Here is a 144179-nt window from a genome sequence, read left to right as displayed (position 1 = left end):
ATAAAATATGAAAACTGAATAAAAACATTTATAAAAAAAAAAGTAAACTTGGACTGTACTCGTTGGAATTTAGAAGGATACGGGGGGGATCTTATCGAAACATATAAAATTATGAAGGGAATAGATAGGATAGATGCGGGCAGGTTGTTTCCACTGGCGGGTGATAGCAGAACTAGGGGGCATAGCCTCAAAATAAGGGGAAGTAAATTTAGGACTGACCTTAGGAGGAACTTTTTCACCCAAAGGGTTGTGTCTATGGAATTCCTTGCCCAGTGAAGCAGTTGAGGCTCCTTCATTAAATGTTTTTAAGATAAAGATAGATAGTTTTTTGAAGAATAAGGGGATTAAGGGTTATGGTGGTCGGGCGGGAAAGGTGGAGCTGAGTCCAAAAGATCAGCCATGATCTCATTGAATGGCGGAGCAGGTTCGAGGGGCCAGATGACCTACTCCTGCTCCTAGTTCTTATGAGAGGAGATTTGCAGGGGCTCTCGCCTTAATTTTAAAATCTTCTGTGACCACAGGTGAGGTGTCGGAGAGCAGGACAGTGAATGTACCATTTTTCAAGAAGGGGAGTAGTTGTAATAATAATCGCTTATTGTCACAAGTAGGCTTCAATGAAGTTACTGTGAAAAGTAGGGACAAAACATAATTACTGGTGATTAGTGAGCCAAACTTCAGTGGTAGGGAAATTATTGGAGAAAATTCTGAGGGACACAATATGGTGGCATAGTGGTTTGCACTGCCCAGGTTCGATTCCAACCTTGGGTGACTGTGGAGTTTGCACGTTCTTCCCGTGTCTGTGTGGATTTCCTTCTGGGTGCTTCGGTTTCTTCCCACAGTCCAAAGATGTGTGGGTTAGGTGGATTGACCATGCTAAAATTACCCCTTCGTGTCCAGGGATGTGCAGGCTGTGTGGATAGGGTGGGGTGGACGGGGGAGTGGACCTGGGTAGAATGTTCTTTCGGATGATCGGCGCAGACTCGATGGGCTGAATGGCCGCCTTCTGATTCTATGAATTAATCTCCACTAGGAGAGGCCAGGATTAATCAAGCATAGTCAGCACGGCTTTGAGACGGAGAGATCATGTTCAACAAATTTGATTGAATTTTTTGAGGAGTTAATGAGGGTAGTGCAGTTGATGTAGCCTACTTGGATTTAAGTAAGGCTTTTGACCAGGTCCTGCATGGGAGACTGATCCCATGGGATCCAGGGCAACTTGGCAAAATTAGATCCAAAATTGGCTTAGTGGCAGGAGCAGAAGTTGTTGGTCGAAGGTTTTACTTTGTGACTGGAAGCCTGTGTCCAGCGCTGTACCACAGGGATCGGTGCTAGGTCCCTTACTGTTTGTAGTATCTCATGTGGTATGATGGCACAGTGGTTCGAACTGCTGCCTCTCAGCACCAGGACCCCAGGTTGGAATCCAGCCTTGGGTCACTGTCTGTGTGGAGTTTGCACGTTCTCCCCTTGTCTGTGGGTTTCCAAAGGTGCTCTGGTTTCTTCCAGCAGTCCATAAATGTGCAGGTTAGGTGGATTGGCCATGCTAAATTGCCCCTTAGTGTCCAAAATGTTAGGTGGGGTTACGGGGATCGGGTGCATGCCTGGGCAGGGTGCTCCTTCAGAGGGTCGGTGCAGACGTGATGAGTCAAATGACGGCCTCCTGCACTGCAGGGATTCTATAATTAGTGTACGTTAATAATCTAATGAAATGAAATGAAAATTGCTTATTGTCACAAGTAGGCTTCAAATGAAGTTACTGGAATGTGGGGGCTATGATCAATAAGTTCACAGATGACACAAAAATTGATGGTGTGGTAAATAGCTAGGAGGAAAGCCTTGGATTAAGGGTGATATTGACGGACTGGTAAGATGGACAGGACAGCGGCAAATGGAATTTAACCCTAAAAAGCTTGAGGTGATGCATTTTGGGAGGAGTAACAAGGCAAAGGAATACACAATGAATGGTAGGACGCTAGGATGTACAGAGGACTATGGGGCGCATTCTTATAGGTCCCTGAAGGCCGCAAGATGGGTAGATAAGTTGGTTAAAAAGGCATGTGGGATAATTTCCTTTACGAGCCGAGTCATTGAATGAATGTAAGAGCAGGGAGGTTATGATGGAGCTGTACAAAACGCTTGCTAGGCCACAGCTAGAGTACTGTGTGCAGTACTGATCGCCACACCACAGGAAGGATGTGATTACACTAGAAAGGGTGCAGAGGAGATTCACCTGGATGTTGCCTGGAGAGGCTGGTTAGGCTGGGATTGTTTTCCTTAAAGCAGAGAAGGTTCAGGGGGACCTGATTGAGGTGTGCAAAATTATGAAGGATATCAATAGGATAGATGGGAAGAAACATTTCCCCTTAATAGAGGGACTAATAACCAGGGGGCATAGCTTTAAGGTAATGGGCAGGGGATTTGAGGAAAACCTTTTTCACCCAGAGGGTGGTGGGAATCTGGTACTGATGGCCTGGAAGGCTGGTGGAAGCGGGAACCCTCACAACATTTAAAAAGCATTAGATGAGCCCTTGAAACACCATAGCATACAAGGCTACAGACCAAGTGCTGGAAAACGGGATGAGAATAGACAGGTGCTTCATGGCCGATGCAGACATGATGGGCCGTAGGGCCTGTTTCTGTTCTGTAAAGCTCTGACTCAATGGTGGTATGTGGTAGGAAGTTTACCAATGTTGTGCGCGAATAAACTGCAGGATCTGAACCGATTAAACCTAGTAATATCCCAGTGCAGAGCTTGACTCCAATCAAATTGTGCCTAAATTTTGTGAGCTTGACTTTTTTTGTAATTCTTAATAGGTTTAGAAGAAAATTCTGGAAAAAAGTATTTAGTAGCTTGGGTAATTAAGTCAATTTATTGGACCATTGATTCTGAGGGTGATGTGTGCCTGTAAAAAAATGTATTTGTTGACAGCCAGAAAATAATGTTACTGTGAAGATTGTTATGGCATTTAAAATGTTTTAACACCAGATAAATAGTATCAGTAACGTCTGAGGAAATATGTATTTTATAATTTAACTATATGAAGCAAAGTGAACCTATTTTCTTGTGTGTTTTGCTCCCTTAGAGAAGAAAGTGGTTTTCATGGGAGATGACACTTGGGAAGGTCTGTTTCCAAATAAGTTTTTCAAATCATTCCCCTTTCCTTCTTTTAATGTGAAAGATCTTCACACGGTGGATGATGGCATCCTTCAACACATTTACACAACAGGTAATTAATAATTACCTTTTGAAATATGTAGCTGGACCTTAAGTATCCTTATAGCTAAGAATCCATATTTTGTTAAATTAGCATTTTAAAGCTGTAGGCTGACTTGGAGCAAGATCTTTAATAGAGCTTGCACATAACTTCTATGTTTCACTTACTATTTGGAGCAGTTGAACTTGCTGAAGAGAAAAGCTGTTGCATGTTTGTACCGTCATTGAATTTATTTGAGTTATAGGAAAGCCTGTTGATTGAGCCTGTCGATTGCCCCTCAGCGCAGAGGACCCGGATTCATTACATATGGTGCCCGAGGGCGGCATGTGGCGCAGTGGTTAGCATTGGGACTGCGGCGCTGAGGACCCGGGTTCCAATCCCGGCCCTGGGTCCGTGTGGAGTTTGTACATTCTCCCCATGTCTGCGTGGGTCTTGCCCCCCCAATCCAAAAGATGTGCAACGTAGGTAGATTGGCCACGCTAAATTGCCCCTTAATTGGAAACATTTTTTAAAAAGAAAAACAAAACAAAATTTTAAAAATCAATCAATTCGGAGCCAGGTTTTGACAGCCATCGTTCCTGAGCACACTCAAAGATGACGTTGGGTCAAGGTGTCAACAAATCTCCATCTCTTGGAGCACTGCATCCCTATAAACAATAGAATTTAGTGGTAAAGGATAATGAAGTCTCTGTAAATTGATGGAAGTAATTGTTGTTTTTCACTGGGGCCCAAACATTTTGAATATCACTTTTGTGCAAGATAGAATAAAGAATTCAAATTTTACCATGCTGTCACCATATATTTTAATCGGATTTATTTATTTTTTTAAATTTAGAGTACCCAATTATTTTTTTCCCAATTAAGGGGCAATTTAGCGTGGCCAATCCACCTAACCGCATCTTTGGGTTGTGGGGGTGAAACCCACGCAGAGATGGGAAGAGTGTGCAAACTCCACACAGACAGTGACCCAGGGCCGGGATCAAACCCGGGTCCTCAGTGTGGTAAGCAGCAGTGCTAACCACTGCATCACCCCAATCGGATTTATGAATTGTTTTTGATTATTGTTTTCATGGCAAATTCTTATACAATCACTGAGTAGCATATTATACAGCAACATCTGTACCAGAAGATGTACCCTATTTAAATTAAAGTAGCATGTTGAATTTAATCTTTATTCATACTCAATGAGAAAATTAAGTTGAGAGTGTTATACAGGCCATTTCTGGACTATATTTTTATACAAGAGCACAAGCTATTGGAATAGATTATATTGCTTGTCGAGCCTACATTGCCATATAATACGATTATGGTTGATCTTAGGCTTCACTTTCTCGCCCACTCCCCACAGTCCTTGATTCCCTGACAGACCAAAACACACACTCCTCACCTTAAATATAATCAACAATGCAACATCCACTGGGATAGAGAATTCCAAAGATGAACAGTCCTTAACTCATTCCTAAATGATTGGCCTTTTATCCTAAGACTGTGCCCCGTGTTGCAGACAACCTCTGTATTTACCGGTCAAGCCCTTTAGAATCTTGTATGTTTCATTCAATGTGCTGACCTCTTATTCTTCTAAACGCCAGAGAATATAATCTTGGTCATCATTTGTAATTCAGACACAAGTTTTTCATCTATTTTAATCGATGGGATGATTTTTTTTTATGCCCTCCGATTGTAGGCAACACTGGCAAGGTTACATTTATTGATCACTCCTAGATCCCAAAAGCCAACCATGTTGTGTGACTCTAGAGTCACATATAGTCCAGACCAGGTTGGTGCACGTCTCTGGCGTTAATGAACCAATTGGGTTTTTATAACAAACCAGCAGTTTTCATGGTTGCTTTATATGGGGTCAGTTCACAAATCATGGGAATTAATTCATTCTGTTTCTCAATTTGTCTATGGTGTGATTTGAAATCGCCACGGGTGGATTGCTTGTCCAATAGTAAGGTTACCACATCTGATCGTGGAGACTATACATTTGAATTCCTTGTGTGTACACTGAGTAAATACCCAAGTTGTCAAACATTAATAAAACCACTCCTGTAGTTTTTAATCTGAAAAATAGAAGATGCTTTTGGATTATTCAATGTCCTCTTATTCAGTTGGAGTTTGTTTTAGTTGTCCTTGAGTGCTGATTTACATTTGTGATCATTTTGACATTGTAATGACTGCATTTTTCAAACATGAGTCAGAAGTGTTCACCTATATCTCGAAAGTATTGTGTATGCATGAAGCTAATAGTTAATTCAGCTTCAGCAGTAACTACAGCAGTTCATTCAGCTTTCCTGGTTCATTCAGCTTTGTCTTTGTTCATTCAAGATATGATTAATTTGTTCTTGCCTCTTTTAATAATTAATGTAATGATTTATACTCAAGTGCAAGTTTGTTCTCTATTTTTAGTGGCAGGGAATGAATGGGATGTACTCATTGCACACTTCCTGGGAGTTGACCACTGTGGACATAGATATGGACCTCATCACCCAGCGATGGCAGAAAAGCTCAATCAGATGAACAAGATGTTGAGGTACATTTGGTGTTACATCTGCAGTTATGAATGTTTGAAGGCTGTTGCAATGTCTTCTCTATTAAATAGACAACCATATGCAATAGTGAGCTATAAAGAAATAATACTACTACTTGATCGGTGTTGACCCATTTCAGCTGGGCATTTATAACGGTGCTATTATTGAGTTCAGTACCTTGGACTAGAGTGGAAAAATATGGAGTATTGTGACGTAATTGTGATATTACTTAGCTAGTAATCCTGACACCTGGAGCAATTAGTTCAGATCCTGGTAATACCAACATTTGTTGCCTGTTCCTAATTGCCCTTTAACTGAGTGGCTTACAAGACCATTTCAAAGGGCAATTCAGAGTCAATTGAGATTGCTTAATTAATCTTAATATAGTTAAGAAAGCACTAAAATGGTGACCACTGAGATTGACCCTTGCAAAACCTGCAGATTTTAATATGAAGTAGCCACCTGCTAATGAGTAATGAGCAAAGTTTAATGGAGGTATCCCACAACATACCAAAGGAAAACACGTGGGTAAAATATATCATTTAAATTAAGATTTCTGTTGATGGAGGAAATCAACTCCTATATAGTACTGAATCAAAGACAATCTTATGAAAAGTTTCACTCATTCCTGACATAGCTGCAAATGGGGCTAACGTGACACAGCATAATTAAAACTTTGGCATACAATTCCTCCTATTGAATTCCTGATTTTCAGAGCCCTTTTGGGAAGTTCCTTTTTCAATAGAGGAATGATCAGTCACCCATGGACTGCTGTTGCACAGTGGATTGAGAGACACAATGCCAGAATCTTTATAGTGCAGGTGAAGGCCATTTAGCTTATCGAGTCTGCACTAGCTCTCTGAAAGATTATTCTACCTAGTCCCACTCCCCTGCAATAACACTCTTTCTTTTCAGAAAGCAATCCAGTTCCCCATTGAATACCTCAAACGAACCTGCCTCCACCTCCCTCTGTGGAAGTTAGTTCCAAACTCTAACCACCCTCTGGATAAAATATTTTTTTTCTCTTTTTGCCAATTATTTTGAATCTGCTGTCATGAGTGGGAACAGTTTCTCACTATTTACCGTGGACTATTTGTCCATGTCCCTCAGCATCTTGGATACCTCTCAAGTCTCCTCGCTGCCTTTTCTCCAAGGAAAACAGACTCAACCTCTCCAATATATCTTCATAGCTACAGTTCTTTATCACTGGAATCATTCCTGTGAATGATTCTACCTAAAGTGGAACAAAATGTAAGTGAGAATGGAAATTACACATTGGTGATAAATGGCCAGACTTTTTAATAACAATTGCTTTTATAGAATCTAATAGAGTTGAGATGCAATCAGCGGGGCGGTCTCCTGTATCAAACTATATATCATTGCACTACCTATAGAGAAATGGTGTTTACCTCTGGCATCGTTCTCCACATTATGTTCTTTTTATCATTTAGACTCTATGACTGAAACACAAAGGGGAGCTGAGTCACTTTCTTACAGTTTGTACATGTTTGCCATTTTTCATCCATCTCATGAAAAAAAAAAAATCAATCTGTTTTTCAGGGATCAAAGCCCGTTGGTTTCCCTACTCCCTTCCTCATTGCTCCCAGGAGCCCCTTCACATACTCACTGAAAAATGGCAGCAGGTGTGAGACTGTCCAGGAAAACATTGGTGGCAGATCTGCTTGTCTGTCATAAGCTACTTGAATTGATGCTCTGCTAATAGTGCCATCATGTACAGCCCAAATCAGTGGTCTCCAAAGAGGCACCGCTGCAATGGAACAATCTAGCCTCACCCTGCTGCACCAGGGCTTGAAACTAAAAACACAACCTGACCAAATGCAGAAGACTGGACTGTGCCAGGGTACGACTGTGTCATAGCAACAGTTAAGGGCAAATAACCAAACAGTGGGTTTTTTGTGAGGGCCACGAAGAATCCAGTACATGTTGAAGGATAGAAAGAAATAACATTTATTTACAACAACATAGATATACACACAACAGCAGCAGCAACTTCCTTGCTGCTCACTCTCCTCTAGGCGGTTCCAAACTGGGCAGCTTTATTTATGCCGGGAATCTGCTAATGATTTCTCCGCCCCCCTCATTGGGGGAGCTCATACACCCAAAGGATTGTGGGATTGCCATTAGTCCCCAGCCAGTGGTAAGCAGGCAGGTTATAACATCACTCTCTTCCCTCCCCTCCGAAGATCTTGGCAAAGGAGGGCGCGGACTCGTTTTGCCGCAGGCCGGACACCATTTGCACGAGGTGCTGGATCGGGGGGCGTGTAACGAGACAGAGAACGGCGCTTCCGTGATGAACGGCATAATGGTTGTACAGCCGTGGGCCCGAGGATTCCCCCTCTGAGGCGTCCTGTGTCTCCATCTCGGAGTCTGAGTCCGCTGCCTCCGCCATCTCGGCGTCTCTATCTCTGCGCGGTTCTGCAATGACCTGCGCAGGCTTTGAGTGCAGCACCAGAGGAAGATTATCAGGAATACTTTCCACTGTGTCTTGTCTCTGTGGCTGTAGAAATGAGCTCCGGGGGCGGGGAATCTTTGGAAGGGATGGTCTTGTCGACCGAACATGGTCTGCATGCTTGCACTGGAGACGACCCTCGGCTTGCACCTGGTAAGAGATAGGGCCCATTTGGCAAACGGTTACGCCAGGGACCCACTGGGCACCACCAGCAAAATTCCGAACGAACACTGGGTCACCGGGCGCAAACTGCCGAGTTGGCCGATGCTGAGAAAAACCATGTCCCTGCCGTTCTTGTGTGTGCCGTATTTTTGCGCCAATGTCCGGGAGAAACATGCTAAGGTGGGTGCAAAGTCTCCGGCCCATTAGGAGTTCCGCGGGAGCTACCCCAGTCACTGCATGTGGGGTGGTCCGATATGAAAACAAAAAACGAGCCAGTCTTGTGTCCATCGACCCGGAAGACTGCTTCTTTTGGACTTGTTTGAATGTCTGCACTGCGCGCTCTGCCAACCCATTTGAAGCCGGATGGTATGGGGCGGTGCGGATATGGCGTATGCAGTTGATCTTCATGAACCCCGCAAACACCTCACTTGTGAATGGAGTGCCGTTGTCCATGACCAGCGCCTCGGGGAGGCCATGCGTACTGAAAGACAAACGCATCCTTGATTGTTGCGCAGGATGTTGTGCCTAACATCTTGTGCACCTCTAACCATTTAGACTGGGCATCGATTAATAGAAGGAACATGGATCCTTGAAAAGGGCCGGCGAAATCCGCATGCAAGCGAGCCCAAGGTCGCCCTGGCCATTCCCAGTGATGTAGGGGCGTGGCCGGCAGAAGCTTCTGATGCTCCTGGCAAATGGAGCAGTTTTGGGCCACCTTCTCAATGTCAGTGTCGAGGCCTGGCCACCAGACATAACTCCGGGCCAACAGTTTCATTTTGGTCGCACCCTAATGCCCATTGTGCAAGTCTCTTAGTATCAGCTCCTGTCCTTTTTCCGGAACAATCACACACGTCCCCCACAAGAGAACACCGTCTTCCACGCAAAATTCTGACAGCTTGGAGGAAAATGTCCGTAACTCGCCTGGGAGCTGTCTATGCTGCCCACCATACAGGACTATATGCCGAACCTTTGACAGGACTGGCTCCGTCTGGGTCCACTTACGGATCTGTGATGCCATGACAGGTAAGGTGTCCATAAAATTTAGGGTTGCAACCACCTCACCAGTCGTGGGGGTCGACATGGGGCCGGTCGATAAAGGCAATTGGCCCAGTGCGTCGGCATTCGCTATCTGGATTCCTGGTTTATGCTCCAGAGAATACTCGAAGGCAGCGAGCAACAAAGCCCAGCGCTTGATCCGTGCGGAAGTAATGGGCGGTATTGGCTTATCCTCTCGGGAAAAGTCCCAGCAGAGGCTGATCAGTCACGATAGTGAAGTGGCATCCATACCTGTACTGGTGGAAGTGTATCACCGCAAAGGCCACCGCCAGGCCCTCCTTCTCGATCTGCAGGAGGCGAAAGCTATCGGCCGCTTGGTCCCGTTCTCAATCTTGTGGGACAGGACGGCCCCAATACCATGCGGGGATGCATCACATGTGATGAGCAAAGGCTTTCCAGGATCACAGTGGGTTAGTAACCCAGACGACGACAATTGTTGATTTACCCGCCAGAAAGCGGTTTCTTGCGGCTGACCCCAAACCCAGGTGTGATTTTTCTTTAGCAGATGATGCAACGGGGCCAGCGTAGTTGCCAGATTGGGGAGGAACTTCCCGTAATAGTTTACGAGGCCGAGAAAAGAACGAAGATGTGAAGTGTCAGTTGGGGCGGGGGCCTGTTGAATTGCGCGCACCTTCTCTGCGACGGGGTACAAACCTTCGCGGTCCACCCGATAACCCAGGTAGACTACTTCCCTCGCCTGAAAGACGCATTTTGTGCGACGTAAACGGACTCCAGCCTCCGAAAAGCACCTAAGGACAGCCTCCAAATTTTCCCAATGTTCCTGCTCCGACATCCCTGTAATCAAAACGTCGTCTAAGTAGACAGCGACACCCGGTAAACCTCTCAAAATGCCGTCCATGAAGCATTGAAAAATAGTGCAGGCAGAGGATACCCCAAAGGGCAACCATGTATATTCATACAGGCCCCGGTGTGTATTAATCGTTACATATGGCCGGGAGGCAGGGTCAAGCTCCAACTGTAGGTAGGCGTGACTCATATCTAATTTCATAAACGAGAGTCCGCCTGCAAGCTTCGCGTAGAGATCCTCTATGCAAGGCATTGGATATCAGTCGAGCCGGGAAGCTGTATTCACTATGTTTAGTCGCCGCACAAGCGTATTGTGGCATCTGGCTTCATTACAGGTGCAATTGGTGCTGCCCAGTCAGCGAAACAGACGGGCCTGATAATACCCAAAGTCTCCAAACGAGTGAGCTCCCCTTCTACCTTATCGAGCAAGGTATAAGGCACCGGGTGCGCCCGGAAATAGCGCAGTGTGGCTCTTGGCTCGATTTGAATACGGGCCCCTTTTATTTTCCCCAAACCGAGCTGGAATACATCTGGGTACTGTCCTAGCACCTCAGTCAACCCTCCAGAAACTGTCACTGCAGCTACAAATGACGCAACTAGTCCCGATCCAACAGGCTGGGCCCATGGCCGCGCACCTCGATAAGTGGGAAACGACCCTCCTGGCATCCATAAACAACGGGTCATCGTAGTTCCTGCAATGTCCAGTGGTTCCCCCGGCTTGGTGGACAACCTGGCTTGTGTGTCAGTTAATGTAAGGGTCTGTATACCCTGCTTGATGTGGTCGTATGTCCTCTGGGCAATCACGGAGACCGCTGTGCCAGAATCCAACTCCATCTCAAGCGGGTGACCATTGACCCGTACTGTCACGTTAATGGGGGCCACATGGGGAGCTGCCACACAATGCAGCTGCAGGCAGTCGTCCTCCGTCTTCACGTCCTCGGGAGTAGTCGCCGCAGGTTCATCCAAATGGAAGGTTTGGATGGAATGGAACCCTTGGGCTGGCCCCAGTTTCTGTCGGAACGACGGCGCCTCTGGCACCCCCAGGACCGGCGTCCACGAAGTGGTCGGCGCCCAAAAGTCCGACACGGACATGGCTCCTCATCCATTGGTGCTGGAGAAGGCTTCCTTTGGGGAGGAATGTCCAACGGCCATTGGCGTCGATCCGGACGTCGCCTTGCCCAAGGTACCGCAGGGGTGAGGGGGGGACGCTTTCGGACGAAAGGGGTTGCACCCCAAGGCATGCACCTCCATTCCCTATAGCTCCCGCACTCCCCGTTCTGTGCTCTCTCGGGACAATACGATTTGAATGGCCTGTTGAAAAGTCAATGTTGGTTCAGCTAACAACTTTCCGCATTGTTAATACCGCAAACCAAACGGTCGCGTAACATTTCTGACAGGGTCTCACCATAGTCACAGTACTCCGCAATCCTGCATAGCCTGGATAGAAAATCGGCAAGGGATTCTCCTGGGGTCCTTTCAGCGGTATTAAACAGGTAACGCTGAACTATCGTGAACGGGGGTTGGGTTAAAATGTTGCCCCACTAAGTTCACAAGTTCATTAAACGTTTTGGTGTCCGACGCAGCTGGGTACGTAAGGCTCCCAATCACCCAAACGTATGTGGGCCGCAGGCGGTGAGCAATATGACCACCTGCCGCTCGTTTTTTCGGTGATGTTGTTTGCCCGGAAATAGTAATGCATCCGTTGTGCGTACTGGTTCCAGCTTGCCAGCGCAGCGTCAAAAACATCCAAATGTCCATACAGAGGCATGGTGTAATAGAAAACAACTTCCCACCTGTATCCAACAGTAATCCAGGGAGGTGGCTTTAGCAGTGTGGACAGCTATTCACTTTAACCCTCGTCGCCGGTTTTGTGAAGGCCACAAAGAATCCAGCATGAGTTGAAGGATAGAAAGAAATAACATTTATTTACAATAACATGTATATACAACAGCAGCAATTTCCTTGCTGCTCACTCTCCTCTAGCCTGTTCCAAATGGCCAGCTTTATTTATGCAGGCAATCTGCTAATGATTTCTCTGGCCCCCTCATTAAGGAAGCTGATATTCCCAAAGGATTGTGGAATTGCCATTAGTCCCCAGCCAGTAGTAGGCAGGTTATAACAGGGTTTATCTAGATTTACCAACCAATCCACGCACCAGATACTGCACAATTGTGCAGAACTGCACAAACCCAAATCAAGCACACCTCTTCAACCCCATGGAAAATACTATAGTTGTAAACGTCGACCCATACATTTTGTCTAAAAATTGACTTTTACATTGGTATATACGGTAAGTATTTTCGATGTTTCTGTGTTTGCAAGTGTACAGAATTATAGTTCTCTATCCAGGTGTAGAATTGTCACTTTTGCTTATTAATCTTTTTTGGATTTGATAGGTCAGTGATTGGGCAACTTCAGAATGATACCTTGCTGGTGGTCCTGGGAGATCATGGAATGACAAATACAGGAGATCATGGCGGTGACAGTGAAGGGGAAGTCAACGCCGCGTTATTTATTTATAGCACACTTCCACTATTTGAGATAAAACCTGCTGAAGTAAGTATTGTGAAGAATGTTCTATTCATCATGTTATTATATTGCCAGAGATGTGGTTCGAATGCATGCTGAATAACAAGAATGCAGGTAAATCACATTATAATTTCTTAGATATTACACTGATGTGATTGCAGATAAACTCTGCTTCATACATAAAGAGTATTATTGTCCCAACAAAGGATTATCCCACACACTCTTGTTGCTGTTTAATTCCTGATCCAATGGTAATCTAATACTGCATTACATATAAAGGGTGGAATCGAGTGCCCTATTCCATCGTGAGTTTAGTGGTGGGGGTCATTTCAGTCAGGTGGCAGGTGTGGACCCTATCACTTTTCGGCCTCCATCTTGGTTAAGCACATGCCAAGACCACTGCCAAGTGAGGCAACTATTACTGCCCCGTCAAGGATCTCATCCTGCAGCTGCTGGTATTTCTGCCAGTGGTGATTGGGAGGCTCACAATGTGGAAAGCAGGACAAGAAAACCGGTGCGGGCTTCTCATTCAAAGACACTCAGTTCTTGATTGAGGAACCTGGCATGGGGCCAGTGAGAGACCCCCCCGGCCTTTGCTGCTGACATCACCACCACCCAAGCCGACCCCACCCTGGATGAGTGTCATACTAGCAGCAGCCATGGTCTCCTCCGTGGTGCTGCCATTCAATAGGGCCTGCCTCTAATTGGCCAGACACTCTCAATGGGTGGGTCTTCCACACCCGATTCCTAAATGCTGGGGAACACCCCCCACTGACCTGTCAAGTGCTTCAGTGGAACACTATGCAATAGCCCTTCGCAGAAAGAGGTGATGCAGGGCTTTCAGCAGTTCTCGATTTGGTGGATGAGATCCACAGCATTCTGCCGACAATATGTCAAAACCTTTCCTGTATTTTCAAATAGAAAGCAAAGCTTTTGGTTGTAACTTTAATTGTAATTCTTTTTAATGTTAGGTGCTTGATAACTGCTCTTTTTATTTACTAAATTAAACGTTTTGCATATGGTTGCACGTCATATCAAAGTTCACAAGAACAAAAGAACTAGGAGCAGGAGTAGGCCATCTGGCCCCTCGAGCCTGCTCCGCCATTCAATGAGATCATGGCTGATCTTTTGTGGACTCAGCTCCACTTTCCCGCCCGAACACCATAACCCTTAATCCCTTTATTCTTCAAAAAGCTATCTATCGTTATCTTAAAAACATTTAATGAAGGAGCCTCAACTGCTTCACTGGGCAAGGAATTCCATAGATTCACAACCCTTTGGGTAAAGAAGTTCCTCCTAAGGTCAGTCCTAAATTTACTTCCCCTTATTTTGAGGCTATGCCCCCTAGTTCTGTTTTCACCTGCCAGTGGAAACAACCTGCCAGCATCTATCCCATCTGTTCCCTTCATAATTTTATATGTTTCTATAAGATCCCCCCACATACTTCTAAATTCCAATGAGTACAGACCAGGTCTACTCAACCTCTCCTCGTAATCCAACCCCTTCAGCTCTGGGATAAACCTAGTGAATCTCCTCTGCACACCCTCCAGCGCCAGTACGTCCTTTCTCGGGTAAGGAGACCAAAACTGAACATAATACTCCAGATGTGGCCTCACTAACACCTTATACAATAACCTCCCTAGTCTTAAACTTCATCTCTCTAGCAAAGAAGGACAAAACTCCATTTGCCTTCTTAATCACCTGTAAACCAACTTTTTGTGACTCATGCACTAGTGCACCCAGGTGTCTCTGCACAGCATCATATTTTAATATTTTATAATTTAAATAATAATCCCATTTGCTGTTATTCCTACCAAAATGGATAACCTCACATTTGTCAACAATGTATTCCATCTGCCAGACCCTAGCCCATTCACTTAACCTAGCCAAACCCATCTGCAGACTTCCGGTATCCTCTGCACATTTTGCTTTACCACTCATCTTAGTGTCGTCTGCAAACTTGGACACATTGTACTTGGTCCCCAACTCCAAATCATCTATGTAAATTGTGAACAATTGTGGGCCCAACACTGATCCCTGAGGGACACCACTAGCTACTGATTGCCAACCAGACAAACACCCATTCATCCCAACTCTTTGCTTTCTATTAATTAACCAATCCTCTATCCATGCTACTACTTTACCCTTAATGCCATGCATCTTTATCTTATGCAGCAACCTTTTGTGTGGCACCTTGTCAAAGGCTTTCTGGAAATACAGATATACCACATCCATTGGCTCCCCGTCATCTACCGCACTGGTAATGTCGTCACAAAATTCCACTAAATTAGTTAGGCACGACCTGCCCTTTCTGAACCCATGCTGCGTCTTCCTAATGGGACAATTTCCATCCAGATACCTCGCTATTTCTTCCTTAATGATAGATCCGAGCATCTTTCCTACTACCGAAGTTAAGCTAACTGGCCTATAATTACCCGCTTTCTGCCGTCCTCCTTTTTTAAAGAGTGGTGTCACGTTTGCTAATTTCCAATCCGCCGGGACCACCCCAGAGTCTGGTGAATTTTGGTAAATTATCACTAGTGCATTTGCAATTTCCCTAGCCAACTCTTTTAGCACTCTGCGATGCAATCCATCAGCGCCAGGAGACATGTCTACCGTTAGCCCCATTAGCTTGCCCATCACTACCTCCTTACTGATAACAATCATCTCAAGGTCCTCATATGTCAGAGCCTCATTTCCATCAGTCACTGGCATGTTATTTGTGTCTTCCACTGTGAAGACCGACCCAAAAAAGCTGTTCAGTTCCTCAGCCATTTCCTCATCTCCCATTATTAAATCTCCTTTCTCATCCTCTAAAGGACCAATATTTACCTTAGCCTCTCTTTTTTGTTTTATATATTTGTAGAAACATATACTATTCTGAGCAAGTTTACTCTCATAATCTATCATACTCTTCTTTATAGCTTTTTTAGTAGCTTTCTGTTGCCCCCTAAAGATTTCCCAGTCCTCTAGTCTCCCACTAATCTTTGCCACGTTGTATGCTTTTTCCTTCAATTTGATACTCTCCCTTATTTCCTTAGATATCCACAGTCGATTTTCCCTCTTTCTACCGTCTTTCCCTTTTGTTGGTATAAACCTTTGCTGAGCACTGTGAAAAATCGCTTAGAAGGTTCTCCACTGTTCCTCAACTGTTTCACCATAAAGTCTTCGCTCCCAGTCTACCTTAGCTAGCTCTACTCTCATCCCATTGTCATCTCCTTTGTTTAAGCACAAAACATTAGTGTTTGATTTTACCTTCTCACCCTCCATCTGTATTTTAAATTCCACCATATTGTGATCGCTCCTTCCAAGAGGATCCCTAACTAGGAGATCATTAATCAATCCTGTCTCATTACACAGGACCAGATCTAGGACCGCTTGTTCCCTCGTAGGTTCCATTACATACTGTTCTAGGAAACTAACGCGGATACATTCTATAAACTCCTCCTCAAGGCTGCCTTGGTCAAACCAATCGACATGTAGATTAAAATCCCCCATGATAACAGTTGTACCATTTCTACATGCATCAGTTATTTCTTTGTTTTTTGCCTGCCCCACCATAATGTTACTATTTGGTGGCCTATAGACTTTTCCTATTAGTGACTTTTTCACCTTGCTATTCCTGATTTCCACCCAAATGGATTCAACCTTATCCTCCATATCACCGATGTCATCCCTTACTATTGCCCAGATGTCATCCTTAAATAACAGAGCTACACCACCTCCCTTACCATCCACTCTGTCCTTCCGTATAGTTTGATACCCTTTGATATTTAACTCCCAGTCGTGACCATCCTTTAACCATGTTTCAGTAATGGCCACTAAATCATAGTCATTCACGATGATTTGCGCCATCAACCCATTTACCTTATTCCGAATACTACGAGCATTCAGGTAAAGTACATTATGTTGGCTTTTATACATCTGTTTTGAATCTTAACACCTTGATCAGTAACCTCTCCTAAGTTATTTTTCCTCTTTTTAAAAATAAATTTAGAGTACCCAATTCATTTTTTCCAATTAAGGGGCAATTCAATGTGGCCAATCCAGCTAACCTGCACATCTTTTTGGGTTGTGGGGGCGAAACCCACGCAAACATGGGAAGAATGCAAACTCCACATGGACAGTGACCCAGAGCCGGATTTGAACCTGGGACCGTGGGGCCGTGAGGCTGCAGTGCTACCACTGAGCCACCGTGCTGCCCTGTTATTTTTTCTCTTAACTTTTCTCCTTATTTTCCTTGTCGTTGAACCCACATCTTCATGTAACAACCTGCCGCGTCGCTTTCCACTTATGTTTTTACTTCCCGTTTTATTCCTTTTAGTATTATTGGGCCTATTCATTGAGCTCCCCTCAGTCACTGTACCTTGTATTGTCGCCCTTTTTGATTTTTGACTATGGATTCTCTGCCTTCCTGCGTTTTTGTTTCTGTCCCTGTTTTACGACCTTCCGACTTCTTGCATCGGTTCCCATCCCCCTGCCACATTAGTTTAAACATTCCTCAACCGCTCTAGCAAATAGCCCCCCAAGGTTTTCCAGTCCTGCCCAGGTGTAACCCATCCAGTTTGTACAGGTCCCACCTTCCTCAGAACCGGTCCCAATGCCCCAGGAATCTGAAACTCTCCCCCTGACACCATCCCTTCAGCCACGCATTAACATAAGAACTAGGAGCAGCAGTAGGCCATCTGGCCCCTGGAGTCTGCGCCGCCATTCAATGAGATCATGGCTGATCTTTTGTGGACTGGCCTGAACACCATAACCCTTAATCCCTTTTTTCTTCAAAAAACTATCTATCGTTATCTTAAAAACATTTAATGAAGGAGCCTCAACTGCTTCACTGGGCAAGGAATTCCATAGATTCACAATCCTTTGGGTAAAGAAGTTCCTCCTAAGGTCAGTCCTAAATTTACTTCCCCTTATTTTGAGGCTATGCCCCCTAGTTCTGCTTTCAACCGCCAGTGGAAACAACCTGCCCGCATCTATCCTATCTATTCCCTTCATAATTTTATATGTTTCTATAAGATCCCCCCCTCATCCTTCTAAATTCCAGCGAGTACAGTCCCAGTCTACTTAACCTCTCCTCGTAATCCAACCCCTTCAGCTCTGGGATTAACCTAATGAATCTCCTCTGCACACCCTCCAGTGCCAGTACGTTCTTTCTCAAGTAAGGAGACCAAAACTGAACACAATACTCCAGATGTGGCCTCACTAACACCGTATACAATTGCAGCATAACCTCCCTAGTCTTAAACTCCATCCCTCCAGCAATGAAGGACAAAATTTCATATGCCGCCTTAATCACGTGTTGCACCTGTAAACCAACTTTTTGCGACTCATGCACGAGCACCCAGGTCTCTCTGCACAGCAGCATGTTTTAATATGTTATCATTTAAATAATAATCCCGTTTGCTGTTATTCCTACCAAAATGGATAACCTCATATTTGTCAACATTGCATTCCATCTGCCAGACCCGAGCCCATTCACTTAACCTATCCAAATCCCTCTGCAGACTTCCAGTATCCTCTGCACTTTTCGCTTTACCACTCATCTTAGTGTCATCTGCAAACTTGGACACATTGCCCTTGGTCCCCAACTCCAAATCATCAATGTAAATTGTGAACAATTGTGGGCCCAACACTGATCCCTGAGGGACACCACTAGCTACTGATTGCCAACCAGAGAAACACCCATTAATCCCTACTCTTTGCTTTCGTATTTGCTCTTTGTATTTATCCTATATTTCCTGTCATTTCTATCTCACTAGCACGGGGCACCGGTAGTAATCCTGAGATCACTACCTTCGAGGTCCGATTTCTTAACTTCCTTCCTAGCTCCCTGTATTCTGCTTTTAGGACCTCATCCCTTTTTTTTTTACCTATGTTGTTTGTACCGATGTGTACCATGACTACTGGCTGTTCACCCTCCCCCTCCAGAATGTCCTGTACCCGCTCCGAGACATCCTTGACCCGAGCACCAGGGAGGCAACATACCATCCTGGAGTCTCGTTTGTGGCCACTGAAACGCCTGTCTATTCCCCTTACAATTGTATCCCCTATAACTATTGCACTGTCACACTTATCACCACTCCCCTCTGCAGCAGTGCCATTTTTTAAAGTATTCGTCAATAGACAGTGTAAAAGGCCACATAAGAATTTCGGAGAAGAATTTGGATATAAATATCTATACCATTAGTTTGAGCTTAAACAGTTGCTTATTCCAGTGGTGCTGTGGTCAAAGCACTCTGTAGTTTTGATTTTTGTGCCACTGAAGCTTGGCAGTTTGATTCTAGTTTTAGAGTTCATCTTTTGCATTTTTTAATATTAGGACTTTGGGCTGTTTCCAGTTCTCATGGTCCAGTTTTGGTTTCTTGTTTGTTGTGACATTGTGGTCAGTAGAAGGCATTTATTTAAAGGCACCAAAAAGTCTTTAAACCCCCTCCCCACCAATTCTTACTCCTCATCCCAGAACCACTTAAAATCTATCATCCACATCTAGGAATTATTAGATGTTTAAAATGTACCATAGATGATTGTCTCACATTAATTGGTCAAAATTATAGTAATAGTTTTGCAAATCAATCATCTTTCCAGGCTTTTCGGATGAATGAATTGACTTTTTCTTGCCAAATGAAAGAAGTCGGCTAATGAAATCCTGAACTGACATGTCTTTATTAATATTTATGATCATGCAGATTAGCACTTTAATATTGAGCAATGCAGGTATGCAAGATACTTGCGCGAATGTCATTAAATAAGGAATAGAGGTGAGGGAAAAGAAGCAGCAATACAAATTCATCAGACTGTTAAGAAATAAACCACCTCCTACTCTGCATGTACAGTGCCACAATCTTCCTCCATGGTCCCTACATTTAATGGTAATGATATTTCATTCACAGCCCAAAAGGCTGAATTGGGGTGGAACTAGCATCAAAGGATTATTGTATAAAAGACAACAAGTAACAGGGAAGTGGTACACAGGATATTGAGAAAAGAATAAAATTGAATTAGAATTACGTTAAAATCACAAACCTGTTTTGCTTATAAATTTCAGAATTTAAGTACTGCATTGAGGACGCAAACCAATTGGGATAGGACTGCATTGGTACCCCTCCAACCTACATCTTACAGGATTGGATTTAGTCAAACTTCTGAGATGCCTTGATTGCTCTGGGTGCGGTGGTGGTGACCAGTTCTGAAATTGGGTAGATTTCATAAAAGATTTTCCGAACTTAGTTCAAATATCAACTCTCCTTGTTTGTAGACTTTTGAGCTTTGTGATATGAAGGACATTGTATGATAAATACAATAAATAAAATAAAATATTTTGTCTATTTTGAGCTTGTTGCTGACTGAGCACTGCTCACTTCCAGCCGTTCTGCAATTTTCTCTGGCCCTTGTGGAAACTTTAAAAAAAGAGACAGTTAAAGCTCAAGTGCCTTCTACCCCTGGACTGCTGCCTGATTTTTACCTGGCCTGCTTGCTTCATAATTTGATATTGAAGTTGAAAGAGTTGAATGTTGAGGCAATTCAACTATGCGTCAAAACAGACAATGATTTGTTTTTCGAGTCTGTGTGTTCCTTTTTTGGCATCCGTCCCAATGTTTGCAATTTTTAAGTGCAGTTTTCATTTAATCCCCACCTGTGTGTGTGTGTTTCAATTGACTTTGTATTCCTGCTACTGTAGTTTGCTTCATTTTTTTAAGTCTGAAGCAGCTCGAAGCTTCGTTCCTCAGTTCAAATATATATATTTAAATTTAACTCCTTGCCGATGTCATTCTCCAATATAATTACACTATCATTCATTTCCTGCTCAACAGTTTATCTGAAACTCAGAACTTCTCAAACTTTTCAACACGTCCTGTCACGGAGTCTTTCATTGCTCTCTCATCTCCACAATCTCTTTTCTGCTCATTAATGGTAAACCTACGCAGGTGCACTCGTAAGTTTCAAACTTCACAAGCACAATAGAATCACAGGTGGAACCTAACCAACCCCCACACACACAAACACCTTTGTTCAGCATGAATCTAACTATAGGTTTTACCAATAGGCACAGAAACATTAAATTAAACACGCTTAAAACTATACCTTACTTCCAATGTTTCCCAATACTAATACTGTATAAATCCCATAAAACTACTTTGTTTTCCTAACTAACGGTCTGATGTAATGAAAGAAAAGAGAAAATTAGTATTTATCACTTATTAACAGCAAAGCAAACATTTTACTTTGAGAACTTAGACTGACAGAGGTGCTGGTCAGGGTGTGATACAGTTCCAATGTAGGTAGAGTTTAATGTAGTCTGGAAAGTTTCTAATCAGCACCTTCCTTTTAAATAATCCTAAAATCAAGATGGAGTATTATATTCCTATATATGCACACGTTGGTGGAAGTGTTTATCTTGTTATTTGTTAATTTTTTTAATTTTCTGTTCATCTGCAAAATCTCTAGAACCCAGACGTTGTGTCTCAGATAGATCTTGTACCAACCCTGGCTCTTCTACTTGGGGTTCCTATTCCATACAGTAATATTGGCATGGTGATGGTGGACATGTTTATTTCGGAACCTAAGCTGGACGATAATCAGTACCTGGAACAAGCAAAAGCACTTCACATCAATGCCATACAGGTACAGTAGTGCCAGATTTGTGGCATTGTACTCTATCATAGTTATTATATTTTCTCATGTTTTTACCTGCTCCAAATTCTACCCAGTTTAATTCTAGACCATGTTGTATAAATCTTAAATCAACTGCACAGGCAAATGTGATTTTTAGGTGCTTCACTAAAAATGTGTACGAAAATAATTCTGACAAATGCCAGACCCCTCCTTTCCACAGGGAATAGGCAAATTTTAGGTAACATTTTCCTGTTAGTTTTACTAAATGGGAAAAACATTTCAAATTTCAGAAAATGTTCAACCATGGTTCATGGCATGTTGTACATTTGCTGTCCATGGTGAATCCTTATTGCTTGAACACAGAAAAGAGTAGCCTTTCGTGCAGAGATGAGGGAAGTTTGGAGAGGTACTTATTCTAACGCTTTTGTGCACTTTTGTGTGACTGCGTAGATGGCACTAATTGGGTTATGTTTCCTAGCTTGTCATGTTTGCTAGTGAAGTACAAAGCCAGGGAGACTTAGAAATAGATAAATATATTATAAATAGGCTGGTTTGGTAATATGAACCTCAAGAAAATTATGAAAACAGAGAGAGGCTATAAAAAAAATAAAGTAAATCAAGAAAATTGCAATGTCCAACTGCCAAACCCATTGCTAACTGATTGGATGGCCCATTACTTGACCATTCAACAACGAGTGTGTTAATGTCAAAATTGTTTTGTCGGAATAAAATTTCTGTTTTTATTAATAGTGAGCTATAATTTTGCACCTTTCTAGAGTAGATTTTGGCAGTTTATGGAAGCTGCACTTGACATATATTTGTTGGTAAAGTAATGGTAAAATGCAGGAGAGATTTTTTGAGTAAACCAAAAAATGCTACATAATCACATTTGACCATGATATATGTATGCATTTCTAATATATATTTCCATCTTTTGGATAAGATGTTAAACCAAGGCCCCATCTCAGTGCTTGGGCGGATGTAAAAGATCCCATGGCCCTATTTCAAAGAAGAGCAGATGGGTTATCCCTGGTGTCCTGGACAATATTTATCCCTCAATCAACATTACAAAAACAGATTTTGTCATTATCACATTGCTGTTTGTGGGAGCTTGCTGTGCACAAATTGGTTGCCATGTTTCCTACTTTACAACAATGACTACACTTCAAAAGCACTTCAAGGCTATAAAGTACTTGAGTCGTTTGGTGATCGTGAAAAGAGCTTTGTGAATAGAAGTCTTTTTTTCACCATCTTGTGTTGTATAGGTGAATCGATTTTTGGAATCCTACTCTTATGCTGCCAACGATCTCCCTGTGACAAAGCTGAAATATCTGAAGGAATTGTTTTCCACTGCAATGGCTGAATATAATGACCTGATCACAAAAATGCAAATTTCTGGAAAAATTGTTCCTGACCAAGATTTTCACACAAGGTTTCAGAAGCTATTAATCACGCAGCAACGTTACTTGACAGAGACCAAGGAAATTTGTCGAGAATCATGGGCACGATTCAACCCTGCACATATGCTGTGTGGTATTCTACTTCTAGCAGCAACCTGTATACATTGTTTTCTGGTGTCTGAAACTGCAGCAACATTTGAATCTTTGTACAAACAACTTCTTTTGTATCCAGTTATCTGGGGTCTGACTGCAGGATTAACAGTTTATATCTGGATGCTGACATCTGACATTATGGTGGAACCTCTGATAATATGTTTCTGGGTAGCTACTGGATCACATGTGAGCTTTCATTGGAACTTCTGGAGATCGAAACTCAATAATGATCACATTGCAAACAAACTGATGCAAAGTTCAAACGCTGGTATTCAGCAGAAGTGGAAAAATTGGTTCAAGTTCCTTGTACCTTTGGGAATTCTCCTATTACGGTGCCTAGCTATGTTTTCCAATAGCTTTGTAGTAACTGAAGGGCAAGTAGTATCATTCCTTCTGAAATCTATTGTAACTTTTACTATCTTGAATCTAAAATGGAATGGAAAATTTACCCGTTATTATTTAAATGCACCATTTGTACCAGAGATGCAAAAGAGCTCCGGTTCTATTTCACACAAACGAGAATCGTTTTACTTAATTGGGTTGCTCATGGCCTTCCTGCTCTGCGTTCTTTTCTCCAGCAACTTTTATAACTGTCGTGAAGAACTTGCAGACTGTGAGCCCTCTTCTTTTCTGAAACCTTTGTCGAGGTTAAATAATAGTCAGCAAAGGAACTTCCATTATATCCTGTCAGTATCATCACTTGCAGCCTTGGTCTACCTCGTACGAAAATGGTTCCTTCATTATGGAAACCTCAACAGCTCACACTTGGTTGTGTTTTTTGTACGTTTGTGTTTCCCATTTATTGTATTTTGTTTATGTTGCTATTGGGCTGTGAATGCTGCTCCAGAAGAAACCTCTGTTAAACTTCAGGAACTGACAAAGAAGATAGCAGTTGTAGTCCCAGGCATTGTCTTTGTGCTGGTAATGACAGGCTTCCTTATTGTCCTATGGAATCCGATCACTGTGTTTGTAAAAGACAGCAAACAGTCTGATGAAACTTTAGTCCCTCCCTACAAAGGTTCTCCTGAATTGGAAGATGACTCTCTCTATGTAGTCCCATTGATATACCGTAAGATGCAGCAATCGATGAACATACATTTTAATGATAACCAAATGAAGACTCGGACAGTGGCTGCTTATGGCTTGGGAACTGTGTATTCTGCTGCACTCCTTATTGTTCTTGCTCTTTTGACATTACTACTTATTATGCTGCATAATGAGAGAATGTCACTGGCTTTCCTGTTGCTATTCTTGGAGGGATTTTCTTTCCTTGAGATACATGGCACAGCAAGGAACCTTTCATTACAGTCTGATAACGCTGGTATGTAGTTGGTTCAAATGATGTGTCATCAAAGACACTTGAGTAAATGATGGCAATTTCAGGGTTTAGAAATAACATTTTATTTTATTGATCCAATTTAACCTCACTGAAATATTTTTAGATTTTATATTCGAACAGAATTCTCAACTGTGCAGTGATCTGTTTTGTATGTCTGTCTTGTGTATGTGGTCAAACATGGAAAATTTGGAATCAGCCCAGAGGCTCCACAGCCTCAAGTGCAAGGTGATCAAGATGCCTTACTTCAGGAAAGATGTTCCATGAATGAAAGGGAGAAAAAGGAGACTAATTGAGACAAAGCCAGGGTTAAGAGACGAAGCCAAAGGGAGAGACTAGACAAACTTGGGAACATAGTTTCAACAGTCAGTAAATTAGCAGCTAGAAAACATAAATTTATAACCACCAAGATGAAGAGAAGGTAGGAGACTTATTTTATGCAAATGCTTATTAGCACCTGTTATGCACAAGCAGAAGACAGTATTTGAAGCAGAATCATATTGTTTTTAAAAAGCAAGATGATTAATATTTCTTTTTTTTAAAGAAATTTAGAGTACCCAATTAATATTTTTTTCCAATTAAGGGGCAATTTAGCATGGCCAATCCACCTAACCTGCTCACCTTGGGGTTGTGGGGGCGAAACCCACGCAGACACGGGGAGAATGTGCAAACTCCACACGGATAGTGACCCAGGGCCGGGATTCAAACCCAGGTCCTCAGCGCCGCAGTCCCAATGCTATCCACTGCGCCACCGTGCTGGCCTTGATTAATATTTCTGATAGATAAATGTAAATGATATGGAACTAAGTAGCTAGCTCTTTCAAAGTGTTGCTACAAAAATCAGTTGCTGTTGCACTTTCAGCTCTGAAGAAAAGTCCTACAACTCAAAGTGTTAACTCTGTTTCTCTCTCCACAGGTGCCAGACCTGGGTTTTTCCAGCATTTTCTATTTCAGATTTCCAGCATCCACGGTATTTTATCATAATCATGGCATGAATGGCCACAAAAACAAAATACTACAGATACTGGAATTCTGAAGTAAAAATGCAATGCTGAAAGTAGACCAGGCAGTATTCCTGGAGAGAGAAACACTTAGGGTGGGATTCTTTCAGCCCCGCTCCGGGCCGAAGAATCAGCACAACAATGCCCCGACGCCAGTGCGCGATTCTCCCAAGGTGCGGACAATCGGTGCCATTTGCACCGGTGCGTTTGGCGCGGCGCCAGTCGAGGGCCGCCGTAAGCTGCCGACCCGTCGATTCTCCAGCCCGAATGGGCCGAGCGGCCGCGCAGAAAAAGCAGACTCCCGCTGGCACTGTCCACTCCTGGTCGCTGCCGGCGGTTACCCTGCACGAGGGTTCGGGGGGGGGGGGGGGGGGGGGGGGGGGGGGCAGGGTTCTCCGTCCCGATGTGGGGGGGGCCCACCGATGTGGTCTGGCCCAAGATCGGGGCTCACCGATCGGCGGGCTCCCCCCCCGGCCTACTTTGTTGCGCTTCCGGCCCCTGCGCCATGTTGCGTCCGGGCTGGAGCGTTCCATGAGTCTACCGCGCATTCCGTCGGTTGGTGCTTCGCCACTACGCATGCGTGGGTTGGCGCTGCCCCCAGTCCGCGCCAGGATGCAAGGCTGGAGCGGCGTGAACCGCTCCAGCGCCCTGCTGGCCTCCTGTGGGGGCCAGAATCTCTACTGCCTGCGCCCGTTTCACGCCGTCGTGAAACGCGATGGCGTCAGGATGGCGCGGACACTTAGTCCCGCGATCAGAGAATCGCGCCCTTAACCTTTCATTGGAACTGAAAAAGTTGGGGATGTGACAGGTTTTAAAAAATACAGAAGCAGGAAAAGATGATGGAAGAACAAAATAGTGGGTGATGGACTGGAAGGCAGAAGAGATTGTGACAAAAGGGGTGGTATTGCAAAGACGATGGAGGTGGTAATGGGGCGAGTAAAGAAAAAAAAGGATGCATCTCGAGATGTAAACAGGAAGTTCAGAATCCTTTCCAACAGCTAGCATCTGGAAAAATAGTGAAGGTAGAGATTATGATCTGAAATTGTTGGATTTATTGTCGAGTTCAGAAAATTTTAAATGTCTAATTGAAAGATGAGGTGCTGTTTCTTGAGCTTATATTGAGGATGTGTAGGAGACTAAGGTCAGAGAAGTCGGAGTGGGACGGAGAATTAAAGTGACAAATTAAAGCAACTGAAAGTTTAAAGTCAAACTTCTGGACTGAACAGAAGTGTTCTGCAAAGCAATTATCTAACCTATGCTTGGTCTTCCCAATGTAGAGGATACCACATTGTGAGCAGCAAATACACTTAATTAGAAGTGCAAATAAATTGCTGCTTCACCTGGAACTGAGTGTTTGGAACACTGGACAGCAGGAAGGGAGGAATTAAAAAGGCTAGGTGTGGCATCTCTTGCTCTTGCTCTAGAAGATACTGTGGGAAAGGAAGGGGACATTGGGTGTGGTTGGGGAGTGGATTAGGGCATCATGGAGAGAACGGTCCCTTCTGAATATAGAAAGGGGAAGGGAAAAGGTGTTTAATGTTGGCATCATGCTGGAAGTGGTGCAAATGGCAGAGGGTGATCTGCGGAATGGGGAGGCAGTGGAAGACCAGTATAAGGGGAACCCTATTTTGATTCTGGAAGGGATGAGAACAGAAGTTCTGGAAATTGAATGGACATGACCTTGGGCAACGTTAGCGGTGGACAGAAAAGGAAAATCTATTGGAAGCATTGGACAGTGGCATTGTCAGAACAACGGATAAACTGGGAGAATGGAATAACATTCTAAAAGGAAGTAGGGTGAAGAAAATGTAGTCTAGGTAACTGTGAGTCGGTGGAGTTATAGTAGATATTGGTCGGTAGCCTTTACGCAGAAATGAAAACAGGAGTTGAGGAAGGGAAGAGATGGACCATAAGAAGGTGAGGGAATGGTGAAATTAGAAGCAGCTCAAATTAAATTTTCAGTTTCTGAGAACTGGAAACGGCACCAATTGCAGATGTCAGTGTACCTGAAAAAGAGGTAAAGATTTGAACCTATGCGCATGGAAACAAAATATGTTACACATTTCCCATGAAAGGACGTGCATAGCTATAACCCATATAGGTTCCTGTAGCAAGGCCATTTTTTTTGGAGAAAGTGAGTGAAGTTAACGGTTAAGTTGTCCATGTGAGCTGAAGTCCTAGGCAGAGGAGGTTTATCGAAGATGGGACTTGGTGGGCCACTAATCAGGAAAGAAACAGATACTTCTGGGGCTATCCTGGTGGGGAATGAAGGTGTAGAGGCATTGGATATCCATGGTGAAATGGAGATGAACAGGGCCAGAGAATGGGCAAATATAAGCGGTGGATGGCATCGGAAGAGTTGGGATGAATTTGGGAAGAGACTGGGCAAGGGTGGTAAAATAGGAAGAAATCGGTTTCATGGAACAAGGCTGAAATGATGGGTCTGTTAGGGTATTCCTGTTGATGGATCTTGGGAAGGAAAGAGCACCCTACCTAGGCTCATTCCCCCACCCTATCCCTGTAACCACATCTAACCTTTTGGACACAAAGGGACAATTCAGAGTGGGCAATCCACCTAACTTGCACATCTTTGGGCTTGGGAGGAAACCGGCGCACCTGGAGGAAACCCACGGAGACACGGGGAGAATGTGCAAACTTGACACAGGCGGTCACCCAAGATTGGAATTGAAACCAGGTCCCTGGCGCTGTGATGCAGCAGTGCTAACCACTGTGCTACCCAAATGAAACGATGTCACCCCAACAGTTCTCAGTGGAAAATTTAAAGAGGGCTGAATCCAGGTGACACACAAATTCTGAAGATTGGGGAAAAAAGACTCAGTTTGGTTGTGGGTGTGGTGTTGGTAGAAACACAAGTGGCGAAGAATCCTGCCCATGAAGTGGATGCAGAGGCAAAGATGCCATATCAAGTGTCATGCCAAGTTCAATTCATTGAGGTGGGGTTGTAAGGGCATGATTCTGAGGCTTTCATATGGACTTGATAGTTCAGGATTAGAGAAAATGCTAGAGAAGATCATGAAAATGTGGGATGAATGACTTTGCGCTGCATCCTGATTTTTTGAGAATTTTGTTTTTCAATCTGTCCAATTTTCTCTCCTCCTTTCCTGGAGATACTGACTGGAATTCTTTCCTTAAACCCCAGCAGCACGGTAGCATTGTGGATAGCACAATCGCTTCATAGCTCCAGGGTCCCAGGTTCGATTCCGGCTTGGGTCACTGTCTGTGCGGAGTCTACACATCCTCCCAGGGTGTGCGTGGGTTTCCTCCGGGTGCTCCGGTTTCCTCCCACAGTCCAAAGATGTGCGGGTTAGGTGGATTGGCCATGATAAATTACCCTTAGTGTCCAAAATTGCCCTTAGTGTTCGGTGGGGTTACTGAGTTATGGGGATAGGGTGGAGGTGTTGACCTTGGGTAGGGGTAGGGTGCTCTTTCCAAGAGCCGGTGCAGACTCGATGGGCCGAATGACCTCCTTCTGCACTGTAAATTCTATGTAAAAATCTATGATCTCTCTCTCGCAAAATCATCCTTAAAACCTATCTCTCCAGCACTGCTGCCTCACGGCGCCAAGGTCCCAAGTTTGATCCCCTGGGTCACTGTCCATGTGGAGTTTGCACATTCTCCCTGTGTTTGCATGGGTTTTGCCCCCACAACCCAAAGATGTGCAGGGTAGGTGGATTGGCCACGCTAAATTGCCTCTTAATTGGAAAAAATGAATTTATTTTTTTTAAACCTATCTCTTTGAACAAACTTTGGTCACTCTCCAAATACCTTTCATTTTTGAGGTATTAATTTTATCCTTTACACCTCACAATTGGAATCCACACACTTGTCACTAATACATGATTGGGGTATCTGGGCAGTAACACAGCACCGTTTGCACATGAGGTATGTAACAAGGATCCAAATTTGAACCCCTATCTTATCAGTCACTTAATGTAGAAGAAGTTTGTCAATCTCAATGTCGTCCAGAGGAAGAAAGATTACATGTTGGAGCTTTTCAGGTGAATTAATGTCAAGCACACTTGTACTACTTTGATCAGGGTTACAGTCATTTGTATTTGTTTGGAACCGGTATCGTGCTGTTATTTGTATATTGTATTTATAACATTACGATCAATTTCCATTCTTAAACTGTTCAAAAACGTCTACTTATTCTAAATGTAGTCTTCTGGTTATGGTATGAAACTGGTAACCTGGAGGTCGCAAGTCCTGATTCCTTCTGTTAAAGCTATGCAATTGAACCTAATCATTCTGGTTATTTGTGGGGAGCACCAGGAAGAAAAATGACCATAAAAAGTAAACATGCAACCGGTTCAATATTGCTTTTCAGGAAGGAATCTGTCACCCTTAGTCACTCTCAAATGGAAATGACCCAATTCAGGCAACTGGTGATAATAAATATTGTACTGTCAGTGTAATGTTGTGAAGCACTTCTTGACATCCTGAAATCTTGAAGGACACTATAAAAATGCATGTCTTTTACAACAAAGTGAGAACAAGTTATATATTAACTAAAGTTTCTTCCTTTAATTGTATTTACTTTGAATTGTTTCTGTGGTAGAGTCACCCAAAAGAGTTGGGTGACATGATGTTTCTTAAACAGGTGTAATGATACGTAAGTGGGTACATTGCATGCACCGCTTGTTCCTGAATATGGTGAAAATTCACTTGTGATGGTTTATGTCGTTGAAACTGACCTACATAACTTTTTTAAAATGCTGACATTTCAGTTGAGGCTGAGAAATTGTTTTTCAAATGAGTAATTAGTTAAAATTTGATTTTCACAGGCAACCCTATCCATGTTTGCTACTGACGTGCTATTTTTTTTTTAAAAAAGGTTATTTCTCTGTTCCTTGGTATGCAGTGACAGCCTGGGCCTTTTCAGCCGCACAGTTTTTTTATGCCACTGGCCATCAACCTACATTCCCAGCTATCCAATGGAATGCAGCTTTTGTTGGGTTCACTGAAGGACATAGCACCAATATACTACCAGCACTATTGGTGGGATTGAACACCTTTGCTTCTCATATTTTGTTTGCAGGTAATTATTTAATTGCTTCAAAAGTGATTTCAATGAATCTGTGCAAAGAATACTGCAGCACGAAATGAGACCTGCATTGTAGTCACAGACGACTTGACCTGTTTGTGTTTACAAATCAATTTTGTAATTTCCCAAAATAATTCGAACAGATCTGCTATATTAATTTCATAGTGGTCTCCGTGCCCTTAAAATAATAACTAAATGCAATAAGAAAATCTGCTGATTTTTCAAGATGTGATCCAACATGTTAAATTGACGGTAATCGTGGCAGTTTATTGTAAACTTTGGTGTTTTAAAAAGTCCCTCCTGCCATATCCTAGGATGTTGATTCCTTGCTGATGTATTACTTCATCAGCTTTGCTGATGGTTCATATCATTCAAACTGGCCTACATCAGTTTTCAAAAATGTGGCATTTAAACATTTCAGTGGATGTCTGTCAAATGCTTAGCTAAGGAATAGTTGAGGCAGAGGCCGTCAAAGGAAAAGCAGATTAAATGGGCGGGATTCTCCGACCCCCCGCCGGGTCGGAGAATCGCCGGGGGGGCGGCGTGAATTCTGCCCCCGCTGGCCACAAAATTCTCCGACACCGGAGATTCGGCGGGGTCGGGAATCGCGCCGCGGCAGCCGCTCGCAGTGCCCCCCCGGCGATTCTCCGACCAGCGATGGGCCGAAGTCCCGCTAGTTCTATGCCAGTCCCGCCGGCGTAGATTACACTAGGTCCCTTACCGGCAGGACCTGGCGGCGCGGGCGGGCTCCGGGGTCCTGGGGGGGGGGGGGGCGATCTGGCCCCGGGGGGTGCCCCCACGGTGGCCTGGCCCGCGATCAGGGCCCACCGATCAGCGGGCGGGCCTGTGCCGTGGGGGCACTCTTTTCCTACGCGTCGGCCGTGTCAGCCTCCGCGATGGCCAACGTGTAGGTGAACCACCCCGCACATGCGCAGGGATGGCGTCAGCAGCCGCTGACGCTCCCGCGCATGCACGGACTCGCGCCGGCCGGCGGAGTCCCTTCAGCCCCGGCTGGCGTGGCACCAAAGGCCATCCACGCCAGCCGGCGGGGCGCAAACCACTCCGGCGCCGGCCTAGCCTCTGAAGGTGCCGAATCCTCCGCACCTTTTGGGCGGGCCGACGCCGGAGTGATTCACGCCACTTCGTCCCGCCGGGACCCCCTGCCCCGCTCGGTACGGGAGAATCCCGCTCATTATTTGAAGCAGAGGATGACACAACGCTATGGGAAGAGAGCAGGATGATGAGATTACTTCTGGATTGTTCATGCAAAGATGAAGTACATTGAGTCGCCAGCCTGTTAGGGTGGCACGGGAGCACAGTGGTTGGCACTGTTGCTTCACAGCACCAGGATCCTAGGTTCGATTCCCGGCTTGAACCACTGTCTGTGCGGAGTCTGCACGTTCTCCCCATGTCTGCGTGGGTTTCCTCTGGGGGCTCACGGTAGCATGGTGGTTAGCATCAATGCTTCACAGCTCCAGGGTCCCAGGTTCGATTCCCGGCTGGGTCACTGTCTGTGTGGAGTCTGCACGTCCTCCCCGTGTGTGCGTGGGTTTCCTCCGGGTGCTCCGCTTTCCTCCCACAGTCCAAAGATGTGCGGGTTAGGTAGATTGGCCATGCTAAATTGCCCGTAGTGTAAGGTTAATTGGGGGATTGTTGGGTTACGTGGGTTTAAGTGGGGTGATCATTGCTCGGCACAACATCGAGGGCCGAAGGGCCTGTTCTGTGCTGTACTGTTCTATGTTCTACCCGAAAAGGCGCAGGAGTGTGGCGACGAGGGGATTTTCCCAGTAACTTCTTTGCAGTGTTAATGTAAGCCTATTTGTGACTATGATAAAGATTATTATTATTAGGTTGGTGAACTATGTACTACTGGGTGCACTGCAGTTAAACCTGACCCTGACCTTCCCAGCAACAATTGGAGCAGTGATTTCTGGATACCAATCAGGAGTTTGGAGCACTGGCAGCATTTCCATTCCCTGTTGGTGGATGCTGAAGGCAGTGTCTGTGCCTCCACTTTCCTCATTGACCTAGCTGAGATCAGCTAACATAACACGTATCAGAATCAAGTGCAATTCTGGTCGCCAAATTGTAGGAAGGATGTGATTGTACTGAAGGGGATGCAGAGGCGATTTACCAGGATGTTGCCTGGGATGGAACATTTAAGTTATGAAAAGAGATTGGATAAACTGGGGATGTTTTCGTTGGAGCAGAGAAGACTGAGGGACGACCTGATCAAGATGTACAATATTGAGGGGCATAGAAAGAGTGGATAGGGAGCAGCTGCTCCCCTTAGTTGAAGGGTCAGTCACGAGGGACGCAGGTACAAGGCGAGGGGCAGGAGGTTTGGCGGGTGGGGGGAATGTGAGGAAAAGGTTTTTTACCCAGAGGATGATGGTGGTTTGGAATGCACTATCTGGGAAGGTGGTAGAGGCGAGTTGCTTCACATCCTTTAAAAAGTACTTGGATGAGCACTTGGCACACCATATCATTCAAGGCTATGGGCCAAGTGCTGGCAATTGGGATTAGGTAGGCAGGTCAATTGTCTTTCATGCGTCGATGCAGACTTGATGGGTCGAAAGGCCTCTTCTGCACTGTGTGATTCTGTGAATACAAATTTGAGACCTTTGTTAACTTTATAGCTCATCTAATGACTAAATTAACCAGCTAAAGCAGTCAGAGCTAATAATTTTCCATTTTTCTCTGAATAATGGGGTCTCAGAACTGGAGAGAGAAGGAAAGATTAGTGTGCCACCACTTCACATACATGCCAGCAATGTAAAGGAACAGTTGAAAGCTTAATTCCTACTAAGTTCATGCCCTATAAGCAATTGTACTGCAGCTGTTTTATACTGAGGGCTGTCTATTGCCCACCACCTCTTCAACTATTTACTTTTATCTGCCCTTTGATTGAGGTATTTTTGTCTTTCTGTATTCATTTCAATAAGAGTGGATCCTGTGTTGGTGATGATAGAAAGCTTTAAGTAAACAGCCTTAGTGTAAAATTGAGAGGCATAGTTCTTCTCCTCTCCAAGGTGTACCTATTTACTACAGAGAAGTCAACCACCATAAATGATTGACTAAGAAGTAATTATAAATGTAGAAAATAGAATCAGGAGTAGCTATTTGGCCCTTCGAACTGCTTTGCCATTCAACATGGTCATGGCTCATCCTCCATCTCAACGCCATACTCCAGCATTCTCCCCATACCCCTTGACATCTTTAGAGTGTAGAAATCCATCTATTTCCCGCTGAAAGATATTCAGTGATTTGGACTCCACAGCCTTCTGTGGTAAACAATTCCATAGTTTCATCACCCGGTGAGCGAAGAAATGTCTCCTCACCTCAGTCCTAAATGGCCGACCCCACATTTTGAGAGAACATAGAACAGTACAGTACAAGCCTTTCGGCCCATGAAGTTGTGCTGACCATTTATTGTAATCTAAGATGAACCTAACCTACACCCCTTCAATTTACTGCTGTCCATGTGCCTGTCCAAGAGCCGCTTAGATGTCCCTAATGACTCTGACTCCACCACCTCTGCTGGCAGTGCATTCCGCACACCCACCACTGTGTAAAGAACCTACCTCTGACATCTCCCCGATACCATCCTCCAGTCATCTTAATATTATGTCCCCTCGTGACAGCCATTTCCGTCCTGGGGAAAAGTCTCTGGCTATCCACTCTATCTATGCCTCTCATCACCTTGTACACCTCTATCAAGTCACCTCTCTTCCTTCTTCGCTCCAGTGAGAAAAGCCCTCAACCTCAACCTTTCTTCATAAGACATGTCCTCCAGTCCAGGCAACATCCTGGTAAATCCCCTATGTATCCTCTCCAAAGCATCCACATCCTTCCTATAATGAGGCGACCTGAACTGGATACAATATTCCAAGTGTGGTCGAACTAGGGTTTTATAAAGCTGCAGCAAAACCTTGTGGCTCTTAAACTCAATCCCCCTGTTGATGAAAGCCAACACACCATATGCCTTCTGAACAACCCTATCAACCTGGGTGGCAACTTTGAGGGATCTATGTACGTGGACCCCAAGATCCCTCTGTTCCTCCACACTTCCAAGAACCCTGCCTTTAGCCCTGTATTCAGCATTCAAATTCGACCTTCCAAAATGAATCACTTCACATTTATCTAGGTCGAACTCCATCTGCCACTTCTCAACCCGGATCTGCATCCTGTCCATATCCTGCTGTAACCTGCAACAACCCACAACACTATCTACAACTCCCTCAACCTTCGTGTCATCGGCAAACTTACTAACCCACCCTTCCACTTCCTCATCCAAGTCATTTATAAAAATCACAAAGAGCAGAGGTCCCAGAACAGATCCCTGCGGGATACCATTGGTCACCGATCTCCAGGTGGAATACTTTCCATCCACTACCACTCACTGTCTTCTTTCGGCCAGAAAATTCTGTATCCAGACAGTACGACCCCTTGTCCTGGACTCTCAGCCAGCAAAAATAACATCCCTGCAACCAGTCTGTCCAGTCCTGTCAGAATTTTATGTTTCAATTGGATCCCCTCTCATTCATCTAAATTCCAGTAAATAAAGTTCTAGTTGATCAAATCGCTCCTCGTACAACAATCCTGCCATCCCAGGTATCAGTCTGGTTAACCTTCACTCCACCCCCTTCTATTATAAGTATATCCTTTCTTGGATAAGGAGACCAAAACTGCATAAAATACTCCAGGTATGTTCTCACCCAAAACACTGTCCAACTGAAGTAAGACATCCTTGCTCCGATACGCAAATCCTCATGCAACGAAGGCCAATATACCATTTGTGTTCCTAACTGCTTGCTGTATGTATGATCACAAATATAATAATAGGAATGAAACTAAGTGTGGTAGTCGGTATTAGAGGTATTACGGTACCTAGGTTGATGCTGTAAGATCATTGGTGTGGGAGGTACCTGAGACAGTAAGATCATTGGTGAAGCCTGCCTGCTGGTTCCACCCAGTAAGGCGGAGTATAAGAGTCTGTGCCTCCCTAGCTGCTGCATTCTGTACCTGCGCTGCTGGGGGAAACATCTAGTCCAATAAAGCCTTCAATTGTCATCCAATCTCGCTTCTGGAGTCATAGATCGAGCCTCACTAAGTTGTATCAATTTGTAACTCTTCATCTCTAGACATAAACTGCAGCATCCCGACATAAACTGTTGCAACTCAAATCATGTTTGGCCAGGCTACCAAATAGTATTAGTGGTTTTACCAATACATAATTCTCCTGGTATGTTGTGTTTGGGAACATGAATGATGGGGGGAGAAAAGGCCAGTGTTTTTTTGTTGTAATAGGACATGCATGGTTAGAGATGTCCTGACACGTTTAGATTTTTAAAATTCTTACTTGGCATATTTATAATTATGCAAGCTGTTAAAGTCTCAGTGAGAAAAGTGGATCCTGACCCTGAGTGAACAGGGAAAGCAACTGTCTTTCCCCTTAAAGAATCAGATTGAGGGATTGTGAAGGAAACAGTGCACAGACTGTTTGCCAATCATCATGTTAAAAGATTCTTGCACTTGAAAGGACAAGGCATTATTATGTAATGTGTCTAGTGAGTATCTATCATCAAATATGGAAACTTTATAACATTCAATTCTTGTCAATAGTGAGGCAGATCACGAAATGCCGTTTTCATGAAACAAATGGCTGAGTAGCACAATTCAGACAGCAAATTGTGGATTTTGCCACTGTACCATTTGTTGGTGAATACCACGCGCTTCGCCTTTTCTTCGACATAAAAACCTGACCCAGTAAAGTTGAGCATGATGGAATTAGTAAATTTCCTACCGACTGTGCAGCTTAGGCACACTGCCCAGGTTTGATTCTTATTCTGTCATGAGTTAGCTGGTTTTAATTAGGGAATAGCCCATTCAGCTCATTGAGTTTGTCCAGCTTTTTTCATAGAATTTACAGTGCAGAAGGAGGCCATTCGGCCCATCGAGTCTGCACTGGCTCTTGGAAAGTGCACCCTACCCAAGGTCAACAACTCCACCCTATCCCCATAACCCAGTAACCCCACCCAACACTAAGGGCAATTTATCATGGCCAATCCACCTAACCTGCACATCTTTGGACTGTGGGAGGAAACCGGAGCACCCGGAGGAAACTCACGCACACATGGGGAGGATGTGCAGACTCCGCACAGACAGTGACCCAAGCCAGAATCGAACCTGGGACCCTGGAGCTGTGAAGCGATTGTGCTATCCACAATGCTACCGTGCTGCCCACGTGATCCCACTCATCTGCTTATTCCCCATATTTCTACAATTTTTTATCCTTCCAAGTATTTATCTATTTCCTCTTTGAAGGCTACAATTGAAACTATTAATTACCTAAGAGGACAGTGCATTCCGAATCCTTCACAAACGTTTTCTTTGTGTAGTCCCTGGTTCTTTTGCCAACTAGATTAAATCTGTGTTGGGCAGCATGGTGGCACAGTGGTTAGCATTGCTGCCTCACGTCACCGAGGTCCCAGGTTCGATCCCGGCTCTGAATTACTATCCCTGTGGAGTTTGCACATTCTCCCCGTGTTTGCGTGGGTTTCGCCCCCACAATCCAAAGATATGCAGGGTAGATGGATTGGCCACGCTAAATTGGCCCTTAATGGGGAAAAAAATTAATTGGGTACTCTAAATTTTTTTTTAAAATCTGTGTCCTTGGTTACCAACCCTTTAGTCCTTCGAAGCCTCTTTACTTAATCTATCTCAAGCCGTCAAGATTTAAAGCTCCATCGCATCTCCTCTTAGCTTTCTTGCTTGAAGGAGAATAAACCCAGTTTCTCCAATCTAATCATGTGCTTATAATCCCGCATTCCTGAAACCACTCCAGTAAATCTCTTCTGTACCCTCTCCAAAGCTTTCATGTCCTTCCTAAAATGTGGTACCCACAACTGAACACAATCCTTCAGCTGGGTCAAACGATACGTTTAGCATCTCCTCCTGGGTTTCTGTACTCTGTGCCTGAAAATAAATGAATGATACTCCAGGCTGTTTTTGTTGTCTGTGGAACCATACCACACTCTCAGTCGTCACCTCTGGAAGTGGTGAAAAGGAGATTAAATTATTATAGAAAGCCACCTGGTATGTTTCTTAAATGAATGCTAGAAGTCGTTCAGCAGTTGAAGGATGGTTTATTGTGCTCCACAATAAATGACTTTGTTAGCTTTTACTTACAGAATGGCACTTACACTTGCAGCCCTGAGCTCAACTTCCGTCCCTGTCCTGCTCCCCTGTCTCTCCAGCCAAAGTCAGCCAGGGCGGGTCTTCGGCGTCACTCTTGTACAGGGGTGGGCAAACTTTTCCGTGCAAGGGCCGCATTCAGAAATTCACAATTCACAAAGGGCCGCATAGTATATTAAGTAAAATAATTACTTCACCCGGTTATGATTCTGGGCGCCTCATATAGAACATAGAACAGTACAGCACAGAACAGGCCCTTCGGCCCTCGACGTTGTGCCAAGCAATGATCACCCTACTCAAGTCAACGTATCCATCCTATACCAGTAAGTAACCCAACAGCCCCCCCACCCATTAACCTTTAAAAAAAAAATTAAAAAAAAAAAAAAAAAAAAATTTTATAAAAAAAAAAAAATTTTTTTTTTTTTTTTAATGACTTGGTGGGCCGCAGAAATACCTTTGGCGGGCCGCATGCGGCCCGCGGGCCGTAGTTTGCCCACCCCTGCTCTTGTATGTCCCCGTGCTGCCCCCTGGTGGTACTTCCATTTCCCACCAGCCCCTTCTGTACACACTCAGGTGAGGATCACGACACCACCCACGGTATGCTGCATATCATGTTATCATATTTGTGTATTACTAGCTTCCTAGGTAATTGAATTACTCAGCGTGCATTTATGAGAGAAAAAAACTGGCTGAAACCGCATTGAGTATCAGACTTGTAATAAATGCCCTGAAACCTTTTACTGACTTTTCAGTTATATTTTTGAGATAGTTGGATCTCCCTTGTTGCTGCTTTGGCCATTTGTTCTTGAAATGAAAAACTCTAAAAGCAAGAACATCAAAAAGGAATCTGGAGATGAGGATCCAATGATGGAAATGAGGTTGCAAGAAAATCCTCAGATGTTTTCTGCAGCCATGCTGCAACTGGGAATGCGATATTTATTTGTCTACGGTGTCCAGGTACTTTATGTTGTTAGTTCAGTACAAAAATAATTGAATAACATGTAATTTTGCCGTAGTGCTATCAGTAAATAATCTTATGCGAGCGATTTTAATGATCAACATAATGTACACCAGATTGCAGATATTTAATATAGAGTAATATAACGATGGAGTATAGTCAGAACAATTTGGATCCTCTGGCTACCAAATTATACCCATCAATAGACTAGCTAAAGATTTCCCTTGAGCATTCTCTACCACTGGAGTATTCAGTCCTCCTTAGATGTGACATCTGACCACAGCAATATTGTTAACTCTTATTTTTTCTTTTTTTTTTAATATGTTATAAATTTAGAGTACCCAATTATTTTTTCCAATTAAGGGGCAATTTAGCGTGGCCAATCCACCTACTCTGCACATCTTTGGGCTGTGGGTGTGAAACCCACGCAGAGACACGGGGAGAATGTGCAAACTCCACACGGACAGTGACCTAGAGCCGGGATCGAACCTGGGACCTCGGCGCCGTGTGGCAGCAGGACTAACCCACTGCGCGCCTTGCTGCCCTATCTTAACTTTTTTAATGTTCACTCATAAGATGTCCTGGATCTTGGGATGTTCCATTATAGTACTCAGTTCAAGAACATCAAAACTTGCATTCGGTCATGAGGGCTCCTGCTTCTGCTATGTTGTCGTGATGGTTCAGCATTCTCCACTGTACTCTGTCACCCAGTTAAACTCTGGCCCCCTACTTGTGTGGTAATGTCTTTCCAGGATCCAACTGTTAGATCCCTGTATATCCCGTCTGAGGCTCTATCCATTGTACAAAACGTTTCCTCACCCAGGATTAATCACCCAACCCATGCCTGTAACTTAGAATATGCCTCTTCATTTTCCATTCTCTAACATTGTGCTCCCAGTCCATGGTCTTCACTGCTTGTCCATCATCCTGGACAGGATATTGAGCCAATTATTTTATTTTCCAGTAGATTTTCCTGTCCGTCCCATTATTGTTGTATCCTTCCAGTTATCTGAACCTTTTGGATGATACCTGGGAACCCACTTTGGGCAGCTGACCTGTGAAAAATACCCTTTCCTGTTTATCACAATCAGATTTTCTATCGATATCTGACACCTGATCCATATAGAATCACTACAGTTCATAAGGAGGCAAATCGGCCCATCGAGTCTGCGCTGACCCTCCGAAAGAGCATTCCACCCAGGCCCACCCCCCAGCCCTATCTCCACAATACCACAAAATGAGTATGTGATGCACATGACGTTTTGCCATTTTCTATCAGTATTCACAAATTCATAATTCATTCCAATGATCATGAGGAATGGGCCGTTATTGCCCATGTTGAATAATCAGTTTTCCATTCACATCCTAGAACATTCCCTGAGCCTTTGCTTCTCTCTTATAATAAACCACATTACCCAAATCCTACCTCAGATATTATGTGGTATTGCAATGCTCTTCTAATTCTAATACCTAAACCTTTATGAAAGCTTCCCTCCCCGCGAATAAGGCATTTAAGGGAGCAGAAAAAATAGGGCTAATGGGTATGAGCTTGACAAACAGTCATCGGACTCGAAATGTTAGCTCTTTTCACTCCCTGCAGATCCTGCCAGACCTGCTGAGATTTTCCAGCATTTTGTCTTTCGTCAGGGCTAATGGTAGTTCTTTCAAGAGTATGGGGAGCATCTGATAGCATTGATGGCAACTTCCGATTCCTACCATACACTAACTGATAGAGACTATACCCCCCTCCCCCGCCCCCCACAACCACTTGAAAATAGCATTTTTAAAAGTTTACAATACCCAATTCATTTTTTTCAATTAAGGGGCAATTTAGCGTGGCCAATCCACCTAGCTTGCACATTTTTGGGCTGTGGGGAAGAAACCCACGCAAACACGGGCAGAATGTGCAAACTCCACACAAACAGTGACCCAGAGCCAGGATCGAAACTGGAGAAACTGGGACCTCGGCGCCATGAGGCCACAGTGCTAACCCACTGCGCCACCGTGCTTCCCTGAAAATAGCTTTTTGCATGGACTGCCCATGCCACCGCCATGTGCAACCTACCACCTGGTTGGTCAGTCAATATCTTATGCAACATTTTGTCAATTACTGAATGGTTTCTATCACATAAACCATTACTGAACAGGTTCTTGCTGCAGTATTCGTGACAGTGGTACTCAGATTTTCACATATGTCCCAAAATTCTTTTTATGTTCTTGTATGTAAGTCCTAAACGTCCCCAGCTGGGGGCAATTGTTCTTGATTTGACAACGTAAAGCATTGCGGCACAATTCCAACATTAATGAGGGTAAATTCTATAACTTGAATCTAGAAGTGAATAGTAGGGGTGAATGGTAAGATGCCCTTCTAAAATCTACCAAGGGGAAGAAATGTAAATATTTTTATGCCCAATATTGCAGGGCAGATAAAAGGCTTTTAAGAACTGATTGGAAATCTTAAATACCAACTGTTATGCAAAACAGCTTTAATTAGAGATATTTAAACTAACTGACCAACTAATAGCGCAGATATTACTTGATACAAGTACAGTAAATGCCCTTGAAATTCAGGTAGATCAGAAAGTGCTTGTTTAAAAAAGGCTGTCTTTGCATTTGAAGAAATGCGTACTTATGATTAGCGTTGTTACATGTCCTCCTTTTGGCATTTAATGAAAAATTGAATAAGCTGTTTTCTTTATCTATACAGCTCCTTGCTTCTGTATGTGCTGCTGCGGTATTGAGGAGACACTTGATGGTGTGGAAGATCTTCGCACCAAAGTATGTTGTCATCAAGAGTCGGTAGTTAAATAATAGCATCAGGAAGCATAGGATTTGAGTTGCATGACTTAATAAGAATTGATTTGTTTTTAAGTAGCAATAGAACTTACTGAAAAGTCCTGGGTGATACAACGTTGTTTTATCAATGAACAATATCAAGAATTGAGATAATGTAATTTTTCACCAGGTAGACAATGAAATAGATTCAAGTTACAATGTAAATTTGGCTGTTTGTTGTGTGCGAGTGCATAATGTGAAATTATTTTTATAAAGAAATGGAAATTTCTGCATAAATCCAGCACCAATTTTTCAAACATTTTAAGGGCAGGCTAAAATAGATAAATACATTTTACACTTAATAAAAAAGTTCTATTTAGTTACTTCTGTCAGTGGAGATATATGATTGTTCTTTTTGAATCCACACGTCACATGAAGGACAGTCAAACTTAAGGAAAAACTGTGGGCAGGATTCTCCGACCCACAATTCTGTCACCAATATTGATGCTACCTTAGATTGGTTGGTCACAAGTCTTGACTTGGACATGCCCTTCAGGACCAGAAAAGGTGCCAGTTTCTGCTCAGATTATTGATGTCTGGTTAACTCATTCAGTGCCAGATGGTATACTAGGCCTCCTGAAGCTGCTTTTGGACTTGCAATGTTAATATTGTTCCCCTTGCAGAAGAGATTAGTAACGTTTCTTGTGATTTTTTTTGTGTTATCGCTTCATATACAAACTTGAACACTGAAAGAGTATGTTACCTGGAATATGAAATGATCCTGCCAATCTCAGGGGTCACCCACTAATTTCTTTCCTTCTTCCCTGTCTACATTTTATAATTTTGAATGCTGGAAAAGTATGTCAGGGGTAGGTGAAAGTGAGTTCAGAGATATAGAACATGTTTAAGTGCCCTCCTGTACATTGTAGTAGCCCGCACTGATATGAGGGTGATGTGATACTGAAGTATAATATTTTACTGCAATAAGTATGCTATTTAAATACAAACATGAGGCTTGCACAATACCCTTGCATAAATTGTCTGTACCCGTTACTTTGTTATAATTGGCATATTGCAGTGGTTAAAATTAAGTATTTCACTTTTACATTCTGTGTTGATATATAGACACTGATTATTTCCCAGGTTTATTGTGTTATTTTGCTTTCCTTTACCTTCTCAGATTTATGTTTGAGGCTTTGGGCTTTGTTATGACAAGTATCTTCCTTCTCATCACTTTTTGCTTCATGATGCGTGTGGATGTTGGTGTCAACAAATGGTTTGAGGGACTCCTTTTGAAGAAGTCGAGATAGTTATTAACACTATTGCAACAGAAATAGTGGGGACTGCTGGAGATAGTTAAAATGGACAGATTGCCAACCAAACTGCATACCAAGAAAAAATGTTCCTTAACCTTACTGTAATGTGTCTCTGGACATCAGAAGATGTTGCTGTAATAGAAGCACAATTTACCTTAATGCCTTGTGTATCTAAAGAAACAAATGCTGAAGTTTAATTGCGCACACAAGTGACAGAGGTTTAAACCACTGTGAATGAAAACTAGAACTTTTTGCCATTTCTTACAGTTGACAAATGATTAATTGTGAAATGTATTTGTACTAGATTAAAATGTGTATTTACTGTATGCATTAAAGTGGCACCAGTACAAAAGCATGCAGTGTACTATTGTCTTGGGTCTTTGCTATTTTTATGTGTAAACTATTTCATTGTTTAAAAAGAAGAGAAATTTGAAATTACAGTCAATTGTATACCTTCTAATTATATATTTTGTAACTGTCATCATTTTGTTTAGTTATTTAAGAACTGCTCCCATTTTGTGAAATGGAAGGGGCTTACATTACTGTTGAAGTTTAGATTTTTCTAGTGTGCCAAATTCTTATTGCCAAGAACAAACCTAATTACAAAACAAATATAGGTGCAAAACTTTTAATATGCAAGTACTAAATTTGAATGTGATTGTTAATGATGGCCCTGATTATAAACCTGTTGGAGGAATTGCTCTATTATCATTCAGTCACTTTGTATGACTAAAACCAAGTGCACACAAGTATTTTGTAGAATCCTTGTAAGCCAATTGCAAATTTCATCAGTTTGAATAAATCACATTCTGTATAAATCACCTAGCAATAGATGTCTCCGTTTTTGAAATGTTGAAGTGGACAACAAAATCCTGGGCAAATGAAATTGATTTTTATATAGGGAGGTCCTTTACCTTTTATACCTCAGCTATTCGCTGTTACATCAGCAGAGTATTCATCCTAGAATGTGAAAATGGTTTACAATTAAGGATGTATGATTTTCCATTGCTCTAATTTTAAAAGATAAGATATCTGCTGTAACCATGGGTTTCAGTAACCGTAACAATTTCCTTAAGTTGGAGTTGGCTCAGGAACCCCACTCTTCCATGGCAGACTCTGCCCTGGCAGCCTCTGCTACGTTTTCTGCAGAGAAAGACAGTGAACTGAGCTTTCTGTTTCTGCTCACCTCTTCCAGTGCCCCTCCAAACAGTCAACCTCCAGAGATCACGACCATCAGTGACCTGTCTCCCAGTTGTCAACGTCTGCCATCTTCACATCTGCTTGTAGGTGTCCTTGAAGCGAAGGAATGGACGTCCAGCAGATTTAACACAGTGACCATTTAATTTTATAAAAGTTTTTGGGTATGCTAAAAGTAGAATACTGGAGATCTGAAATAAAAGCACAGTGCTGGAAAAACTCTGCAGGTCTGGCAGCATATGTGGAGGGAGAAACAGAGTTCATATTTGGAGTCCAATATGACCATTTGGAACTGAGAGGTAGGAGTGTGATGACGTTCATGCTGTTGAAAAGGGGGAATGGGCAGGTCGAGCATAAGAGAAGGGTAGCACAGTGGTTAGCACAGTTGCTTCACAGCTCCAGGGTCCCAGGTTCAATTCCTGACTTGGGTGCCTGGGCGGAGTCTGCATGCACGTGGGTTTTCATGTCTGCGTGGGTTTTCTCCAGGCACTCCGATTTCCTCCCACAGTCCTAAGATGTGCAGGTTAGGTGGATTGGCCATTATAAATTGCCCTTAATGTGCAAAAAAGGTTAGGTGGGGTTGCTGGGTTACAGAGATACGGTGGAGCCATGGGCATGAGGGTGCTCTTTCCAAGAGCCAGTGCAGACTCGATGGGCCGAATGGCCCCCTGTACTGTAAATTCTATGATTAAGGTTGGAGATAGGTTTAGGGCAGGGGAGATTAAATGACAATGATGTAAATCTTGTGTGTACAATAAACATGGGTGAACCAGCACCGACGCATCGTCTTAGCCATGAATGTATGCTAATGGTATTAGCACATTCTAGGACCTTTGGAGTTGGTGACATTGCCCTGCCAAGAGAAGCCGAGGCAATGTCTGAGACAGCGAAGGTGGAAGTTGTCAGCCTTTTGAGTGGAGAAGTGCACCGTGGACACAAATATGATGGACCCTCAATTTGGTGTTCTCGGTCAGGTTGCCGTTATTCTACAGTCTATTACTTAGCTTGGACATAATGGCAGCAGTTTTTGCAATGCGTGTGTTGATTTCAGCATCAGGTGACAGATTACTGTTGATTGTAGAGCTGAGATATGTAAAGCTGTCAAAATCCAGTGTTACATTCTCAGTGCTGATAGATGACAGCATGGTAACACCCTGCATCGTAACATTTGTCTTTCAATGCTGAGGGTCAAACCAAACACTTTACAGGTGTGAGAAGGATGTGTCTGGCTTTTGTCGGTGAAGATATTCCTGGGTATAGAATGCTAGTGAGGCATTGTCAGCATAGAGCAATTCTCGAGGACTTGATGTACTTTTTTCTTGAGTCCTGGGTGAGCAAGATTCAATAACTTTCCGTCAGTTTTTCTGTGTAAGTAGACACCCTCTGTGGATGAATAGAAGGCATATGACAGCAGCAAAAAGAATAGGCCAAAGAATCTGCAAGAACGCAATCCTGTTTGACCCCCTGCAAAGTTCAAAGGTTCCGATATTGCCCATTCATAGATGACCGTACTCATTATGTTATGGAAAGAGGGGATCACACTGAGCAGCTTCAAAGGGCAGCCAATTTTCGCTAGTAACTTAAATGGAATGTCTTGGTCAGATTGATGAAGTTTGATGAAATGTATATTTTTTATATTTCTGTTTTTATGCTGTATTGGTAAGGGTAAATCTATGTGAGTGTTCAGGGTTAATCAAAGGAAAGTCAAAATGTCTGTGGAGCCTAAGGGATAAAAGATCAAAGGTGTTATTTTGCATTCAGTAATGAAGCTTTATGGTGGGTCGTAACTTTTAACTAAACAGAAGGTCTGAAATTTGCATTTGGGGATAAGTGTTGAAATTGATATGTAGCTGTTGCATTTCAAAGGAGTCTTGTCTTTCTTTTCTACTTGGTCTTTTCTGTGGCTCTGTTCCAATTAGGGCAATCAGTGAATTTGCCTTTTTTTCTATGCTATCTATGTCCGAATGCTTGGAGTCGCCAGGTATCCAATGATATCACCACAAGTTTCAACCGGCTATCGATCATAGAGCCAAATGCCAGTTAGTTAGTTCAAGGTCAAGGGTACTTATTTACACACAATTAGTCATGCAACATAAACACTACTAGTTAACTACATCTATCAACTAAGACAACCTGTACTTAACTTCGGGCACCCGGCTTGGGTCAGAAAACAGTGGCCTCTGTTCAATTCTGGATCTCTCGGGTTCGAAGGAGTAACTGCTGCTCAGCTGGGCTCATCCGTCTGGTAGCGAGCGTTGAACTTGGACTCGCTTCTGATGTTGCTACGATTGGCGATGACTGTGACCGGGGTACCAAGGCCAAAAGAGAGCGAACATATGGCGAACTCTTCTTCTTATACTCAGGGGGCTTTCGCGCTCTTTTGGGTGGTCCTTCAACTTGGGCCTTACTAATTGGATGATCCCTGATCAGTCCACTTGATTCCTTAACCAATAAGTGGGCGGGGATCTGGATGGCTGGGTGTATCCCAAGCGGTCATTGACCCCGTTATTTGCATTTCCCTTGAACAGGGAGTGGCGCCGAAATGTCTGGGACTGTCCCGGTTGCTTGAGTACTAGTCCTTTGTTCTGGTGGAGATGGGCCATCAAATGCTAATGGGCCATCAAATGCTAATCGGCCTGATTAACATGCTACTGGGACGGAGTTTCGATACCGTCTGGACTTTTGCTGACAAATATGCATTTCAGGCTCTGAGCCTGCCTGATTCTTGGCTTGTTCGCTAGGCTTTGTGAGTTCCTCTGCACCTAGTTGGAAGTGGCCATCCCAGATGGCTACAGTCTCGAAAGTGGCAAAGAACATTTGTAATTTACAGGAGATTTGAGAGTAAACAGGAGCAGGTATTTTTTTAAATTTTATTGACGCAAAATAAAGGTAAAATAGAAACATGAAAGGTTTTAATATTTGGAAACCTGAGTTTTCAAAGGAGTATTTGAAGGCGATAGAGAGCTAAGCTGAAAGTGTAAAAGTATTTCTGAAAATGGGTTTTCATCTGTAATTATTTGTGGGGGAAGTTCCATTGAAAACCAGCTCTCATGTTTGAGTGTGTTGAAAAGCTGTAAAAGTATTGTAATTAAAGAAAAACAACTGTTAGACAAGGATATTGTGCTGATGCTGCTTTCATGTGCTGGATGTGTTGAGCTGATTTGGCATCAGCACCTGGAGCTTTGCCCATGGAAGTGAGTCAATAGCTTTGGCAAGCTCCTTCACTGTTGGTTCAATAGGGGCTGGTTTAGCACACTGGGCTAAATCGCTGGCTTTTGAAGCAGACCAAGCAGGCCAGCAGCACGGTTCAATTCCCGTACCAGCCTCCCCGAACAGGTACCGGAATGTGACAACTAGGGGCTTTACACAGTAACTTCATTGAAGCCTACTCGTGACAATAAGCAATTTCATTTTTTCATTTCATATCCAGCTCTTCCACAATGTGCAGGTGTCTAGAGCTTTCTTGGTGTCAGTGTTCCCCCACGATGTAACTCGAGGTAGTTTTCCACCCATCTTCTCAACTGTTAACTGCAGTTGGTGATGACCTCCCCAACCTTTGTTTTTAATGGAGATGTTTTCTTTGCTGATGGACCTGTTGCATTTTTGATCCCATAATACATGCCCTTGACATTCCCTGTGCCAACAGACATCTGTACCGTTTTGGCAAAGTTGCAAGCAGTTACCATTAGTGCATTGCCCTTTTAGATTGTTGCACTTTGGGCAGCTCCTGGTACATTCAGAGTCTCCTCTTTCTTGCGCCTACTGAGAGTGGATCACTTGGCTTCATTGACAGTTTCCATCACAACAATGGAACAGCCTTGGAACAGTCTGTTTTTGAGCTCTTGCTTCCCATGTTTTGAAAGTGTGGTATTATAAATTTTGAAGCATGTTCTACTCGGCACTCTGTATGGGAAAGCAAGAGAGTGCTGTGCCTGTTAAATCAAGTTGAGATACTGACTGTTGATTTTTTGCCAGGTAGGCAATAAGGTTGACGTTAAGTGAATGGAATTTCTGCTTTGAATGAAAAATCCTAACCCTGGTCAGCTAGGGTGTGATCTGTAACACAATCATCGCTGTGGTAGATGTGTGTGTGTTGAAAATGTTGTTTAGAGTTGTCTCATGATGATCAGGTCCAGCCGATGCCAATGCCCTGATCTCTCCTCCAGAACACCTTATGGCATAGTTTGTTCTGAAAGAACATGTTTGTTACACAAAGCTTCTGGTAGCAACAAATATTTACTGTTGCAGTGTATATTCAAGAGTTTCACCTCCAGAAATCAATGAGATGAGGTGAATGCTATCGATAATCGTGAGTAGCTGTTCATTTAGCTATTGATGTGTGACGTTTTTTGTCTTGTGGATTTAATGTTGAATGACTTGTTTGTGAAATTCCACAATTTCAGTATATTTTTAAAATCAAATTCAAAACAACGAATACAGATTTTGTTTGCATTTACTTCTGGGAAATATGAAATTCCTGCATGATAATTTGGGCCACAATTCTTGAAAGTTATTTAGCCCTCTGTTGCTCAACATATGTTTTGCAGGGCAGCACGGTGGCGCAGTGGTTAGCACTGTTGCCGTACAGCGCCGAGGCCCCAGGTTCGATCCCGGCTCTGGGTCACTGTCCGTGTGGAGTTTGCACATTCTCCCCATGTCTGCGTGGGTTTCGCCCCCACAACCCAAAGGTGTGCATGGTAGGTGGATTGGCCACGCTAAATTGCCCCTTAATTGGAAAAAATTAATTTATTAAAATTAAATCATATGTTTTGCAATTAATATGTGGTCTACTGGAGCTTGGCCAGTTGGCCTTTCTAGGGAATTTTTTCCACTTTTTCAGGAACGTATATGACCTTCATTTTCCCACCTACGTTATTTTTTGTTCTACTCTAGTCTGACTACAATTGAAGCAATGTACTACATTAAACATTAAATTGTTTTCGAGTAATCAGGGCCCTTTACTTCTTACCACCAAACCATATTGATTACTTTTAAATTCAAAATTTGCTAAATGCTGCTAACAATTTGGCTTGGGAATATTATTTACATGGTCTTGCATTTATTTTAGTTGATGCTGACACTATCTACCCCAGTACAGCATTGATATGGTAATCTTTGAAGTAACTAAAATAGTGAATGCTGGCAAAGCAAACAAAAACAGAAAATATTTAAAATACACAGAAACTTGATCACAACTGGGGCAGCAGGGTAGCATGGTGGTTAGCATAAATGCTTCACAGCTCCAGGGTCCCAGGTTCGATTCCCGGCTGGGTCACTGTCTGTGTGGAGTCTGCACGTCCTCCCCCTGTGTGCGTGGGTTTCCTCCGGGTGCTCCGGTTTCCTCCCACAGTCCAAAGATGTGCGGGTTAGGTGGATTGGCCATGCTAAATTGCCCGTAGTGTCCTAATAAAAGTAAGGTTAAGGGGGGGGTTGTTGGGTTACGGGTATAGGGTGGATATGTGGGTTGAGTAGGGTGATCATCGCTCGGCGCAACATTGAGGGCCGAAGGGCCTGTTCTGTGCTGTACTGTTCTATGTTCTATGTTCTAACTGTGGTGAGTATCAAGTCAGTTGTTATAGTGTGGACCTTTCAAATTGAAAGATGGAAAGAACATTTTACAGGAATCAAAAAAGAATGGTGCTGGGTAAGATGGAATTTAATACAGAGAAGAGTGAGGTTATGCGTTTTGGTGGAAGGAATAGTTTGACAGTAGGGATAGTGAGAGGCCATGTAGACTTCATGGCACAGTTCTAAAGAATGCGACACGTGCATCGATCTTTGAAGGTGGTGGGACTTATTGAGAGAGTGGTCAGCAAATATGGGATCTTGAACTTCAAAGGTAGAGGCAGTGATTACAAAGGCAGGAAAGTTATGCTGAGTCTTTATAAAGCTCTGCTCAGGTCACAGCTAGAAGATTGCATCCAGTTCTGTTCACCATACTTTAGGAAGGATGTGAGGGTCCTTTAAGGATGGAGAGGAGATTTATCGGAAGGTTTTGATGAGGGAGTTTATTCACAATGTTAGGTTAGAAAATGGGGTTATCTCCTTGGAGCCAGAGCCGCCCCGAGGGTATGGTGAATTGGGGACGACCACCCGCGCCCTGAGCTTTTGGGAGCCGCATACTGGGTCGATCATTTAATGCATGCGACATTTCATTTCCAGCTTAGTTTAAAAGCATCAGTTTAATTAACGCAAAAGAGCAGTCCTATTATTTTTAAACAGTGGCAACCATGACCAACAAAAGGTGAAAATATAGCTGGGTGTGGAGAAAAGGCGGGAAAAAAGAGAGAAGTAGATAAGACACTGAAAGATTTGCTGGAAAAGTTCACATTTTATGAGGTGTTTTGGCTATTGAGGGAAATGCTGAACTGATGCACTCGAGCAAATGAACCACTAGAGCTCAGGAAGAGGACATTAGTGCAAAATGTACAAAACCAATATTTGCAACGCCATTTCCACTGAAGAAGAAATGTATGATTGAGCAAATTGGCCAGTTTTGAATTAGAACAACAAGATGATAAATATTTTAGTGGAGAGAGGCTTGTGAAAATAATAAATAGTGACCATGTCTTCCCAAAGAATGATGAGAATTGAAACTTTTCAGAACATTAAACACAAAAAGTGCCAATTGGAAAAAGGTTGAAAGAAATTGGCTGGTATACTCAAAGAAAGCTGATGCCGTTTTTTGCTTTTGCTACATCTTGTAAGGCTCAGAAATGGCACATAAATTCGGAAAGGAAGGCTGCAATGATTGGAATCATCCAAATGACATTGTAATCTCAGAACCTATCTAAGGAGCATATTCAAAACACATCAAAGTGAACTGAAATAAAGTGAAGATTCGCTGCAATGAAAACGTGAGTTGAGTACTCGCAGAGAAAAATAAAGGAGAAGAAACATTGGCAATCACTTTACACATATTTTAACAGTTGTGCAGTATCTAACTGAGCAAAACTCTGTATTTAGTGGAGCCAGGCTTTATGACATAGCATTGACAATTTTGTGGGATTAATAGCTAATGAGATGATACTTAAATTCGATCCTATAATTCCAAAACATGTCTGCCACATCAAAAATGAAGAAATCCATGACCATTATCTTGGACCTTGTATTGAAAATTAGCTGATTTCGATGGTAAAGAAAAGCATTTTTAAAAAAGTGATGACTGCAAAATGCTTTGCAGTTATTCTTAACTGTACTCCTAAACTGGGGCCCCAAGCTCAAATATCCTTTGTGATTCGTTATGGTGACATGAAGTGAAGGTAAAAGGAGAATTTTATTGAATTCTAGTCCAAGACAAAGCAGGCAAGGACTGTTGGATTCTCTCAATGCTGCACTGGGTAGACTTGGCCTCCACGTTTCTGATTGTGGGAGTCCGGGTTTGACAATGGGGATAAGTGAAGGGTAGAATGAGGCGTCAAGGTGCACAACTTTGATTCAACCACCAAGCCCCTTTCACTCCATGTAAATCTGTTACTGAAATGAAATGAAAATTACTTACTGTGAAAAGCCCCTAGTCACCACATTCCGGCACCTGTTTGGGGAGGCTGGTATGGGAATTGAACTGTGCTGCTGGCCTGCCTTGGTTTGCTTTCAAATCCAGCAATTTAGCCGTATGCTAAACCAGCCCTGACTGGGGGAATATGGCAAAGAGTAGTTCTAAATCCATGACACCTTTTGGCGTTGTACACCAAATTTACAATATATCTGCATCTTCAACTAATAGGTGGCAAATATTGAGAGTGAATGCTCCCTCTCTAACTCGAGTCAGTGGGAGAGTTGGATATAGACTGTAAAAGCAATCCGTTACCAGACAAGTGATATCCGGAATGCTGTTAAGATCCCAGGCCAGACACCAACATTTGTTAGGATACCAGAGATTGGTAAAACTGTGAAGAAAGGATTCTTCGCTCCATGGGTGATTACTTTGATCAATAAGTAACTTTTATATTAAAACAAACATAGGGTGTGATTCTCCCAGCCCCGCGCCGGGCCGGAGAATCGCCGCAACCGCGCCATGCCACTGCGACACCGGCGCACGTGTCTCTGAGGTGCGGAGAATCGGTGCCTTTTGCGGCGGCGCATTTGGCGTACCGCAGTCGCGGGCCGCTGCACGAGACCAGGCCACCGATTCTCCGGCCCGGATGGGTCGACTGGCCGCGCGGAAAACGCAGAGTCCCGCTGGCGCCGTCCACAGCTGGTCGCTGCCAGTTGGAACTCTGCGCGAAGGATCGGGGGGCAGCCTGTAGGGGGGGGGAGGGGGTCTCCGTCCCCGGGGGACCTCCGATGGGGTATGGCCCGCGATCGGGTCCCACCGATCGGCAGGTCCCCCCCCCCCCCATCCCACCCCCGGGCCTACTTTGTTGCGTGTCCGGCCCCAGAACTCCCATGCCATGTTGCGTTGGGAGCGGCGCATTCCGTAAAGCCACCGGGTTGGCGCTGTTCCCAGTGCATGCCAGGAGGTGAGGCTGGAGCGGCAGGAACCGCTCCAGCGCCATGCTGGCCCCCTGTCACTAATGCCTGCACCTGTTTTGTGCCGTTGTGAATTGCGATGGCGTTCACGACGGCACGGACACTCTGTCCTGCGATCGGAAGAATGTGTCCATTATTCTTAATACAGGATTAAACACATTTACATCACAGAAAATAGCTTTTCAATTAACAGTTCAACAATTCTTAAAATAAAAGGAAACACTTTAACTACTAATTTATAACATCTCTATCTCCAATTAAGCAAAGCCCATGACAGGTCAAAAGCCACTTGTAAATAAAGTTAGGAAACACTGGGTTACTTGCTGTACTATTGTATAGAGATTTCTTGGACAGAGAGAGATCCTTTCAGGCACAACCTGGAAATCCTTCTGACTTGTCAGAAGCTGTTGGTCAATCTGTCAGCAGTTGGCAAAACCAGCTGTTCAACTTAAAAACTTTTTGCAGGCTGCAAAACTGCAGACAGACCAGACTCCTCCCATTACTTATATCATTATTATCCCACAATGATGTTCTATCACCTGTTTAGCTGGGGCTACGTATAATCCCTCATAAGTTATCTACTCTCCAGGGAATCTCCAGCAATCATAACAAAGTTCCATTAGGCATCTCTTTGTAAACAAGTCAATGCATAAATTAATAATTAACTCACCTTTTAAGACCTCTTAATTGCAGCTCTAGCAGATAAAGTCTGGACATTAACCGAAGTTCTTTAATAATATTAGTACAACAACTATATACTAAACTCAGGATTTAAAAAAAACTTACTGCAACAGATATAAAGTACAACATAGACCAATTTATTACATTCATCACAACACCTTGTTCAAAGATGTTGAAGAATGCGATGAATCAAAAGTTAAAAATGAGGTGAGTCCTTGGTCAGCTATGAGCACGTGCTGAATTTCTATTTGCAATGATGGTGTGGTACAACATGTTTGGCATAACAAAAGGACAGCACGGTGGCGCAGTGGGTTAGCCCTGCTGCCTCACTGCGCCGAGGTCCTAGGTTCGATCCCGGACCTGGGTCACTGTCCGTGTGGAGTTTGCACATTGTCCCCGTGCTTGCGTGGGTTTCGCCCTCGCAACCCAAAGTTTTGCAGGTTAGGTGGATTGGCCATGCTAAATTGCCCTTAGTGTCCAAACAAAAGGTTGGTTTGGTTACTGGCTTATGGCGGATAAGGTGGAAGTGTAGGCTTAGGTAGTGTGCTCTTTCCAAAGGCTGGTGCAGACTCAATGGGCCGAATGGCCTCCTTCTGCATGTAGATTCTATGATTCAACCCAGTGAAATGCAGCTTAATGTGGCTATTGCATACATCAAAGGACCAGTGACTTTCTGCGGAAATACAGGAACACTAGATTTACCTCAGCTAAGAACACAGCAACAGAAATAATAGCTGAAATGGATGTTGAACCTAACTTCAAAGAACATTGGAATGAAAGAGAGGTGAGGAGGAGCTAGAGAATTCACCTGTGAAACAAAAGAGAAGTGAGGAGGAGCTAGAGAATTTGCCCAAGAAAGAAGCCAATTACTTTCTGGTAGGTGAAGATCACACTCTTGTCTCACTGACCACATCATTCAAACAAATGTAAGGATACGCCAACAACTTTGGTTTTCTGTCTGATGTGTAGAAATTCAGAGAATTGACAGGAGCTTCCATGAGAAAGTGATGCAATGAATTGCATTCTCTGATGAAGAATATCATGATATCAACATGCAGACCATTTCTCAGAGCTTCAGGTGTTAGAAACATTAATCTCTGAAGAAGCAAGTACTGCAATTCAAGCCCTTCAAGTTCTTAAAATACTGTTGCTGTTCCTTCCCACACTGCACTAGCGTACAGAATTTTCCTGGCAATCCCATTCACAAGGGTTTCAGGGGAGCAAAGTTTTTCCAGATTAAAAATGATAAAGCACCATTTCTTTACTTTCTGCATGTAAAAGAACAAATATGTCTCAAGATAGGCTGTCTGGACAGGCAATTCTGTCTGTCGAGAGGGAAGTAACATCTTACCTGGATTATCGCAATCTGATAGCAGAGCTTGCTGCAAGGAAGTCCAGGAAAGTGGAGTTCAGAATATACACCGCATGACAGTGATTGTGATTGGCGAGGTTCGAAACAAATTTGAACTTTATTATAATTATACGTAAGAAGTACAATAGAATACAACAATATTGTAATTAAACAGCTGGAAAATATCAATATTTTTTTTAAAATAATTTTTATTCAAATTTTCACAAAATATCAATAACAGAAAATACTAAGAACAGAAAGAACAAAAATGTATACAAAAAATTGCTGCTGCTGCTGGCCTTTTTCTACCGTTCTGCCAGGAAATCTAGGAATGGTTGCCACCTCCTGAAGAACCCCTGCACTGATCCCCTTAGGGCAAATGTCACCCTCTCCAATTTAATAAACCCCGCCATATCGTTGACCCAGGCCTCCACGCTTGGGGGCCTTGCATCCTTCCACTGAAGAAGAATCCTCCGCCGGGCTACTAAGGACGCAAAGGCAAGAACACCGGCCTCTTTCGCCTCCTGCACTCCCGGCTCCTCTGCAACCCCAAATATTGCGAGCCCCCAGCCTGGATTGACCCTGGATCCTACCACCCTCGACAACGTCCTTGCTACGCCCTTCCAAAATTCCCCCAGCGCTGGGCATGCCCAGAACATATGGGTATGGTTTGCTGGGCTCCCTGAGCACCTAATACACCTGTCCTCGGTCCCAAAAAACCGGCTCATCCTTGTCCCGGTCATGTGAGCCCTATGCAGCACCTTAAACTGTATGAGGCTAAGCCTCGCACAAGAAGAGGAGGAGTTCACCCTTCCTGGGGCGTCCGCCAACACCCCCTCCTCAATCTCCTCACCCAGCTCCTCCTCCCATTTACCCTGCAGCTCCTCCACCGAGGCCTTGTCTACCTCCTGCATCACTTGGTATGTTGCTGAGATCCTCCCCTCTCCAGCCCACACCTCCGAGAGCACCCTGTCCTGAACCCCACGCGGTGGCAGCAGAGGGAACTCCGCCACCTGCCGCATGACAAAAGCCCTTACCGGCATGTACCTAAAGGTGCTCCCGGGGGGAGCCCGGACTTCCGTTCCAGCTCACCCAGGCTCGCAAACTTACCGTCTACAAACAGGTCCCTCAACCTCCTAACACGTGCCCTGTGCCAACTCAGGAATCCGCCATCAATTCTCCCCGGGACAAACCGGTGGTTCCCCCGTATCGGGGACCCCATCGAGGCCCCCACCTCCCCCCTTTGCCGTCTCCATTGCCCCCAAATTTTGAGGGTAGCCGCCACCACCGGGCTCGTCGTATACCTCATTGGAGGGAGCGGCAGCGGCGCCGTTACCAGCGCCTCCAGACTCGTGCCCACACAGGACCCCATCTCCATCCTCTTCCATGCTGCCCCTTCCCCGTCCATTACCCACTTACGCACCATCGCTGCATTGGCAGCCCAATAATACCCACAGAGGTTGGGCAGTGCCAACCCCCCCTATCCCTGCCCCGTTCCAAGAACACCCTTCTCACCCTTGGGGTCCTGTGCGCCCACACAAACCCCGTAATGCTCCTGTTAACCCGCCTGAAAAAGGCCTTCGGGGTAAGGATGGGGAGGCACTGAAACAGGAACAGTAATCTCGGGAGCACCATCATCTTGACTGATTGCACCCTACCCGCCAGAGACAGCGGCAACATGTCCCATCTCTTGAACTCCTCCTCCATTTGCTCCACCAGCCTTGTGAGGTTAAGCTTATGCAAGGCCCCCCAAGTACCTGAAGCTCCTCTCCACCCTTTTTAGTGGGAGCCTACCAATCCCCCCTTCCTGGTCCCCCGGGTGTACAACGAACAGCTCGCTCTTCCCCAAGTTGAGCTTGTACCCTGAGAAATCCCCAAATTCCCGGAGAATCCTCATCACCTCCGGCATTCCCCCCAGCCGGTCCGCCACATACAACAATAAGTCATCCGCATAGAGCGACACTCGGTGTTCCTCCCCACCCCGCACCAGCCCACTCCAGTTCCTCGACTCCCTCAGCGCCATGGCCAGGGGTTCAATTGCCAACGCAAAAAGCAGGGGGGACAAGGGACACCCCTGCCTCGTCCCTCGGTATAACCGAAAATACTCTGACCTCCTCCTATTCGTGGCAACACTCGCCATCGGGGCCTCATATAACAGCCTCGCCCACCTGACAAACTCCTCCCCAAACCCGAACCTTTCCAGCACCTCCCACAAGTACCCCCACTCAACCCTATCGAAGGCCTTCTCCGCGTCCAGCGCCACCACTATCTCCGCCTCCCCTTCAACTGCCGGCATCATTATAACATTCAAGAGCCTCCGTATGTTCGTGTTCAGCTGCCACCCCTTCACAAACCCCGTTTGATCCTCGTGGATAACCTGAGGCACACAGTCCTCTATCCTCGTGGCTAAAATCTTCGGCAACAGCTTGGCGTCTACATTTAAGAGTGAGATCGGCCTGTATGACCCACACTGCAGGGGATCCTTAAGGATCAAGGAAATCAGCGCCCGAGACATCGTCGGAGGCAGAGCCCCCCCTTCCCTTGCCTCGTTGAAGGTCCTAACCGACAGGGGGCCCAACAGGTCTGCATACATCTTATAAAATTCGACCAGGAACCCATCCGGCCCCAGCACCTTCCCCGACTGCATGCTCCCTATCCCTTTGACCAGCTCCTCCAGCTCAACCGGCGCCCCCAGTCCCTCCACCTGTCCCTCCTCCACCCTCGGGAATCTCAGCCGGTCCAAAAAGCGCCCCATCCCCCCCTCCTCCGCTGGGGGTTCGGACCGATACAGTTCCCCTTAAAAGTCCCAGAAGACCCCATTAATGTCTACCCCCCTTCGCACCACATTTCCTCCCCTATCCTTAACTCCACCCATCTCCCTGGCTGCATCCCGCTTGCGGAGCTGGTGCGCCAGCATCCTGCTCGCCTTCTCCCCATATTCATACACCGCTCCCTGTGCCTTCCTCCACTGAGCTTCAGCCTTTCTGGTGGTCAACAAGTCGAACTCAGCCTGGAGACTACGCCGCTCCCTCAGCAATCCCTCCTCCGGAGCCTCCGCGTATCTCCTGTCCACCCCTTCCATTGTACTTCCGTAAGTCAGCCGACTCATGCTGACCCCGGCTGCTCCCGCCACCCCAATGACCCTCCCCAGTTCAACAGAACCACCGCGCCCTCCCCCCCCCCCCCCCAGTGCCGGCCCCGCCCACTGCTCCTCCAGCGTGGGAGAGAAATCCGTGCTTCCATCCCGAGCCCCGCCCCCCCATCCCAACACGCGGGAAACGACGGGCACATGACCCAACAGGACCATGAACCACTCCCAAACTCTCAACCAGTGAAAAAAAACAGACGTGACAAAACGCCCAAGTAAACAGATAACAGTCCCAAAAAGTGAAAAAGCAGAACAGCAAAAAGACATCATCAAATAAAACCGATAAAAGCGAAAGGATACCAAGGAGGACAAAGCCTCCGGGCTGTGTACACCGTTCCCCAGCCCCCAGTCTTCAGTTCAAGTCCAGCTTCTCTGCCTGGACGAAAGCCCAGGCCTCCTTCGGAGAGTCAAAGTAGAGCTGGCGGTCCTTATAAGTGACCCAGAGGCGTGCCGGCTGTAACAGGCCAAACTTGACCCCCTTCTTGTGGAGCACTGCCTTCGTCCGATTAAAACCAGCCCTTCTCTTTGCCACCTCCGCACTCCAGTCCTGATAGATCCTGATCTCCGCATTCTCCCACTTACAACTCCTCTCCTTCTTCGCCCATCTCAGCACACACTCACGGTCAACAAAGCGGTGAAAACAGACTAGCACCGCCCTAGGCGGCTCGTTCGGCTTGGGTTTCCTCAGCAGCACCCGATGGGCACCCTCCAGCTCCAAGGGTCCCTGGAACGACCCCGCTCCCATTAGCGAGTTCAGCATCATAGACAGCTCGATCGGCGCCCCTAGTCCCTCCACCTGCTCCTCTTCCATCCTCGGGAATCGCAACTTGTCCAAGAAGCGCCCCATTCCACCCCCCTCCACCAGGGGTTCAGACCGGTACAATTCCCCATAGAAGTCCCTGAAGACCCCATTGACATCTACCCCCCTCCGCACCACCTTCCCAGCTCTATCTAATACTCCCCCAATCTCCCTGGCCGCGTCTCGCTTCCGGAGCTGGTGCGCCAGCATCCTGCTCGCCTTCTCCCCGTATTCATACACCGCCCCCTGTGCTTTCCTCCACTGAGCTTCCGCCTTTCTGGTCGTCATTAGGTCAAATCTGGCCTGAAGGCTACGCCTCTCCCCCAGCAATCCCTCCTCTGGGGCCTCCGCATACCTCCTATCCACCTGCACCATCTTCCCTATCAGTCTTTCCCTTTCCCTCTGCTCCCCCCTCTCCCTATGGGTTCGGATGGAGATCAATTCCCCCTCATCACCGCCTTCAATGCCTCCCAGACCATCCCCACCCGAACCTCCCCGTTATCATTGGCCTCGAGGTATCTCTCGATACACCCCCGGACCCTTCCGGCCACCTCCTCATCTGCCAGCAGCCCCACCTCCATGAGCCAGAGCGGACGTTGGTCCCTTTGTTCCCCCAGCCCGAGGTCCAGCCAGTGCGGGGCATGATCCAAAATGGCAATGGCGGAGTATTCCACTTCCTCCACCCTCGATACCAGCCCCCTGCTCAGGACAAAAAAATCAATCCTCGAGTAGGCCTTATGTACATGGGAGAAAAACGAGTATTCCCTGGCCCTTGGCCTCGCAAACCTCCAAGGGTCCACCCCCCCCATCTGGTCCATGAATCCCCTCAACACCTTAGCCGCCGCCGACCTCCTACCCGTCCGGGACTTGGATCGATCCAATGGGGGATCCAGTACTGTGTTAAAGTCCCCCTCCATGATCAGGCCCCCCGCCTCCAGGTCCGGAATACGGCCCAACATACGCCGCATAAACCCTGCATCGTCCCAATTTGGGGCATAAACATTCACCAACACTACCTGCTCCCCCTGCAGCTTACCACTCGCCATCACGTACCTCCCGCCACTGTCAACCACCACCTTCAGCGCCTCAAACGACACCTTCTTCCCCACCAGGATTGCCACCCCCTTACTCTTCTCATCCAGCCCTGAGTGGAATACTTGGCCAACCCACCCCTTCCTCAGCCGGACCTGGTCCACCACTCTCAGGTGTGTCTCCTGGAGCATGGCCACATCCGCCTTCAGTCCCTTCAGGTGCGCAAATACTCGGGCCCTTTTGACCGGCCCATTCAGCACCCTCACATTCCAGGTTATCAGCCGGATCCGAGGGCTCCCTGCCCCCTTCCCCTGCCGATTAGCCATACCCCATCCCTTGCCCACCCCCGGCCAGCGTCCCACGCTCTGCCAGTTTCCCACGGCGGCAACTCCCCCCCTCCAGCACCCCCTGCGTCCTCCAGCTCCTTCCTGACCGTTTCAGCAGCAACCCGGTACCCCCCCCCTCCCCTCCCCCCCCCCCCCCATGCTAGGACCCCTCCTAGCCTCGCCCCCCCCCCCCCCCCCCCCCCCTCTACAGCACTCCCGTGAGCCAGCTAACTTCTGCTGACCCCGGCGACTCCCGCCCTACTTTCGGCTCCTCCCAACGTGGGACTGCCCCTCCTCCATTGTGCCCGTCAACGAGTCCACCCTCCCCCCGCTCCTGCGCGGGAAAAGAAAACACGTCCCCTCCCTCTCACAGCGCGGGAACCCCGCAGAAAGCCCGCGCTTTCGCCCTGCCGGGCCCCGCCTCCTCCAGTACCACTCCCATTGTCAGTCCCCCCCACCAGCTCCCCAAACACCCCGTTTACCCCTCTGCCCGAACCCGTCCACCCGACCCCTGCTTAAAAACCCATATAGAAAAAACCGTACGACATCACCCCACCCACCCTAAAGCCACCCCACATCTTACACTAAACCAAGCAAATACAAATACAGTATAAATAAATACAGTATTATACAGCATCCCCCATCAGGGGGACCCTCAGTTTGAGTCCAGTTTCTCGGCTTGCACGAAGGCCCACGCCTCCTCCGGGGACTCAAAATAGTGGTGTCGATCCTTATAGGTGACCCACAGACGCGCCGGCTGCAACATTCCAAACTTCACCTTCCGTCTGTGGAGCACCGCCTTCGTCCGGTTAAACCCGGCCCTCCGCCTCGCCACTTCCGCACTCCAGTCCTGGAAGATCCACACCTCCGTGTTCTCCCATTTGCTGCTCCGCTCCTTCTTGGCCCACCGGAGCACACACTCACGATCCACGAACCGGTGGAACCTCACCAACACCGCCCGCGGCGGCTCGTTCGGATTGGGCCTCCTAGCCAGAATTCTGTGGGCCCCCTCCAACTCCAGGGGCCCCTGGAACGACCCCGCTCCCATTAGCGAGTTCAGCATCATAGACACATAGGCCCCCAAATCCGAACCTTCCAGCCCCTCTGGGAGGCCTAGAATCCGCAGGTACTTCTGACGGGCGTGGTTCTCCATCTCCTTCATCCTCGCTGACCACTTCTTGTGGAGCGCCTCATGCGACTCCACATTCACTGCCAGGCCCAGGGGTTCGTCCTCGCTCTCCGAGGTCTTTTGCCGAAGCTCTCGGATCTCCGCACCCTGAGCCGTCTGGGTCACCATGAGCTTGTCCAGGGAGGCCTTAAGCGGTTCCAGGATCTCTGCCTTCAGCTCCCTGAAAGAGCGCAGAAGCAGCTCCTGTTGCTCCCGTGCCCACTGCTGCCACGCTAGTGATTCCCCGCCCGCCGCCATCTTGCCTTTCCTGCCTTGCACCTTTCTCAGCTCCAAAGCCGATTTTTTGACCGCTCTGCTCCTGGTCCAGGCCATCCACCGGTGGGGAATCTTAGAGGAAGTGTTCCCACATGGGGAAAAGTCCAACCAGTACCGCTACGGGCCCTTAAAAGAGCCCAAAAGACCAAAAATAGCGGGAGCTACCTAACGTGCGGCTTAGCTCCACATCACCGCAACCGGAACTCCCCGAAATTATCAATATTTAACCCGCAGGCTGCCCTTGATTTTCATTATAATCGGACTTTCCCTGTATGAAATTGTTTAGGGGGGGAGGAGTACAAAGTGAAAATTGTCCCAGGCCCTGCTGTGACGACCAGAAGACTTTAGGAATATTGGATTCTAAGTATTGGGCAATTTTTAAAAGACATTTAAAGTGTCCAATTCTTTTTTTCCAATTTAGGGCCAATCCACCTACCGGTACATCTTTGGGTTGTGTGTGGGGGGGGGGGTGAGATCCACACAAAGTATTTGGGCAATTTAAGAGTTAAAAGGCTGGGGTTAGAGGGTGTTTGACTGCAGCAGTCATGTTTCTTTAAGAGTTCTGATTTGCAGGGCTTGGATGCTTTTAGCAGCCAGAAGGTGAAACTGATAAGGGAATGTGTTTTTCAGGCTGGACTAAAGGACTGTGGTTTGACTGGCAAAGTCTCTGGAAGTTGGGCAGAACGGTGGCACAGTGGTTAGCATTGCTGCCTCGCGGCGCCGAGGTCCCAGGTTCGATCCGGCTCTGGGTCACTGTCCGTGTGGAGTTTGCACATTCTCCCCGTGTCTCCGTGGGTATCGCCCCCACAACCCAAAGATGTGGAGGGTAGGTGGATTGGCCACGCTAAATTGGAAAAATATGAATTGGGTACACTAAATTTATAATAAAAATTTTTTTAAACAAGTCTCTGGAAGTTAATGTGCTTTGCCGTCTGCAGAGATAACTTGTGTTTTCAACTTGGGGAGATGAGGTTATTGCTGGGTGGAGCCAAGGAATGCAGAGAGACATTTTGAGGAGCTTTAGAGAGACATTTTGAAAAGCTTTGGTTTTTGGAGAAAACTTTAGAGAGAGGAGTTGAATTCCGATCTGCCTGACGCTGACACAATCCTCCCACAGAAAGATAGTTATAAAAGAGTAATATGTAAATCAGAGGACTCTAGCCTGGGGACAAGGAAGAAGCTAAAACATGCCAGTGAACCAACTTTTTGAAGATATTCAGCCCGAGTCTTGAGGGGTTTTAACAGGAGTCCAAATCTGTTCTGTGATACATGTATTATTCTATGGCATGTGGATTTTTAAGATAGATTGGGAGCTGTATGTTTCTTGTCTTGTTTAACAGGAAATTGAGTAGTAATGGCGAAGGAGTAATTGTAAGCTGTTCTTTTTCGGTTGTGAAATTAAAATGTTTAATATTGTATTTATAATAAAGTTGTGCTTTAAAAATAACCAAGCAATCACTCTTGAAGTGAATCATTCTTTCCATACAATATTTCAAATCAACTAAAGTATTCGGGATTTGGTCCAGTATCCGAGCCACTGTTGGTGCCTGGTCTGGGATCAGAATAAAACTGGGGGCTTTTTACCTGGATTCTTTTAAAAAAATATATTTTTATTCTCCTCCTTTTTCACATTTTCTCCCGAATTTACACCCACCAACAATAAACAATAATCAGCAACAGATATGTCAATCCCCATAACAATAACAACAATCCCATCATCCCACCAACCCCCAAACATCAGCCCGCATGTTTGCATAAACAACTGACAAAAAGGAATCAGGGATTACCCATACTCATCCTTTTTTTTAAAAAATAATTTTTATTGAAATTTTTACAAAATACAAAATATAAACATCTTAACTCTATTAACATACAACCGCGGTAACACCCCATGAACAATACCCCCCCCAGCTTCAAGAGCAACTTCAAACAAAAGGAAAGAATAAAAACAAAGCAAAAGAAAAAAACAAAAAAGAGAGAGATAGCACCCTCCGCAAACCCATGTGCACAGTTCTCCCTCCCCCCAATCCTTACACCCCCCCCCCGGGTTGCTGCTGCTGTCGGCCTATTTCCCTACCTTTCCGCCAGGAAGTCCAGAAAAGGCTGCCACCGCCTGAAAAACCCTTGTACTGATCCCCTCAGGGCAAATTTCACCCTCTCCAATTTAATGAACCCCGCCATATCAGAGATCCAGGCCTCCATGCTTGGGGGCCTCGCATCCTTCCACTGGGGCAAGATCCTCTGCCGGGCTACTAGGGACGCAAAGGCCAGAACACTGGCCTCTATCGCCTCCTGCACTCCCGGCTCCACTGCAATCCCAAAAATTGCGAGTCCTCAGCCTGGCTCGACCCTGGATCCCACCACCCTCGACACCGTCCTTGCTACCCCCTTCCAAAACTCCCCCAGCGCTGGGCACGCCCAAAACATATGGGCGTGGTTCGCTGGGCTCCCCGAGCACCTAGCACACCTGTCCTCTCCCCCGAAAAACCTGCTCATCCTCGACCCAGTCATGTGGGCCCTATGCAGCACCTTGAACTGTATGAGGCTAAGCCTCGCACAAGAAGAGGAGGAATTCACTCTCTCCAGGGCATCCGCCCACGTCCCCTCCTCAATCTCCTCACCCAGCTCCTCTTCCCATTTACCCTTCAGTTCCTCCACCGAGGCCTCGTCTACCTCCTGCATTACCCGGTATATGTCCGAAATCCTCCCTCCTCCGACCCACACCCCCGAGAGCACCCTGTCCCGTACCCCACGTGGGGGCAACAAGGGGAACCCCTCCATCTGCCGCCTGGCAAACGCCCTAACCTGCATGTACCAAAACATGTTCCTCGGGGGGAGCCCAAACTTCCCCTCTAACTCCCCCAAGCTCGCGAACCTCCCCTCCACAAACAGGTCCCTCAACCTCCTAACCCCTGCCCTGTGCCAGCCCAGAAATCCACCATCAATGCTCCCTGGGACGAACCGATGGTTCCCCCGTATCGGGGCCTCCATCGAGCCCCCCATTTCTCCCCTGTGCCGTCTCCATTGCCCCCAAACTTTGAGGGTAGCTGCCACCACCGGGCTAGTGGTATACCTCGTTGGAGGGAGCGGCAACGGCGCCGTTACTAGTGCCTTCAGGCTCGTGCCCACACAAGACGCCGCCTCCATCCTCTTCCACGCTGCCTCTTCCTCGTCCATTACCCACTTACGCACCATCGCTGCGTTGGCCGCCCAGTAGTACCCCAGAGGTTGGGCAACACCAGCTCCCCCCTATCCCTGCCTCGTTCCAGGAACACTCTTCGAACCCTCGGAGTCCCATGCGCCCACACAAATCCCGTGATACTCCTGTTGACCCTCCTAAAAAAGGCCTTCGGGATAAGGATGGGGAGGCACTGGAACAGGAACAAAAACCTCGGGAGCACCGTCATCTTGATGGACTGCACCCTCCCCGCCAGTGACAGCGGTAACATATCCCATCTCTTAAACTCCTCCTCCATCTGCTCCACCAATCTTGTGAGGTTGAGCTTGTGCAGGGCCCCCCAGCTCCCCGCCACCTGGACCCCTAGGTACCTGAAGCTCTTCCCTGCCTGCTTCAATGGGAGCCTACCAATCCCCTCCTCTTGATCCCCCGGATGCACCACAAACACCTCACTCTTGCCCAGGTTCAACTTATACCCCGAGAAACCCCCGAATTCCCTAAGAATCCTCATCACCTCCGGCATCCCCCCCACCGGGTCCGCCACATACAGCAACAGGTCGTCCGCGTACAACGACACTCGATGCTCCTCCCCACCCCGCACCAGGCCCCTCCAGTTCCCTTACTCCCTCAGTGCCATGGCCAGGGGCTCAATCGCCAACGCGAAGAGCAAGGGGGACAGGGGGCACCCTTGTCTCGTCCCCCGATACAGCCGAAAGTACTCCGACCTCCTCCTATTTGTGGCTACACTTGCCATCGGGGCCTCGTAGAGCAGCCTCACCCACCGGATAAACCCCTCCCCAAACCCAAACCTCTCCAACACCTCCCACAAGTACTCCCACTCAACCCTATCGAAGGCCTTCTCCGCGTCTAATGCCAACACTATCTCCGCCTCCCCTTCCACAGCCGGCATCATAATAACATTGAGGAGCCTTCGTACGTTTGTATTCAACTGCCTTCCCTTCACAAACCCCGTCTGGTCCTCATGTATGACCCCAGGCACACAATCCTCTATTCTAGTGGCCAGGATCTTTGCCAGCAGCTTAGCATCGGCGTTCAGCAGCGAAATCGGCCTATATGATCCACACTGCAGAGGGTCCTTGTCCCGCTTCAGGATCAAGGAAATCAGCGCCCGTGACATAGTTGGGGGCAGAGCCCCCCCTCCCGTGCCTCGTTAAAGGTCCGGACCAACAGGGGGCCCAACAGGTCCAAATACTTTTTATAGAATTCAGCCGGAAACCCGTCCGGCCCCGGCGCCTTCCCCGACTGCATGCTCCCTATCCCTTTGACCACCTCCTCCAGCTCGATCGGCGCCCCTAGTCCCTCCACCTGCTCCTCTTCCATCCTCGGGAATCGCAACTTGTCCAAGAAGCGCCCCATTCCACCCCCCTCCACCAGGGGTTCAGACCGGTACAATTCCCCATAGAAGTCCCTGAAGACCCCATTGACATCTACTCCCCTCCGCACCACCTTCCCAGCTCTATCTAATACTCCCCCAATCTCCCTGGCCGCGTCTCGCTTCCGGAGCTGGTGCGCCAGCATCCCGCTCGCCTTCTCCCCGTATTCATACACCGCCCCCTGTGCTTTCCTCCACTGAGCTTCCGCCTTTCTGGTCGTCATTAGGTCAAATCTGGCCTGAAGGCTACGCCTCTCCCCCAGCAATCCCTCCTCTGGGGCCTCCGCATACCTCCTATCCACCTGCACCATCTTCCCTATCAGTCTTTCCCTTTCCCTCTGCTCCCCCCTCTCCCTATGGGTTCGGATGGAGATCAATTCCCCCTCATCACCGCCTTCAATGCCTCCCAGACCATCCCCACCCGAACCTCCCCGTTATCATTGGCCTCGAGGTATCTCTCGATACACCCCCGGACCCTTCCGGCCACCTCCTCATCTGCCAGCAGCCCCACCTCCATGAGCCAGAGCGGACGTTGGTCCCTTTGTTCCCCCAGCCCGAGGTCCATCCAGTGCAGGGCATGATCCAAAATGGCAATGGCGGAGTATTCCACTTCCTCCACCCTCGATACCAGCCCCCTGCTCAGGACAAAAAAATCAATCCTCGAGTAGGCCTTATGTACATGGGAGAAAAACGAGTATTCCCTGGCCCTTGGCCTCGCAAACCTCCAAGGGTCCACCCCCCCCATCTGGTCCATGAATCCCCTCAACACCTTAGCCGCCGCCGACCTCCTACCCGTCCGGGACTTGGATCGATCCAATGGGGGATCCAGTACTGTGTTAAAGTCCCCCTCCATGATCAGGCCCCCCGCCTCCAGGTCCGGAATACGGCCCAACATACGCCGCATAAACCCTGCATCGTCCCAATTTGGGGCATAAACATTCACCAACACTACCTGCTCCCCCTGCAGCTTGCCACTCGCCATCACGTACCTCCCGCCACTGTCAGCCACCACCTTCAGCGCCTCAAACGACACCTTCTTCCCCACCAGGATTGCCACCCCCTTACTCTTCTCATCCAGCCCTGAGTGGAATACTTGGCCAACCCACCCCTTCCTCAGCCGGACCTGGTCCACCACTCTCAGGTGTGTCTCCTGGAGCATGGCCACATCCGCCTTCAGTCCCTTCAGGTGCGCAAATACTCGGGCCCTTTTGACCGGCCCATTCAGCACCCTCACATTCCAGGTTATCAGCCGGATCCGAGGGCTCCCTGCCCCCTTCCCCTGCCGATTAGCCATACCCCATCCCTTGCCCACCCCCGGCCAGCGTCCCACGCTCTGCCAGTTTCCCACGGCGGCAACTCCCCCCCTCCAGCACCCCCTGCGTCCTCCAGCTCCTTCCTGACCGTTTCAGCAGCAACCCGGTACCCCCCCCCTCCCCTCCCCCCCCCATGCTAGGACCCCTCCTAGCCTCGCCCCCCCCCCCCCCCCCCCCCCCCCCCTCTACAGCACTCCCGTGAGCCAGCTAACTTCTGCTGATCCCGGCGGCTCCCGCCCTACTTTCGGCTCCTCCCAACGTGGGACTGCCCCTCCTCCATTGTGCCCGTCAACGAGTCCACCCTCCCCTCGCTCCTGCGCGGGAAAAGAAAACACGCCCCCTCCCTCTCACAGCGCGGGAACCCCGCAGAAAGCCCGCGCTTTCGCCCTGCCGGGCCCCGCCTCCTCCAGGGCCACTCCCATTGTCAGTCCCCCCCACCAGCTCCCCAAACACCCCGTTTACCCCTCTGCCCGAACCCGTCCACCCGACCCCTGCTTAAAAACCCATATAGAAAAAACCGTACAACATCACCCCACCCACCCTAAAGCCACCCCACATCTTACACTAAACCAAGCAAATACAAATACAGTATAAATAAATACAGTATTATACAGCATCCCCCATCAGGGGGACCCTCAGTTTGAGTCCAGTTTCTCGGCTTGCACGAAGGCCCACGCCTCCTCCGGGGACTCAAAATAGTGGTGTCGATCCTTATAGGTGACCCACAGACGCGCCGGCTGCAACATTCCAAACTTCACCTTCCGTCTGTGGAGCACCGCCTTCGTCCGGTTAAACCCGGCCCTCCGCCTCGCCACTTCCGCACTCCAGTCCTGGAAGATCCACACCTCCGTGTTCTCCCATTTGCTGCTCCGCTCCTTCTTGGCCCACCGGAGCACACACTCACGATCCACGAACCGGTGGAACCTCACCAACACCGCCCGTGGCGGCTCGTTCGGATTGGGCCTCCTAGCCAGAATTCTGTGGGCCCCCTCCAACTCCAGGGGCCCCTGGAAGGACCCAGCCCCCATCAGCGAGTTTAGCATCATCACCACATAGGCCGCTAGGTCCGACCCCTCCAGCCCCTCTGTGAGGCCCAGGATCCGTAAATTCTTCCTCCTCGACCGGTTGTCCAGCTCCTCGAACCGCTCCTGCCATCTTTTGTGGAGCGCCTCGTGCATCTCTTCCCCACCACGGCCACGACCTCGTCCTCCCTTTCGGCGGCCTGCTGCTGCAGCTCCCGGATCGCAGCCCCCTGGGCTGTCTGGGTCTCCATCAGTTCCCTGTTGGTTACATTGATGGACTCCAGCAGCTCCAACTTCAGCTCCTGGAAGCAGCGCAGCAGAATCGTTTGCTGCTCCTGGACCCACTTCCTCAGCTCCTCAAAGCTTTCGCCGGCCGCCATTTTGTTTTCCTGCCCCCGATTTTTCCTGGGTGTTTTCGTCGATCTATTCTCTGCCCCACTCCTGGTCCAGACCATGGGACCGCTGGGGCGACTCCTGGCCTCTTCCCCCGTCGGGATTTGCCTCCTCAGCTCCGTGGGGGCCCTGAAAAAAGCCCCAAAGTCCGTTAATCGTGGGAGCCGCCGAATGTGCGGCTCAACTGCGCATTGCCGCCACCGGAAGTCCCCATAGTCATCCTTAATATACACAGCCCTCCTCCCTCCAAACCTCCCACCCATCCCCTCCCCCATCTAATGTTCGATGTTATCCAGTTCTTGAAAGTGCATAATGAATAATGCCCAAAAGAACATAAGAACTAAGAGCAGGAGTAGGCCATATGGCCCCTCGAGCCTGCTCCGCAATTCAATGAGATCATGGCTGATCTTTTGTGGACTCAGCTTCACTTTCCAGCCCGAACACCATAACCCTTAATCCCTTTATTCTTCAAAAAACTATCCATCTTTACCTTAAAAATATTTAATGAAGGAGCCTCAACTGTTTCAGTGGGCAAGGAGTTTCATAAATTCACAACCCTTTGGGTGAAGAAGTTCCTCCTAAACTCAGTCCTAAATCTACTTCCCCTTATTTTGAGGCTATGCCCCCTAGTTCTGCTTTCACCCGCCGGTGGAAACAACCTGCCCGCATCTATTCTATCTATTCCCTTCATAATTTTATATGTTTATATAAGATCCCCCCTCATCCTTCTAAATTCCAATGAGTACAGTCCCAGTCTACTCAACCTCTCCTCGTAATCCAACCCCTTCAGCTCTGGGATTAACTTAGTGAATCTCCTCTGCACACCCTCCAGCGCCAGTACGTCCTTTCTCAGGTAAGGAGACCAAAACTGAACAAAAAACTCCAGGTGTGGCCTCACTAACACCTTATATGGTAAGGGAGGTGGTGTTGCTCTGTTATTTAAGGATGACATCCGGGCAATAGTAAGGGATGACATTGGTGCTATGGAGGATAAGGTTGAATCCATTTGGGTGGAAATCAGGAATAGTAAGGCGAAAAAGTCACTGATAGGAGTAGTCTATCGGCCACCAAATAGTAACGATATGGTGGGGCAGGCAATAAACAAAGAAATAACTGATGCATGTAGAAATGGTACAGCAGTTATCATGGGGGATTTTAATCTACATGTCGATTGGTTTAACCAGGTCGGTCAAGGCAACCTTGAGGAGGAGTTTATAGAATGTATCCGCGATAGTTTCCTAGAACAGTATGTAATGGAACCTACGAGGGAACAAGCGGTCCTATTTCTTGTCCTGTGTAATGAGACAGGATTAATTCATGATCTCATAGTTAGGGATCCTCTCGGAAGGAGCGATCACAATATGATGGAATTTAAAATACAGACGGAGGGTGAGAAAGTAAAATTAAATACTAGTGTTTTGTGTTTAAACAAAGGAGATTACAAGGGGATGAGAGAAGAACTAGCTAAGGTAGACTGGGAGCTAAGACTTTATGGTGGAACAGTTGAGGAACAGTGGAGAACCTTCCAAGCGATTTTTCACAGTGCTCAGCAAAGGTTTATACCAACAAAAAGGAAGGACGGAAGAAAGAGGGAAAATCGACCGTGGATATCTAAGGAAATAAGGGAGAGTATCAAATTGAAGGAAAAAGCATATAAAGTGGCAAAGATTGCTGGGAGAGTAGAGGACTGGGAAATCTTTAGGGGGCAACAGAAAGCTACTAAAAAAGCTATAAAGAAGAGTAAGATAGAGTATGAGAGTAAACTTGCTCAGAATATAAAAACAGACAGTAAAAGTTTTTACAAATATATAAGACAAAAAAGAGTGGCTAAGGTAAATATTGGTCCTTTAGAGGATGAGAAGGGAGTTTTAATAATGGGAAATGAGGAAATGGCTGAGGAACTGAACAGGTTTTTTGGGTCGGTCTTCACAGTGGAAGACACAAATAACATGCCAGCGACTGATAGAAATGAGGCTATGACAGGTGAGGACCTTGAGAGGATTGTTATCACTAAGGAGGGAGTGATGGGCAAGCTAATGGGGCTAAAGATAGACAAGTCTCCTGGCCCTGATGGAATGCATCCCAGAGTGCTAAAAGAGATGGCTAGGGAAATTGCAGATGCAATAGTGATAATTTACCAAAATTCACTAGACTCTGGGGTGGTCCCGGTGGATTGGAAATTAGCAAACGTGACGCCACTGTTTAAAAAAGGAGGTAGGCAGAAAGCAGGAAATTATAGGCCAGTGAGCTTAACTTCAGTAGTAGGGAAGATGCTGGAATCTATCATCAAGGAAGAAATTGCGAGGCATCTGGATAGAAATTGTCCCATTGGGCAGACGCAGCATGGGTTCGTAAAGGGCAGGTCATGCCTAACTAATTTAGTGGAATTTTTTGAGGACATTACCAGTGCAGTAGATAACGGGGAGCCGGTGGATGTGGTATATCTGGATTTCCAGAAAGCCTTTGACAAGGTGCCACACAAAAGGTTGCTGCATAAGATAAAGATGCATGGCATTAAGGGTAAAGTAGTAGCATGGATAGAGGATTGGTTAATTAATAGAAAGCAAAGAGTTGGGATAAATGGGTGTTTCTCTGGTTGACAATCAGTAGCTAGTGGTGTCCCTCAGGGATCCGTGTTGGGCCCACAATTGTTCACAATTTACATAGATGATTTGGAGTTGGGGACCAAGGGCAATGTGTCCAAGTTTGCAGATGACACTAAGATGAGTGGTAAAGCGAAAAGTGCAGAGGATACTGGAAGTCTGCAGAGGGATTTGGATAGGTTAAGTGAATGGGCTAGGGTCTGGCAGATGGAATACAATGTTGACAAATGTGAGGTTATCCATTTTGGTAGGAATAACAGCAAACGGGATTATTATTTAAACGATAAAATATTAAAGAATGCCGCTGTTCAGAGAGACTTGGGTGTGCTAGTGCATGAGTCACAGAAGGTTGGTTTACAAGTGCAACAGGTGATTAAGAAGGCAAATGGAATTTTGTCCTTCATTGCTAGAGGGATGGAGTTTAAGACTAGGGAGGTTATGTTGCAATTGTATAAGGTGTTAGTGCGGCCACACCTGGAGTATTGTGTTCAGTTTTGGTCTCCTTACTTGAGAAAGGACGTACTGGCGCTGGAGGGTGTGCAGAGGAGATTCACTAGGTTAATCCCAGAGCTGAATGGGTTGGATTATGAGGAGAGGTTGAGTAGACTGGGACTGTACTCGTTGGAATTTAGAAGGATGAGGGGGGATCTTATAGAAACATTTAAAATTATGAAGGGAATAGATAGGATAGATGCGGGCAGGCTGTTTCCACTGGTGGGTGACAGTAGAACTAGGGGACATAGCCTCAAAATAAGGGGAAGTAGATTTAGGACTGAGTTTAGGAGGAACTTCTTCACCCAAAGGGTTGTGAATCTATGGAATTCCTTGCCCAGTGAAGCAGTTGAGGCTCCTTCATTACATGTTTTTAAGGTAAAGATAGATAGTTTTTTGAAGAATAAAGGGATTAAGGGTTATGGTGTTCGGGCCGGAAAGTGGAGCTGAGTCCACAAAAGATCAGCCATGATCTAATTGAATGGCGGAGCAGGCTCGAGGGGCCAGATGGCCTACTCCTGCTCCTAGTTCTTATGTTCTTATGTTCTTGTACAATTGCAGCATAACCTCCCTAGTCTTAAACTCCATCCCTCTAGCAATGAAGTACAAAATTCCATTTGCTTTCTTAATCACTTCCCATCCCAGCCACTGGGTCCGACACGTACAGGAGCAGGTCGTCTGCGTAAAGAGAGACCCTATGTTCTACCCCGCCCCTCACCATCCCCTTCCATCCCTCTGCGGCTCTCAGCGCAATCGCCAGTGGCTCTATGGCCAGTGTAAACAGCAGCGGGGAGAGCCGGCAGCCCTGTCTGGTCCCTCGGTACAGCCTAAAGTACTCCGACACTTCTCTGTTAGTCCTGACGCTGGCCCTCGGGGCCTGATATAATAATTTGATCCAATTCACCAGTCCCTCCCCGAACCCAAACCGTCCGAGCACCTCCCATAGATAGTCCCACTCCACCCTGTCAAAGGCCTTCTCGGCGTCCATCACCACCACTACCTCCACCTTCCTGCCCGCCGGGGGCATCATTATCACATTAAGTAATCTTCTCAGGTTGGCCGCCAGCTGCCTACCTTTCACGAACCCAGTTTGGTCCTCCCCAATCACCTCCGGTACGCAGTCCTCCATTCTAACCACCAGTACCTTTGCCAGGAGCTTGGCGTCAACGTTAATCAGGGAGATTGGCCTGTAGGAGCCCCACGCCACCGGGTCTTTACCCCGCTTCAATATCAGTGATATGGTGGCTTGTGACATTGTCGGCGGCAGGGTCCCTCTGTCCCTTGCCTCATTGAAAACCCTCGCCAAGACCGGGCCCACCAGCTCAGAAAACTTCCTATAGAACTCTACTGGGTATCCATCCGGCCCTGGGGCTTTCCCCGACAGCATGGCCTTTAGGCCCCCAATACCTCCTCCACTCTAATCGGGGCCCCCAGCTCATCCACTCGCTCCCCACCTACTGTTGGGAATGTTAACCCGTCCAGAAACCTTTTCATCTCCTCCGGTTCTTCCGGCGGCTCCGAAGTATACAGCTTGCGATAGAAGTCCCGGAATACCTTATTCAATCCTGCCGGGTCCTCCACTTTGCGCCACCTCCCTCTTCCTGAGTTGCTGCGCTAACGGTCTGCTAGCCTTTTCCCCATGCTCGTACACCACGTCCCTCGCCTTCCTAAGCTGTTCCACGGCCCTACTCGTGGATAGTGCCCCCAGTTCCGCCTGTAGTCTCTGCCTCTCCCTGAGTAAAACCTCCCCCGGGGACTCCGCGTGCTCTTCATCTATCCGACCCATTTCCCTGACCAATCTATCCATCTCTGCCCTGTCTGCCTTGGCTCTGTGGGCCCTAATTGAAATCAGCTCCCCCCGTACTGCTGCCTTTAGCGCCTCCCACAGGGTCGCCACTGAGACCTCTCCCGTGTCATTTACCTGCAAGTAATTTTGCATACACCTCCGAAGCCTCTAACAGATCCCCTCCTCCGACAGCAGTCCCACGTCAAGCCTCCATTGCGGGCATTGGTAGTTCGCCCCCCCCCCTCCCCCCCCCCGATCTGCAGGTCTACCCAGTGCGGGGCATGGTCTGAGATAGTAATTGCCAAATATTCCGTGTTCTTTACCTCCCCTATACAATCCCTGCTTAGTACGAAGAAATCTATCCTAGAATATACTTTATGGACGTGCGAGTAAAACGAGTAGCCCCTTCCTGTCGGCTGTCTGGCTCTCCAGGGGTCCACTGCCCCTATTTGCTCCATAAACCCTTTCAGCTCCCTTGCCATTGCTGGGAGTCTACCTGTTCTGGGACACGACCGATCCAAAGCCGGGTCAAGGACCATGTTAAAGTCCCCCCCCATTATTAGCCTGCGAGAGTCCAGGTCCGGGATCTTCCCCAGCACTCTTTTAATGAAGTCCACGTCATCCCCGTTCGGGGTATATATATTCACCAGCACCACTCTTCTCCCCTCCAATCTGCCCCATACCATCAGGTATCTGCCCCCCCTGTCTGCGGCTATGCCCTCCACCTTAAATTGCACCCGCTTGTTGATCATGATTGCCACCCCCCTGGACTTCGAGTCCAAGTCCGAGTGGAAGACCTGGCTAATCCAGCCCTTCCTTAGCCTGGTCTGGTCAGACACTTTCAGATGTGTCTCCTGCAACATAATTACGTCCGCCCTCAGAGCCCGCAAGTGCGCGAACACCCGCGCCCTCTTAACAGGCCCATTCAGTCCCCTGACATTCCAGGTGATCAGCCTGGTTGGGGGGCACAACCCCGCCCCCCCCCCTCCCCCCCCGGCTGGTCAGCCATAGCCTTTCTTGGGCCGGCCCCCGGCCCGTGCGACGCACCATTCCTGGCCCGCCCGTTGGCTGCCCCCACCCTCGACCTCCTTTCCAATGCCTATTTCAAGTCCCTCCCACGTCAGCAGAACAACCCCCCCCCCCCCCCCCCCACCCCAACAACATCCCCAGATACCCTCACCCCTGCCATCCACTGGCTGTGATCTCCCCCCCCCACCTGACTCCCTTGACTAGCCAATCTGCTAGCCCGATGACTCAACACTCCGGCGACCCTCCTGTCTCATTCCCATTGTTTCCCCGTCCTCCTCCCCACTCCCCGGCGCCCCATCCCCCTCTCCAACCCACTCGAGCAAACTCACTGGCACAGGAAGGTATGGACATCAACAAAACAAAAAAACCCCCAACCCACGTCCTTGGCCCCCCTTGCTGACCGGCCCCCCCTTCGTTACTGTGCCGGCTCCAGTGTCCTCCGCGAGCCGCACAAAAAGTACAAATCCGCCCAAAAAGGAAAAAACAGAAAAAAGAGGAAAAAGCAAAAACATAAGAGAAAAAAAAAACCAACAAAAAAACCCAAACCAATGTCCATGAACAAAGGAAAGAGTCCCAAATGTTCCGCTTGGCACCTTTGACCCAGCAAACCGTTGAACAGCAGTCCAGGCCCATTCGACGTACCTTCCTATGGTAGTCCTCGGACCCTAATTCGTGTCCGTGGGGCCTCTTTTCGGGACCAGCCCCTGATCCCTCGCAAAGTCCATCGCTTCTTCAGGCTCGGAGAAGTAGTGGTGTTGACCCTGGTGTGTGACCCATAAACGAGCCGGGAACAGCAGACCAAACATCACGTGCTTCTTGAACAGCACATCCTTGACATTCTTAAAGGCTGCTCGCCGCCGAGCCACCTCCTGGCTTGGGTCCTGGTAAATGCGGAGGACACTGTTGTTCCACGCGCTGCTCCTGGCGCTCTTTGCCCACCGCAGCACCCGCTCCTTGTCCACGAAACTGTGGAACCTAATCTCCATCGGGCGGGGGGGGGGGGGGGGGGGGGGGGGGGGGGGTGGTGGTGGTCCGCCCGGCCGCCCCTGCACTCTGTATGCCCCCTCCAGCTCCGGCGGTCGTGGAAAGGCTTCGGCCCCCATCAGCTACATCAATAGGTCTACTACAAACGCTGCGGCATCAGCTCCCTCAGCCCCCTCCGGGAGGCCGACCATCCTCAGGTTGTTCCTGGGGGCTCTATTCTCCAGCTCCTCCACTCTGTCTAGCAGTCTTCTCTGCCGCTCCTTCAACCCGTCAACTTCTAGCGCCGCAACCGTCTGCGCATCCGCCTGCTCCTCCACCACCTCTCCCAGCTCCTTAACTTTAACATCTTGCGCATTCAGCCTCTGGTTCAGCTGATCCACCGCTTTCTGGAGTGGGTCCAAGCTGTCCCGCTCCAGCGCTTCAAAACTGGATTTCATTACCTGGAGCATGTTATCCAGCGCCTGCTGGATTGCTGAGTCCAGGGTCCGTGTGTCCGCCATCTTAGGTTCCAGGTAAGTTTCTTCAGCTCCTTGTCTCTGTCCCTTTTTCTCTCTCTTCTTCTGCCTCCTGGACTCCCGCTGTTCCATGTGCCGCAGCCCGCTCCTCAGCACTTTCACCGCCGCCTTCCTTCAGCTCCGTGGTCCCGCTATCGCGGGGAATCAGCCCCTAAACGCCCACCGGAGTGAGAGCCCGCCGAATGTGCGGCTCACTCGGACATCGCCGCCACCGGAAGTCAGTGAGGTGAATTATTTTATAAGAGTGCCAAACAGCGTAGTGGTTAGCACTGCTGCCTCACTGTGCCGAGGTCCCAGGTTCAATCCTGGACCTGGATCACTGTCCATGTGGGGTTTGCACATTCTCCCTGTGTGTGTGAGGGTTTCAACCCAACACAAAGGTGTGCAGGGTAGGTAAATTGGTCACTCTACATTGCTCCTTAATTGGAAAAAAATGAATTGGGTACTCAAAATTTATTTTTAGAAAAGAAAAGAATGCCAGACAGAAGGAAAATGTAATATTTGCTCGGGCAATACTCAAAAGTTATTTTTTTAAAATGCGATTTTAACATAGTGAACCTAACTTTCTAGTTTATGCAATGATGTGGAGATGCCGGCGTTGGACTGGGGTGAGCACAGTAAGAAGTCTTACAACACCAGGTTAAAGTCCAACAGGTTTGTTTCAAACACGAGCTTTCGGAGCACTGCTCCTGCCTCAGGTGAACCTCTGCATTCACCTGAGGAAGGAGCAGTGCTCCGAAAGCTCGTGTTGGACTTTAACCTGGTGTTGTAAGACTTTTTAAAAATAAATTTAGAATACCCAATTCATTTTCCAATTAAGGGGCAATTTTGCATGGCCAATCCACCTAGCCTGTACATCTTTTTTTGGGTTGTGGGGGCGAAACCCACGCAAACACGGGGAGAATGTGCAAACTCCACACGGACAGTGACCCAGAGCCGGGATCAAACCTGGGACCTCTGCAACGTGAGGCCGCAGGGCTAAGACACTGCGCCGCCCCTTGTTGTAAGACTTCTTACTAGTTTCTGCAACACCGGAAGGGCCTTTGGCTAAAAATATCACCCTCAAAGTTGTATTCATCGGTGTCAGAAAGATGTAAACACAGTAGATAACAGAAAGTTAAAGGCGTGACACTAGGCTAGAAAGAGAATAGTCGCCCATTCACAGAGCGTCTCTGTTACCCGCGCTTTTCGACCCAAGGGTGAAAGCCCGCCTCTTTGTTCTTGATTGGCGCGTCCTTAACCAATCAGTGAATGACTCGGTCAACAATCGGCTTTGCCATTGGACAAAGTTAAGAGGCGGAACTTCCGGTCTTGTTGCTGGATTCCACAAGTTTGTTACTCCGGGTTGTCGCGCAGGAGTGAGTGATGGATGATGGCGGCTGTTTGGAGATGTGGACTGAAGAGAACCGCAGCTTAGTGGCGCAGCTGAAGGTAAAAGCCGGTTTTGGAGTTGCCCAACCGGCAGTAAACGCGGGAGCAGGACTAGCGCTTTCTTTGCTTTCACCTATCGCTCGAGGTTGGCGAATGTTGCAGAGCTACCGTTCGTTACCACCAAGACAACTGGCGGTCTAAGATGTACTTTGGTGCAGCCTTATCTTTATCCCGAATTAAAACGCTTTCGTTTAAAAAGCAAAATATTCCAAGTCTGATGTCAGTGTGATCCTTTGGGACGTGTAAGATGAGGTGCAGAGGAAGTTCACACGGGCATAGCTCATAGCAAGAATTACTCACCAGTTCATCTAGTTGTTTGCTTCTCGGCTTTTTGGCTATGGTCAATCAAGTCCAAGATCAGGTGCAATGTCTTTTCTGTCAGCTTTGATCTAATGTGGCTCTCTTGGGGCCATGGAATGGATTTAATTTGAATTGGTTTTTTTTGGAGCAAGCAAGGAGATAGATTAAGGGCTTGCCCTGTTCACCCTGTGCATTGGCTTGAAGAAAGTATTTAAAAAAAAAAAAAATTTATTTGAACCATTTTGTTGGTCTACGTCCAAAGGTCTTATTCACTTCCAGCCTCAGGACCTGACTAGCATGACTATTCTCCCTGTTGCAGTGAATGCCAACACAAACTGGAGGAACTGGGTAGGCATTTTGCAGCCGTCTGTATTTAACATTGAGTTCAACAACTTCAGACCATGAACTCTGCCCTCCATTTTGACACATACTTTTTCCAATCCCCTCTTCCCAAAGGACCAGTCTGTAACTTTTTCTTAGGTTTTGCTTTCAGAGAGTGCTGACCATTATCCAGTGTTGTACCTGTAAGACCTCAGGTACTTTTTTAAAAAACAATTTTATTGAGGTATTTTTGGCATTGTAAACAGTAACAATATACATTAGTGTGCAGATACCAATTACAAAAACCATAGCGCAAATAACAGTACCACTCTCGCAGATAGACCTGCCTATTCTTCACCCCTACTCTCCTACTCTACACTATTCTACCCCCCCCCCCCCCCCCCCCCCCCCCCCCCCCCCCCCCCCCCGCTGACGATTAGTTCCCTGTGAAGAAGTCGATGAATGGTTGCCACCTCCAGGCGAACCCAGATAGTGATCCTCGTAAGGCGAACTTGATTTTTTCCAAGCCAAGAAAGCTTGCCATGTTTGACAGCCATACTTCGGTCCTTGGGGGCTTTGAGTATTCGTCGCCGGGCTATCAGGGAAGCAAAGGCCACAACGTCGGCCTCCATCCCCTCCTGTACTCCCGGGTCTTCCGACACCCCAAAAATCGCCACCTCTGGACTCACCGCCACTCTTGTTTTCAGTACCTGGGATATGACATCTGCAAATCCCTGCCAGTATCCCCTGAGTTTTGGACACGCCTGGAACATGTGGACATGGTTCGCTGGTCCTCCCCCACATCTAGCACACTTGTCCTTCAGCCCAAAGAATTTGCTCATCCGGGCCACCGTAATGTGGGCCTGGTGAACCACCTTGAACTGAATCAGGCTGAGCCTGGCACATGTTGCGGTTGCATTTACCCTCGGAGCGTCTGCCCATACGCCTCCCTCCAACTCTCCACCAAGCTCCTCCTCCCACTTAAGTTTCAGTTCCTCGGTCCCTGTGTCCTCCGCTCCCATAGCTCCTTATAAATATCTGAGACTCTCCCCTCTTCTACCTCACCCCTGGAAACTATCCTGTCCTGGAACTCCCTTGGTGGAAGGCGTGGAAAGGATGGGACCTGTCTACGTATGAAATCCCGCACCTGCAAGTACCGAAAGTCATTCCCCCTCACCAGCCCGAACTTCTCCAGCGCCCTCATGTTCGCGAAGCTCCCTTCCAGGAACAAGTAGTCCATCTTTCCCACCCCTGCCCTCCGCCAAGCTCGAAATAAAACCTTCTCTGGTGGTGTGGGCTGTACATACCTTGTTCCCATATAAAGTAACAATAAACTCTGGGTGACAGAAAGTCTGGCTCGATTTGGGTTACTGACGAGACCTGTGCATATCAATAGGTTGCAATGATCTTGATGGGTGATTGAAGGTGCAGGTCCATACGTATTCTGTTGGTTGTGTATTGACTTTGGTCAAGTCTGAATTCAAACTGAGGTTTGACTGCAGTATGATTTGAAAATGCCCAATTATTTAATTTAGGATATCCAATTTAATCAGTTGATGCACGATCAATTGTACAAAGACTAAGGTTGGATACAACTGTGGCTTTATTGCAGTAAGATGTGTGGCCTCCCACAGCAGCTGGCGAAATGGCTGCTGAATAGAGAGCACGCATATTTATACTCCTCCTACTGGGCGGAGCCAGCAGGCAGGGGCTACCGGCGAACCTGCAGTACAGGTCCTACCTTACATCACCTAATACAGGTGTAACAGTGGTTTACCACATCAGGCAAATTCTTTAATTTAAAATACCCAATTTTAATTGGGCCTAAATCTAGGCTTTGTTAGGTTAATAAATACACTGTTATAAATGCATTCTGCTCCCCTGACCTTTATGCCACTATTAACAACTGGTTTTGTTCTTAACACTATCAGTACCACACCCTCTGTCTTGTATCCATGACATATTTGTCAAATCTCTGAGCTCCCATCTGTACTTGACCTATTTTGTGCCACCTACTCTACCCCTTTTCCTTTTTTACCCTCTAAGGAAGCCTCAGGAACTGGTGGAAGTTGTTGAACTTCAGCTCTAAGGAAGAGTCATACAGACACAAAACGTAAACTCTGTTTCTCTCTGCAAATGCTGCCAGATGTGCTGAGGCTTTCCAGCATTTTCTGTTTTTATTTCACATTTCCAGCATCTGCTATACTTTGCTTTTTGACTACTCCCTCCCCGCCTGAGCACGTTCGCCCAGTCCACCCCTTTTTCCTTCATCAGTTCCAATTTCCTACCCACATCCAATTTGTATGTAAGGTAACAGAAGTGTTCTGTGATTTTTGGTGGAGACTTGAGTCACGTGGGATGTAAGGAGGGGGGGGGGGGGGGGGCGGGGGCGGGTGAGGAAGCGAGATGCATGCCAATTAATCTGTAAAGGATTCTGTCATTGGAGTTGGAAATCATTATTAGTCCACAGCCTGCTGAGTGTTGGTGCACTGTCCTCACAACTCATTGCATAGAAACATCGAAAATGTGTAACAGTTTTTATCAAACTAAGCATATAAGAAGAACAGCAACCAAAATCTATTAGAATATTTTAAAAATCAGATTTATTTCTGAAACATTAATTGTCTCATGTAGACCATTCATTGTGACCAGTGTCTTTACCTTGGAGTGCTGCTGCTGTTTATCTCCACGATTGTGCATTTAAATTCAGAAAGCCACCGGTCAGCATTTTGTGGTAAAAATAGTGAGTCTATCACCACTCAACTGTTATTAAAGAGTAAATCACAGAATCACACAATGCAGAAGAGGCCCTTAGGCCCATCAAGTCTACACCTACACATGAAAAGCACCTGACCTGGCTGGGGATGAAAGGGTTGACATATGAGGAGAGATTGAACAGTTTGGGACTGTACTCACTGGAGTTTAGAAGAATGAGGGGATCTGATAAGAGTTATACAAAATACTAAAAGGCATGGATGAAGTAAACGTAGACCAATTATTCCCCCTTGTGGGGCAATCAAGAATGAGAGGTCAGAGAAAGAGGTTGAGAGGCGGTAGATTTAAAACTCAGATGAGGAGGCACCACTACTCGCAGAGGGTGGTGAATTTGTGGAACTCACTACGCCATAGTGCGATGGAGTCTGAATTGTTAAATGGGTTTAAGAAGGAGATAAATATATTTATGATTAAAAACGGGTTAAAGGGATATGGGGAACAGGTAGGGAGGTGGATTTGAGAGCAGGAAGAAATCAGCCATGATCTGATTGCAGGCTTGAAAGGCTGAAATGCTTATTTCTGCTCCTCCTTCCTATGGTCCTATGACCTACCTAATCCCATTTGCTAGCACTTGGCACATAGCCTTGAGTGTGCCAAGGGCTCATCCAGGTATTTTTTTTTTTTGAGTACCCCCCCCCCACCACCATCACCACCACCAATTAATGAGCAATTTAGCATGGCCAATCTACCTACCCTGCACATTTTTTGGGTTGTGGGGGTGAGGCCACACAGACATGGGGAGAATGTGCAAACTCCACGTGGACAATGATCCAGGACTGGGATTGAACCTGGAACCTCGGCACCATGAGGCAGCAGTGCTAACCACTGCACAACCGTGCTGCCCCCGTCCAGGTATTTTTTAAAGCAGTGTTCTTCAAATTTTTTTTCCGGGGACCCATTTTAACAACCGGCCGACCTGCGCGACCCACCATTTTCTCTGACCTTCTTTGCTGCAGACAAAAATGGAGGAAATGGTTTTGGTCCCTTTGGCCCTTGTACCCGCCCCTCCAATGGAACCTGTTTGATGAAGGTGAAGCCTTTTGGTGTCGGAAAGTATGGAGTCTCCATCTGTCCAAAGTTCTGCTTTTTTTCCTGTAAAATTTTATCTAATGAACCCCCCCCCCCGAACTTGTAAAAAAAAAGAATGGGAAAAAAAAAATTAAATGAATAAAATAAATGAATAAAACCCCCCTGAACTTGTAAACAAAAAGCTGCGACCGTTTATAAAAAAAAAAAAAAACGGCCACACTGCGCATGCTGATGATCTGGCACGCATGCGCAGTGCGGCTGCATTTTTTTTACATGTTCACAGTTGTTTTGAAGGTGGTGTTATCAACAGCCGGCTGTTGTACGCAGATTTGCGCGACCTGGAGCACCGCAATGGACGGCTCTGCGACCCTCCCGACACCTGCCCGTAACCCATCCGCAGGTCGCTCCCCCGAGTTTGACAATGCCCAACAGTTTAAAGGATATGAGGCAACCCGCCTCCACCACCCTCCCAGGAAGTGCATTCCAGACCGTCTCCACCCTATGGGTAAAAAAGGTTTTCCTCAAATTCCCCCTCTAAATCTCACCTTGAACTTGTGTCTCTTCGTGACTGACACTTCAATGAAAGGGAACAGTACAGCTGTGGCCTCACCAAAGCTCTCTACAACTCCAACATGACCTCCCTACTTTTGTATTCTATGCCTTGATTGATAAAGGCAAGTGTCCCATAAGCCTTTTTCACCAGCCTATTAGCCTGCCCTTCCACCTTCAGAGAGATCTATGGACAAACATGCCAAGGTCCCTTTGTTCCTCAGACCGTCCTAGTGTCATGCCTTTCATTGAATACATCCTTGTCACATTACTCCTTCCAAAGGCCTCTACAAAGTCATCAGGAAGGCCAGGAGATAATATCAGTCCAAGCTAGAGTCACAGACTAGCATTACAGACACCCGTCGGTTGTGGCAAGACTTAAACAACATAATGGGCTACAAAGCGAAGCTGAACAAAATCTCTGGCAGCAGCGCACCCTTCGCCGATGAACTTAATGCATTCTATGCTCGATTCAAGCAGGAAACTGGTCGACTGCCCCAGCAGCCCTGGACACATCCACACCCACCGTCACAGCTTCCAAAGTCAGATCGGCCTTCTTGAAAGTGAACCTTGGAAGGCAACAGACTGGATGGGTTCCCTGATTGTACGCTCAGATCCTGTGTAGACCAGCTGGCAGATGTGTTCTCCCTACTCCGTTCCAAGATCCCCATCTGCTTCAAGAAGACCAGCATCATACTGGTGCCAAAGAAGAACAAGGCAACGTGCCTCAATGACTTATCTGGCGGCCTCAATGTCGATCGTAATGAAGTGCTTCAAGATGTTGGTCATGAGGCACATCAATGCCATACTCCCAGGATGCCTAGCTCCACTGCAATTCACATACCGCTGCAACCGGTTCACAGCTGATGCCATTTCCCTGGCCCTACACTCATCCCTAGAGCGTCTTGAGAACAAGGCCTCCTACATCAGACTCCTATTTATTGATTACAGCTCAGTCGTTCAACACCATAATCCCAACCAAGCTCGTATCAAAGCTCCAAAACCAAGGACTTGGCTCCTCATTCTGAAACTGAATCCTCGACTTTCTAACCCACAGACCACAATCAGTAAAAATGAATAACAACACCTCCACGATAGTCCTCAATACCGGGACCCTGCAAGGCTGCATACTTAGCTCCCTACTTTACTCCCTTTACACATACGACTGCATGGCAAAATTTGGCTCCAACTCCACTAAAGGTTTGCTGATGACACAACCGTAGTGGGTTGGGTATTGAACAATGATGAGTCAGAATACAGGAGGGAGTTAGACAACCTAGTGGAGTGGTGTAACGACAATCTCTCCCTCAATGTCAGCAAAACTAAAGAGCTCATCTCGCCATTGACTTCAGGAAGCAAAATATCGTACACACCCCTGTCTGCATCAACGGGGCTGAGATGGAGATGGTTGATGGCTTCAAATTCCTAGGTGTGCACATTAACAATCTTTCCTGGTCCACCCACGTCAACACTACCACCAAGAAAGCACAACAGCGCCTATACTTCCTCAGGAAACTAAGGAAATTCAGCATGTCCACATTGAATCTTACCAACCTTTACACGTGCACTATAGAAAGCATCCTATCGGGCTGCATCACAGCCTGGTATGGCAACTGCTCGGCCCAAGACCGGAAGAAACTACAGGGAGTCGTGAACACCGCCCAGTCCATCACACGAACCCGCCCTCCATCCATTGACTCTGTCTACACCTCCAGCTGCCGTGGGAAAGCGGGAAGCATAATTAACGACCCCTCCCACCCGGGTTATTCTCCCTTCCAACTTCTTCCATCGTGCAGGAGATACAAAAGTCTGAGAACACGCACTAACAGACTCAAAAACAGCTTCTTCCCTGCTGTTACCAGACTCCTAAACAACCCTCTTATGGACTGATCTGATCTCTTTACACAGCTTCTCTACTGAGTAGTACACCACTCCTGTATGCTTCTCCCGATGCCTGTAAGTGTGTATTTTATGTTTTCCCTATTATGTATTTTCTTTTCATGTACGGAATGATCTGTCTGAGCTGCACGCAGAACAAAGCTTTTCACTGTACTTCGGTACACATGACAATAAAAAAATCCAATCCAAAGTGCATCACCTCACACTTTTGAGGGTTAAATTCCATCTGTCACTTCATCTCCCCATTGGACCATCCGCCGATATACTCCTGTAACGCAAAACACTCAACCTCATTGTTAACCACCTGGCCAATCTTTGTGTCATTCGCAAACTTACTGATCCTGCCTAACCCTGTCTTTTATATAAATGACAAATAGGTGAATCAGCACAGATCCCTGGGGTACTCCACTGAACATTGGCTTCCAGTCATTAAAGCAGCCATCTGTCATCACCCTCTGTCTCCTACAACTAAGCCGATTTTGAATCCACCATATCCAGTTACCCTGTCTCCCATGTGGGACTTCGTCAAAGGTTTTCCATATAAATTACATCAACCCTCATCTATACACCTGGTCGCCTCCTCAATAGATTCTGTCAAATTTGTTTGGCATGAACTCCATCTGACAAGGCCAAATCAGTGGTAGCTTCTGATAACCACGAGTACTTAAACATGGAAATCAGGAAGTTACTGCCCAAGTGCCCCAGATCCTCCAGAGGCTGCTGATATGTTCCTGAGATTCAACATTCAAAGACATGGAAGCCATAAAATTGCCGTACTTCAGTGATCGATACCTAATAAAATTGCCAGAACATGAACAACTTGCATTTATATATTAATGTTGTGAAATATCCCAAGGAAATTCACAGAAGCGTTCTCAAACAAAATTTGACACTGAGCCTCATGAAAAATAATAATAATCTTTATTGTCACACGTAGACTTGCAATTAAGTTACTGTGAAAAGCCCCCAGTCGCCACACTCCGGTGCCTGTTCGGGCACACTGAGGGAGAATTCAGAATGTCCAATTCACCTAAAAGCACCTCTTTCGGGACTTGTGGGAGGAAACCGGAGCACACGGGGAGAACATGCAGACTCTCCAAAGAGAGTGACCCAAGCTGGGAATCGACCCTGGGATCCTGGTTCTGTGACGCAACAGTACTAACCACCGTGCACACGTTAACAAAGTCTTCTCAAAGAGGTAGATTTTAAGGAGCGTTGTGAAGGCGATGGGATAGGTAGTAAAGTATAGGGAGGAATTTCTAGAGCTTTGAGCCCAGATAGCTGGAGGCACAGTCACCAGTGACAAGAACAATAGAACTAGGAGCAGGAGTAGGCCATCTGGCCCCTGGAGCCTGCTCCGCCATTCAACGAGATCATGGCTAATCCGTTGTGGACTCAGCTCCACTTTCCGGCCCGAAAACCATAACCCTTAATCCTTTTATTCTTCAAAAAACTATCTATCTCTATCTTTAAAACATTTAAGCCTCAACTGCTTCACTGGGCAAGGAATTCCATAGATTCACAACCCTTTGAGTGCAGAAGTTCCTCCTACATTCCTCCTGATGAAGCAATTACAATCGAGGATGTAAGTTTGTGTGCAGTATATGAAATGAGCTGGCTGCAAAATCTGGCCACTGGGAAATCAATGATGAATCTGACTAGCCTATAATACTTTTTATCAATACACCACCCTTAGCAGACAACTGGCAGCTTGCTAGAAAAGAGAAATTGTACGTTAAAATGATCAATCTATAATTTTCCTTTGGATTGAGCATTTTGATAATTGACTGTCAGTCTGATAAATAAATTGCAAAGCCTGATGTAAAGAACAATGACAAAAGCAGCAACAGAATAATTTTCAACCTGAAGTTTTTACCTTTACATTTCTGGAAAAGGGATTATTCTGTATAATGGCAACTTTTTTCGTCCCTGCCAGAATATTTCTGCCCATGCTGTACATCGGAGAGAGATCTTGCGACAGAGCCATGTTTCTTTCAGAAAACTACTGGAGAAAATGCAAGGTATAAATGCATGTGTTGATGCTACTATTCGTTATGGCTTGTTTAATTGTATTAATATCCATATTGTATGTCTCTAACCAGCATCACAGTATTTTGGTCATCTTATATGCCCAAATTCACCTGTTCTTACATAGCACTGAGCCTGCTTTTATTCAGAATATTATTATAATTGTTACTAACCAAAATACAGTGTTGCCACCTTTACACTTTTTGATATTGAGTTTTATTTAATTTTATGGGATGTGGACATCGCTGGTTAGGCCAACACTGAAGTATTGCCCAAACTTATTGCCCTTGAAGGTGGTGGTGTCATGTGAGAGTACCTTTAAGAAATGGGGTTTATAAATGGGTGTGTATATAAGTATCTGTAGTGAGAGTACCTTTTAATGAAATGGGTGTTTATTACTGCTGTGATGTCAGCGTGGGTGGAGCTGAGCTGTCTGTCAGCTTTTTTACTTTCGTTTTCTGCTATTTGCTGCAGGGTGTGTTTTAGTTTTGTTTTCCGTGTTGGAGCTGAAGCCAGACCAAACAGGTGTACTGCTGTTCTCTCTGCCATGAAAAGACTATCTCTTCATCATTTGGTGAATTCAGAATTATAAATGTTCTCAGTAGTGAATGTGAACCTAATGTGCTTCTGGTAAAAGGTGTTTTAAGTCTTATGGATGTTAAAAGGAAAGCTTAAAGGATTACTTAGTGTTGTATTCTTTTGGGGATTGTATTTAAATTGATGGTTGCTAAGATGTTCACTATGTTTTAAAAAGGTTAACTTGAGTTCATAGAATAAACATCGTTTTGCTTTGAAAAATACTTTTCCATTTCTGCTATACCACACCTGTAGAAGGCTGTGTGCTCCCCATACCAAAATCTATTAAAAGTTTTGGGTCAGGTGAACTGCATGATACACTTTGGGGTTCTCTAAACCCTGGCCTATAACAGTGGTGAGCTGCCATCTTGAACCGCTGCAGTCCCTGAAGTGTATGTGCACCCACAGTGCTGTTATGGATGAGTTCCAGGATTTTGATCCAGCAACAATGAAGGAGCGGCAATATATTTCCAAGTCGGGGTGGTGAGTGACTTCCAGATGGTGGGGTTCCCAGGTATCTGCTGCTCTTTTCCTTCTAGATGGTATAAATTGTGGGTTTGGAAGATGTGCCTGAGGAACCTTGATGAGATGCTGCAGTGCATTTTATAGATGGTGTACACGGCTGCCACTCGTTGATGATGGAGGGATTGAATGTTTGTGGAAGGGGTACCAATCAACTGGGCTGTTATGGATGGTGTTGAGCTTCTTGAGTACCCTCTAACATTTATGTACATGGCCATGCATGCATGATTTTATCAAAATCCCTTTGTAGTTACTTGTCAGGATGGCCAAGTGGTCGAAGGTGCCGGACTCCAGGATTTTTGTCCTTCCCGTTGCGGCTTGAGATTTCTGGTCTCCGGCTAGAGGTGTGGGTTTGAATCCCACTTCTGACATTAACTTTAAGGAGAAGCGGTGGCGTAGTGGTATTGTCACTGGACTAGTAAATCAGAGAGCCAGAGTGGGCTCCTAAATTCTGCCACTGCAGCTGATGACATTTGAATTCAATAAAAATCTGTAATTAAAAGTCTAATGACCTTGAAACCATTGTTGATTGACATAAAAACCCATCTGTTTCACTAATGTCCTTTGGGGAAGGAAATCTGTCATCCTTACCTGGTTTGGCCTACATGTGACTCCAGACCTATAGCAATGTGGTTGACACTTAGCTGCCCCCTAAAAGCAATTAGGGATGGGCAATAAATGCCCACGTTGCATGAACGAATAACAAAAAAGTTTATTTGGTCTTCTAAATAATTGACTATACTTCCTATTTTACCATAATAATCTTTATTGTCGCAAGTAGGCTTACATTAACACTGCAATGAAATTACTGTGAAAAGCCCCTAGTTGCCACATTCCGGAGCCTGTTTGGGTACACGGAGGGAGAATTTCAGAATGTCCAAATTACCTAACAGCACATCTTTCGGGATTTGTGGGAGGAAACTGGAGCACCCGGAAGAAACCCACACAGATACGGGGAGAACGTGAAGACTCTGCACAGGCAGTAACCCAAGCTGGGAATCGAACATGGGACCCTGGCGCTGTGAAGTGACCACTGCTACCCACTGTGCTACCATGCCGCCTACATCTACAAGTATCAGCCCCACTCACTCCCTATATCCAAATCATTTGAGGTACATAGTGAGCATATGCGGTTCCAAAATGGATCTCTTTTGGACACTGCAACCTGTTTAATTTCCCTATGTTCCTATTTTATTATTTTTGGTCCATGGACTTATAATCAGAACTAAGAAGTTGACTTAAGCTGAGGCAGCCTATTAGTCAGTGCAGTGTGTTCCAGGATTTGTTTGTACTTTTTTGAGAGGAGAAAGCAGACTAATTGGTGCCGTGGGAACCTTGGATGGGAGAAGCATCGAAGCAAAAGCTTGAACTCCCAAAAGACATTAACTGGAAGTTGATGGGGAAGTTTGATCTCTTCAAGGACGCTTTGGGGACATTCTGAAAGTTGTTCTCCTGGGAGGAGTTCAGAGTACAACAGTTTCTTCGGGAAACTGGTGTCAGACATACCACCAACATATCCTGTCCAGAAAAGCTGGCTTTACGTGTTTCATACCTTTATGCTGAGCATGTTAGCTTGACAAAGGAGGCTTTCTAAAACTTCATTTTACTGCATTTCTCCCATCAAAGAATTTTATAAGTTTTGTCACAATTGTTCGTTTTGAAATCCATGCTGGCTACTTCTAACTGTTTCTCTTCATGGCAATTTCTTCCTTAATTTGACACTCTTAATATTTTCTACCACAGATGATGAAGTAACCGGCTCTTGGATTGTGTGCCTCTGATTGCTCGATATGTGTGTTTCTTGCTCTCTATTTGTTGAGCTGACAGACATCTGGTGTGCGGAGCTATTAGAAGTCAGACCGTTCTCCATATGTGGAATCACTGATGTAGTAAAGTCCAGTATGACAGTATTTTAGTGAGACAGTCTCCATCACCAATGCAGTGGATAAATGTTCTGGTGTCTGATGGCTCATCAGCAGAGTAACCTTTCTTTTCAATGTTCATGTCAGTTTTTTATGGTCTTTGTGCAGGTTTGCCAGCAACTGTACCCAGCATTCCCTTGGAACTGACTATTTTGTACAATACAGTTGTTTTAAGTCTTGGTTTGTCTGACGTCAATCAAGATGATAACTCCTTGGTGTATGAGGGTCTTGGCCGAGGTACGTTTCGACTTTATTTGTATGGTGGATTGGCTGTACGTTTACTGTAACTTCTGTGTTTGTCCATTCTCAATCACCCCCAGAAGAGATGCACACAACTAGCTCTACGTTGACTTGTGAAAGGGGCATTGACTTAATGAAGCAATTTTTAGGTGTGTGTGCAAACTGATGCATTCTAATATAAATGATATACACAGGCATATACAATTGCAATAAATGATTAATACAGCTTCTCCCTCAATGAACCACTGAATGTGTTTTTAATACAGTAACTCTCTGATAGCTTCATATTTAAATCAGTTCTTTATTGCCATATGATATTCCACCTTCAAGAAATTACACCTACCTTCACCTATGTTCATATATGTACCTTTGAAATAAATTGAAAGGGGGAAAAAAAGCATCATTCCGAACTTCCAATTGTGCCAAAGCACGTTACATTCGCACAAGATGAGGTGCCACAAAAGAGCATTGACATAGATGTTCAGGAGACGTGCCACAATGGTTTTTTTTGTAATCTCCACCCAGAAAGGAGGCAACTCTTGATTTAGCATCTCATCCAAGAGACAGAGCCTCTGACAATGCAGCATTCCTCAGTACCAAACTAAAACATCAGCCTCGGCGATGTGCCCAAACCTCTGGCGGGGAACTGAAGTCAAGGCTGACACCAATTGCAGGCCTGAGCTAGCCTTCCTAAGGTGCACAAGTGTAGCATGCTGACTTGTACTTCACTTTTCTTTTCACCCCTCCTGTGGAGCACATCCTCGCAGCCTCCTCCTGTGAGGGGCTGGTTTAGCACAGGGCTAAATAGCTGGCTTTTAAAGCAGACCAAGGCAGGCCAGCAGTGCGGTTCAATTCCCCTACTAGCCTCCCCGAACAGGCGCCGGAATGTGGCGACTAGGGGCTTTTCACAGGAACTTCATCTGAAGCCTACTTGTGACAAGCGATTTTTCATTTTCATGATTGGTCTTTTGTGAGGCTGTTTCTGGACTGGATGAATGGAGAATGCTTCTTCTGTGTTTTTATAAATTTTGGCATGGTTTCTTTACCCTTGCTGCAACTGTCATTGTTCCATTTGATAGTATGTTATACAATAGAAATTAACTTTCTTTGTTTCCTGCTTGACCCAAGTGTTTTAATAATATAACAATGATCATAATAATGAAATATTCCTTATTGTGTTATGGATTTAAGACTTTTACGGTCACTTGGTGTTTCATGGTTTTTTTGCATTTCTTTAAAACAGGATTGGAAGCTTATGGTGGACATTTTGATGGACTGGACATTGTGAAATTATGGGGAATGATATTTCAGAGCATCCATGACCCAGCATTTATTCAGGCAGTTGATCAACTGATCTACTTACAGTGTGTGCTATGGCTGGTTAGTAATCAACTGGATAGGATTGATGCTGCACTTCGCTTACTAAGAGACAGAGTAAGTGTGGAAAGCAGATAGAGATTAATTGATTATTGCTGCAATCTTTTTTGGCCATTTTTAGGATTTGTATGTGGCCTGTGCTAATGTTTTATTTCAGCAAAAAGCTTGCCCAAAGCAATTAATTTCCCAAGCCCAATCTCATATGTTGAGGTGTAGATTGGTCAGCAGATGAATGTTGACAAGTGAGTGATGCATAGATGCTTTTCTGAGACCCAAATAATGTTTGGTTAGCAGAGAAACACAGTTTTTCATCTGTGTTGAAAACCTTATATTGATTTCTGTGGGGGCTTTGAGAGAAGTACTTAAAACCCTGCGCACACAGAAAGAAGAAGATGTTTCCCTCGGTGGGATGGTTCATGTTGTTGGGTTAAGATAGTGCTATAATGATGCACTTTATAATCCCTTGCTAAAAAGTGTTATAGCGATAGTACTCGAGTGTTTCCAATGACGGGCAGTGTTCTGCTGTTTTTGCCTACTGTGGAATAGAACAGTTCACAGGTAAACTGAACATCATCTCACCTATTGTCAAATTGGACAGTTTGGGGGAGTGCGTGTGCAGGACATGGAGATGCAGTACTGAACACAAGGGGTTTTCATTATTACAATTGGGGATTTTGCATAGACTGTGTAAAGGATTAGCTGACTCCACTGAAACTAGAGTAATTCTAATCCATCAATCCATTAGCCATGTTTGATGATTCCGAGAAACACTTGGGACCTTTTTTGACCTGTGTGGGGGCTTTGAAAGATGCATTAATGCTAATACTGTGCCTCTCTAAAGTACTTATGGTCTTTTTCACTGTCCATAGTTCACGAGGATGTGTGCGGTTGCAAATTTGGTCAGGCACAGTAGATAATGGTTCAAATTTAACATGAAAGTGCAAAGCAGATCAGTTTATTTCCGTACATGACACGCTGAGGTGCCTTACTAACAATTCCAAGTCATACTTAGTGTACATTGACATTTTGTGACAAATATTCTCTGGTGATTATAGCCCAAAGGGTCTTGAGGGTTCCAATCTCATGCTTTAGTGGCAGGGCTTTGAGAAAGTGGCCTGTCCCCTTTGATTCTTTGTGGCGACTGCCCCACACTTCAGCACATCCCTCAACATGTGCTCAACCCATCTTCTGAGGCAAGCACTTTCGATGAACTGAAACTCAAATATTCTGGCGTAGTGAGCCTTCGAATGGACTTTAAATGATTTTATTGGTGAGGTGTGTATGGAAATGACATGAGCTACAAATTTTGGACTCCTGGCTTTCTGAAGATAGCAGAAAAAATGCACTTGAATAAAGTTGTCAATCAGATTTCAAAGCTCTGGTGTGTAGGCCAGGCTGTTTAATGCTGCCCTGGTTGGAAAGTGTGTGCGTCGCCTGTTCAATGAGGCTTCTATTGCCTAATTTATGGCTAGAGCAGACAATTAGACGTGGTTAGTGGATGCACTTGGCTAATAGTAAACTGTAGACTTGAAAATGCTTTTTTCTCAAAGCTGGTCCATTATCATTCCTTGGCTCATGAGGGTAACTAGAGATATTTCTTAACATCGGGGACCTGGGATGGAGGGGGTTGCATGCAGCAGTACCATACAGCCATAGGTTGCATCGGTTCACGGCACTTGGTGGTGGTGGTTATGGGGGGGGGGGGGGGGGGGGGGGGGTGTGAAGGAGGAGGCTCTCCTCATGAACCTGCTCCTGGGCCTGGCTAAACTTGCCATCAACAGGTCCAGGCAGCGGGCGATCGCGGGGTTTGACCAACCCAATTGTCTGCCCCTCCACCACGGCTACGTTTATGGCCAGGTATTCCTGGAGAGGGAGAATGCAGTGTCCTTGAGACCTTCTGTGCCCATTGGGCACCGCAGGGTCTGGGGTGCCTTATTGACGCCGTTAATCACATTTTGGTTCATGTTTTAAGTCTCATTTGTTATTTGCTTTTGTTTCAGGCATTTGCCCTTTAAGGGAGTGTCCTTTTAATTTGTCCCTCTGTTCATTTAATTGGTTATTTATATTAATCAAAATAGTTAGAGCAGAAAATATATAAACAAATGTTTTGAACACCGAAGGATGAGGGTTTCTGTGGCGATAACCTAAACAGGGAGTGCATTTCATAATCTCCATAAAGAAGTACAGGTGGCTCTCCCAGAAACAGTCACTTGCGAAGGCAATTTTCACATGTCGCCAAAATTGACAAGCTGCGAAGTGCTAATAATCTAAAATTTAGGGTTGGTCTTGGAGTATTTTGTATGGTCCGATGCGGGAAAGGTTGATGGAACATGCATCTTGCCTATCCACTGCACCCTGCAGAGGAGTCCCATGGTGCTGCACCACTTCAGTAACCAGTTTAAAAAAAAAAGATTAATTTAGAAAGTGGGCAGCATGATGGCGCAGTGGTTAGCACTGCTGCCTCACAGCGCCAAGGACCTGGGTTCGATCCTGGCTCCGGGTCACACTCCGTGTGGAGTTCACACATTCTCCCCGTGTCTGCATGGGTCTCACCTCCACAACAATGTGCAGGATAGGTGGATTGGCCTTGCTAAATTGCCCCTTAATTAGAAAAAAATAATTGGATACTCTAAATTGATTTTTAAAATATGAAATTAATTTAGAAAACAATGCAATATAAGCCTATAGAAATACAAGAATTATATTAAATTAAAAATTATTTATGGTAAAATAATGAAATTGTGATTTGGACACTGAAAAATTTTTCTTGATCTATTGTTTTATTTTACTTTACTCATGTGAGAGTGACCCAGCTTTGCTCAGTATTATTCAGCAAAAGGATAACTGGTGCATTCTAGAGGCCCACATAAAATTGATGAAGGCAACTAAGTTTAAATTTCATTCAGCCAAATTCAACAGTCTGCTGCTGGTGCTGGTTATTTTCCATGTTGGCCACCTGGCAATACATTTTCGAAGGCTATTCTATAATCAGTTAATAAAATGTATACTATGTAATTGTTAGTTTGAAAAATACTTGCCTTTGATGCATGCTGCCTTTCGTCTTTGGAATAGCACTTCAGTAATGTAAAAATAAAACTCATTGTTCATTTTTGTTATTTATTACTTATTTTATTTATTATCACCTTTCCTGTTTTTTTTAGGGTTTGTCAGGCTCTGGTTTGAATTCGCACTCTGATTTGTTGCAATGCATTAAAGCTGGTGACCTTTTAAAAGATAGAAGTGGAAGTCATCTTATGTTGGTACAGAGGCTCAGCAGTCTGGGAGAGTTGATTTATACCTGTGCTATTTTTATTCAAGGTACTAGTCTAACCAATTATGGACATAATTGTTAACTTCTCAGCTGATGTATGATCAGTAATGTTTTATTTTGTGTATGAAAATCTTTGGCTTGAATCACATTAATGAGTCACACAAGTTGTGACATTTTGCATGCCATCAATTGCAAGAAACCCCTTACAGAAGTCTGGATCCATTACCCTACCATTCTAAATGTATTCTCTCTCATCCAAGATAAAATCATGTTTTTATACTGTATTTAATTTTTTCGGGCAGGAGTTTTCCAGCAGTATTTTGTCATGCCGTTTGTGGACTTCCCTTTTTCCCCCCAATCCTGCTGAGACACAGCACAGATAGGAACCCTAAGTGTGAGCTTCTGTCACACCACTGTGTGGCGCTGTACCACTATTCTTCACTGTAAAACAAAGAACTTTAACTTGTGTGGCACCTTTTGTGACATCTCAAAGTGCTTCACAGTCAATGGCCCAGATCTTCTGGTCTCCAGATTGTTAAGAGTCTGGATCTATGATCCAAGATGTGTCCTGAGACCCTGTGAAGTTCCAACAACTGGCTCCATGGGAATTGCCTGGGAAATTTGAACTTCTGATGGGTAATTCCTTAGGACCCTTCAAAAAGATATTAAGCACACTTCAAACCGTCTGCCATACCTTTTTTATTTTTAAAAAAATGTAGATAAGCCAATTTTCTTTTTTCTAATTAAGGGGCAATTTAGCATGGCCAATCCACCTAACCAGCACATCTTTGGGTTGTGGGGGTGAAACCCACGCAGGCATGGGGAGACCATTCTGCTGTACCTGAATAGTTACCTGGGAAATGTTAGACAGAAAAATCCCAGTCTAACTCCTGGGTATACTGATGCACCCTATTCACAGTGCCATTTACCTCACTCACCTGACCACTTACATACCTACGCACTCGCCCACCCTCCCATTCACCTACGCACTGAGAAGCTTGGGGACCTTGAAGTACTTCCCAGAGCCCGGCAGCTTGTGCCTACAAAGGATATGTGGCTTCTCTGTAGATTCCCTTCACTTGCTCTGGATTCCTGCACGGAGTCAGTTCTGCAGAATCCTCCTTTGGGTGTTTTGGATAGAAACATCATCTGCAGGTACGTGGGTGGTTTTCTGACTAATTAGCATCGGAAACAGTGGTTTGGCTCCGATCGGAACATTTGGGCAAGTGAATAGGAAAATCTGATGGTCAATTAATGCCACAAGTCACATATAGCAAATGATTTATAGAGTAGGTGTGCTGTATCATAGAATCCCCATAGTGCAGAAGGAGGCCATTTGCCCCATTGAGTCTGCACCAACCCTCTGAAAGAGTACTTCACCCAAGCTGACTCCCCCCTGCCCTATCCCCTTAATCTAACCTACACATATTTTTGGTCACTTAAGGGACAATTTAGCATGGCCAATCCACCAAACCTGCAAATCTTTGTACTTGGATTTCCAGAAAGCATTTGATAAAGTGCCAAATATAAGCTTGTGGTGTAGGTGGAAGCATGGAAAGTAGAATGGCTGGCTGGCAGAAAATAGAGAGTATGCATAAAGGGTCCTTTTCTGATTGGCAGGATGTGACGAATGGAATCCCGCAGGGGTCTGTGCTGGGGCCTGAACCTTTTAAGATTTATATCAATGACTTAGTAAGGGTAGTAAAGGCATGCTAACTAAATTTGCAGATGACACGAAGATAGGCAAGGTTCTGAAGACGACATAGGAGTTTGCAGATGGATAGAGATGGGTTTAGTGAGTGGACAAATTCTGGCAGATGGAGTATAATGTGGGAGAATGTGAAGTTGCTCATTTTGGCAAGAAGAATAAAAAGGAGAGTATCACTTAAAACAGGAAATTACTGCAGAATTCCGAGGTGCAGAAGGATTGAGGTATTCTGGTGCATGAGTCGTAAAATGTTGTATGCAGGTACAGAAGTAATTAAGAACGCTAATGGAATGCTATCCTTGACTACAAGAGGAATTGAACATAAAAGTAAGGCTGTTATACTTCTGTTATATAGGGGATTGAGACCATACCTTGAAAACTGTAATATTGGTCTCCTTTTTTAAGGGAGTATGGCATGCGTTAGAGATGGTTAAGAGGAGGATTACTAAATTGTTACCTGGAATGAGTGGGTTGTCTTATGAATAAAGGTTTGACAGGATGAGCTTGTTTCCACTGGAGTTTGGAAGAGTGAGGGGTGGCTTGATTGAAGATATAAGATCCTGAACAGTCTTCACAAGGTGGACGTGGAAAGGACGTTTCCACTTGTGGGCAAGCCTAGAACTAGGGGCACTGTTTTAAAATTGGGGTCACCCTTTTTGGATAATGACATTTTTCCTCTGCGACTTTGTAACTCTGCCTCAGAAGGTGGGTGGAAGCAGGACCATTGAATAATTTTACGGTGGAGGTAGATTGATTCTTGTTAGGCAAAGGAATCAAGGTTATCGGGGTTAGATGGGAATGTAAAAATTGAAACACAGGCGGAGCAGGCTGTAGGAGTCGAATGACCTACGTCTGGTCCTATTTTGCACATTCATAAGTATGCTGAGAGATAAACATGAGCAGGACATCCAGAAAACTGCCTTTCTATTCTACCAATGTTCGTTTTATGTCCACCCGAGCAGGCACGATAGGGCCTTTGCTTAACATCTCATCTGAAAAATGGCACTTGGAGCATATCACTGAAATGTCAGCCTGGATTATGTGCTCCAGGCCTGGAGTTCGGCGTTGAAGGAACAACCAGCTGAAATTCAGTGACAAACTAATAGTTTTTTTGAAAATAAGAGATTGGAAAGATTTTTTTTTTCTTTTTGCACCTTTTGAGTTGCAAGTGATTTGCAAAATCATACAATTACTTTCTTAAAATGTTAGGAAAATTTGGTTAGAGTTTGACAACAGTGCATTGAGTGCTTTGGAAAATATGAACTTTTATCGGTATCTCATCACATACATCACCCTTGAAGGATTGACCAGTGTCGTCATTCTGAGTTAAATTGCTTTGACGCACATTTAAGAGCATATTGATCAATTTGTCATAGATCCTCATTTTATAATTCTTTCAACATTAATTTTTGAGAATTTTGCCTATTAAATAAAAATTTACATTTCAATATCAAATCTCTCAATGTCTCAAACTGCTCCACATAAAATGAAGTGCAGGAAACATATGAACATGCGAATTAGGAGTAGGCTGTTTGGCCCCTCAAGCCTGCTCTGCCATTCAATAAGATCATGGCTGATCTGATTGTTCCCTCAAATCTATTTGGATACCTACCCTGGATACTATTGAATCCCTTGTTAGTCTACTTCTTTCTTCAAATATTCAATGACTTGTTTCTACCTGTCTCTGGGAAAGAGAGTCCCACAGATTCACAATCCTCAGAGAGAAACAAATTCCTCATCTTGGTCTTAAATGGAGACACAAACTGTTGCCTAGTTCTAGTCTGTCTCTCAAAGTGAGACAGCTTGTCCAGTCCCTCAGGACTGTGTATGTTTCAATAAGATCACCATTCATTCTTCCAAACTCCAATGGATACAGGCTCAACCCTTCTCATCACAGGAATCAATCAAGTGAATCTTCTCTGAACTGCTTTTATGTCCATTGAAAGAAGGAGAATAATGCCACCAAAGTGGGATGCAGGCAGATACAGCAGGGTGCATAGGCAATATGAGTATAATAGTTTTGTGGTAATAATATGTGCCTCAATCGTTTTGATTCCTTGTCCCTTCTTTGGCTTATTTTCTGTGTAAAAGAAATGCGACATGGAAATAGCAGGATAAAAGCTTTGAAATGTTCATCTATAATACTTGCCAGTCCCGAAGAGAGGTCTGAGGCCTGAAACATCAAAGCCATCAAAATGCAAAGAATGATTGACCTTTGTTTTGTCTGCGACGTTTGTCTTTTGATCATAACTGGTCGCTTCATCATTGATGCATTCCTGCAGCTTGCTTACTCATTGGTTAGAATACACAAAAGAAGTTTAAAGACTCGAGGTGTTTGATTAATTGGTGCGTGTTTGTATATATTCTCTTCTCCCAGTAGAGCCAGCCACAAGTGACCCTTGCTTGAAAAGATTGATATTTTTTCCTTTCTCATTCTAAGCAGTGTTTTAGTGATTTATACCAGTAAATTGGAACGCAATTGTATTTTCTGCTTGAAAATATTGTACCCTGATTTCACATACTGTCAGGCAAATAGAGACATGTGCGTGGACGTTAGGTTTATGAGTCTGGAGAAGCTGATGAAGAAATTTCAACTCCCGAAAGGGATCCCGTTCACATCCTGCAGTACGGGATTTTCTGCAAGGAGTCCATCCATTCCCTCTGTTACCAAAGCGCACTTTGCTGGACAGAATGCTATCGTAGGATGAGTTGGGAGAGGAGAAGACTTCAGGCATCGTACGGGCGGCTGCTGGATGAAACGAGGGAGAGGTGGGAGGAGGAATGGGGCCTTGAGCTAGAGGGAAGATTCGAGTGAGATTCTGTCCGGGGTGAATTCCACCACCTCTTGCGCTAGTCTGGGCCTGATGCAACTGAAGGTGGTACCGGGCACACCTGGCCAAAGCGCGCATGACTGGGTTAAGTCTTGTTGTTCCAAAAGATGACAAACTTGTTTGCACTACATTTGCTTGTTCTTTGGCTGTTTGGGAGTTGTATTGTCTTTGCTACATTTGGAATAAAATATATTTAAAAACATATTTTGTGTCCATAGGGTTTTGTAAAATGGAAGAAGGCAATTATCTGGAACGCTATTGATATTTTGCAGCAAGCAGCTGAAGGGCTTTGCTCTAAAAGAATTCTGGCAGAAATCTATACTCTGATTGGCTACAGCTCAGCCCCAAATGGTACATAAAAGCATTAAATGGATTGCATTGTGAAAGAAAAGGAATTGTTTTAGTAAGAGTGAAGGGAAATAGCTGAAGAATATTAAAAATTAATATTTGGTAAAGGGCAATTAATTGTCCTACTTTTGTTACATATGGAACCATGGTTAAATATCAGTTCCTGTATCTGGAGCTTGTCTCAAGTACAGTGTACACAGTGAACTCATTCAGATTACAGGAAGTAATTCCTGCATTATTTTTGTTCTCAGCAGCAATTTAAATCACCAAAACAGTCAAATTTCGGACAGTAAAAGGATAGGGAGAAACAGAAATACCGAAGAGTTCAAGTATATCATTTATTGAAGTGCGGTAGCTAACGCCATTTAAAAAATTGCAGCCGCCAAATATGGGTTTTATAGATGGGGGCATAATCTTGGTCATAGTCCCTTGTGATTTTTAAACCGTAACTTTATGTATACGGAATCTGACATGATGGTGTATAACACACCATTGCGTGGTTCAAGTTTGGACCCCAGTTTAGGCAACGTCTGCAGTCACGGCATCACTGAAAACAGATTACATTCAAACTGCCCGGGAGGATGGAAATGCGATTCAATTTAAGCGGTGCCCATCTTTCCCAAGGGTGAAGCAGCATTCATCCTTGTTTCAATTAATTCAACAAATTGTGCCCAGCCAAAGTGTTTGTAAATTAAAACTTCACCAAACTTTATTGAATATGACCGAACTCCGTTTTATATGTAAGAATAAGATTTTATAAATATTTATTATACTTGCATCAAAATCATGATTTTGAACTTATCGGTTTTAGGACAGACCACAAACTGCCTTGCAATATTTCAGGTGGGCTCTTCAGGCAGACTTCCATTGCCTTGCGGCTTTGTACCATGCTGCCATGGTGTATCGAAAGTTGGACATGGTGGAAGCTGAGCTTGAGGCTCTTAACCATCTTGACGTGGTGAGTTCTAGTTTTATTCTTTTGCACTATTGTTGATTCATGTGCCTTTCAATTTTTCAACAAACTAGCGTGGGACAAATGTTATTAAAATGTGAGGCTAATTACTGTCGTCTCTGGACACAATTTGTTTGCAAATGTTTACGCTTTGCATCTGGCTATGCACTGAATTGGCTTGTCCTGAAAGGTACCATTGCACAGTGCAGTTAGACATTGAACTGGTCTCTGCATTCCAGTGAAATACAGTAGTCCCCCGTTATAACGCGGGTGTTGGGGTCCAAGACAGCCACCCGCGTTGCATCCGAGCCGCGGATATCCACGATGGGGGTTTTTTGGCTCTGCAACTTTTTTTTTTGGACCGGAAGCATTGGATAAAACCTTCGATCAGAGTTCTGATAATAACTTACTTTAGTTGACTGCAGAATTATTACATTATGCTACCATAAGTTAAATATAAGTCAAAGTAAGAAAGTAGCACTTCTAAATTTATTTAAAAATCTATGCATGCGCTTCCCATTGTGAGTCTACGGGGGGCGGGGGGAGAGATCTGACCCCCGTAGACTCACAATGGGAAGCGCATGCATAGATTTTAAAATAAATTTAGAAGTGCTACTTTCTTACTTTAACTTACATTATGCTGCCATAAGTTAAATATAAGTTAAAGTAAGAAAGTAGCACGTCTAAATGTATTTAAAAATCTATGCATGCGCTTCCCATTGTGAGTCTACGGGGGGCGGGGGGAGAGATCAGACCCCCTTTGGATAAAAGGTTTTATCCAATGCTTCCGGTCCAAAAAAAAAGTTGCAGAGCCAATATGCCAGCAGTGGCTGCAGGTTTGATTGCTATAATAAACTGACAGCATCAATTTCTCCTGGTCCTTGAAACTATATGAATAGAATCTGCATAACCCACCACCTAGTTCCCTTAGTTCATATTAGGAAACCCACAGAAACATACCAGGAACGCTGCTCCTCTCTCACTGAATCTCCCTCCAGTCAGCCGGCAGTGTCAATTTCAGCGGCCGGTTCACTTTGATCCGGAGAGGGAAGCTGACAGTTGGGGTCCATAAGCCCCCTCGCCGTATATCGTGAACCGCGGTATTGCGGAGCACGGTATAACGGGGGACTACTGTAGTTTGATGATGCATCTTGCTCGATCATAAGATCATTACTCTTCATAAGATCATGGCCAATCATATCGAGGTCCTTGACTTCCCTCCATTTTCCTGCACAATCCCCATCTCCTATGACTCCATTGCAGTACAAAGATCTATCAGTTTGAGTCTTGAATATACTTGATGATCAGGGTGGCGCAGTGGTTAGCACGGCCCCGGGTTGCTGTCCATGTGGAGTTTACACATTCTCCTCGTGTCTGCGTGGGTCTCTCCCCCACAACCCAAAGATGTTCCGGGTAGGTGGATTGGCCGCTCTAAATTGCCCCTTAATTGGATAAATAAAAATAAAAATAAAAATAAATATATATACTTGAATGACTGAGCATCCAGAAACCCCTGTCTTTGTCTGAAATGCTAGCCCCATTTTCTGAGACAGTGACTTATAGTTATCGACTCTTCTGGTTCGTCCCTTTACGCCTAGCTGCCCGCAAGTTGATTTCTCACACATCGAAGATGATATTCTGCTGTCACGTAGTGTTACTCCTGTGCAAATACATTTTGATTAGAAATAAAATGGCTGAATACAGATTGCTTGCTTTGTCTTCAAATAAACCAAATTTAGGTATGCAGCACTGGGGCCATGTAATTGGTTGAATGAGGAGTCACAAAGCCTTCACTAAGATTTTGGAGCTGTTTTAACATACCAATCTGAGAGTCTGCTCCTGCTACAAACAGTCTCCTGTCTTCAGTTTCAAACTGACGTATGTGCTGATGACTGAAAGCTGGTCTTTATTACCTTCTCAAGCCACACCCGTGCTCACGATTAGTGATGTTCCGAACTTTGGTCTAAGTGCTGACTGTCAGTTACAAAATCACAGAACTCTGGAAGTGCAGATGGAGGCATTTGCCATCATGTCTACCCTAGCTCTCTAAACTTAGCATTATGACTTTGTGCCATTCCCCTGACCATTTCCCGTATCCCTGCACATTGTTTCTATTCAAGTAATCATCTCATGTCCTCTTGAATGCCTGGACTGAACCTGCCGCACCACACTTCCAGGCAATGAATTCCAGAACCAAACCACTTGTGTGAAAGTTTTTTTTTTTCCAACATCACATCTTGTTTTCTTTGAAAACACTTTAACTTTGTGCCCTCTCTTTCATGATCCTTTTTATGAGCAGGGACAGTTTCTCCCTGTCTACTCTGTCCAGCCTCTTCATGATTTTGAACATCTCTGTCAAATCTCGGCTTAGTCTTCGTCTCTCCTAGGAGGACAGTCCCAACCTCTCCAATCTATCCTCACAAATGACGTTTCTCATCCCTGGATCCACCAAGGTCCTGGGTTCGATCCCGGCCCCGGGTCACTGTCCGTGTGGAGTTTGCATATTCTTCCCATGTTTGTGTGGGCCTCACACCCACAGTCCAAAAAGATATGCAGCGTAGGTGAATTGACCACACTAAATTGACAGTTAATTGGAAAAAACTAATTGAGTACTCAAAATGGTGGTGCAGTGGTTAGCACTGCTGCCCCATGGCGCCGAGGACCCAGGTTCGATCCCAGCCCCGGGTCACTGTCTGCGTGGGCATCACCCCGCAACCCAAAAGATGTGCAGGGTAGGAGAATTGACCACGCTAAATTGCCCTTTAATTGGCAAAAAAGAATTGGGTACTCTTAAATTTATTTTTAAAAGAATCCCTGGATCCATTCTGGTGACCTCTTCTTCACTCTCTCTCCAATGTTGGTCTCTTGGAGGATAAGACTGTGGAGTTAATAGTGGGGAATGCAGAAATGACACGGGTGCTAAATCAACATTTTGCCTCAGTTTTCACAGTGGAGGACACGAGTACCGTCCCAATAGTAACAGGTAATGCAGAAGTAATATAAAGGGAGGAACTTCAAATGATCATCATCAATCGGGAGAAAATACTAAACAAATGATTGAGATTGAAGGCAGACAAGTCCCCAGTGCTGATGGCCAACATCCAACGGCCTTCAAGGAAATGGTGGTGGAGATAATGGATCCATTAGGTATAATTTTCCAAAATTCACTGCATGCGGGTAAGGGTCCAGTGTTTGGAAAATGCTAATGTCACGTCCTTATTCAAAAAGGAGGGAGACAGAAAGTAGGAAACTATAGACAAATTAATTTAACATCTGTTGTTGGGAAATTGTTAGAATCTATTATTAAGGAAGCAATACAGGACATTTAGAAAGTTCAAACACAATCTATCAGAGTCAGCATGGTTTGTTTTATGAAGAGTAAATAGTGTTTGACTAAATTACTAGAATTTTTCAAATATGTAACAAGCCAAGTGGAGAATGCGGATCCTGTAATGTAGTATATCTGAACTTCCAGAAGAACCTTAATAACGGGTGGTACAAAGGTTAATACGCAGGGTAAGATCACATGGGACAGAAGACTGGCTAACCAACAGGAGGCAGAGAATCGGGCTAAATGGTCTTTTTCTGGTTGGCAAGATTTAACTACTGGGTTTCGTCCCCGGCCCCAACTATTTACAACATATATTACCGACTTGGATGCAGGGATAGAAGGTACTGTAGCTAAATTTGTTAGGTGACATAAAATGGGTGGGATAGTAAGTTGCAATGAGGAAATAAAAGGTACATTTACAAATGGATACAGATAGGTTAGGTGAGTGGGCCAAAATTTGGCATATAAATTTAACGTGGAGGGTATCCATTTTGGTCGGAAAATTGGAAAGGAACTTATTACCTAAATGGAGAGAAACCAGAGTGGTTTAATGCAGAGGGATTTGGTTGTCCTCATGCATGAATCGCAGAAAACTAGCATCCAGGTACAGCAAGGACTAATGTTCTTTAGGGAAGGAAATCTGCCTTCCTTACCTGGTCTGTCTCCAGACCGACAGCAATGTGGTTGACTCTTAAATGCCCTCTAAAATTGCTACTTTACTATTGCCACTCAGATTCAGAATTTGCAGTGCAGAAGGAGGCCATTCAGCCCATCGAGTCTGCACTGGTCCTTGGAAAGAGCACCCTACTTAAGCCCACACCTCCATCCTATCCCCGTAACCCAATAACCCTCCTAACCTTTTTTGGACACTAAGAGCAATTTACCATGTCCAATCCACCTAACCTGCACATCTTTAGACTGTGGGAGGAAACGGGAGCACCCGGAGGAAACCCACGCACACACTGGGAGAATGTGCAGACTCCTCGCAGGCAGTGACCCAACAGGGAATCCGAACCAGGGACCCTGGAGCTGTGAAGCAACTGTACTAACCACTGTGCTACCGTGCTGCCCAAGATTGCATTCAATCGCTACGAAAACACAAAGAATGAAATCGGATGGACCACCTGCCATCGAACCAGGCACCGGAAAGGACAACAGCTTTGACAAAGGGTCATCTGGACTCAAGACGTTAGCTCTTTTCTCTCCCTATAGATGCTGCCAGACCTGCTGAGATTTCCAGCATTTTCTTTTTGGTGACGGCAAACCCAACCCTGCACCTGGGGGCTTGTGCCAAAGGTGGGAGAGCTGTCTCACAGACTAGTTTTTATTTTTGAAATAATTTTTATTGAAAATTTTGAATTTATACAACAACAACGAACCATAATAAAATACCAATATTAAGTTACATAGTAGAAACTACAATAAGGAACCCTCCCTCCCCGGGGTTGCTGCTGCTATTGACCAAGATACCTATCTTTGAGCCAGGAAGTCCAGAAAGGCTGCCATTGTTTATAGAACCCTTGTATTGATCCTCGCAGGGCAAATTTACCCTTTCCAATTTTATAAATCCTGCCATGTCACTGATCCAGGTCTCCACACTTGGGGGGCCTCGCATCCTTCCACTGTAGCAAGATCCTTCGTCGGGCTACTAGGGACGCAAAGGCCAGGACACCGGCCTCTTTCGCCTCCTGCACTCCCGGCTCTACCGCAACTCCAAAAATCGCGAGTCCCCACCCTGGTTTGACCCTGGATCCAACCACCCTCAACACCGTCCCCGCCACCCCCTTCCAGAATTCTTCCAGTGCTGGGCATGCCCAGAACATATGGGCGTGGTTCGCTGGACTTCCCGAACATCTGGTGCACCTGTCCTCACCCCCAAAGAACCTACTTATCCTAGTCCCGGACATGTGGGCCCGGTGCAGCACCTTAAATTGGATGAGACTAAGCCTCGCACATGAGGAGGAAGAGTTGACTCTCTCCAAGGCATCCGCCCAAGTTCCGTCCTCTATCTGCTCCCCGAGTTCCTGCTCCCCGAGTTCCTCCTCCCATTTAGCCTTCAGCTCCTACACTGACGACCCCTCCACCTCCTGCATTACCTTATAGATGTCAGACACCTTCCCCTCTCCGACCCACACCCCCGAAAGCACTCTGTCCATCGTCCCCCGTGAGGGCAGCAAAGGGAATCCCTCTACCTGTCACCTAGCAAACGCCTTTACCTGCAAGTATCTGAACATGTTCCCTTGGGGAAGCCCAAATTTATCTTCCAGTTCCCCCAGGCCCGCAAACCTCCCGCCAATAAACAGGTCCCTCAATTTACTGATGCCCACCCTCTGCCACCCCCTAAATCCCCCATCCTTGTTCCCTGGGATGAACCGATGATTGCCACCCAATGGAGCCTCCATTGAGCCCCCTGTTCCCCCCCCCCCCCCCCCCCCCCCCCCCCCCCCCCCCCCCCCCTCCGATGCCGTCTCCACTGTCCCCAGATTCTTAGGGTTGCCGCCACCACTGGGCTTGTGGTAAACCTCTTAGGGGAGAGCGGCAACGGCGCCGTTACCATGTCACCCAGGCTCATACCTCTACATGACGCCATGTCTCACAGACTAGTTAAGCGACAGCCTGACATAGTCATATTCACTGAATTATACCTTACAGACAATGACCCAGACAGCACTATCATCATTCCTTGGTATGTCCTGTCTCACCGACAGGGCAGACACAGCAGAGCTAGCGGCACAGTGGTATACAGTGGGGAGGCAGTAGTCCTGGGTGTCCTCAACATCAATTCTGGACCCCATGAAGTCTCATGGCTTCAGATTAAACATGGGCAAGGAAACCTCCTGCTGATTACCACTTATCGGCCACCATCAGCTGATGAATCAATACTCCTCCATGTTGAATACCACTTGGAGGAAGCACTGAGGGTGGCAAGGACGCATAATATGCTCTATGTGAGGAACCAATGTCCATCACCAAGAGTGGCTCGGTAGTACCACCACAGACCGAGCTGGCCAGGCCCTAAAGGATATAGCTGCTAGACTGGGACTAGGCAGGTGGTGAGGGAACCAACAAGAGAGAAAAACATACTTGACCTCATCCTCCCCAATCTGCCTGCTGCAGATGCATTTGTCCATGACAGTATCGGTAGAAGTGACCACCGCACAGTCCTTGTGGGGATTCCCATCTTCACATTGAGGATACCCTCCATCGTGTTATTTGGCACAACCACCATGCTAAATGGGATAGACTTTGATCAGAAATAGCGACTCAAGGCTGGTTATCCATGAGGTGCTGTGGGCCTTCAGCAGCAGAATTGTATTCGACCACAAACTGCAACCTCATGAGCTGGCATATTCTACCACTCTACTATTGCCACCAAGCCATGGGATCAAGCCTGGTCCAATGAAGAGTGCAGGAGAGCATGCCAGGAGCAACATCGGGCATATTGAAAAATGAGGTGTCAATCTGGTGAAGCTACAACACAGGACTACTTATGTGCCAAACAGCATAAGCAGCAAGTAATAGACCGATTCCACAATGAATGTATCAGATCTAAGCTCTGTAATCCTGGCACATCCAGCCATGAATGGTGGTGGACAATTAAACAACTCCCTGGAGGAGGAGGTTCCACAAATATCCCCATCCTCCGTGATGGAGGAGCCCAGCATGTACGTGCAAAAGACAAGGCTGAGGCATTCACAATCTTCAGCCAGAAGTGCCGAGTGGATGATCCATCTCGGTCTCCTCCGGAGGTCCCCTGCATCACAGATGTCAGTCTTCAGCCAATACGATTCACTCCACATGATATCAAGAAATGGCTGAAGGCACTGGATACTGCAAAGACTTTGGGCCTGATAACATCCCAGCAATTGTACTGAAGACTTGTGCTCCAGAACTTGCCGCACCTTAGCCAAGCTGTTCTAGGACAGCTACAACACTGGCATCTACCTGGCAATGTGGAAAATTGCCCAGGTGTGTCCTGTACACAAAAAACAGGACAAATCCAACCCAGCCAATTACTGTCCTATCAGTCTATTCGCCATCATCAGCAAAGTGATGGAAGGAGTCATCAACACTGCTATCAAAACCCACTTACTCAGCAATAACCTGCTCATGGACGCTCAGTTTGGCTTCTGCCAGATCACTCCGCTCCTGACCTCATTACAGCCTTGGGTCAAACATGGACAAAGAGCTGAATGCCAGAGGTGAGGTGAGAGTGACTGCCCTTGACATTAAGGCAACATTTGACCGGGTATGGCATCGAGGAGCCCGAGCTAAACTGGTGTCACTGGGAATCAGGGGGAAAACTCTCCTCTGGTTGGAGTTATACCTGGTACAAAGGAAGATGGTTGTGGTTTGTTGGAGGTCAATCATCTCGGCTCCAGGACATCACTGCAGGAGTTCCTCAGGGTTTTGTCCTAGGCCAACTATCTTCAGCTGCTTCATCAATGACCTCCCTTCCATTATCAGGTCAGAAGTGAGGATATTTGTGTATGACAGCACAACGTTCAGCACCATTCGCGGCGACTCAGATAATGAAACCGTCCATGTCCAAATGCAGAAAGACCTGGACAATATCCAGGCTTGGGCTGACAAGTGGCAAGTTACATTGGTGCCACACAAGTGCCAGGCAATGACCATCTCCTACAAGAGAGGATCTAACCATCATCGCTTGACATTCAATGGCATTACCAGCACTGAAGCCCATAATCAACATCCTGGGGGTTACCATTGATCAGAAACTGAACTGAACTAGCCAGATTAATACTGTGGCTGCCAGGGTGGGTCAAAGGCTAGGAATCCTACAGCAAATGACTCACTACCTGACCCCCCCCACCACAAAAGAGCCTGTCCACCATCTCCAAGTCAGGAATGGAATGGAATACTCTCCACTTGCCTGGATGAGTGCAGCTCCAACAACACTCTAGCCGAACACCATCCAGGTCAAAGCAGCCCGCTGGATTGCTCCCACTTCCACAAACATTCAAACCATTGACCACCGAACAATGGCAGCCCTGTGCACCATCTACAAGATGCACTGCAGTAACTAACCAAGATTCCTTAGACAACACCTTCCAAATGCATGATTATTACCATCTGGAAAGACCAAAGCAACAGATACCTGGGAACCCCACCACCTGAGGTTTCCCTCCAAGCCACTCATCACCCTGACTTGGGAATATATCGCTGCTCCTTCACTGTCACTGGGGCAACATCCTGAAACTCCCTCCCTAACAGCACAATGGATGTACCTACACCTCGAGGACTACAGCGGTTTAAGAAGGCAACTCACCACCACCTTCTGAAGGGCAACTAGGAATGAGCAATAAATGCTGGCCTAACCAGTGATGCCCACGCCTGTAAATTTTTAAAAAAGTAATATGGAAGGCAAATCCAATTTTGGTCTTTACAGTTAAAAGGATAGAGTATAAAAATAAGGAAGTCATGCTGCAACTGTATACGGCATTGGTGAGACTGCACCTGGAATTTTGTGTACAATTTTGGCCCCCTCGTTTGAGGAGGGATATAGTTACATTACAGGAAGTTCAGAGGAGGTTCAGAGATACGGGGTTTGTCTTATGAAGAGAGATTGAGCAGTTTGGGCCGATAGTGTCTTGAGTTTAGAAGAATGAGAAGATATCTAATTGAGGTATATAGGATGATAAAAGGTATTGACAAAGTAGACTTGGAGCAGATGTTTCTCCTGTGAGGCAAACTAGAACGAGAGATCATTGTTTTAGGATAAAGTGTAGCAGATTTAAAACAGATGAGGAGAAATGAGTTCTCTCATAGTGTGGGAATCTGTGGTATTCACTACCCCAGGGTGGGAGCCAGGACATTGAGTACATTTAAGGAGGAGATAGACAGATTTTAAATTACTAATGGGTTGCAGGGTTATGGAGGACGGGCAGAAAAGTGGAGTTGAGGCCAAAATGAGATCAGCCAAGACCATATTGAGTGGCGGGGCAGGTTAGAGGGGCTGAATTGCCTACTACTATGCCTCATTTTTATGTTCTTCCTAAAGTGTGGCACCCACAACTGTACACAAGAATCCAGCTGAGGCCTAACAAGTGTCTTGTATGAATTCAGCATAACCTTCTTGCTTTTGTATTTTATTCTAAAACCTAGAATACCATTTGCTTTATTAACTGCTCTCTCCACCTGTTCTGCCACCTGCATCGATGTAATCACATTATACCCAGGTCCCTCCTGCACCCTTTTCAGAATTTTACCCCTTACTTTGTATTGCCTCCATGTTTTTCCTCATTAAAATAAACCATATCACACTTTAGTTATTGAACTTCATCTGTCATCTATCTGCCCAATCAACTTGACCATGTCCTTTTGTCTGTAATCATCTACTGATGTCACTTCCTGTCATCTGACTGGTCCCCTAATTTGTCAGTTATTTGTGGGACAGTCTGTCTTATCTTAGCTTTCACTGTTACTTCGCTAAATTTAATGACATTCTAATGAGATAACTGGAGCCTGAAGGTAGTTTAAGATAAGAGATGTTATGTCAGTAATACCAAATGAGTGACTCTAGGCTCATTGTTTCAAGTGACCAACTGATGTCTATGTATCAATATCGTACATCTTTGTTAGGGAAGATGCTTACCAGTATGCGGCTAGTGCTTGGAATTGAGTTGATCAGAAATAGTAAAAGGGTATGAGTGGCACATAGCCTTGACTAATCCACAAGTTACAAAGTAATTTCATACATAATATTTTATACAAAGTGGGTATAAAACAAATGCATAAAACAGTCAATGTGTTGAAGCTGAGATATTTTGAGTCAAAAGGACTGCATAGCTCTAAATGCTGATTACAAAAGTTAATCATCGCAAAGGATACATAGAACTGTTATATAATTTAATAGAAAGTGTTTCTCTTTTAAAGAATTACAAATTAAAAATGATACTAATTTAGGATATAAGGCTGAATGTTTAACACTTCACAGCTGTTTTCTTAACACAATGGGGCTTTCTAACTCCATTCTGAGTCATGGGTATCGAGTACCACTGATAAATTTAATTGCCAATGTATCATGGTCCCAGACTCCGACTGCACGGCCTTGACTGCTTTGCAGCATTTGCTCTATAATTAAACCATAAACGTGGAGCATGCACTGGCATGAGGCCATGTGGTGGGGCTCACTTGTGACTGATTCTTTGTCTGTGATTCACTGACATGTTATACCGATGTCCTACTTTGATTACAATTAAGTAGAATATAATTTGATACAGTTTGTTTGCTTGATCTTTACACATGATGAAATTGAAACTAATTGTTAAACATCGACTTCCCTGCATCACATTTGTTTGATTAATTTGATTCACCTGTGGAAGATTCTATTTTGTTTTCTTGTAATGTTGTCAAACTTGTTAAGTACAAGGAGTAAATACTAAACAACATGCTCCCGATTTCTAGATTAAGAGGCGAAGACCTTCAAGACGGGTGTAGGCAAAATAGTGTTCAGATTGTAAGTCCACACAGTATTGCAAAGAATCTGAACAAAGTGTTGCGGATTTTTCTTTAAATATTGACCACGAAGAAGTGTATGTTAAAAGTTCTGTAATTATGTAGATTCTGCAGTATTGGCTTTATGTTGCTCCGTAAATTCTACCTTTAATACAATTTCATTTGTAGCTAGGTCACTGCCTATAAAGTTTATTTTTCTATCCAAAGACCAGGAACATAAAATGGGACTCCTTGTGTTGGGAAACATTTTGCAGTAACCAGAGTTTCAATTTGATTTTGGGCCAGTGCATATTGGGAGGGAGGGATCACTTGAGGAAGTGGTTAAGGTACAGACAATGTGATATGTATTTAGAAATCGGCCGTATAATGTGACAATATCTAGGTTGCTACTCCAGTGCAATAATGTGCATAAATTCTGTATTGTGACTTGAATCCATGACCCTGTGACTTGAGTAAAAGTGCTACCAGTAACACAAGCTCACAATTCCCAAATGATCCACGTCGTTGGAATGAAACTGCTGTTCCCACAAATAAGAGGATTAAGACATGGGGTGCCTGACAAGAGACAACAAGCAAAATCTATTAATACCTTTTAAAAGGGAGTGTATAAATACTTGAAAAAATATGTCAAACAATAATGTGACACAAGGGTGTTGAATTAGGACTTCCCAGTGAATATACACAGGTGCATTTGGCTTGAATGGCCACTTTATACGCTGTAAAGTATCACATCTGTAAAACTTTGAATCCTCAGCTCTTAAAATTAGCTCCCCTTTGATTTGCTTTAAAGCTGAGGAAAAATGTTTGCTTATCAATAGCTAATAAACACATGCTTGATTGTAGCATGAAACTACGATTTAGGACATAAATATATAGGCAGGCCAGCTCTTTTATGCAATGCCCAATTTACAGAAGAACATGAGAACTCTGAGCAGTAGTAGGCCACCTGGCCCCTTGAGCCTTCTCAGCCATTCAATAAGATCATGGCTAATCTTTTTGTGGACTCAGCTCCACTTATCCACCCGCTCGCCATAATCCTTAATTCCTTTACTGTTCAAAAATATATCTTATCTTTGCCTTCAAAACATTCAATGTGGTAGCCTCAAACTGCTTCACTGGGCAGGGAATTCCACAGATTCACAACCCTTTGGGTGAAGATGTTCCTCCTCCACTCAGTCCTAAATCTGCTCCCCTTATTTTGAGGCTATGCCCTAGTTCTAGGTTTACACCACCAGCCATTCCCTTCATAATTTTATATATTTCAGAAGATCCCCCTCATTCTTTTAAATGAGTACAGTCCCAGTCTGCGTAGTCTCTCCTCATAAACCAGTCTTCTCAACTCCGGAATCAACCTAGTGAATCTTCTCTGCTCCCCTCCAGTGCCAGTACATCCTTTCTCAAGTAAGGAGACCAAAACTGTACATAGTACTGTACATGTGGCCTCACCAGCACCTATACAGCTGCAACATAACCTCCCTATTTTAAAATTCCATACCTCTAGCAATGAAGGACAAAATTACCTTTGCCTTTCTAATTACTTTCTGCACCTGCAAACCAACTTTTTGCTATTCATGTACAAGGTGCAACTGCATAGCAGCAGGCTGCAATTTTTCACCATTTAAATAATAGTCCATTTTGCTGTTATTCTTACCAAAATGGATGACCTCGCATTTATCAACATTGTACTTCACCTGCCAGACCCTTGCCCACTCACTTAAACTATCTATATCCCTCTGCAGACTTTGTGTCCTCTGCACACTTTGCTCCACCACTCATCTTAGTGTCATCTCCAAACTTTGACACATCACACTTGGTCCCCAACTCCAAATCATCTATGGGCGCCACGGTAGCATAGTGGGTAGTTAGTACTGTTGCTTCACAGCTCCAGGGTCCCAGGTTCAATTCCTGGCTTGGGTCACTCTCCTTGTGGAGTATGTATGTTCTCCCCGTGTCTGCTTGGGTTTCCTCCGGGTGCTCCGGTTTCCTCCAACAAGTCCCGAAAGACATGCAATTAGGTGAATTGGACATTCTGAATTATTGGACACTCTGAATTCTCCCTCGGTGCACCCGAACAGGCGCTGGAATGTGGCGACTAGGGGCTTTTCACAATAACGTCATTACAGTGTTAATGTAAGCCTACTTGTGACAATAGAGATTATTATGAAATTTTAAACATTTGCCATCCCAACGCTGATCCCTGAGGGACACCACTAACCACTGATCGCCAACCAGAAAAACACCTATTTACCACCACTCTTTGCTTTCTGGTAGTTAACCAATCCTCTATCCACGCTAATAAATTATCCGTAACGCTGTCCACCATGAGCTTATGCAACAGCCTTTTGTGCGACATCTTGTCGGAACGCCTTCTGGAAATCCAGATACACCACATCTACCAGTTCCCCGTTGTCCACCGTGCTCATAATGTCCTCTAAAGAATTCCAATAAATTAGTGAAACATGACCTGCCTTTCATGAACCCATGCTGTGCCTGCCCAATGGGACAATTTCTCTCCAGATTTTTCCTCGGTAGACTCGAACATTTTCTCTACTACAGACGTTAAGCTAACTGGCCTATAGTTACCCTCCTTTTTTTAAACAGTGGCATCACGTTTGCAGTTTTCCAATCTGCTGGAACCGCCCCAAAGTCCAGCGAATTTTGGTACATTACCACAAGCGCATTTCCTATTTCCACCGCCATCTCTTAGTACCCTGGGATGCATTCCATCAGGGCCATGAGACTTGCCTTTAGCCCCATTAGCTTGCCCAACACTACCTCCTTAGTGATAATGATTGCTTTGAGATCCTCACCTGCCATTGCCTCATTGCCATCAATTATTAGCAAGTTATTAGTGTCTTCCACTGTGAAGACAGACACATAATACCTGTTCAATGCCTCGGCCATTTGCTCATTTCACATTAGTAAATCCCCCTTCTCATCCTCGAAAGGACCATGTTTGTCTTAGCTACTCTTTTTTTGTTTTATATATTTATAGAAACTTTTGCTATCTGTTTTCATATTCTGTGCTAGCTTACTCTATCTTACTATCTATCTTACTTTATAGCTTTTTTCGATGCTTTCTGTTGACCTTTAAATATTTCCCAATCCTCTAGTTTCACAATACTCTTTGCCACCTTGTATGCATTTTCTTTCAATTTGATACCCTCCTTTATTTCCTGAGATATCCATGGCTGATTAGCCTTTTTCCGACAGTCCTTCCCCTTCACCAATACATACTTTTGCTGAGAACTGTGAAAAATCACTTTAAAAGTCTTCTGCTGTTCCTCAAATGTCCCACCATAAAGTATTTGCTCCTAGTCCACCCGTGCCAACTTCTATCGCATCCCATTGTACATAGAACATACAGTGTAGAAGGAGGCCATTCGGCTCATCAAGTCTGCACCGACCCACTTAAGCCCTCACTTCCACCCTATCCCCCTAACCCAATAACCCCTCCTAATCTTTTTGGTCACTATGGGCAATTTATCATGGCCAATCCACCTATCCTGCACGTCTTTGGACTGTGGGAGGAAACCGGAGCACCCGGAGGAAACCCACGCACACAAGGGGAGAACGTGCAGACTCCGCACAGACAGTGGCCCAGCGGGGAATCGAACTTGGGACCCTGGTGCTGTGAAGCCACAGTGCTAGCCAATGGTGCTACCGTGCTGCTGTAGTCTCCTTTTGTTTGAGCACAAGACACTGGTATTGGATTTTACCTTCTCACCGTCCGTCTGTATTTTAAATTCAACCATATTGTGATTGCTCCTTCCAAGAGGATCCCTAACTTCGAGATCATTAATTATTCCTGTCTCAATACACAGGACCAAGGGCGGCATAGTGAAGCAGTGGTTAGCTCTGTTGCCTCACAGTGCCGAGGACCCAGGTTCGATCCTGGCCCCGGGTCACTGTCTGTGTGGCGTTTGCACATTCTCAGTGTCTGCGTGGGCCTTATCCCCACAATCCAAAGATGTGCAGAATAGGTTGATTGGCCATGCTAAATTGCCCCTTAATTGGAAAAGAAAGGGAATTAGTTACTCTAAATTTAAGAAACAAATTACACAGGACCAGATCTAGAATAGCTTGCTTACTCGTAGATTCCATTACATACTGTTCGAGGAAACTGTCGCTGATACATTCAATTAACTCCTCAACTGCCCTGACCAACCTAGTTTGTCCGGTCGACATGTAGATTAAAATACCTCATGACGGTTGCCGTATCATTTTTACATGCATCGGTTATTTATTTGTTTATTTATTGCCCGCCCAACCCGTGGTATTATTTGCTGGCCTATAGACTACGCCGATCAGCGACCTTTTGTCCTTACTATTTCTAATTTTCACCCAAATAGATACGACCTTTTTTCTCCCTAGAACCTATATCATCTCTCACGACTGCCCTAATATCATCCTTAAATGTCAGAGCTATACCACCTCCCTTACCTTCCTGTCTGTCCTTCCAAATAGTCCGATGCCCTGGATATTTAACTCCCAGTCGTGACCACCCTGCAACCATGTCTCTGTAATGGCCACTGAAATCATACTTATTCATGTTTTCTGTGTCCAATTAATAATTCTCCCATACTAAAACTTCAACAGTACTAATTCAAACTTATTGTAACATTTACAGACTTCTCATTTAAATAGCAGTGAACTGAAATCCTGAATTTGTTAAATTTTCTTTTCTAGGCTTTGGAAAGTTGGGATCAGTTCAAAGCTGACAATCATGTTGATTCTGAAGTTGTGATCCGACCTGAGCATCTCGTACGGATTCCTGCAACATGTCATCTGTTGACCAGTGTAAAGCAGGTGCATGTGAAGCACTCCCTTGCAAGAAGGTTTCTCCAGATCAGGAGGTATTACAAAATTCCTGTTATGTTGAAAGTATATGGGGGGAAAAAAATGATTGCAATGGTTCAGAAAGGCAGTCTGCGCCGCTATCCTGGGGCACCAAGTAGTGGATAATTAATGCCAGGGGTGAGTGGTCAGTAATGTCTTAGAGTGAATGGAGTATGGGGGCACTGAACCTTTTTTCTGTGAAGGGTAGGTTGATTGACCTGAAATATTCTTCAGAATTGTAACTCAAGATCAAAAATTAAATCTTCAGCTATTTTCTTCAGCTCATCCTTGTCATAATATCCACTCATGAATATAATGAGATGCAGACAGGCAGTGATTGACACATAGGATGACCAGTAAGCATACAACACAGTACAGCCAATCACCAGACAGGACACTACCACTATAAAGCCAGAGGGCACTAGGTTTCCCACTCTCTCAGGACCGAGCTACTGAGACAGTCAGAGTCCACGAGCTAGCAAGTGCAAACACCATGCGGTAGCTAGTAAGTCTGGTCAGGCTACTACAAGGTCACCAGTCAGATCAGTATAGTGTCGACCCACAGCTGAATATGGATAGCAGTTCTATAGTTGAATAAAACAGTGTTGGACCTTCTCCAGTGTTAGACGGCTGTTTCTAACTTCCCTGCATCGAGTGCAGTCCACATCGAACTAACCTGCCTAAAACATCAATCCTTGCCAGTTTCTCCTGGAGGCATTGACTCCTTGCTTGGTTACAATTCTGTGGACAGCAGCTATCCTTTGATTCCTGCCCGAGTTGCATCCATGTGTGAGCCTGGATATATTAATCAGCTCATGGAGCATGCATATTGAACCACCTAGATAATGTTTTTGTCTCTGAAAAGCAACAATTTATTTTGCTGGCTTTTAAATTCTGTTTCATTGTCTGCAACTTTGTTTAGAGTTGAAGAGGCAGCGGAACATTATCTTGATTTACTGTCTTCAATTCTTGAGGAATCCCAGCAGGAAGTGAGTCATTTAAAAATGTTTTGCTGGTACATTAGATAGCTGCATGATATTTTTGTTTTCGATGTTAGAAAATAAAGTTCCTGGGGACAGGTGTCGCTCAAGAAGATTCTTTGCTGAATGCAGAACCCATAAATATACTTGCGGTGTATGATATCAAGCTCGGACCTCATTTTGAATGGAGAAATGGCAATTTCTGTCCTTGTCATTATTCGCTGTATATTGTTCTTGCTATTATATATGGAAAACCATGTCAAAGAGGGTAGTGAGGGAATGGACCCAGGTGGATGCTCTTTCAGAGGGTCGGTGCAGACAGGGCGTAGTGGTATTATTGCTGGACTAGTAATCCAGAGACCCAGGATAATGATCTGGGGACCCAGGTTCGAATTCTACCTTGGTAGGTGATAGAATTTAAACTGAATAAAATACCTGGAATTAAAAAGTCTAATGGTGACCATGAAACCATTGTTGATTGTCGGAAAAACCAATCTGGTTCACTCATGTCCTTTTGGGAAAGAAATCTGCCATCCCTCCCTGGTCTGGCCGACAGGTCACTTCAGACCCACAGCAATGTAGTTGACTCTTAAATGCCCCCTGAAACAGCCTAGCAAGCCACTTAGTTGTATTCAACCATTACGAAAACACAAAAAATGAATGAAACCCGTTGGACCACCTGGTATTGAACCAGGCACTGGAAATGACCACGGCAAACCCTGCCCTGCCGACCCTGCAACGTCCTCCTCACTAACATCCGGCCAAAGTTGGGAGAGTTGTCACACAGACTAGTTAAGAAACAGCCTGACATAGTCATACTCACTGAATCATACCTTAAAGACAATGGGCGAGATTCTCCGCAAATGCGGAGAATCGTAAAGGCTGCCATGGGACAGGCCATGACCCACGGCAGCCTTCACGCCCACTTCCGGGGCTGATTCTCCCCCCCCCTCCCCCCGGGCGGGGCTAGGAGTGCAGCCCCGTGTGTCACGGCGGCGCGGCCTTGACGACGGTCGTCAAGGCCACACGCCAAGCGTCACGCCGGCTGACGCGGCCGATGACTTCAGCCGCGCATGCGCAGGTTGGACAACGCCAACCCGTGCATGTGCAGTTGCCGTCTTTTCCCTCAGCCGCCCCGCAAGACGTGGCGGCTTGATCTTGCGGGGCGGCGGAGGGACAGACGCACGGCCCACAATCGGTGTCCACCGCTTGCGGGCCTATGCCCCCTTGACACGGCCGTGGTACTGCCGTGCCAGTCGGGCCCCAGATGCCCTAAACGGGCATCTGGCGCCCGTTTCACGACGGCAGCAAGCAGGTGTGTTTGCTGCCGTGTTCAAACGGGCGTAAAGGCCCGGCCCATCGGCCTCGGAGAATCGCCGCTCGCCGTAAAAAAACGGTGAGCGCCGATTCGTGGCGTGGGTCGGTTGGGGGGGGGGGAATAGCGGGAGGGCATGAAAAATGGTGGGAGGCCCTCCCACTATTCTCCCACCCGGCGTGGGGGGCGGAGAATCGCACCCAATGTCCCAGACACCACTATCACCATTCCTGGGTTTGTCTTGTCTCATGGGCAGGTGGCAGCACAGTGGTATAAAGTCGGAAAGGAGTTGCCCTGTGAGTCTTCAACATCGACTCTGGATCCCACAAAGTCTCATGGCTTCAGGTTAAACAAGGGCAAGGAACCCTCCTGCTGATTAGCAAGTACCGGCCACCATCAGCTGATGAATCAGTACTCCTCCATGTTGAACACCACTTCGAGGAAGCACTGAGGGTGGCAAGGATGCATAATATGCTCTGGATGGGGAACTTCAATGTCCATCACCAAGAGTGGCTCGGCAGTACCACCATAGACCGAGTTTGCCGGATCCTAAAGGACATTGCTGCTAGATTGGAACTGCAGCAGGTGGCGAGGGAACCAACAAGATAGAAAAACATATTTGACGTTATCCTTGCCAGTCTGCCTGCTGCAGATGCGTCGGTAGATGTGACCACTGTACAGTCTTTCGGGAGACAAAGTCCCATTTTCACACTGAGGATACCCTCCATGTTGTGTAGCACTACCACCGTGCTAAATGGGATAGACTTTGATCAGATCTAGCAACTCAAAACTAGGTATCCACGAGGTGCTATGGGCCACCAGCAGCAGCAGAATTGTATTCCAGCGCAATCTACAACCTCAGGGTCTAGTATATCCCCCACTCTTCCATTTATCACAAGCCAGGGTATCAACCCTGGTTCAATGAACAGTGCAGGAGAGAATGGCAGGAGCAACATCAGGCTTACCAAAATATGAGGTATCAACCAGGTGAAGCTACAACACAGGACCACTTATGTGCCAAACAGCATAAGCAGCAACTTATAGAGGGAGCCATGCGATTCCACAACGAACGCATCAGATCTAAGCTCTGTGGTCCTGCCACATCCAGTCGTGAATAGTGGTGGACAATTTAAACAACTCGCTAGAGGAGGAGGCACCACAAATATCCCCATCCTCAGTGATGGAGGAGCCCAGCATGTATGTGCGAAAGACAAGGCTGAGGCATTCACAACAATCTTAAGCCAGAAGTGCTGAATGGATGGTCCATCTCGGTCCCCTCCGGACGTCCCCTGCATTACAGATGTCAGTCTTCAGCCAATACAATTCACTCCACGTGATATCAAGAAACAGCTAAAGGCACTGGATACTGCAAAGGCTATGGTCCCTGACAATATCTCAGCAATAATACTGAAGACTTGTGGCCCAGAACTTGGCGCACCCCTAGCCAAGCTGTTCCAGTACAGCTACAACACTGGTATCTACCAACATTGAAAATTGCCCAGGTGTGTATTGCACACAGAAACAAGACAAATCCAACCCAGCCAATTACCGCCCTATCAGTCTACTCTATATCAGCAGAGTGATGGAAGGAGTCATCAACAGTGCTATCAAGTGGCACTTACTCAGCAATAACCTGCTCATGGATGCTCAGTTTGGGTTCTGCCAGGGTCACTCCGCAGCTGACCTTATTACAGTCTTGGTTCAAACATGGACAAAAGAGCCGAATGCCAGAGGTGAGGTGAGAGTGACTGCCCTTCTCACCAAGGCATCATTTGACCGAGTCTGGCATCGAGGAGTCCGAGCTAAACTGGAGTCAATGAGAATCGGGTAAAACTCTCTGCTGGTTGGAGTCATACCTGGCACAAAGAACGATGGTTGTGGTGGTTGGAGGTCAACTCCGGGACATCACTGCAGGAGTTCCTCAGGGTAGTGTCAGAGGCCCAACCTTCTTCAGCTGCTTCATCAATGACCTCCCTTGCATCATAAGGTCAGAAGTGGGGATATTTGCGGGTGACTGCACAATGTTCGGCACCATTCGTGATGACTCAGATAATGAATCAGTCCATTGCAGAAAGACCTGGACAATATCCAGCCTTGGGCTGACAAGTGGCAAGTTATATTCGTGCCACACAAGTGCCAGGCAATAACCATCTCCTATAAGAGAGGATCTAACCATCACCCCTTGACATTCAATGGCATTACCATCACTGAATCCCCCCACAATCAACATCTTGGGAGTTACTATTGATCAGAAACTGAACTGGACTAACCACATTAATACTGTGACTACAGGGTGGGTCAAAGGCTAGAAATCCTACGGCGAGTAACTCCCCTCCTGACATCCCTATCCACCATCAACAAGATACAAGTCAGGAATACTTGCCTGCATGAGTGCAGCTCCAACAACACTCTAGCTCGACACCATGCAAGACAAAGCAGCCCACTTGATTGCTACCCCCTTACAAAAATATTCAAACCCTCCCACCAGTGATGAACAGTGGCAGCCGTGTGTACCATATACAAGATGCACTGCAGTTTCCTGAGACAGCACCTTCCAAACCCATAGGAAAAGAACAGCAGATACCTGGGAACCCACCACCTGGAGGTTCCTCTCCAGGTCACTCACCACGCTGACTTGTAAATATATCGCTGTTCCTTCACTGTCGCTGGGGCAATATCCTGGAACTCAGGCCTGAACAGCACAGTCGGTGCACCTACACCTCAAAGACTGCATCGGTTCAAGAAGGCAACTCACTACCATCTTCTGAAGGGCAACTAGGGATGGGCAATAAATGCTCACCTAACCAGTGCCCACGTCCCGTAAATGAATTTTTAAAACCTCGATGGGCTAAACAACCTCCTTCTAAAGTCGGAACGGTCAAGTAGGGTTATTTAGATGAGACTAATAAGTGGACTGGTGCTAGAGAAATACAGATAATTGGTGATGCTTGAGCATTGAAGGACAAAGGCAGAGTGGGACTGAGGCTTTAGGACGGTAAAGGGACTAGGAAGGAGGTAGGGATGGGTAGAACAGGATTATGGGGTGGAGATGGGAGAAGATGAAACAAAATTAGAGTTGATAACAGGGTTGGGTGGATGGGCCATGCTGAATTCTCCTTTTTTAGTGTTCCGAGGTTAGGTGGGATTACGGCTTTGCGGGGGAGTGGACCTAGGTAGGGTGTTCTTTCTTTCAGAGGGTCGATGCAGACTTGATGGGCCAAATGGTCTCTTGCACTGTAGGGATTCTATGATTCTAAGACTGTCAGGGGCAGGATAAATCAGTGGACCACTGTGGAAGACCAGATGCAGATAACGACCAAGCAGGAGCGTATCCTAGCCCGACAGCACGGCAAATGGTTAGTAGCACTGCTGCCTCACAGTGCCAGAGGCCCGGATTCGATTCCAACCGTGGGTGCCTGTTTGTGTGGAGTTTGCACATTCTCCCCGTGTCTGTGTGGATTTCCTCTGACTGCTTTGGTTTCCTCCCTTCGTCCAAAGATGTGCATGTTAGCTGGATTGGCCATGCTAACCTGGCCCTTGGTGTGCAAAATGTTAGGTTGGGTTACGGGGATAGGATGGGGGCGTGGATCTAGGTAGGATGCTCATTTGGAGGGTTGGTGCAGGAAGGAACGGGGCGTGTAAACTGAAAATGAATTAAATTTAAAACAAAAAGAAAATTGCTGCCTGTTAGCCCTGATTGGCTGACCAGCAATGAATTTGTAAGTTTTGACTTGTCATGATGTTGTTCTAGCATGAATTAAATTGCTTTTTGGGGGGTGACATTTGTGCAGGCAACAGAGGGACAGGTCAACAAACATGTGCTATAGGCAAGGGTCAGGACTGTAAAATTAGTGCACCAATGGATTGAGAAGCATTAAGGGGTGATGTGGGCCAGAAATTGGGTTAGGTAATGGGGTTGATGGTAATGTGGAAGGTGGGGGAAACATCATTGGCCCAGAACAGACTAATAGTTCAACAAAGGAGCTTGGGAGAGCAGCATGGTGGCGCAGCGGTTAGCACTGCTGCCTCACAGCACCACGGTCCCAGGTTCAATCCCAGCTCTGGGTCACTGTCCGTGTGGAGTTTGCACATTCTCCCCATGTTTGTGTGGGTTTTGCCCGTGCAAGGTAGGTGGATTAGCCACGCTAAATTGCCCCTTAATTGGAAAAAATTAATTGGGTACTCTTAAATTTATAAAAAAAACAAAGGAGCTTGGAAGACCGGAGTCTGCTTTGGAAGCAAAAGTTAGGTTCCAGTTCACAACTGTGGTTGAGCCAGGCTGGAGTAAGGAGCAGAAACCTTTGGGGAAGATAAGCTAGATGTCAGCTGGACAGTAAAGCAGCTATTGGGGAAGGTACATTATTGCATCAACAGCTGGATCAGGATATGGGAAGTATTATGGGCCACGGTTGAGAGAACCATGGAGTTCACCTGACCCACAACCTTTAATGGATTTTGGTTATGGGGAGCACAAGGGTCCACTTTACAGGTGTGATGCAACAAGAATGAAAAGTATTTTTAAACAATGTTTGTTCTATGAATCCAGTTAACATTTTATAAACACACAGTAAACAGTTTATCAACTATCAACTCTGACTACCCCCCAAAAGATACAGTACTCTATAGATAACACTTAATAACTTCTCAAACAACATCCATCAGTTAAACCCTTTTTAAATAAAGACAGCAGGTTTAAATTCTGTACAGAAACAGGTATTACTTTGAAATCATCAAGTGATTTGAAGACAGTCTTTCGATTGCAGAGATATATACAGCTTCTGGTTTGAATGCAGTTATCCAACTCTGAAAAGGAAACTAAACACACTGCAGCTGCCAGCTCAAAATGAAAGTAAAAGCCAGACAGCCTAGCTCCACCCACACACTGACATCTCTGCAGCTATTTGATAAGCACCTATTTCTTAAAGGTACATCCACCTGACCGAAGATCACTGAGAAGCTACGAGAATTAAGTGGGGGGAGGTGTGGGGGAGTTACAAGAAATGGGAGCTGATGGCTGTATAAGGGCAGGGACACAAGATGCACATGAATTTAAAGCAGTGGAACACATGCCCTTAACATATCCATTGGGATGAACAGTGATATTGTTCCAGGAAACCTGGTAAAGGAGTGAAACATTCATTTTAAACCATCAGAAAATAATAGTATATAAAAGGAACTTTAGTCTTTGCGCTCCTATGTTGTCTTTACAAAGATGACTGTCACAGATTGGAAAACCCTATACTGACTGAAGTTTCATGGAGACACAAACTGTTCTGGGAAATATTTGAGCAGAAATGTAACAGTAGTAGGAAGATTCTATTAAAATGTGACAGTGTGTTTAACCAGCTATAACATTTAACTTCGAAACGTCCATAAAATATGTTTACAGGTGCCAGTATATTCTGTTTTTAATAATGGGCAAAGTTTCCCCGAGAAATGACAGTATAATATGTGGGGCTGCCGGACACCCAGCCTCCTAGTCAGTGAATCTGGAGGCTGAGAGCCTCACTGGTCCTTCTGGCCAATGGTACCCTGGCCACCGCCTGTCTCTATCCTCCTGGTCCTCCTCGGGATCGACCTCCACTCCCTCCTGGCTTCCTCCATATCAGAGGAGGCAGCATATTCCTCCTCCTCCAAATTGCCGGGATGCTGCTGCACCAGGTTATGGAGGGCGCAGCAGACTGCTACAATATGGGCGGCACAGTAGCATTGTGGATAGCACAATCGCTTCACAGCTCCAGGGTCCCAGGTTCGATTCCAGCTTGGGTCACTGTCTGTGTGGAGTCTGCACATCCTCCCCGTGTGTGCATGGGTTTCCTCCGGGTGCTCCGGTTTCCTCCCACAGTCCAAAGATGTGCAGGTTAGGTGGATTGGCCATGATAAATTGCCCTTAGTGTCCAAAATTGCCCTTAGTGTTGGGTGGGGTTACTGGGTTATGGGGATAGGGTGGAGGTGTTAACCTTGGATAGGGTGCTCTTTCCAGGAGCCGGTGCAGACTTGATGGGCCGAATGGCCTCCTTCTGCACTGTAAATTCTATGAAATCTAATACGGGAGACCCTCCGAGCTGTACTGAAGAGCGCACAGCCGGCACTGTCCAGGCAGTGGAATCTCATCTGACCGGATGACACTGTGAGCCTCATTATAACTTGATTCCACCTCTGTCTCGGGCCTCTGCACTGTCGTCATCAGCCATGACTTCAAGAGGTAGCCCTTGTCCTCCATGAACCATCCCGGCAGCCTGGGGTGGTCCTCGAAGACCCCGGGGAAGTGCCCTGGGATGTAGGTATCATGCACACTTCCTGGGTAGCACAAGTACATGTTGTTGAGGCGGTGATCGCCCCTTTCAGCTGATGAAGGGCACTCCCTGATGCCACCTGTTTCCTTCTGTTACCTGTTTCTGGTGCTTTCTTTTTAGTGTTCACCTCTTTCTTCCATCTATCTTTCTCTTCCATTCTGCTATTCTTTCTTGACTTTTTTTCGCTACCTCCTCCATTTTGCATCTCTCTGCCTTTGTTGTTCCTTTCTGATGGGAGGTGATGAGTGAGCTCCATTGGTTGCGGGTGGCCCTGAGCAAGCATTGCTGAGCCTGGGGTGAGGAATTCATCCTTGTTTTCAATTTTTAATTATGCTGTGCTTTTTCATAGGTATTTCTTGTTGCAGATCCCACTGTTCCAAGAATTCCTGAAATCTATTTGGAAGCAGCAGTAGCTCTCCTGCAAAGTCAAAGATACAATGATGTCATCACTGTTTGCGAGGAAATTGCCAACAAAATGTCAAGTTTGATTTCAGATAAATTAACATTGGAAATTAGAGTTAATGAATGGCTGTCCAGTGATTCCTCAGAAAAGACTGAGATCAACACCAGTTGTCAGAGTTCTCTTTTGAATTGCTTCAGTGAGTCACAAATGCATCGGGTAAAGAAGAAAGAAACCCTCAATTATATTTTATGGGCAGCAGCTGCATTTTTATATCAAGGACAAGCTTTTGCTCTCTTGAAAAGTAATAAGGAGGCAATTACTAATTTTAGTCGGTGAGTTGGTGTTATAAGTGTTCAATCCTTTCACAGGATTGCAAGCTATATAATACAAAGCAGGAGGTGTTTATTGATATTCCATACTACCGTTTATGTTGCGTAGTAGTCTAGGAAAATAGAAATGCACAGGAGTGGGTAAGGTTATTTTGGTCCAACTAGCCAGCTTCCGAGTTCAAATACAATTCCTGATCTCCCTTTAATGATTTTGTTTTTCTCTTGGCAAGGGCCTATCCACCTTTTTCTTAAAATTGCTAATTTTAGCAACTTTAGATTTTCCAACCGTTCACTACCCTCGGAGTGTTATGATTTTCAAACTGCTCGCTTACCATCCCTGTTTTGAACTTCAGCCCATGCCACTCATTTTTTAGGCATTCTTTACAGTTCTTAGGATTCAATTCAAGAAGATCCCCTCCTGGTCGACTTTCCATTCGTGCAAATTACCTCTGTCGCTGAAAATTATTGTTCTGGGGTTAATGCAAGGTATAGGGTGAGGATCACCTTTGTATCTTTTGATAGTGCTGTGAACTCCTTTCTGTTTAATTTTAATGTGGCAGTGAAAACCATTACCCCCTTCAAATTCCTTTTTTCTCCCTCTCCCTACTCCACTTTCTTCCTTTGTTTTCATCCACATCTCTATTGCCCTTGGTTTCTCAGCCCGACCCTCATTTCTCCTCCCTGCTCCTCTGTTTCACCCCTCTCCCCCACCCCCGGCTTGGTTTTTCTTCTCCCCCACCACCCCCCCCTCAGTTTTCCACTCATTATTTAAGGCCCATATTGTGCACTTTGATGTCGTCCTCCCAACTTACCCTGATTCTGAACTAAGACCTGTTCCATTTTGGTAGTTAGGTGCTGAATGCTGTGGTAGGATCTGAGCAGCATCTTTCTCCCTTGATTCAGGCTTCAAAATCAAGAAACCACGAGATTCACTGGGTCTCATTCTTAGTTCAATATTTTTGACAGCATTTGATACAATTCTGCAACATTTGCTGAACTTATTTATTTATGAACATTTTGTGTGTGTGTGTATTATAAATATATTTTGTTTTGAAAATCTCTGGCATTGATCTTGGATAACTTTGCACCTTTTCTTTCAATAATTTTCATAGTTTGTAGCAAGTCCATATGTCTTTTGCCGTGTGAGATCTTGTGTCTTCCTTCCACTGGCAATTCATTTTAATTTTTTAATGGTCTTGGAGTTTTCCACTGATTATCCACCTCATTGCAGAGGTTAAACAGGTTGTGAGAGTCTACAGCAGTGTAAATTACACAGTGTCAGCTGGAGAGTCTGGCTTTTACAGACCCAATGACCTTTTATTTCAGTACTCCAGAAAGTACATTCACACGCAATCTTCATGAAGACTTGTTATATTTAAATGTATATGGTTTAATAGGGAGGTTTGATAGAGGTGTCTAAAATCTTGAATGGATCTAACAGAGTAAATAAATAATTATGGGCACGACTTAATGGGGGGAGAAACAAAGGCCTGTTTTGGGCATGTTTAGCGGGGTGTTTATTCACTCTTTCAGCGTTGAGAATGACCCTGTTGTAAATGGGACTTTGGGGGGTGGGGGGAGGGGGGGGGGGGGGGGGGGGGGGCCTCGGCAAGGAAAGCCCCCACGAGGCTGCATGTCAGTGCAGGAAGAGATCAAGCTGGCATTTTTAAATTGTGCCCTGATCTCTCAATCCCTCGCCCCACTGCCCCAACTTACTGATTAGGGGGTCTCGGACCCCACCTCACCTCATTAGTGCAGGGCACCCCCCCCCCCCCCCCCCCCCCCCCCCCCCGGTCCTGATCCCTGGCATGTGCCACCTCTGCAACCTCTGCACCCTGGTCCTGACTGCCCGGGGCCTCCGATTGCCTGGGAGACTCCCTGCTCAAGTGCCATTACACCTGGTTCACCTGTACTAAACACCACCACGGTGAGGTCTCCCAGGCTTTGGGTTACACCGGTGCAGACATATTTAAGTGAAGTTAACTGCTCACTTAAATATGCAAATCTGGATCCTGCCCTCACAGGTCGCAAGATGTTGTTACCTTTCGCGAGGCATCCTGCGTGTCGTAAATCTTGTGAGAGGCCTCTCGCAAGATTTAACAGTCTTATTGCGTCACCAAGTTGGATGCGACGAGGCCATATGAGTGCGCCCAATACTTTTTACCAATAGCTGAAGGGCCAGTAACCAGAAGGCACAGATTTAAGATAATTGATAAAAGAACCAGAGATGATGTGAGGAAAAATAATTTATGCAGGAGGTTTTGATGATCTGGAATGCACTGCTCAAAGCTGGTGGAAGTGGATTCAGTAGCAACTTTCGAATACTTGAATTGGAAAAGTTTGCAGGACTGTTGAGCTAGAATAAGGAAATGGAGTTAATTGGTTAGCTCTTTCAATGAACTGGTTTCTATGATTCTAAACCATTATGGATTTTGATTTATAATGAGGATATCCATCTTTTGCAGCATGTTATTCTACATTCATGGCTGAGTATCGTATGATCATAATAGTGATGAGTTGCATTTTTTCTGCAGGTGTGTAAATTTACTCCTTAAAGTTCAAGTTGTCGTACCTCCTGATTCAGGTAAAATATATTTTGTATAGTCCGACACACAGTTTTATTCATTTACGGGTGGCATGTTGGCGCATTGGTTAGCACTGCTGCCTACGGCACTGAGGACCCGGGTTGGATCCTGGCCCTGGGTCACTGTCTGTGTGGAGTTTGCACATTCTCCCTGTGTCTGTGTGGGTTTCACCCCCACAACCTAAAGATCTGCAGTGTAGGTAAATTGGCCACACTAAATCGACCCTTTAATTGGGCGAAAAAAAATAATTGGGAACTCTAAATTTAAAATTAAAAAAAAAAATTAATTCACTTTTAAAAATGTATTTACTGAACATATTCAAAGTTAGTTGAGTATAATACAAAATAGTCCGAACACTACGAAATATGTAGCTAAGTTTGATACAGATTTTGATATTTGACTGAATGGCGATCGACTTATGCTTGAAACGAAAATACTTTGTGGTTTCCTGTGACAAAGTACAAGGCTATGTTTGTGTGTGCTTATGCTTTTTTTTTAAATTTAGAGTACCCAATTATTTTTTCCAATTAAGGAGCAATTTAGAGTGGCCAACCCACCTACCATGCACATCTTTGGGTTGTGGGGCTGAAACCCACGCAGACACGGGGAGAATGTGCAAACTCCACACGGACAGTGACCCAGGGCCGGGATTCGAACCCCGGTCCTCAGCGCCGTAGGCAGCTGCTTATGCTTTAAAGGAAGATTTCTACATGGTTATAGCTTGTTGACTGTGGAATCCGTTAAGTAGCCTGCAGCCATAGCATCAGAATAGCAAGTGGGGTCATAAAAGACCCATACCGTTGAGGTACAAAAATGGGTGTTCGGTTGAAATGACAGTTTATCTGTTGTGTTTCCGAGCTGATTGCCTGCATATGAATAAATCAGACGTAGCAAGAATGAGGAACAGAAACCCCTCCGCTTTTGTTTCTAAAGCTGGTACCATAAAACTAACCAATCAAATTGTTCAGTTTTTTGCATGCACTGTTTTCAACCACATTTTTCTTTCAAACAGGTTGAGTGTATACAACCGGAAGTAATACAATCCATTTTAAAAAATGAGCACAAAATGAAAACACCTAAATATAGCCATGTAATTGCTCATTTAATGTTCAGACAACTTGGGCTAGTGCTGGGAATTCACCTGAATACTAGTAAATGTCCCAGTGACTGGGCAAATGTGAGAGATGCATTACTGGAGGTGGAATTCCAGCCCTCCCTCCAGAATTTCCCTGTGCAATGCTACACAGATGCTAACTTATAACAGCACTGTAGAACTAAGAACAAAAGTTAAGAAAACTTCTAGAATTATATGAATAATTAGTCAACTGTAAATGGTTTCCTCATTGGACTGCAAGTGGTGCAGTGGTTAGCACTGCTGCCTCACTGCACCAAGGACCCGGGCTCGATCCCAGCCCTGTGCCACTGTGTGGAGTTTGCACATCCCCCCCCCCCCCCCCAAAGATCTGCAGGGTAGTTGAATTGGCCATACTAAATTTCCCCCTTACTTCGGGGGGGGGGGGGATTTTTTTGGGTACTCCAAACTAATCGATGCATGAAAATTCTTTCTTCACTAATTGCAATTTCTGGTTGTTCTTGCCCAACATCCTGGTGGCCCAGCTTTCTTGTTATGCTCATACTCAAGTTCTTCCTTCCCAATGTTCCCATTTTATCCCATGCCTTGAGTGCAGCCAAACTTTGGGGTCTTCACTGTCCTGGTACATGCACACCCCAGGTATTTCCCCCCTCCAGATGTCCTGTTTTTATATTATCTGTAATTTATAATGTTACCAATGCACCCCAACCCCACCCCTCTTTGCACATCAGGACTGAATATCTCAGAACCCCCTTCCATTGTTTTAAACCTATTGTGTGCTTCTACCAGACATCAAATGTCACCCATTAAGCAAACCCTACTTTGCGCATCTTTGTTCTAACAAACTCCAGGTTCCAACTTCACAGTTTAACCAAATGCTGCAAACATTTTAATGTTGACAAGCTCAATGCAATTAACTTATAGGCTGATGGTTTTGATCCCTACCTATTTGGTGACCATTGTTATCAATTTGCCACTGAATAATAACTGTCCATTGCCATTACTATTTCGAGGCAACTAACTATTTTCACCACAACAGTTCGATTTCTGTTCACAATAGTCTATCTTTTGTGGTGTTGCATATAATATAAATTGGATAGAAGAGCGGCAGAAATGGTTGTTGGAGGTTCCTGGTTATAGATGTTTCACTAAGATTAGGGAGGGTGGTAAAAGAGGTGGGGAGGGGGGTTGCATTATTAATTAGAGATAGTATAACAGCTGCAGAAAAGCAGTTTGAGGAGGAACTACCTACTGAGGTAGTATGGGTTGAAGTCAGAAATAGGAAAGGAGCAGTCACCTTGTTGGGAGTTTTCTATAGGCCCCCCCAATAGCAGCAGAGATATGGAGGAACAGATTGGGAAACAGATTTTGGACAGGTGCAGAAGTCACAAGGTAGTAGTCATGGATGACATCAACCTCCCAAATATTGAGTGGAAACTCTTTAGATCAAATAGTTTAGATGGGGTGGTGTTTGTGCAGTGTGTCCAGGAAGCTTTTCTGACACAGTATGTAGATTGTCCGACCAGAGGGGAGGCCATATTGGATTTGGTACTTGGTAATGAACCAGGCCAAGTGATAGATGTGTTAGTTGAGAGCATTTTGGAGATAGTGACCACAATTCTGTGACTTTCACTTTAGTAATGGAGAGGGATAGGTGCGTGCAACAGGGCAAGGTTTACAATTGGGGAAGGGTAAATATGATGCTGTCAGACATGAATTGAATTGCATAAGTTGGGGGAACATAGGCTGTCAGGGAAGGACACAATTGAAATATGGAACTTGTTCAAGGAACAGATACTATGTGTCCTTGATATGTATGTCCCTGTCAGGAAGGGAAGAGATGGTCGAGTGAGGGAACCATGGTTGACAAGAGAGGTAAGAGGAAGAAGGATACTTATGTAAGGCTGAGGAAACAAGGTTCAGACAGGGTGCTTGAAGGATACACGATAGCCAGGAGGGAACTGAAGAAAGGGATTAGAAGAGCTAAAAGAGGGCATGAAAAATATTTGACGGGTAGGATCAAGGTAAACCCCAAGGCCTTTTACACATGTGAGAAATATGAGAATGACTAGAGCGAGGGTGGGTCCGATCAAGGACAGCAGTGGGAAATTGTGAATTGAGTCAGAAGAGATGGGAGAGATCTTAAACGAGTACTTTTCTTCAGTATTTACAAATGAGAGGGGCCATATTGTTGGAGAGGACAGTGTGAAATAGACTGGTAAGCTCGAGGAGATACTTGTTAGGAAGGAAGATGTGTTGGGCATTTTGAAAAACTTGAGGACAGACTAGTCCCCCGGGCCTGACTGGATATATCCAAGTATTCTATGGAAAGCAAGAGATGAAATTGCAGAGCCGTTGGCAATGATCTTTTTGTCGTCCGTCAACAGGAGTGGTACCAGGGGATTGGAGAGTGGCGAATGTTGTGCCCCTGTTCAAAAAAGGGAATAGGGATACCCTGGGAATTACAGGCCAGTTAGTCTTACTTCGGTGGTAGGCAAAGTAATGGAAAGGGTACTGAGGGATAGGATTTCTGAGCATCTGGAAAGACACTGCTTATTAGGGATAGTCAGCATGGATTTGTGAGGGGTAGGTCTTGCCTCACAAGTCTTATTGAATTCTTTGAGGAGGTGACCAAGCATATGGATGAAGGTAAAGCAGTGGATGTGGTGTACATGGATTTTAGTAAAGCATTTGATGAGGTTCCCCATGGTAGGCTTATGCAGAAAGTAAGGAGGCATGGGATAGTGGGAAATTTGGCCAGTTGGATAACGAACTAGCTAATCAATAGAAGTCAGAGAGTGGTGGTGGATGGCACATCTTCAGCCTGGAGCCCAGTTACCAGTGGCGTACCGCAGGGATCAGTTCTGGGTCCTCTGCTGTTTATGAGTTTCATTAATGACTTGGATGAGGGAGTTGAAGGGTGGGTCAGTAAATTTGCAGACGATACGAAGATTGGTGGAGTTGTGGATAGTGAGGAGGGCTGTTGTCGGCTGCAAAGAGACATAGATAGGATGCAGAGCTGGACTGAGAAGTGGCAGATGGAGTTTAACCCTGAAAAGTGTGAGGTTGTCCATTTTGGAAGGACAAATCTGAATGCGGAATACAGGGTTAACGGTAGGGTTCTTGGCAATGTGGAGGAGCAGAGAGATCTTGGGGTCTATGTTCATAGATCTTTGAAAGTTGCCACTCAAGTGGATAGAGCTGCGAAGAAGGCCTATGGTGTGCTAGCGTTCATTAGCAGAGGGATTGAATTTAAGAGCCGTGAGGTGATGATGCAGCTGTACAAAACCTTGGTAAGGCTACATTTGGAGTACTGTGTGCAGTTCTGGTTGCCTCATTTTAGGAAGGATGTGGAAGCTTTGGAAAAGGTGCAAAGGAGATTTACCAGGGTGTTGCCTGGAATGGAGAGTAGGTCTTACGAGGAAAGGTTGAGGGTGCTGGGCTTTTTCTCATTAGAACGGAGAAGGATAGAGGTTTATAAGATGATCAGGGGAATAGATAGAGTAGACACAGAGACTTTTTCCCCGGGTGGAACAAACCATTACAAGGGGACATCAATTTCAGGTGAATGGCGATAAGATATAGGGGGGATGTCAGAGGTAGGTTCTTTACCCTGAGAGTAGTGGGGGCATGTAATGCACTGCCTGTGGAAGTAGTTGAGTCTGAAACATTAGGGACCTTCAAGCGGCTATTAGATAGGTACATGGATTACGGTAGAATGATGGGGTGTAGATTAATTTGTTCTTAATCCAGGACAAAAGTTCGGCACAACATCGTGGGCCAAAGGGCCTGTTCTGTGCTGTATTTTTCTATGTTCTATGCAACTAACCACTGTTAATCATTAACTATCACTGTTTTGTTCCTCTTTTTTCTTTGTTTCTGTTTCTGTCTCTCTCCCCCCCCTGAATTACTAGTCCAGTGATAATACCACCATGCCACTGCCTCCCATTGTCCCCTCCTTTCCCCTGCTGTTCGCGCTCTCCCTCGCTCGCTCGCGCTCTCCCTCGCTCGCTCGCGCTCTCCCTCGCTCGCTCGCGCTCTCCCTCGCTCGCTCTCCCTCGCTCGCTCGCGCTCTCCCTCGCTCGCTCGCGCTCTCCCTCGCTCGCTCGCGCTCTCCCTCGCTCGCTCGCGCTCTCCCTCGCTCGCTCGCGCTCTCCCTCGCTCGCTCGCGCTCTCCCTCGCTCGCTCGCGCTCTCCCTCGCTCGCTCGCGCTCTCCCTCGCTCGCTCACGCTCTCCCTCGCTCGCTCGCGCTCTCCCTCGCTCGCTCACGCTCTCCTTCTCTCTCTCCCTCGCTCGCACTCACTCTGTCTTTCTCTCTCTTTCCCTCTCCGCTCGCCCTCTCTCTCGCTCGCTCTCTCGCTCGCTCTCTCGCTCGCTCTCTCGCTCGCTCGCTCTCTCTCTCGCTCGCTCTCTCGCTCTCTCGCTCGCTCGCTCTCTCGCTCGCTCTCTCTTTCGCTCGCTCGCTCGCTCTCTCGCTCGCTCGCTCTCTCTCTCTCTCGCTCGCTCGCTCTCTCTCTCCCTCGCTCGCTCTCTCTCTCCCTCGCTCGCTCTCTCTCTCCCTCGCTCGCTCTCTCTCTCCCTCGCTCGCTCTCTCTCTCTCCCTCGCTCGCTCGCTCTCTCTCTCTCCCTCGCTCTCTCCCTCCCTCGCTCTCTCTCTCTCCCTCGCTCGCTCTCTCTCTCTCTCTCCCTCGCTCGCTCTCTCTCTCTCTCTCCCTCGCTCGCTCTCTCTCTCTCCCTCGCTCGCGCTCTCTCTCCCTCGCACGCGCTCTCTCTCCCTCGCACGCGCTCTCTCTCCCTCGCACGCGCTCTCTCTCCCTCGCACGCGCTCTCTCTCCCTCGCACGCGCTCTCTCTCCCTCGCACGCGCTCTCTCTCCCTCGCTCGCGCTCTCTCTCTCCCTCGCACGCGCTCTCTCTCTCCCTCGCTCGCTCTCTCTCCGCTCGCTCGCTCTCTCCTCGCTCGCTCGCTGTTCCTTCTCTCGCTCTCTCAAGTACATCATCTAATTACCCTGTTATGTTGATAGATAGCAATTATAATATTTATCGGAAGATGAGAGAAGGAAGGACCTTGAAGGGGGAAGACGTAGACAGATGAGGGAAAACAAAACAGGCAAATATCAATATAGGCACATGGGCAATTCCTACCCTCGTTGTATTTTTTCTTTGCGAACAACTGTTATGTAGCTAAAGTAACTCTACTATTTAAAAATGAGGTGGAGAGAAAACACTGAATTATAGACCAGTAAGCCTGATGTCAGTAGTGGGGAAAATTCTAGAATCCATTATCAAAGATTTTATAGTGGAGCACTGGGAAAATAGTGACAGGATCGGAAAGAGTTAGCATGGATTTATGAGGGGAAAATCATGATTAACTGGCATTCTTCAAGGATGTAACGGGTAGAGTTGACGAGGGGGAGCCGGGGATGTGGTATATTTGGACTTTCAGAAGGCTTTGATTAAAGGAATTAGTGTGTAAATTTAAAATGCATGGGATTGGGGTAGTGTATAGAGATGGACAGAAAACTGGGTGGCAGACGGGAAACAAAGAGAACGGGTCTTTTTCAAATTGGCAGACAGTGACTAGTGGGGTTACCGCAGGGATCGGTGCTATGACCACAGCTATTCGCAATATATATTAATTATTTAGATGAGGGAACAAAATGCAATATTTCCAAACTTGCAAATGATACCAAGTTGTGTGGGTGGCTGAGCTGTGAGGAAGATGCAGAGATCCTTCTGTGTGAGTTGGACAAGTTGAGTGAGTGGGCAAATGAATGGCAGACGCAGTATAATTTGGAGAAATGCGAAGTTATCCACTTTGGTAGCAAACACAAGAAGGCAGATTATTATCTGAATGACCATAAGTTAGGAGAGGGGAATGTGCAATGAGATCTGTGTGTCCTCTTATACCATTCACTGAAGTAAGCATGCAGATACAGCAGGTGGTAACAAAGACGAATGGTATGTTGGTCTTCATTGCAAGAGGATTAGAGTACAGGAGCAGGGATGTCTTGCTGCAATTATACTGGGCCTTGGTGAGGCCACACCTAGAATATTGTGTGCAGTTTTGGTCTCCTTATCTGAGGAAGGATGTTCTTGCTCTAGAGATCTCATAGAAATCTATAAAATTCTAACAGGACTAGACAAGGTAAATGCAGGAAGGTTGATCCCGGTGGTCAGTGTGTCCAGAACCAGGGGTCACAGTCTGAGGATACGCGGCAGACCGTTTAGGACAGAGGTGAGGGGACATTTCTTCATCCAGCGAGTGGTCGGTCGGTGGAATTTGTTACCACAGGATGTTTTCAAGAAACAGTTAGATATAGCACTTAGGGCAAAGAGGACCAAAGGATATGGGGGGGAAAGTGGGATTAGGCTATTGAGTTGGATGAGAAGCCATGATCATGGTCATAATGAATGGTGGAGCAGGCTCAAAGGGCCGAATGGCTTCCTCCTGCTCCTATTTTTCATGTTAACCCTGAGACAATCCTGAACCAAGATTCCAAAGTCTCTTTTGTGCTTTTGATTTCCGAAGCCTTTTCCCATTTAGAAAATAATCCATGCCCTATTCTTCCTACCAAAGTGCATAACATCACACTTTTCCACATTGTATTCCACCTGTCATTTCTTTGTCCATTCTCCCAGCCTGTCCAAGTCCTTCTGCAGCCCACCTGCTTCCTCAATACAACTCAGTGCTCTATATATCTTCGTATCATCTGCAAACTTAACATCTATGCCTTCAGTGCCTTCTCCCAGATCATTAATGTATGTTGTGAATAATTGTGGTCCCAACACTCACCCCTGCGGAACACCACGAGTGACCGGCTGCCATCCTGAAAAATACCCCTTTATCCCCATTCTCTGCCTTCTGCCAGTCAGCCAATCCTCTATCCATGCCAGTACCTTTCTCCTGACACCATGGGCTCTTATCTTATTTAGCAGCCTCCATACGGATCCTTCTCAAAGGCCATCTGAAAATCCAAATAAATCACGTCCACTGGCTGTCCTTTGTCTAACTTCCTAGTTACCTCCTCAAGGAATACTATTTGTCAGGCATGACCTCTCTTTGACGAATCTGTGCCTCAGTCCTATTTTACCATGCACTTCTAAGTACTCTGCAATCTCATCCTTAATGATAGACTCTCAAATCTTACCAACCACACAAGTCAGACAAACTGGCCTATAATTTCTTGCCTTCTGCCTCCCTCCCTTCTTAAACAGGGATGTTGCATAACCATTTTCCAATCCTCTGGGACCCACCCTGCCTCCAGTGGTTTCTGTAAGATCACTACTAATGCCCCACAATCTCCTCAGCTACCTCCTTCAGAACCCTGATTTTTTTTTTGTTCATGGGATGTGGCCGGACCAGCATTTATTGCCCATCCCTGAGGGCATATTAAGAGTCAACCACATTGCAATGGGTCTGGAGTTGCCCGTAGGCCAGACCAGGTAAGGATGACAGACTTCCTTCCCTAAAGGACATTAGTGAACCAGATGGGTTTTTACAACAATCGACAATGGTTTCATGGTCATTATTAGACTTTAAATTCCAGATTTTAAAAAAAATTGAATTCAAATTTCACCATCTGCCGTGGCGGGATTTGAACCCGGGTCCCCAAGCATGACTCTACATCCACCATCTCCTACATCATGCAGGTACAACACATCACATGGCCCTGCATCTCTACTTTATTTAATTACTTTTTAATTTTTTTCTAACTTAAATTTCCAGCTGGTTTTTAGTCTAACTTTTTTGGTCTCCCTGGTCTGGCCTACAGGCCCACAGCAATGTGGTTGACTCTTAATATGCTGTCAGGGATGGGCAATAAATGCTGGTCCAGCCACATCCCATGAACGAATTTAAAAAAAAAAAGACTAAGGGGCTGGTTTAGCACAGGGCTAAATAGCTGGCTTTTAAAACAGACCATGGCAGCGCGGGTTCAATTCCTGTACCAGCCTCCGCGAACAGGCGCCGGAATGTGGCGACTAGGGGCTTATCACAGTAACTTCATTTGAAGTATACTTGTGACAAGCGATTTTCATTTCATTTCATCAACTGAAAGTAAAGTAGAATAGATAATGCAAATTAGCAGTTACTTAACAGGGCAACATGGTAGTACAGTGGTTAGCACAGTTGCTTCACTGCTCTAGGGTCCCAAGTTCGATTCCCGGCTTGGATCACTGTCTGTGTGGAGTCTGCACATTCTCCCCGTGTCAGCGTGGGTTTTCTCTGGTGCTCCGGTTTCCTCCCACAGTCCAAAGATGTGCAGGTTAGGTGGATTGGCCATGATAAATTGCCCTTATTGTCCAAAATGGTTCGGTGGGTTTACTGGGTTACGGGGATTGGATGGAGGTGTGGGCTTAAGTGGGGTGCTCTTTCCAAGGGCCGGTGCAGACTCGATGGGCCGAATGGCCTCCTGCACGGTAAATTCTATGATTCAGCGAACTTACCGTTTTCCTATGACGTCACTCTTTGTTTTTCCCACTCTGTTTATGGTGAGCTGCTCCGTCTCTCTCCCCGGCTCCGTCTCTCTCCCCGGCTCCGTCTCTCTCCCCGGCCCCGTCTCTCCCCGGCTCCGTCTCTCCCCCTGCTGTTTCTGGCACATCAATAGCTCCAGTGCCCCCGTCATCCCTGCACCCAACATGTCAGAACTGCCTCTAATGTTCTAAAACAGAAAAATCCTATTACTTACAATGAGCAGTGCTACAGGAGATCAACCAGAAGTGTAAACCTTTCAAACATGAAATACACCTGCATAAAATTTGCAAAAGTAAATCATTCTAAATGTACATCTTGCAGGAGTGCCTGACGATCAGCTTGAAACCTTCAAAGCGAGTACGACAGAGGTTAAAATCCTACAGAAGTTGAAGTCGTTGGCTTTTATTGGGAAAGGAATGCAGCTGGCAGAAAGAGGTCAGGACCGAGAAGCTTTGCAAAATTTCCAGCTGAGTCTACAAGCGTATCCTGGTACGTTATTTTTGGAACTCTGGTTGTGTTTCCAATGATTAAAGATTAATGATTGCCCCATGCATGCCAACGATCAATATTTCATGCTAACAGCATTTTCTGGGTCTGTTTCCTTTCGTGTATGCTTTTACTGATGAAGATCAGCATAAATCCAAAATGTTATTGGCTTTTTAAACAGTTTCATTAACTGCATTCGCATCTTCAGAGATTAGAAGCACAATATCAAATCTAAACTTCCAGAACCTCATTAAAGCCAGGAGAAAACATTTTGAAATTAAGAATGAAAATCGCTTATTGTCACAAGTAGGCTTCAAATGACGTTAGTATGAAAAGATGGAAGCATTGGGCATGTGCATGTGGTTTGGAATAATAATATGGTGGCTCTGAACTGTTATATGGAAAGGTTGAGGGAGTGGGATGCTTTCCTGTCGGATGGAGCTGGTGGCATTGAATTGGAGAATATGGGAGCAACTTCAATGTCCTTGGACCTTGAGGAACCTCCATATTGTAGTGCCCGGTCATACAGTATTTTCATTGGTTCTGCAATAGGAATGGAAGCAAGTTATTAATGTGAGCAACCAATGCATTTGTGACTTCCTTTATGGGGAAAAAACTGTAAACCTGAGTGGGTACTGTGAACTCATATTCCCACTGGCAGATTGGAATGACATTATAGATATTTGGATGGGTGTGTTCTCTATTGCTACTCTAAATGTGGTGCACATGGTGAAGGCTCTTTAATCATAATTAATAAAATAGCAACACATTTTGTAAATCCTTAATGAACCAGCTAAGTTGTGTGTACCCAATTCTCTCTTTTGTCTAGCACTTATAAAACCAGTATCCAGGATATTTCTTGTAAGATTTTGTGGATTCTGTTCTAATATAGATAGTCTTGAAGCCTTGTATCTTCTGGTACAAGTTCTGTGGAAACTTAAAAGGAAGCAAGAAGCTGTCTCCTTTTGGCAGAAATCCTGCAGTACAGCAACAAAAGCAGCAGCCAAAGAAACGCAGCAAGAAAATGCCTTCAAGTAAGTAAAATTGAGTGAAAATATTAATGTTGAAAGAAAAGTCTAAAGATCCTTGAAGCGTCAGGTTTTAATTTGGCAAGTAGATTTGGGCCGTAAATGCTAGTGATGCTTATATCCTGAGAATTAAATGTAAACAGAAGATTGGGTGATGTGATTCAGTACGTTGTCCTTTCACCTCTGCAGCTAGGTCTTATGTCATCCTAGACTGCACTCTTTTCAATTAATAAGGATCCACTGAAATGTTTGAACATTTTCAAATCCTCTTTGGCGATAGGAGGTGTCAGAGGACTGGAGAACAGCTAATGTGGTACCATTATTCAAGAAGGGGGAAACTGGCCAGTGAGTCCAACATCAGTTGTTGGAAAATTATTGGAAAACGTTCTGAGGGACAGAATTAATCTCCACTTGGGGAGGCAAGGATTAATCAAGGACAGTCATCATAGCTTTCTCAGGGGGAGATCATATCTAACAAATTTAGGAGGTGATTAGGTGTGTAGATAAGGACATTGTAGTTACGTAGTGCGTAAACTTCAGTAATGCTTTTGACAAGGCCCTGTATAGGAGGAGACTGGTGAAGAAGGTAAGAGCCCAAGGGCTCCAGGGCAATTCCAAAATTGGCTTAGTTGCTACAGGGTGGTGGGAATCTGGAACTCCTTGCTTGAAAGGGTGGTAGAGGCTGAAACCCTCAACATTTAAGAAGCATTCAGATGAGCAACTGAAATACCATAGCATACAAAGCTACGGACCAAGTGCTGAAAAATGGGATTAGGATCACTGTTGAAATGTTGGACGTGCAATTTGCACACCGCAAACACTCTCAAACAGCAATATGGTGATGACTAGATAATCTGTGTTTGTGATGTTGATTGTGGGATAAATATTGGCCAGGGCACCAGAGATGACTCCTCTGTGTAATAGTGCCATGGGATCTTTTACATCCACCAGATGTTTAATGTCTCATGTACAAGGCACCTGCGGAGTGCACCTACCTCCGTACTGCATTGGAATATTAGGCCTGATTTTTGTGTTGAAGTCCTGAGTGGAACTTGAACGTACCACCCTCTCGGAGGTGAGAGTGCTACGATCTGAACCAAATGTGACACAGGTAGAGCGAATGGAACTTGACTGTGTAATACCTGATCTGGGATCCTTAACACCAGATTAAGACAACATCGATGTTGTCTGGAAAAACAACTTGGGTGGGGGAAATGTTTTGCTTCTTGTTTTTAATTAGTGTCGGGATGGGTGGGGTGTGGGTGGTTAGATCAGTTGACTGGGCAGCTGGTTATTGATGCAGAGCAATGCCACGGTATGAGTTGAATTCCCTTACAGGCTGAGGTTATCCACCTTCTTAACTTTTCCCCTCACTTGAGGTGTGGTGACCCTCAGGTTAAATCACCACCTGTCGGCGCTCTCTCAAAAGGGGTGGTCCTCTGGGATGGTGGTAACTTTTATTTCAAGTCCACCTATGAGTAACTCCAATTCAAATAATTGAAAATTACTTTTCTAAAAAAGCTGCAGAAACATTAGCAACGTAGATACAGTTGTCCCTCTCTCAATAAATTAAGAATTATGTTCAAAAGCTTCTAAAATGTACCAATTAGTGTCTGTGTGGCGGAAAAGGACTCTATTTTAAGAGACTGCTTGTAGTCCTGCCAGCAGGTGTGATTAGCAGAAACTCCCAATGAAGGTCAGCAAAGTTCTTAACAAAAAGCCATTTTGTTGTTTTTAACTAAGGGACAATTTAGCGTGGCCAATCCACCTACCCTGCACATCTTTGGGTTGTGGGGTCGAGACCAACACAGATACTGTGGTTTGCAAACCACAATGACAGTGACCCGGGGCTGGGATCGGTCCTTGGTGCCATGTGGCAGCGATGCTAACCACTGCCGCTTGCAAAAGCCCTTTTCGGGAAATTATGCTTTTAAAAAAACAGTGCAACCTAGCAGAAACTTCAGGGCATTATTAGTCCACTGCTTTCATGGACAAAAACATGTAAATAATGTTTTCATAGACAATGGGCCGTAACTTCCGAGTTCCCCAACATCAGATTGGGGAGGTAGCCTAATGGGGCTGGTTTAGCTCACTGGGCTAAATCGCTTGCTTTTAAAGCAGGCCAGCAGCACGGTTCGATTCCCGTACCAGCCTCCCCGGACAGGCGCCGGAATATGGCGACTAGGGGCTTTTCACAGTAACTTCATTGAAGCCTACTCGTGACAATAAGCGATTTTCATTTCATTTTTCATTTCATTTTCATGTGCTGGGAGTCCATAAGACCACAAAACATAGGAGCAGAATTAGGCAATAGCCCATTGAGTCTGCTCTGCCATTTAATTATGGCTGATATGTTTCTTATCCCCATTCTCCTGCCTTTTCCCCATAACCTTTGATCCCCAAATTAATCAGGAACCTATCTATCTCTGTCTTAATGACACTCAGTGACTTGGACTCCACAGCCTTCTGCGGCAATTGAGTTCCACTGATTCACCACCCTCTGGCTGAAAACATTCCTCCTCACCTCTGTTTTAAAGGATCATCATTTCATCTGAGGCTGTGCCATTGGTTCTAGCTTCTCCTACCAGTGGAAACATCCTCTCCACTTTTACTCTATCTAGATCTCTCTTGTGAGGTTCACAGGTAAGGTTTGCATGGCAATTTCCCAGAAGTGAAAACTTCCTCTGGGCAATTGCTGTGCACAGGGAACCATCCAGAAATTTGATTTAAATCACAAACCAATAAGTACCCCGAAAAACTGGGAAGGATTTAAACCACTTAGAACTTTTCAGTAGCTACTGTACAGACCCACACCAAACTCCCTGAACCCCAAGGGTTTCTTCACAACTTGCCTCACCAGCCCTCCACAGGCTCAACTGGACCTGACACAGCCCCCAATCTCTGATTCCCCCCCAACCCATCCTCCGATTACCCCCCCGTTCCCAAATCCTACCCATTCAGCTTTGACACTGTTTCCCTGGCCTGTTAGGGATCTTTAAAATTTAATGGCCCTTTAACCTCACCTGGTTTATGGCAGCTAAAGGTGGTGTGTGGTCTCTTCACTTCGATTGTCCTGCACCGATACTTGACCCCAAGGATGTGCTCCACTGCCTGGACCCCGCCTGGCTTGACTCGAAAGAGAGACGGGTTGAGGGAAAAATATAAGTAATTGGGGCGGAGTAGTAATTCAATGTTGAATGCCACTCTGGACGTTCAGACCCAACCCCCATTGTAAAGGGCCAAAGCATGACAACTGAAATATTTTGACCCTGGGATATTAAAGTGTACTTTCAATTAATCCAGTGGCCTGATAACATCAAAATAGGTTTGCGAACTATCAACCCAATTCTTAGGGGCGCAGTATCCACTACTGGAGGCTAAACTGGCTCAGGAGGGAAAGAGAACTTATTCTGATTATTAAAGGATACTTCTACGGTTGAGGTCTCTACACATTGTTGAGGCGATGTACAGGGATGTTTAATGTCCATCTGCTCCTTGATGTACTTTTCTAATGTTCAGTGTTGAAGATGGTTATCAAACTGTTGCTCTGTTTACTTGCTATAAATATAGCAGTCAATATGGTCGCCTTCCTTAACCCTAATTATGTTTAGAGTCGCCTGGTATCTCTCGGTACCGCCACAAGGTTCAAACCCGAATACTGATCAAAGAACCAATACACCAGTTAGTTAGTTAAAAGCCAATACCATTTATTTACACACACAGTAAGATCTACCCATGCACAAAGTACTACAAATTAAACTATTTCTAACGCTAACGCCTATACTTAACTTCGGGTGCCCACTCAGTCTGAGGAACAATGGCCGTTGTTCGGATCTGAGGTTGTTGGGTTCGAAGAGGTACAGGAGAACAGCTAGGGTTGTCTGTCTGGTAGCGAGCGTTGACCTTGAACTTACATGCTTCTGGTGATGCTGGTGGACAGGTCTCTCTGCTTTGAGAGCCAAATCCAAGAGAGCAAACCTCTCGTGGGGGTTCCTTCTTGTACCCGGAGCGGCTTCGCGTGCTTTTAGGCGGGCCTTAAACTTAGCCCCAATTAATTGGGCTGCTTCTTGATCACTGGTATTGATCTTGACCAATAATGGGGTGGGTGCCCTGATGGCTGGGCGCGTCTTAGGTGGCCGTTGGCCTGGCTTTGTTTGTGCTTTCGGTTTGGGGAACTGGCGCTGGCATGTCTGCAACAGTATCAACTACCTGAGTGTTAGTCCTTTGTGTCCCGGAGATGGGCCATCAATATGCTAATCAACCCAGAGTTTTTTGTTTTTTTTTTAAATTTAGATTACCCAATTATTATTTCCAATTAAGGGGCAATTTAGCGTGGCCAATCCACCTACTCTGCACATTTTTGGGTTGTGGGGGTGAAACCCATGCAGACACGGGGAGAATGTGCAAACTCCACACGGACAGTGACCCAGAGCCGGGATCGAACCTGGGACCTCAGCGCCGTGAGGCGGTTGTGCTAACCACTAGGCCACCGTGCTGCCTTCAACCCAGAGTTTTGATTCCGTCTGGTAATTGCTTCCCGAATATACATTCAGGCACTGTGCCTGCTTGTTTTCCTAACATTGTCCACAGTTCCCTACATTCTTTGTGTTGGTCCATTTTGTATTCTGGAAGTGGCAATCCCAGATGGCTATAAAACTAGAAAAGTATCCCATTATCTAGCATTGTCATCTTGTGATTATTAAAAACACTTTGTTTTTTTTCTCCAGAAAATTCCCCTTATTCTTGATTTCCCATCTCAAAAAAATAAGTACTTCAGAGGAAGAAGCTGTTTCTAAACAGTTGCAGGAATATTGCAGCAGTCATTCCGAAGAGAGAGGAACTCTGCAATTTTTGAGACCTAGATCTTGTTCCTGAGCGTCACAAACTATCCAGGCACATCTCAAAGAAAACGATGGAGAATATACTGAATAAGCAACCATATTAAATGATGTCCAAGAACTGATGTGGACTGTCTGTCGCTTAATTTGGCCTGGATGCACACCTTTATGAAGAAAGAAGATTGTTCTCTATTTCCCAATGTTAAAAGAATATTTTAAAAGTAAAGCTATCACAGTCTATTACACTGCCTGTTTTGTTGTGTTGAAACAAGTCTATTATCAGGTTTATTGTATGATCTGACCAATTGGAGTGAATAATTTGGAAGAATGTATGACATTTGAGATTTTATTTGTATATTTATGAAGTTCATATGACACTGCGACAAATGTGCATGTTGTACAGAATGAAACATTTTGTACAAAAAGAAATGTTGCAAGTAACATTATCTCTGGAGATCCAAATATCTTTTGTATATGAACAGATTTGACTGCAGATTTCATGACTGAGCAACAAGACAGATTCAGCTGCTATAATAAGAAGTCATGCTTTGAGAATTCTAACCCTGCCACAACAATATAGGATGGAATTCTCCCATCTAGGACTAAGGCCTCTGGCGGGGGCAGGAACGTGGGGTGCTTCCCACTGCACAGGTTGGCGGGATACCACGCCATATCTTCCAGCCCGGAACTGATTATTTATGCACCCAGAGTTTGACACCATATTCAGTGAAAGGGCAAACAAGATGGCGTGAGTCCTGCCATCATTGAGTGTCATATTGAAAAGTCGCCAAGCATCACTGACTCACACAATCAAGAAGGATATCCTGAGAAAGAAAATGCATCTCCAGGAACACTTGAGGCTGGAAGGTGGACCTCAA

General features: G+C 45.6%; 2 protein-coding genes across 3 annotated transcripts in view; both read left to right on the top strand.

Moving 5' to 3' along the window:
* Positions 1–43408, top strand: part of pigo (phosphatidylinositol glycan anchor biosynthesis, class O) — a 47301-nt gene extending 3893 nt beyond the window's left edge. Inside the window, exons 2-10 of one of the 2 annotated variants that reach the window (XM_038790798.1) lie at positions 3081–3224; positions 5622–5745; positions 12635–12794; positions 21219–21395; positions 22652–24260; positions 30132–30335; positions 38308–38495; positions 41204–41274; positions 42452–43408. In XM_038790798.1, coding sequence (XP_038646726.1) covers positions 3081–3224; positions 5622–5745; positions 12635–12794; positions 21219–21395; positions 22652–24260; positions 30132–30335; positions 38308–38495; positions 41204–41274; positions 42452–42581 — 2807 coding nt within the window. In that variant the 3' untranslated portion in view covers positions 42582–43408. Of the gene's footprint in view, positions 1–3080; positions 3225–5621; positions 5746–12634; positions 12795–21218; positions 21396–22651; positions 24261–30131; positions 30336–38290; positions 38496–41203; positions 41275–42451 lie in introns of those variants that run through there. The other variant, XR_005459948.1, reaches the window with a different exon arrangement.
* Positions 43409–77060: 33652 nt separating this feature from the next.
* Positions 77061–143544, top strand: fancg (FA complementation group G). Its single transcript, XM_038790797.1, is given in 15 exon segments — positions 77061–77176; positions 85986–86070; positions 89206–89334; positions 90581–90771; positions 93876–94032; positions 98743–98777; positions 98779–98876; positions 99686–99830; positions 115324–115490; positions 116396–116462; positions 124414–124799; positions 127331–127380; positions 137271–137438; positions 138328–138469; positions 143191–143544. Coding segments are annotated over 15 exon segments (2034 nt in total). The 5' UTR covers positions 77061–77110; the 3' UTR covers positions 143339–143544.
* Positions 143545–144179: the final 635 nt, after the last annotated feature.

The sequence above is a fragment of the Scyliorhinus canicula genome, chromosome 3 (genome assembly GCF_902713615.1).
Source record: "Scyliorhinus canicula chromosome 3, sScyCan1.1, whole genome shotgun sequence".
NCBI lineage: Eukaryota > Metazoa > Chordata > Chondrichthyes > Carcharhiniformes > Scyliorhinidae > Scyliorhinus > Scyliorhinus canicula.
This window is presented reverse-complemented; position numbering and strand designations above follow the sequence as displayed.